Source organism: Panicum hallii, chromosome 3 (genome assembly GCF_002211085.1).
Source record: "Panicum hallii strain FIL2 chromosome 3, PHallii_v3.1, whole genome shotgun sequence".
NCBI lineage: Eukaryota > Viridiplantae > Streptophyta > Magnoliopsida > Poales > Poaceae > Panicum > Panicum hallii.
Window position 1 is genome coordinate 61,859,825 of NC_038044.1, and position 120,984 is coordinate 61,980,808.

Consider the following 120,984-nt stretch of genomic DNA (forward strand, 5'->3'; position numbering starts at 1 on the left):
GCCCATCCAACGGGCGGGGGGTCGGGGGGGTCGAAAAAAATTTCGCAGGGGCCTCTTCGCGAAAGTTACGCGATATCCCGCCGTTCCAACGGGCGGGGTGTCTTTCGAGGGGCCTCCCGCCCATTGGGAGGGCGGGAGGTTTCCCCGAGGGGCATCCCGCCCCCCAACGGGCGGGAGGTTCCCCCGAGGGGCATCCCGCCCTTCCAACGGGCGGGATGTCACCCCCCACTATTTAAGCCCCCCACCCACCCCTAATTCTCATAATATTCATCAAAAATCAATAAAAAAGAAAAGGAGGAGAGGAAGAGAGGAGATGAGAGGAAGCGGCAAAGCCCTATCCACACGTCACTTTGGAGGTATTATAATCGTATAATTATTAATTATTTTTACGAATATTTGTTAGGGTAGGTATACGTAGAATAGTTTTTAGTATTTTCAATAGCTTTAAGAAATATTTGTTAGGGTAGTTCTATTTTAAATAGTTTTGAGTATTTTTAATAGTTTTTAGATATATTTCTTAGGGTAGTTATATTTTGAATAGTTTTTATAATTGCAATAGTTTTCAGATATATTTCTTAGGGTAGTTATATTTCGAATAGGTTTCAGTATTTTTAATAGCTTTTAGAAATATTTGTTAGGGTAGTTCTATTATAAATAGATTTTAGTATTTTCAATTGTTTTTAGATATATTTCTTAGGGTAGTTATATTTTGAATAGTTTTTATAATTTTAATAGTTTTTAGATATATTTCTTAGGGTAGTAATATTTTCAATAGTTCTCAGTATTTTTAATAGCTTTTAGAAATATTTATTAGTAGTATTTTCAATAGTTTTTAGATATATTTATTAGGGTAGTTATATTTTAAATAGTATTTATAATTTCAATAGTTTTCAAATATATTTTTAGGGTAGTTATATTTTGAATAGTTTTTAGTATTTTTAATAGCTTTTAGAAATATTTGTTAGGTTAGTTATGTTATAAATAGTTTTTAGTATTTTTAATTATTTGTAGGAATATGTCTTACGGTACTTATATTTTTCATGCAGATATGGCGCAGACACCGGAGCTCCTTGACGCGCACATCGACGAACGGCACAGGTCGTACCTGGCAGCGGTGGAGGGGCAAGAGCTTCACGAGTTGCGCCCTCGTGTAGCAAAGGAGTTGTTGTACCTGGACGACCGCTAGCTTGACACGTGATACTTTATATTTTTTTACGAAACTAATGTATAGCTTGTACGATAATTGTAACCACAATGCAAAATATACAGGTTACGTGAGGCTGGTTTGCTACCACTCGCACGTATGCTTCAGGCCGGCGACGCCCAAGACGGTGGCGCCAAGAAGCGGATGCAGCTGGACCGCTCTCTACTTGCAGCGTTGGCGGACAGGTGGCGTCCGGAGACGCACACGTTCCACTTGCCGTGCGGGGAGATGGCCCCCATGTTGTAGGACTTATCGTACCTGCTCGGGCTTCCCATTGCAGGGTGAAGCTGTTGGCCTGGGTAATACAATTTAGGGTACGTCCAATTATTTTTTTAATTAATTTAATTGAATCATATGTGACTACCTCTAAGTTTTGAACAAATATATTTCAGGCTCAGGATCTGCACCCTCTGGCTGGGCAGTACGAGGTGTCGCGATACCTGGAGGCATATCTGTTGTGGTTGTTCGGCTGGACTCTTTTCTGCAACTCTACTGGCAATTATGTGGACAAGATGCTCATGCAATACGCGCGCGCGATTGCGGATGCGGAGCCGGGCTAGGTACCTGGGTGGAGCTGGGAATCGGCAGTGCTTACTGCCACGTGTCGAGTCCTTTGCCAGGCCTGTTTGAAGACGGAGAGGACCGCCGTCATCACAGGCTGCCCACTTCTGCTGCAGCTATGGTCGTACGAGCGATTCGCCATAGCACGTCCCCTAATCAGCGAGGAGCCTTATCCGCCCGAGATGTATGGGATGTGAGACGAGGATAGCCCCACGATGGATTCGCTTTGGACCGATCCACGGGTAAGTTCTTTTAAGCTCTTTAATTTACTGTTGTACGTTTCTGTATATGAGGAGTACCGATGCAGTTTTATAATTTTACAGATGAGCTGGGCACATCGGCAGGTCCGAAAAGCATACCCTCAGTTCGTGTCCGAATTTGATCGGATGCGGCCACAGGATGTCATCTAGACACCGTACACCGTTGCGGCTATCCACACACGTGCGCCGCACGGGTTGTCTTCCCTCTGCACGCGTGACGAGGAGTACTGGCTGACAAATGCGAACCTAGTGTTCGATATTCTCGTCAAGCCGTACTGCGTCGAGCGTGTGATGAGGCAGTTCGGACGACGACAGCACTTTCCTCTCCTACCTCGAGCGTTCCAGGCCGTGCCGCAACGTACACGAGTAAGTTTGTGATAACTCATTTTGTATTAATTATATATTCGTTATCATAAAGCAATATTATCTTTCAAATGCTTGCAACAGATATTTGCGCAGGGGATATCATGCCAACGAGGTCAACTGGGTCATCAAGATGCAGGAGTACGTAGAAGGGTGGCTTGACGCACGTGACGATGTGTGGGACGAGGGGCAGCCACACACGGAGGCGTCATACGCCGCATACCTCCGCTGGTACCTCCTTCGCACGCGTCCGTACGTCACTCTTTCACGTATTGATGACGCGGAGCATCAGCACCAGCCGACCATCTCGGACACGTATCCCTCGTACCGTGATCAGGAGCAGCGTGGCGCGGTACGTCTTTTGCAACTTGAATTATTAATTTTTTTATAAAAGATCGATAACAATATTACTCTGCATCCCATTACGTATGCAGATTGATCTAATCAACTACGTGAAGGTCGAAGCTACATCTCAGATCACGTTGCTTGAACGTGAAGTACGTGTACCGGAGGCACAGTACAAGGACAGCTTGCGTAAGATTCAAGACAACTTGACGCGAGCGTTACATGCACTGACGTGTCGCGGCAGAGACGACGTGGGGGCCTCCAGTTCATCTCATGCGTCCGCCCACGTGTACACATCTGGCCCGTCGACCTCTGCAGCACCGCACGCAGCGTCCAGCGGTACTGCCGCTAGTTCAAGCTGTAAGTCCTTTATAATTGTCATTTCGATCACCTTTGATTTACAGGAGTAATTTCGTTTCTTTTTATTGTCATGCACTCGACGGTAATGGGGCCTCCTCTTGCAAGAATGGAGCCTCAGACGTTTGGCGCCTATGCTCCAGGAACGTCTCTCTCGTCAGGTTCGATGCCAGCTGCACCAGCTGCACCGTACTCTCAGGGTTATGCTTAGCATGCATGGTCGACGGGAGCTCCTGCATACGGTGGTCCATTCAGTGTGCCGGACTGGGACGACTGGGAGGGCGGCTCCACCACTTGGTCGGAGCTGGTGGGCGGCGGCGCTGAGCCTGACATCATTGGTCCATCCCAGACGTACGACGCTCCAGGTGCACAGTCCCAGGATGACCCGTTCACGCCTGCACCTCCTCCGCCTTGTCCTCACCGTGCTCCAGATGCATTTACGTACTCGGATGACCACGTACGCCGACGGGCTAGGACTAGGGGGGAGGACCAAGAGAGCGCGAGGTCCGGGACATGCGGGGTAGATACTCCTGATTCGGTGGATTTTTTATATTTAAACTGTTATTGTATGATACTATTTTGTTTTTAATTGGTTGATCTATCGTACTATCGTAATATTTGGATTCTACGTTGCAAAATGTTATCGTTTAACCATCTTGATACGAGTTTTAGATAAAGCAATCTTCTTCGTAAAATTGAATTAAAATTTTATATGTATACAAAAGAGCATGGCGAATCAATATTGTATTTGAAAATAGTCCGAATTTCAAATAGATTGTAAATCATAAATTCCAACAAAAAATAAAAAAAAGTAGTCAACATCCCGCCCACTGGCCGGCGGGATGCTTCCCGCCCTCTGACCGGGCGGGATCCCTGCCTCAGGAACCTCTTTGCGAATAAGAAACTTTCTTATTCGCGAAGGGGCCCTCGGGAGGGGCCTGCAAAAAAAATTTCGAACATACGCCTCCCGCCCGATCAACGGGCGGGAGGCGCCCATTTTTCAAATTATTCCCAGCTGACACCCTTTTTTCAAATTTTAATTTTTTTAAACCTTTTTTAAAAAACACTCTATGTTGCATTCTTCTCTTCCGCCATCGGAATCTACCACCCATGGTTTCTAAACGAGCTGATCTACCTGGCATGAACAACCATATCCTTCAACTTGACTTGACGGGCGCGCACATAACCCCTCTTAATTTCCGGCCGGCATGCGCCGCCGCCGGCACCCGAGGTGACCAGCCGGCCGGCCGCGTGCATGCGCGGCGGCTGGCCTGGTCGGAGATAGAGAAGGCGACACCGTACGTACGTTGTGCTAGCTCTGTAGCTAATAAACTGGCCGTTCTAGCTTCCTCCCATCCTCTCTCTGGCGGTCGTTACTCGTTAGTGTGGCATCGCAGCAGATCAGATACGACGTTGGGTTGCGACGTCCCACATCCCTGACACACGGCCGACGATCCATGCTGCGATCACGTGCGCGCACGCGCGGGGGCGTGCCCGCACGCACGCGCGAGGAGGACGACACGCGTGCGCTCATAGCCGGCACGTGTGCCGCGGCGAGCTCAACAAGCTGGCAGCCACCAAGTGGCCGGCCACGGCCGGCGGCGGCGGATGGCGGCGGTGAAGGATCAGGCTGTACTTGCACCGCATAGATGTGGGGATGGAATATATATACATACATATATAACCTCATATATGTAGCACTAGAGTACTATCTATGGATTCCTGCAGAGGGGGCTAGCTAGAGAAAGATCTAGCTAGTAGTTAAGGGACGATGCAGCGAGATCGTATGCGTTGGGGTCTAGCTCGTACGCAGCTTGCTTCAAGGTATCAAGTGTGGATTCTTTTGGTACTGAGTTATTTCGTTCTATCAACAAGCTAAGTTACCTCAAAATCAGTACTCCTGAGGGCTGAGCCTAAAGATCTCATAGCCCGGCCACCTGTTCTTGAGTTTGTTTACTTATTATCAGATCCGAATTGAAAATAATTATCCACAAAAAAAACTATATAGAGTATATATTGTTTAACTGTGCTATTGCGATTTTGTTGAACTGGGAGAAATATATAATTATTTCTATCAACAAGTTACATCTTTATCATTACTAAGGCCAAAGATCTCAGACTAAGTGCGTGCGCACTGCCTATATGCGAGCATTTTTTACTTACTGTATATATGATATTAATTAAAATTCTCCCCCAAATAATCTAGAACTAGAATATGATGGAACAATTTTTTTTGGTTTCCATACTTATTATGAGATCTTGATTAAAATCTGAAACATAGGCATGGTATGTAACGGTAGAATCAAGTTCTTTTATCCTCACAAAAAAAAGTTCTTTCAAAAAATTATTTGTTGAAAGTGCTTTATTTTCATCTGAATTGACATGGGAAGTTGTTTAATTATTATGCGCATTTCATTACCGTGTCATTACCGAACGCTCCACTGTATTTGTCAACGATCAAGATTTGCCACACGCTGTCCATAATCCCATCAGGTTTTCCTTTGAAACCTTTACCTTTCATTAGCAATGTCGGTAAAAATATATTAAAGATGATCTTAAATAACAAAATATACATTATAAAACTACTTTTTGATTAGCAGGGCCTGGGGGCACAGACGGCAGGGTGGGAGCTGGTTTGGGCGGCCGTCTGGGGGAGCAGCAGGTGCGGGCGTGCGCCGTGCGGGAGCGCGTTGGGGCGCTAGAGGCTGATGAGTGAGGAAGTGAGGGGATTTAGTTTAGGGTTTCGCTCGGTTGACGTGAGTTGAGCCTATTGGACTATAAATTTGAGGTTCTAAACGCTGTAACGTGGATGAGAAATCTATTGTATGTGTAGCTCGTTAGGCTCGTAAGAGCTGACTCGAACTCGCTTGTTATACTAACGAGTATAAAGTTCTGCTCAGCCTGTTAGGAATTTTGTTAGGAGTTGGACCGAACCGAGCCGAGCCGAGCCGGCTGCGAGTTGAACGAGCTAACGAGGTATGAGTAATTTTTCCTGCCCTAGAGATATAATATAGTGTGCACTTGTGAGTTTCTATAGATGATAGTGCGTACATACGTGTATCTGATTTTGTAAAAAAATATTATGGACGGACCTGTGTTTGCATATGGTATTATGTGTTCTTTCTCGTCGTTGCTCCCGTGCTGCATGCGTCACTGCATCGCTATCAGTTGTCGTTGAACCATGATGTGAATGAACGATCGATGCATGTGTCGTCCTTCTCTATGCATGCATTGGCATTGCATGTGTGTACGTCACCCAACACGTACACTGGATATATACACAGTTATATTTATGTAAATCATTATACATATACAATTATATTTATACATACACACACTAGTACACGTAGCACCATCACCAGCCCAACAGGCTCCTTCAGCCCCTGGGGAAGCTAAGGTTCCGTCTCTTTTGGCTCATGCATGCATGAATAATACGTACGTGAAGCTAGATAAGCTCCATCCGGACATCGGGACATACAGTTGCATGGCGTGCAAAATTAATCTTGCCTACAAGATGCGTTGCATGCATGTTCGAGCAGGTTGCAACGGCGCTGCCGATAGATTGCTTCTGGATGTGGAACTCGCGCTGATTCAGTGCTGAGAGAGAGGAGCGATGTGTATCGAGCGGGAATTTGGTGCCAGGGGGGAGATCAAGCACTTCATTTTGGTGATTTGGGAGTAGAACGACAAAACATGCGGTGAAGGGAAAGGCTTTTAGCATCTCCAACAGATTACTCATCCCTCTTTCCAATATCAAAAAATTAATATCTTAGTGATTGAGGTGCTTCAACGTATTACCAATCCAATCCCTATTACCTAAAAGTTTTTGGTAATCTCTCTCATCTAAATGAAGGGGATTCATCCCTCTACTCTGTCCTTGGTGATTGGATTTTGGTAATCTATTGCAGCAAATATTACTAAAAATATAAAAGTAGTTACTGGTAATAGAGAGAGTGTGGTTTGGATATAAAATATGAGTAATCTGTTAGAAATGCTCTTATATCCATGGAATGGGTTACCCATTCTAACTTCTTTCTTGAGGGGTACTGCTTAGTTATGAACTCTTAACATAGCTATATTTTAGAACAGAGAAGTATATTATATAAAAACTAAAAAATAATTTGATGTTATAGAGGTTTATGCTTTTCTCCATAAAGTTTGTCAAAATTGATGAAATTTGATTTAGAGTAAAGTTAAAACAGGAGCGGAGGAAGTAGCTTCCGGAGACAAGCCGATGGAGATAAAAAGGGTAAGAATGACAACCGAACGAGTCATTCTCGACCAATGCCGTGCAGCTCCCCTGCCGGAGCATCGATCTCCATGGAACAGCCCCGGCGGCGCCGGTGGTGCCTCCGCGCGCGGGAACATGGATTCCGGTCTGGGCCGCCGACTCCCCGTAGACCACGGACCCGCCGATCTCGCGTTCGGACAAGGCGACAAGCTCGATCGGTCGTCATCAAGGAGGTCTGAAAGCCAGATCACGTGACCTAACTCGTCGCCTTCTACCTTGGTGTCTGCATCGTACGTAGACTATTCAACGGCGGCGGCGGTACAAAGCCGTGTTTTGCCTCTCTCCCCCAACCGTCGTCCTGCCGCCGCCTCCCCGGCCACTATATATAGAAAGAGGTACGCAGTTGTACGACCTCGTCCGAACAAGAACACTCTCACTTGCTAGTAAGGAGTTTTTTTTTTTTTGCAAGGACTAATAAGGAGTACGGAGTCTGTATATTGAGGGAGATGAACTGCCCCGGCCATGCTGCAGTTCCATGGTGGCGCTACCCCGACGACGCTGGTGAGGCCGCCGCCGCCGCCGCCGCTGCCGGCGGCGGCGACACCAGCGTGGACATGATCACGGACTACTCCACGTACGTCGTCAGCCCGTGATTGATCTTCTTCGTCACTCATGTAGATGCACCATATATATGCATGCATACAGTCACGTGCATCTAGCAAGACCATCGGTGTTGCGTCGTCTACGTGAGTGCATGTATTTCCAGGCACGTACGGCATGATATATATAGCAAAATTGACGCCTTGCATCAACCATCGGTGCTATGTTTTTCACTCTGACTCGATCGCGTACTACCTTTCCTGTACAGGGATGATCTCTTCGAGCTGGTGTGCGAACAAGGAGGAGGAGGAGGAGCCGGCGGCGCACCGGGGTTGAGGACGATGCGGCCGGCCGCCGAATCCTACCACTGGTCGTCGCCACCGCCGCCCGAGGTGCGGTTCGAACCGCCGTCGGAGGGCCAGATGGCGGCGTGGCTGTGCACGATCGTCAGGGGCGAGGAGCTCGCCGTCAACGACTGCGGTGGCCGGGACGATGTGCCGGCGGCGAAGGGATCGAGCGATAATGCGTCGACGACGACGGAATCCAAAGGAAAGCTTCCAGCGGTGACGGAAGGGATGCAGGTACGTGTGCCTGTGCATCTATACATAGGGATACAAACTAAATCAACAAAAGACAGCACTTCGAAAATTCAAATTTTGAATCGTTCCTTCCAATATTCTCTATATTCTCCATCGTTAGTTCTTGAACAACCCATTATTTATACATGTAAAATAGCACTTTTAATCTTGTTATAAAATATGGAACGATAAACAAGCTAAGTGTGGACACCATATATAGAGGTCAGGCTCTCGGAAATTGTATCTATATGCAGGCCGGCCGGGCCGGCAAACAATTGCGTTGATATTTTCTGGTACCTCACTCGATCTGTTCGCCGGCCACTAGAACTGTCCTCTAACCATTGCATTGTCTAATCACTATAGTCCATACCATTAGCTAGATTCAGGGTCTAGAGTGTTTGGAGGACCATTCGTTCAGACTGAGGGTGTGTTCGTTTGCTGGGGCCTAAAGTTTAGAGGGGTCGCATCAAAGAGAATCTTGTCATTTAGAAGTATTAAATAAAGTCTAATTACAAAACTAATTGCAGAACCCCAGGGCTAATTCACGAGACGAATCTAATGAGGTATATTAGTCCATGATTAGCGGATGATTACTGTAACATCATTGTGGCAAATTATGGATTAATTAGACTCATTAAATTTGTCTCGCGAATTAGCACCCATCTGTGCAAAAAGTTTTGTAATTAGACTTTATTTAATACTTCTAAATGATAAGATTCTCTTTGATGTGATGGGTCTAAAATTTAGAGGGTAAGAAATGAACACACCCTCAGACGACAAATATCTCGACGTGACCACGCTAGGAATAGGGACAATACATCATATCCCATGCATGAGCACAGATACATATCTATACATGCATGTATGTTCATATAGGAGAGTTCAGGCCTGGCCATGTAGTCTGATCACCCGGGCCGACCGCCCCGGGCCGAATCCCGGCCCCGGGGGGGTGTGTACAAACCAAGCCAGGTGCTACAACATGACTTTAGACTTTAGGTAACTGTTAAAAATATTATATCAGCACTGTTAAAAATAATCTCGAGACAGTGTTATCATTAACAGTGTTGATAAAATATTTTAGTTTCTAGGTGTTGATGGTGGCGTCTCTAGAAACTTAGGGACGGAGTTGAGCGAATAATTTGCAACTTGAATTGATCGAGTTCTTATTACCTATTTGTTTTTTTCCCTGGCCTCGGATATATAGGAGATGAGAAAGCCGTCATCAGCAGGAGGATCTTCAAGGAGGTCTCACCATGCAGAAGCACACAACCTGACAGAGAAGGTATGTCGGCACGTGCAACCTTGTCTTTCTTACATGATTAAGATTAAGAGTAAAATGTATCGCCGGTCCTCAAACTTGGCTCGGAGTGTCATCCTGGTCCCTAATTTTTAAAATACACATTCAGATCCTCATTAAACTTATTAATTGTATCACGTGAGGTCCAAATCACAGTTGTTTAAGCTAAATCAAAAGTTATATAATTTGTTCAAATAAAAAATTATATACGCACAAAAATAACTCATACCAATTTACTTGTACAAATATATTGAAATACAAAAGGTCTATATAGAAAAATTGTAAAACAAGAAACTTATATGATCAAATTTGTAAAAGATAGAAAATAAAAGGATAAATTTTGAGGAAATTTTGGCAAAGAAAATATTCGGCATTGAATTTTTTTTGAAAGTACAAGAGTTGAGCAGAAAATTTTATTAGAAAATTTCAAGGATAAAATTTGAACCCACATGTAAGCTCCATATAAGTTGAACATTTTTATTTTATAACTTAAAACTAATAATTTGGATACGATTAGCAAGTATGAGGATCTAAATATGCATTTTGAAAGTTTGGGGACTAAAATGACACCTCAAGCCAAGTTCGAGAACCAGCGGTGCATTTTACTCCATAATTAATAAGGCTCTTAGTTACAGTGTTAGTCGTCTCACATTGTATTAATAGTTGCAGTATGAAAGTCATAATCCGCTTGCAGAGACGAAGGCACAAGATAAACGAGCGGCTCAGGACCCTGCAGCAGCTCGTCCCAGGATGCGACAACAAGGTGAGCGTGAGATCACTGCGTGCAGCAAATAGCTCCAATTTTTATATGCCCACCACTAGTTCTTCAGGAGAGATCATCAAAACTGAGTTTGCAACAGATATGATGCCCATCTGAATAAATTTACTGAACTCAAGAATTTGTCCCCTCGTGGCGATGCATATCTCATCGTTCGACCTGTTCCGATTTATATATATATATATAATCTATTCTACACGCGCGTGTAGCTACTCCTATATGTGTATCTTATGATGTAGATCATATCTAACCTAACGAAAGGTATATAAAAGGTGTATGTGATCATACTAGACCATATGTGATGATATATATTTTAAGTATGTGACATGAAGTATATGGACATACTCATTTTTATATACTAGTACTAATATATAATCATGATATATTTAAAAAAATTAGGGATGTTTTTAAAAAATTTTGTATATTAGAATTAGTATATTAACATACTCAAAGCGTAAATGAGTACGTGGACATATGCATGGTGATATACTGATAGTGAGAGTAGCTACTGGTGAGTGTAGATAAAACTTATACTATATATATATATATAACAGTTTCATACATAATCTGCCTGGCTATGCATGCGTGATTGCTGTGTTCAGTGTAGTCGTCTTCTGAGTTCTGATGACATGGATTGTCGGGTTTTTTCTGTCTGTGAACATTTTCAGTCCAACCAGGCCTCGACGCTGGACCACACCATCCAGTACATGAAATCGCTGCAGCAACATGTCCAGGCGATGTCCATCGGCCCTGCCCGTCCAGCGGCGGCAGCGACGGTTCCTGTCCTGCCATCGCAGTACGCGGCTCCGGGGGCGCCGCCGGTCGCCGTGCCGATGATGCCAGCAGCTTCTGTGGTCCTCGCCCCCGCTCCGACGACGATGGTTCCTTTCGGGGCCATGCTTCAGATGCCCCACCACTACCCTGCGGCCGTGCCGGTGATGATGCCTGGATCTGCATCCGCGGTGCCCCTGTACCCGGCGGCGGCTCCTCCGAGGGCCGCGGCGATTGCGCCGGGAGGTGCCGGGGGGTCGTCTGCCAGCCCTCGACATGGCTCAGGCAGCAGAAAGGGGAAGGGCGGGAGGAGCCAGCGCCAGAAACACTGAACTTGAGTTGAGCCAACCAAGAGCCTTGGTGTTCTTCATCGCCGTTCACATTGTTAACAACAAGAACTCTCGGTCGCAGCTGCATGCAAATTGTTCCTTGTGTTTGCTAGATGAAGCGGTTAGTAATGCTCTCAGCAGGAGGTTTAATAATGAGGTGTTGTATTGGTTAATTTATTTGCTACTTAGCAAATGTTCAGGTCGATCTATATTTAATTACTAATCGGATTGTTCAGTTCAAAGCTATGGTAAAGTAAAAGATATATTGGACTTATCCTTCTTATGGATCCATTCTATTAGCATGCTTAGCTAGACAGGAGTAGCACGTAGTATGTTGACAGAGAGACTCAGACTCTTGTCATCACATCATATGTAGCACCGCATGGGCATGTATATATTCTCTTGTAAGGTACTCCTAGATGAGTACTCCCATACTCCCCTGTTGGATTGTCTCATCTTATCACAAATTCACAGTAACTCCTACAATTACTTGAGTTTTGGGGTATAAGAAATTAAACTCAGCTTCAATTCGACCAGAAATCTCTATCACCCAATGCAAATTCCTACCTCGATGACCATCAAGAGAATCATGGATCTTGTGGTTTGCTTTTCAGATAATTATTTTCATATTTTAAAACATTAATTTTTAAGGATTGGATTATTTAATCTAATCAGGTTGTTACTAATTTTAATTTGGATGTATTCCATTCTGTCTTTGAACAACCTTTTGCTACGGTGTTCTGCAATATACAAGCTTTGCTAGCATGCATAACACCCTGTGTGCAATTAACAAGAAAAAGCTTCCCAATTAGCTTACGAAAACTATCAAATTAATTGGTAAAAAATCTGTCAACCGGTGAACATACAACAAATTGATTTATTAGAAGAAATAACCAAGCTACTTCTCAAAATCTAGCTAGGGTTCGATACATATACTCCCTCCATCCTATAATATAAGCTATTCTAGTAATTTTAAGACAGAATAAAAGAGAACAAAAGATATATGTACCTTTCGAGATTTCTTCGTTTACAAGCTATAATTAAAGTTGTTTCTAAAATTAAATAGGGAAGGGAAGAATAGAAAATTTAAGTATGTAGCTAAGAGTTAAGAAAAATTAAATAATAGACGAAAGTTCTAAAATATATAAATTTTGAACCCTTCGTACGAAGGGAGCAGGCAGTAAACTCTGGTGGCTCCATCCAACAGAGGCACAGCGCCAGTCCCAAGGTTCATAAGCTCCGGGGGTGGGGAACTCGGCAAGTGGAAACTGTACAGGAATTGAAGAAGCAGCCGGAAAGGAAAAGTAGACAGGCATGGCCGCCATGCATGGTCAGCATTTTTTTATAGATCAGAGCTGAGTCGATCAGCAGAGCTTATGAACGCACGTGGTGCAACATGCACGTCGTATGTGGCAAAGCCCCCCTCCACGTGTGCAAGCATGCGGCACCGGTGGATAGCCCGAGGCGACCCCGATCGACCGGCGAGCAGTGAGGACTTGGTGCCCGGCCGGCGGCGGCCGGCGCCACCTTCCCACCGGCCACCACGCTTGCGAATAGGAGAGTAGGAGAGAGAGGATCAAAATTGGTCTGAGATGTTAAACTTTCTTAAGATTCTTAAGCTTATATAATTTGTTCAAATATAAAATTATATAAAAAAACTATACACGTAAAAAATCACAATTAATTTACTTATATAAATAACCGAGCACAATTAGATTAAAACAAAACTAATCCTCTTGGACAACATAACAATCTAAAACCTGAGCATGCATATACGCTTACGAGATGAGATTACCAACATATATATCGCATACGAAATACATACACGTGTTGCGAACTAAGCATAGCTCATCAACCGCTAAAGTTCCTTGTTGTGTCCGTGCAATACATGTATTTAATCTTCGGGAAAAAAAATACAGTTATGCTGTATATGCATGTTTGGAGAGGGCATGACACCATGCATGTATCCGCAAAAAAAAAAATAGACACCATGCATGGACTTACCTTCTTCAGTTCAGATTCGTTCCAAGCTGCTTCAGTACGTTCGCACCACCGCCGGCGAATCCCCAGTCGACTTCAGTTCGTTTTATTTTACAGGGAATACATATATGTTAGCTAAACTTCTTGATTGCATAGGAAGACTGTAACTTTCCCTTCCTGCTCTTCAGCATGCGAGAACTATGGCTTAAGAGCAAGTACAATACAAGTTTGTGTAAGTAGACTGTAAGAATAGCCACATTAATTTTGTGTTGAGTTGAAGGGGAGACAGGATATTCCCTTCACTATTCTCTCTTGATGTATCGATTTTATCTTAACATAATGATTAAGAAAGATCCGACTTATCATCAAATCAATCACGTCATCATATACTCCCCGTTAGTGGAAACAATTTTCTATGAGAACTCTCCTGCATCGATGTCATCACATGTATGCATCAGCATTTTCTAAAGGAGTTACTGTGCACGAGAACTGAAACGACTGTCCGCGTCAAACTCGAGACAGCATCTCAAATAGAACTATCAAAAAAAGAGAAAAAAATTATTTTAGAAATAGATCAAAAGAGAGTGTAGAGCGTAACACGGAAGCGCATATTATTAGTCAGTTGTGGCATGGGCTCCTTAAGTCTATGCGTGTTACAACGTCTTCAACAGTAAAGTTAGCTAGCTTAGATGGGGTTGTCATCTATATCTCTCCAAAGATAGCATAATGAGTGATCCTATAGGACCAATTACTATTTCAAATCTTGCAATTGCTTTTCTAATATTATTCTAGTTAATCATGACTTCTTGTCGGAAAAGTTGATCCACACATTCATGAACCCAACCATTTCAGCACGTCACTCTGTTTTTTTTTTCTGAGCTAGCAAACACGAACACTGCAAAATCGTTGTCTACCTCAATCCCGTTTGGATCCACCTAGCTCGCTAATTGTTAGTTACCAAAGGATACCAACGGTGGTAGCTAATATATCAGTTAACAGTTAGCCGGGCACCAGCTAACCTTATCCCTTTAGCTGGCCCAACCCAGCTGATATCAGCTAATGGATGGCAAAATGACTAATCCGCCCCTATGGCCTTATCCTTTTCATGTTTGGCTGGACTGCTGGAGCTATATAATGCTAAGGGCATTTTTGATATTTAACAACTCCGACTACATTTCGGACAATCTATTAGCTGCTAGATTCAAACACCTTCTACCTAGATAGCTAATTTTAGCTATAGCTATTAGCCAGCTAACTATTATTAGCGGCTAGGATCCAGACTCCACCTAAAAAAAACATATGATTTTCTCCTTTTTTTTTCATTTATTCTCTTTGCCACGTACGACAAAGTGCTAATGTTAGCACAGTTGGAGACGTCCTATGCAGAATATCATGCTACCGTCTAGAAGGATGCATGTATAATAATACATCTGTAATTATTTATGTATCGTTATATGTAAATGGGTTGTGCTTATAGAGCACTATTACGTGACTATAACATTTTAGTATATATAATTCAAGAGTCTATGGTAAAAATCGATTTGAATGCAAGCGCATAATTACATTAAATGATTGAGTTACTGTATTAGTCTAGTTGTCACGGATCAAGTTTGATCTCTGAATATAAGATATCATATATAATTTTGAGCATAAAACAACAAATATTCTTCTCATATCAAACGGTAGTATATATACATTGTCCTTGGGGATGCAAGTTTTGTAATAAGGTTAGTAGCTAACTAACTCACTACTACCAACTAGTGTCACCACTTGCATGCATCATCCTTATTGTGTTGTGCAAGGTTTGGTGGAATCTATTTAAATTTTGAATATGGGTATTTTTTCTGTTCAATTTTTTTGCCTTACAAAATCAGGGTGTGAAGCCATTTTTGTTTCTTGGCATAAGGCAGAATTGCAAATTTTGGAGATTCCACTTCTCAGTTTAAAGGTCGATTTTGGCATTGCTAAAGACCACACATAGTTCAAGGCTCATTTTGTTGTTCCAAAATGTGGTCATAATTTAGGGGAAAACAACCATAGTTGTTACACAATGTAGTTCATGGTTTGAGTGCATTTAATTGTAAAGTTTCAACTGGTAGCATTTGGTCAAGTTTATCCATGCTATACCTCATGGTTTGGGGTCATTTTATTTTCCTAAAATAATGTCGTAGTTTAGGGCCGAGGCGAAACACTCCCATATGAAACGTACATGCCTCGTGTTCCGTTGTAATTTGTTTGTAAATTTAATTTACCCTGTTTGTTTAAATGCTAAATTTTGGTTTGTAATGTGTCACGGTCTGATGTCAAGCAATATTATTCATCCGCCAACGTGAATTCAAATAGTAGGGAAAAACAAGCAACATTGTTCTGAACCAAACATTACACCTCTTTGGCTATAGTGGGTTGCCGGTAATCCCCAAGCTAGACCCCCAACCCCCTGTTTATAGTCGAACTTGCAATTACAGAGGACCTGAAGCAAACACTTAAGAAATGACATGTTGTTCACTGTGATCGATCGTCCAGGCCAAGCAGATTCATCCACAGCTGCCTCTTGTCCGGTCGGCAGGCTCTTGCCAGTAAGTCTTTCAGCCTCCCAATGGAAACGGAATGCAGCCTCTCTTCCAGCTTTCCCTTTCAGAGCCCGGACTTGCTGCATCCAACAAAACACGCAACAATTTCCCTGTTAAACCTAGACCCTTCAGCACATATGAATCTATTGTAGCAAATACACGGTTATTATAGAAGCAAGCTGCGTAAAAGCGGTGTTGTTGCCTTTGTATCCACAGAATGTAGACTACTTGTAGAGTGCTGAAGAAAGCTCCGCTTGGACGTGTGAGCTCCTCAAACTCATCTGCAGGATCATTCAGGCACTCTGACAGCAGGCCTATCTCCTAGATGTTGGACAGATCCACCTGGGATGTGGATGAGGGGCAGGTTTCTTTGACAGCAAGCAGGCTGTATCCACTGTTGCGAAAGTAGCCGACTGTGGTTCCACAACGACTGCAGCAATACAGCACACCAACAAGCACAGGCAAACGTACACTAGACCGACCGTAATCACCAACTGAAAGAACAGCAGCAGGCGAATTTATGACTTCCAAACCTCTCTCCGGGTCTGATCAGCATCGCATACCACATTACCACCTCAGCTCCTCCTGTAAGATCATATACAACTAACTTTGCACCGGGATGGTTGGTATCAACTAGCCATGGCCTAAAGAAAAACCAATGTTGTAAAATACAATGATATGCACATGCATCTTTTGTTTCTGCTCTGTTCACATTCATAATGGAAACAGAGGATACGATGGCTAGACCGCTAAAGTGCACACAAAGAACTGTAGCAAAAATGTAATTAGCTTTGATGGAGCTCATCATACCTTCCATAACAGGCAAATTTCTGATTCACAACTGAAGGAATCCTCTCCGTTCCCCAGGCGACTGTCCAGTGGTGCAAGCAGCAGGTACTGCATGCATGGATGCAACAAAAAGGCATGTTCGTAAATATATATGCTATTATTAATCAGACTGGTTAGCAAACAGGAAAGGGGTGTGTCAACAAATCGAAGTTCAAAATAACACTAAGTCTAAAGCATGGTGTGCATTCAAAAGCTCTGGAAATTCATTTGCAAACATACTGTGCAGGCTGTCTAACAATGCCAATGCTACAGGCCCTTATAAAAATCATCAAGTAATAAAAAAATTGCTTTGAAGTATTGTGTAGTACTAACAACACACATAAGGAAGCTACTAACCCGGCGGTAGTGAAAGCAATAATTATCAGCAACATGTTGCTCACTCCATCTTGTTGATTTCTGTTCATCCAGCACCTTCAGAAACAGAAATTAAATGCTCCTCATGGTAACTGACGAGGAGACATTATGTATGTTTCAACAAAATCGTAACAGTGATGGCCAAGATTAAAGCTTTGCTCTTCATGGTAGTGCTAGGAAGTCCAGTTACAAGATTAAGAATGATAGGTAAGGAATTTTTTTATCAGTCTGAATCATTTATCCGGACCTATTTTCTTGTCATGTAAGGAACAAGCCGTCATCGATGTCTCCATGCAGGGTAGTTACTAGTTAATCTTTAACCTCTGCAAAAGGTGTAAAATTAATCTTTCTGCATACTGTCTGCAGCTACTTGTGTAGACGAAGCTTTGTACCAGTTACATAAGAAACAACGTGGAATATTACAATATGGCGAGCATGAGCTCAGACAAGTTGACACCGTTGGCAGTTTGAATAAGCAAGTATTCATAAGTTATAACCTCTGTTATCTCTTTCACAAGTACAGATTCCTTCTCTACAAGCTCTGCCATATCTTGATGTTGCTCCGCAACTTGTTTTAACACCCATCTCCTGCGGCAGACATTAACTTTTAAACGCAACATTCTTTCATTGTTATCCAAATCAGCATAATAATTTGGTGCCCAAGGAAATCCAGCTCCAAATAGATAGAGGTAGGTGAACTTTATCAAGCAGACAGGCACGCTGGTTTAGTTCTTTTACAAGCACAAGAGCTGTACCTATGGCTCCATGTGCTCTCGTTCTTCGGTGAGTAGGAAAGGATCAGCGCGCACAATTGCAGCTCATCATTCTTCTTGGCTTATTGCAGTCAGTTCAGCAAAACATTTAAGACGCAAACCTGCTCGAAGTGGTGGAGGAGATCTTCGGCAAGCTGCTCCTCTGCTCCTCCCGCCTGCTGCTCCGCTGCAGCTGCTGCTGATTCGTCTTCTTGTTCCATTGGGTCTCGGTTGCTTTGCAAATGCGGTCGCAGCTCCCTCCCTCCCTCCCTCCCTCCAACACGGAATCAAATCAGAAGTCGAAGGGTGAGACTCCGAATCGGGGCGGGAAACGCCCGCTCGGAGTCGGAGGACTTGAGGAAGCGGTAGCAGGCATGGAGCACAGGAGGAGGTGCTTTGCGGCGGCGGGGGCGGCGGCGGCGGCGGCGACGAATGCGTGCTGCTCCGTCGATCCAGCTCTGTTGGGCTGAACTGGGCCGCAGGCAAACGCGCCTAAAAAAAGCTCTTTGCTGGGCCTCGGACCTAGACGGACCAATATCTGTTGGGCTGCTAGTTTGTACAAAGAATATAAACCCAGTCCGGCCCTCACTCAGGTCTCTTTGCCACAAGACCTGTTGTATTCTTCAATTCCGCCATCGGAATCTACCAGTACCGCTACGGATGCCACGATGTAAATTATATTTATTTTAAATTATTAGATCAATCAAAAAATTAATAAAATAAATTATAATAGTAATATATATAAATAATTTAGAAGAAAAAATAAACTATAATAGCATATTATTATAATTATTTAGTTTACCAATAAAATATCATTGTGCACCCACACCCACCTGCATCCCCTAAATACCCTCCATGGTTTCTAACCAATCCAGCTAGCTCATCTACCTGGGATGAACAGCCATAACCTCTTCCGGCTCGTCCGGCGCGGCCGAGATGCGCCGCCGTCGTCACCCCCCGTGACCGGCCGCGCGCGGTGCTGCGGCGGCTGGCCTGGTCGCCGGTCGGAGATAGAGAAGACGGCACCGTACGTACGTTGTGCTAGCTCCTCACGGGCCGGGTCTAGCTAGCTAAACCGTACCGGCCGTTCTAGCATCCTCTCATCATCCTCTCTCAGCTGGTGGTCGTTAGTGTGGCCGCAGGCAGCAGAGATATACACACGGCCGGCGATCGATGCACACGCGGTGGCATGCCCGCACGCGCACACGAGGCGGATGACACGCGTGCACCACTACCGGATTTACCTTCTTTGCCGAGTGCCTGCAAAAGTTATTTCGCACTTGGTAAAAGTTTTGCCAAGTGTTGCACTCGCCAAAGAACGCTCAGCGAAAAATCTGTCGGCAAAGAGGAGCATTTGGCAAAATGTAAATCGAAAAAAATCCAAAAAAGAAATAAGAAAATAAATTTATTGGGGGAGGCATGCACAGCCAGCTACTGACAGTTGAGCAATTTTCCATAAGTTGTCAATGATAGGTTTCGAACACACAACCTCCTACACACAAACAACTTCTCAAGATCGACAAAGTTTATTTTAGTTATTTTATCATTTCTTCATCTGACATGATAATTCTAATATTATTCACAAATCTTATATATCTCTCTTATAGTTTCATAAACTATGAGAGAGATATATATGTTTTGTGAATAAATTTATATTTATTTTGTCAAATGAAGAAATGACCAAAACAAAAATTGTGCATCTTGATGAGTTATACAACTTTGCAGTTGAAAATATTTTTATTTGAATTAATTTACTACTTCAAAATATAATTTAAAAATTATTTTTACCTAGTTTTCTAAAAAAGACACTTGGCAAAGAGCCTGTAAAGATTTTTTTTCCAGTAGTAACGGACATGGCCGCCACGTGTGCCGCGGGAGCTGAACAAGCTGGCAGCCACCAAAATGGCCGCGGCTGGCCGCCCGCCGGCGGCGGCGACGACGGTGGATCAGGCTGTACTACTTGCGCCGGATAGAGATGCGGGGGATGCATGGAATATATATATATATATAGTTGATATCTATCCATCTCTCTTAACGCACTAACAGCTAGCCTAACATATATATATATATATATATATATATATATATATATATATATATATATAAAACCACGTACGCATATAGATGCCTGTGTGTCCACGAGACACACGCACTAGCTAATAACAGTACTAGATTCCTCGATCTGATCGCACACTGCGGTAGCTTAACATTTATGCCTAGAGATCGACGAGCGCAGCGCCCAGCTGCATGCGACGTCGTCCGCGATCGAGGCCGGCCGGCAGAGAGATGGAGCCAGCTAGAGAAAGATCCGGTTACTAGTTAAGGGACGGATCGATGCAGCGAGCGAGATCGCATGCGTAGCGGTCTAGCCTGTACGCATCTTAGGTGCTCTTTGGATCCACCCCCAAATGGCAAAAGAGTAAATGGTAAAAATTTTGCTCCTGTCACATCAGATGTTTGGACGCTAATTAGAAGTATTAAATATAGTTTAATTAAAAAACTAATTACATAGATGAGGACTAAATGACGAGACGAATCTATTAAGCCTAATTAATCCATAATTAGCAAAATTACGGTAGCATTTGCCCTTTTGCACTTTGGGGTGTTTGGATCCAAAAGTGCAAAAAAAGTGTAAAAGAGCAAAAATTTTGCACTTTCTCTTTCTCTTTCCCATTCATCCGAACAGGCCCTTAATTACTTGAAGGTACGCGTACACCTCGTCTTCGCCAAAGATCCCGCTCATAGCCCGGCCACCTGTTCTTGTTCTTGAGTTTGCTTGTTTACTTAATATTATCAGATCCTAATTGGAAAAAAAAAATTGTCCACAAAAAATCTAGATATAGAGTATATTATTTAACTGTACTATTGCGATTTTTCTGAACTGGGAGACATATATAGAGAATAATTGTTTCTGTGAACAAGTTACATCTTTAACATTACTGAGGCCAAAGATCTCAGCCTAAGTGTGTGCATACCTATTTTTGAGTCTTTTTTTCTTACTGTATGATCTTAATTAAAATATCTCCCCCAAATAATCTAGCTAGAAGTAGAATATATATGATGGAACAATATTGCATGTAAAAAAAAATAGGGGAAAACGTAACAATATTTTCACTGAATTTTGAACCCTTAACGTGGTAGCTATGTATATGCTTATCGAGATCGACTAGAACACTGCTATAAATGTACTGTTCCTCTCAGGACGAAACGCGAGCTAGCGTACAAGCCTAGAGACGGACGCAGCTGCTACTGCGACGACGTCTGCGAGGCCAGCTGCTATATATCTCGTCTTTATTTGCCTCTCTTCATGCTCCTGTTTAATCAAGTGACGTTATTTATCTCTCTCCTGAGGTCAAAGATCTCGATCATCAGCCACTGGATCGATTACATTCTTTTTTTTAATGCAGAATAATTTGTTATTTCTATCAACAAGCCACATCTGTATCTACCATTCCTAAGGTCAAAGTTCTCAGCGTAAGAGCGCCCGAGTTTTCTAGTTTGTATACTTATTGTGAGATCTTAATTAGAATCTGAAACGTAGGCATGCATGGTATGTAACGGTAGAATCAAGTTCTTTTATTAAAAAATGTTTGTTGAAACTGCTTTATTTTCATCTGAATTGACATGGAAAGTTGTTTAATTATTGTGCGCGTGTCATTAACGAATGCTCCATTATGTTTGTCAACGATTAAGATTTGCCACGCGCTGTCTATAATCCGATCAGGTTTTCCTTAAATGAAACCTTTACCTTCGATTAGCAATGTCGATCAAAATATGTGGCCGTGCGTGCTGCATGCGTGCCTGCATGGCTGCATCGCTATCCATGAGTTGTCGTAGAACCATGATGTGAATGAACGATCGAAATGTCGTCCTCATCTAGGCATGCATTGGCATTGCATGTGTACGTCACCCAGCTACACGTACACTGGATTCGTCCGTTGCATGCGCATCCAGTCATGCATCCACACTAGGCATCCATTGTACGTGTACGTCTGCCACGACACGTACGCCGACCTCGTGATTGTACGTACGCATACACTGACTGGTATGTATGTACAGGCTCCTTCAGACCTCGGTGAAGGTTCCATCTCTTTTGGCTCATGCATGCATGAATACGTTGCATGTTCGAGCGAGTTGCAACTGCGCTGCTGATTGCTTCGTGAGCGAGCTATACGAAGAGGTCACCCCTTCACTCGTGTGTGGACCAGAAAATATAGGTTATTTTAGTTTTATCCTAAGTCGAATATATTTTAACTTTGATCGGTTGGAATTAAAATAAATTAACATCTACATAATACTCAATACATGCACTGATAAGACACATATCCCCTCCGTCTTGAAAAATAGTTAGGAACAGATTAAAGAGGGGGTTGAAAAGATACGTTTGCCCTTAATTAGTTAATCACGTCTCGCTAAAGGCGTCGCTGCGGTGGAGGAGGACACATGCTGCACTCGGCTATTGCCGTAGAAACCCAAGGGAAATAGCTGCCACCATTGTCTAGGGCTCGAGATGCGCACCGAAGGGGCCGGGGGACGGGGTACAGCCGACAAAGAGGATGTTGCATTGGCACTCCCGCCCATCTCCTAATCTTGAGCAAAACCAACCACGGCTCCAAACCTCACCCAAAAATCACACTTCCCAAATAATGTCCCACGTCTGCGCGTGCCCTCCATTGCAGCTTTTGCAAGGGATTGCTTCATGGCTGCAGTTTATATGGTGACTCACTGGGTGGGGCTGCTTCTGGAAGTGGATCTCGCGCTGATTCGGAGCTGATCAGGGCCTGAGTGCCCCCGAGTGAACTAGGTTTTATGGGTCTTTTAGGCTAAATAATTCTTTTAACATGGTAAAGGAGATAATAATACTAATGGCATATATATAATTCTTGAAGAACAATGTCTATAATACAAACTAAGGAGTGGAAAATAATACGAGTATGATTACCTCAAATAGCCATTCTCAACGCTGCACATAGCCAAGCCATTCAATTTTTCTTGTAACTTAGTTGTCCTCAAACAATTTCTTAGTAGTTTCAATTTTGAGAAATTTCTTTCAGCTGAGGCTACAGTTAAGAGGATCCGACAGAGACATTCTCTTTTTCCTTTTCTGAGAACCTGACAATTATTTCTTGGGCAACATCTAAGATCTAATCAGAAAAGCAAGTAATGATCATTGCCTCACTGGAATTGGAAATTTAGAACTAAGTATCTAAGACACTAGATGAATATTAAATAAGAATTACCAATCAGCTGATCAGGCAGCAGCACCAGCGTCCAGGGGCAATCCACGACCGATGGGCAGCAGCACCAGGGTCCAGGGGCAATCCACGGCCCGACGGCCGATGGGCAGCAGCCAGCAGCAGCACTCATGGCCGATAGGCAGACCGGTAGAGTCGCAGTCTTGCCTCTCGCCGTCTCGCGGAGACCAGGGCAGGCGGGGGTGCAGGGCGCGCGTGCCGGCGTGGGGGTCTGGGCGGAAACTCGGTAGGCCGGCTGCGGTTCACGCGAACAGGGACGGCGACTCGTCTTCTCCTGACTGCTGTCATGCGATTAGATTAGCAGGCCTGTAGTTTAGATTAAATGTTAGGCCCCTCCTCCATGGCCCCCCGGCAGTCGCCTCCGCCGCATGGACCTAGAGCCGGTCCTGCCGCTGATTCGGTGCTGAAAGAGAAGCGCTGCGTATCGAGCCGCTGACTCTATTCTCCGCGCGAGTGAGGGGAAATCGTAACGTCGCAGAGGAGTCGCTAGGCTCGCTGCACGTGGGCCCGCGCCGTCATTGTTCATCTTCCTCGTGGAGACGAGCGCCGCCGGAGTTAGGGCGTCAATCACGATCACCGGACTTCGAAAAGGGGTTTCGGGTGGCAGGGAGGACAGGCGGTGGCGGTGAGTTGCGGGACGGCACGATGAGGCGGCATGGACGCCGCCGGCTGGAAGCGGCAGTGAGATATCCGGTGGGCCAGGGTCCAGGACGGTGGCACGGCAGCTGGAGGAGGCGGTGGCCGGTGGAGGCGGACCGACGGAGTCTACACCGCCGGAACGGAGGCCGGAGGGCGGGGCGGGGGAGTCGCTCGCTAGTCTTTCTGCAACGGGATGAATCCCACTCGCGCGCGCTATACATAGACGCCCCCTATCAAGCGGGGATTTGGTGCGCGGGGAGGAGATGGAGCACTTGGTTTTGATGATATGGGAGTAGAACGACAATACATGCGGTGGGGGGCAAGGCGGATGTTCTGCGCATGGGATGGGGTACCGATTATGGCTTCTTTCTCGAGTTGTACTAATTAGTTTTGAGCAGAATGGGTAAATTAGCTAGGGTGGGTAAGGAACTCGAGATGTAATAAATATTCTGGATAAATTTGGAACCCTTAACGTAGCTTTATTTTAGAGCAGAGAGTAAGTATATCATGATGGAATTAAAAAAATAATTTGATTGTGTAGATGTTTGTGAGTTTGTAAAAATTAATGAAATTTGATTTAGAGTAAAGCTAAAATAGGAGCGGAGGAAGTAGCTTCGGGAGACAAGCTGGTGGAGATAAAAAGTGAAAAGATACTCGCGAAATATCATGTGGAAGGAGGGACCGAAATCCGACGAGGATGACGATCATGGCTCATGGCCGGGCGGGTAAATGACTGGCGAACGAGTCGCCGTACCACCAACTACTATATCCGTAGCTCAGGTTGACCAACGCCGCGCAGCTCTGCCGCCGGAGTATCGATCTCCATGGAACAGCCCCGCCGGCGCCGGTAGTGTCTCTGCCGCGGGAACATGGATTCCGGTCTGGGCCACCGCCGACTCCCCCTAGACCACGGAGCCGCCTCTCTCGTGTTCGGACAAGGCGACAAGCTTGGTCGGTCAAGGAGGTCTGAAAGCTAGCTAGTACACGTGACCTAGCTCGTCGTCTTCTACCTTGGTGCCCCCCTGCTCTCCCCCCGCCCCCAGCCGCACCCCCCCCCCCCCCGGGACCAATACTACTGCTGCCTCGGTGTCCACATCGTAGACTATATGCAACGGCGGCGACGGAACAAATTAAAGCCGTGCTTTGCCTCTCTCTCCCAACCGTCGTCCGCAAGCTGCACAGTGCACACACAACCAACAAGTGCTCTCACTTGCTAGTATTGAGAAACATGAACTGCCCCGGCCATGCTGCAGGTCCACGGTGGTGCTACCCCGACGACTCCGGCGAGGCCGCCGGCGGCGACGCCGTCGACATGATCGCGGATTACTACTCCACGTACGTCCTCAGGCCGTGATTGATCTTCTTCATCACTCATGTAGATGCACCATGCATGCATATATATAGTAGTCACGTGTGTCGCAGAGAGATCGATGCCCCATTGATTTGTCTAGCTATCTGCTTTATTTTGGCAAAGTGAAAAAAAAAGGAAAAGAAGAAGACTATGCATGCATCTAGCTGAGATCGACGGCATGCATGTTTCAAGTTCTGGAAAAGATGCATGGCACAAGATACAGGGTTCCATGCATGAACGGCATGATATAAACCACGCCTTTCCTGTACAGGGCGGATGATCTCTTCGAGCTGGTGTCGAAACGAGGAGGGGGAGGAGCCGGCGGCGCACCGGGGTTGAGGACGATGCAGCCAGCCGCCGAATCCTGCCACTGGTCGCCGCCGCCCGAGGTGCGGTTCGAGCCGCCGTCGGAGGGCCAGATGGCGGCGTGGCTTGGCACGATCGTCAGGGGCGAGGAGCTCGCCGTCGACGACGGCGGTGGCCGGGATGTGCCGGCGGCGAAGAAGAGGTCGAGCGATAATGCGTCGACGACGACGGACTCGAAAGAAAAGCTAATTCCGGTGACGGAAGGGATCGGCACCATGCAGGTACATATATACGTGCGTGCATCTGGTATATGGATACAGACTACTACGTGCATGCATATGTGCGCATATGCATGCTGTTCTTGCAGATTCGAGTTGTGTGGTCGATTATATTGACACACTAATGGCTTTCAAGAAACTTTTTTGCATTGTTTGCTGCTGGTTTTCAAACCTTGTCCTTATTATTATCCTGACCGAAGCTTCAGACTAAAATTTTGAATCATTCCTTCCAATGTTTTCTACCGTTAGTGCCACACTCGCATGCACTTCCATTAGCTCATCATCGCTCCCTAGCTCGAGTAGATCAGCGCGTCGCACGTGTGGTGAGTAGTGACAAACGTAACCGATCGATCGAGGCTTGAAAAAAGACAACCGTCATGTAAAACAGCATTTTTTTATTCCTGGTATAAAATATGTAATGATAATGGTGAAGGTGAAGAGTTATGCACAAGTGAGGACAACGTATCTAGAGGGAGCTAGGTCAGGCTCTCGAAAATTGCATCTACACGCAGGCCATGCAGGCGGCGCCGCCGTCAAACTGGGTTGATATTTTCTTGCAGCTCGCTCGATCTCTTCGCCTCTAGAACTTTCCTCTAATCATTTCACTGCATGTTTTAATCACTATAGCCCATACCTATGTATAGCTAGGTTCAGGGTCCCGAGAGTTGGGGGACACTCATCCAGACTGAGGGGACAAATATCTCCACGTCGGAAATGTGGACAATACACATCCCATGCATGAGGACAGATCACTGTGCATGCATGTTCATATAATCATATGGGAGATCTATCATCAAAACGTATTATATGCTCAACATGTAGATTTATCTGTTTGCATAAATATCTACTGAAAAGACGAAGAGTTAAACAAAGGAGAAAAATCAATGGTGTCGTATGTCTGAGAACAAATCGCGGCAGTAGATGCTAAGGTCTAACCATGCAGGTACTACAAACCAAGCCCAAGTTATCAAAATGGCTTCAAGAAATTGTTTAGAATAATCTCTACATCTCTAGGAATGCTGTGTTATTGTTAATATTTTGTATGCTACAATTCTTTTTTATCGGTATATATACCACTTCTTTCGCTGACGATGAACATCATCTTTGGATCTATGCAAGCATTTAGCGGTAACATCTTTCCGTAGTACACTAAAATTACCTTTGCATTTGACATACCGATTAATAGCATAATAATGTTTGTGTTCTACAGAATATTTCGCTTTTAGTTTTCGCCCCAGGCCCGCAGAACTCATGGCCGGCGCTAGGAGAGTTAAAGAGAAAGAGAAAATAATTTGCAACTTCAACTGAGTTCATACCTATTTGTTTTGCCTCGGCTTCGGATATAGGAGATGAGAAAGGCGCCAGCATCAGGAGGATCTTCAAGGAGGTCACATAACCTGACCGAGAAGGTAAGCACGCACGCGCAAGCAATACCTCATCTTTCTTACATTTTTAATATATAAAGGCTCCTATTACAGTGTTAAATTAGTCGTCTTTAATTATGTTAACTAGTTGCAGCCATAAAGTCATAATCCGCTTGCAGAGACGAAGGAATAAGATAAACGAGAGGTTCAAGACTCTGCAGCAACTCGTCCCAGGATGCGACAAGGTGAGTGAGATCACTTGTTCTTCAGGAGAGATCATCAAAGCTGAGTTTGCAACTGACACGGTGCCCATCGATCTGGATAAATTTACGGAACTCAAGAATCTGTCCCCTCGTGGTCGTGGCGTCATGTGCAGACAAACATTGTGCAGGAGATGCTATCTGATCGTTCTGTCTGAATTTTTGTATGCTTCTCATGATAAAGAGATCGATTAGGAGTATATGCATCCATATATAAAGCATTTTAACTCAGTATTTATTAGGAGGGTCATGAACTTTGCAATTTTCAGTCCAACCAGGCCTCGACGCTGGACCAGACCATCCAGTACATGAAGTCACTGCAGCAGCATGTCCAGGCAATGTCCGTCGGACCTGCACGTCCGGCGGCGGCGGCGGCAGTCCCTGTCGTGCAACCGCGGTACGCGCCTCCAGAGGCGCCGCCGGTCGCCGTGCAGATGATGCCAGCGGCTCCGGTGATCCTCGCCCCCGCTCCGACGACGATGGTTCCCTTCGGGGCCATGCTTCATCAGATGCCCCACTACCCTGCTGCCGTGCCGGTGATGATGCCTGCATCCGCATCCGCGGCGCTCCTGTCGTACCCGGCGGCGCCTCCTCCGAGGGCTGCGGCGGTAGAGCCGGGAGGTGCCGGGTCGTCTGCCAGCCGTCGACATGGCTCAAGCAGCAGGAAGGGAAAGGGCGGTAGGAGACTGCGCCAGAAACACTGAACTTGCTGACGATCGTTTGATTTTGGACACAGGGATTTTCACAGAATTTAGAGGTGTCTTGTCTGCATGAAATGAATAAAAATCCAAAAAACTTCAAGTTTTGAGGATTGAATTAAATTGAATCGTGCCTTTACTGATTTTGAATGTGTTTCCATGCACGCTGTCCTTGAAAACTTTAATTTTGGTCCGGTGTTCTGCATATACAAGCTTTGCATATATGTATAACAGCATAACACCCTATGTGCACTATATGGAAGACAAAAACAAGACGAAGGGCGCCTAGCTGCTAGATGGAGGAGAATCATTCTACTCCAGTATAAGAACAATTTCAATGGCATACACATAGCGGCTGTTCTTGGCAATATTCCACCTTGAACTTGGAACCACAAAAATATCTCGGCACCGGCCTTGGCTATCTTGTATATAACTGGGAGGTTTCTAGCTACCAGTAAAAACATCTCGACAACGATCCAGGATAGATCAAATAATTGGTGGAATTTTCTTCCGAAGAAGTAGATAGTAATAGATCATTTTGCCGTCCACTTTAACATGGAACGCTTAGAGGTGTTTGGATTTTAAGAACTAAAATTTAGCTCTATCACATCTTACGTTCGATGCTAACTAGTAGCACTAAACATGATCTAATTATAAAACTAATTGCAGAAATCTAGGGCTAATTCACGAGATGAATTATTAAGCTTAATTAATCTATGATTAATACATATTTACTGTAGCATCACATGGACTAATCATAGATTAATTAGACTTAATAGATTCATCTCACGAATTAGCTGAAGGATTATGCAATTAATTTTATTATTAATCTATATTTAATACTTTTAATTAGTAACTAAATCCAAACAGGCCGCCTCACTACTAGCATGGTAGATTTGCTGACAGCATGCGTGCAGATTTCTTCAGTATGTGTTATGTAATAATATATACCCGACGTCTCTGCAGTTTCATTTATTTGGACGACTAGAGCTTACACCAACCTGAAGCGCTGCTACTAGAGTCACAGAACTTGGGCCTTCTACGTTGGACCTATCGTGCCCGATGAACCACTTGCTCGTGATTCGTGAAAGCAAATAAAATGGCCCCAACACCAGACCTCAAAAGATCATCTTCTCCCTGTTCTCCAATCAACAAACAACCGTACAAATTTGCTGTTCATAGATCACCGTAGCATGAGTGCTGTTGCCTATAGATCTCGTCCATCCACCCGCGAATGAACGCCCGGAAGTCACCGCTACAGTGATCCACGGACTTGCCTTCGGCAAGTCGGTGAATCCACAGCGCCAGGTTAGCAACTCTGATGCCGCGCAAGGCACGAACGACAGGACGAACTCGATCTGAAGCTTGTCGTCAAATGCAACATAATGACGGGTTCGTGCATGGAGTTGCGGTTACAGTCACAGCGTCTTGATTATTACAGCGAGATTATACGGACAGATGGTCAGTGGCTCTTGGACAAGGAGGCGAGCACGGCGTGCGCCACGGTGGCCATCGCGTCGAAGCCGCCGTTCTCCGCGGGCACCGCCGCCCCGGCGGCCACGCCGTCGCACCCGGCGGGCACGTACTGCGCCGCCTGCATCACCTCCCGGGCGCCCGGGTACAGCCCCGCGGCCACGGACCCCGCCGCCCACTCCAGCGCCGCCGCGGCGCCGTCGTACAGCCGCAGGCACGCCCGCAGGCCCGCCGGCTCCGCGGCCGCCGCCGCGGCAGCCGCGACGCTGTCCCTGGCCGCGGTGGCGTTCGCCGCCGCGAGCCGGGCCGCGAGCGCCGCCACCGCGCCCGCGTCGCGCGCGGCGCGGCACGGCGGCGGCGAGGGGTCGCGGCAGAGCGCCGACGCGCAGGCCGCCGGCGTCACGTAGTACCCGCCCAGGACCCCGCACACCTCGTCCAGCGCCGTGCTCGCCCCGGCGGCGCCGCAGGCGGCGGCGGCCGCCGCGAATAGTAGGGAGACCATCAGGCCTGAGGCAGCCATGGTCGTGCGGTGGTCTCTGCTCTGCTCACCAGCCCCGAGCTCTCTCTACTACTAGCCTCTTCTCTGCGTGACGGATCATGGATTGTATATTTGTATCTATATATATCGGCGAAGAGGATTTTATATACTTATTAATGCTTGCTTTGATTCTGGTTTTGGTATGCAATCACAAGGTCGCAATGCGTTTGGGGGTGAAATAAATGATTTGGATGTGCATGCATGCGTAATGCATTGTTGATTCCGGTGGATTGGTTCTGCTCCGTTCAATCGGTTGCCTTCTTGCTATCAGTTTTTCTTGGCCAGGCGTGGTATAGGATCCATCTTTCTTCCTCTCCATATATAACAGGGGATATCAGAATCAGAACAATTGAAGTTCAGAGATTTCTTCCTCCTAAGGTTCAGTTTCCAAGTCTGTTCAACTATATCCATAGACCATGTGGCCTGAAGATTTTTTTCTTTCAGAAGTTGCCTGAAGAATTTGCTGACCAACCTGAACAAGTAGTTGGGTTAGGATTTGGGAAAACCTGGAGCGTGTTCAACCAAATCTACGTACGGAGCAATGACAACATCACAATTCCTTGCGGTTGAGTAACTGAAGAGGCCTCAATCTGCAGAGCGACCGAAGAGTTGATGAGTCCAGGGAGTGTTGTTCGCATCTTTTTTGTAACAGCCTGGAAAGGAAATATCATCTCTCTTTCCCGTGCTCTCTAGCATAAAAACTTTAGTTTTGGGGTTGCGCAACGAAATGGCGATCGAGAAGATTTTGAAGAAGGAGCAACTCAAGTTTGAGGAATGGATCTGGACGGGGGCGATGAAGATCGCGGGATAAACCGGATGGCTGTAACAGCAAAGAGTTCACAGTTCAGCATAACAAAATCTGACACTGCAGACTGCACAAACAATGCCATGCCATGGATGATCGACGAACGACGGCAGGTCCAATCATGATCGACATGTACGAAGCAACAAGAACACAGTGAATTAGAGGTTGATTACATTGATCCGTTCCTCCAGATGCAGCCAGCCATGTCACACGAGTACACGACACACCGGAAGATCCAGCCGCCGCATCACCGCAGCGCGCATGCCATGCCAGTTGCCACGGCACAACACCCACGGCTTTAGCTGGCCTTGTTGAGCAGCGCGGTGGCCATTGTGGAGAGCTGGTCGAACTCGCGGTTGGCTCCGGCCATCCCGGCCGCGGCCGCCGCGGATCCCGCGCCCGCGAGCGCGGCGTCGCACCCGATCCCGGCCTGCCCGGTCAGCGGCAGCAGCGCGCGCGCGGCGCCCCAGCTCCGCGCCGCCGCGTACCCGCGCATGAGCCGCAGCGCGGGCACCGACGCCGCCCCGTACAGGATCCCGCACGCCTCCAGCGCGTCCCGCGCCGCAGGGCCGCCGCCGCCGGTCCCCTCGGCGTCGCGTGCCAACGCCGCCGCGGCGTCCCGCGCCGAGGCCCCGCTCGCGGCCGCCAGGTCTGCGGCCATGAGCAGGTGGCCGTGCCGGTCCGCGGCGGCCGCGCCCGGCACGGACCGCAGCCGCGACGCGCAGAAGGAGACGTCCACGAAGTCGCGGATCGCGTCGCACGACTCGGCCACCGCGTCCGCCGCCGCGCCGCCGTAGCAGCAGCAGCAGAGGAGCGCGGCGGCGGCGAGGAGCGGGCGGACCCAGCCCATGGTGGCTTGCTGCTTCTTTCGCGCTCGCCGCGGTGGGTGTCCTTTTGTTGGTGGCGGATGGTTTACTTCGCGGGGCCTGGCCTGGCTGTGTCTGCGCCGCCGCTGGATCGGAGCGCTCACCACTTGTTGCTTGCTCCTTTGGTGGTGGCCTTGTGGGTAGGTGAGCTAATCAATGGAGGCACGCGACGCCTGTGTGCGTCATCGGATTTGTGCTCTCGTCTGTCTCAACGGTCACCGCTTGGAGGTTGAAGCAGGAATCAATGCGTCGTCGTCTTCCTCGTTTGATCAATCCACGGGCAGATCTTAGCCGTCTATTCTGAATTAGGCACTGCAATTAAATCATGATTACAGGAAATGGAAAGCTCTAGACACAATCATGATTACAGATTTCAATCTCAATGGATTCCTTGTTCTGGTTTATAATTTCCACCCATTGCCATATGCATTTCAAATGATGAAATTTGAGGTCGAGGAAATCTCAGTACGTGCAGCAGTAGATCAAGCGTGCGAATCGAATTTGCACGGGATGAAGAAACACCACAGCCCACAGATTCTAGTCTGTTCATGGATCGACATGGCAGGACACGATACAAGCTGTTGCTGCAACAGCACATTGATTATTACAGCGAGCTTCTGTGCTTGTACGGGCAGGACCGCAGGAGCTTAGCCAAGAAGGCGAGTCGAGGAGTCGTCAGTCGAAGGATCGATGCGTATCAGTCGGTGGCCATGGAGGCGACGACGGCGTGCGCGACGAAGGCCATGTCGCCGAACCCGCCGTTCTCGCGCGGCAGCGCGGCGGCGTCCCCGGCCATGCCCTCGCACCCGGCGGCCACGTACTGCGCCGCCTGCAGCACCTCCCGCGCGCCGCGGTACCGGCCCGCGGCCACGGCCCGCGCCGCCCACCGCAGCGCCGGGACCGCGCCCGCGTACAGCTGCAGGCACGACCGCGCGGCGGCGGAGGCAGGGCCCGCGGAGGGCGGCGACGGGGAGGAGGAGAGAACGGCCTCGATGCTGTCCCTGGCCGCCGTGGCGTTGTCGGCCGCGAGCCGGGCGGCCAGCGCCGCCACCGCGGGCGCGTCGCGTGCGGCGCGGCAGGGCGCGGAGGGGTCGGCGCAGAGCGCGGACGCGCAGAGGGCCGGGGTCACGTAGTAGCCACCCAGCCTCCCGCACACCTCGTCCAGCGCCGGCGCAGCAGCAGCCTCGACTGCGCCGGCAGAGGAGAGGAGGAGGAGCACGAGGACGGCGGCGGCGAGCATGGGAGAGGAGGACACCGACGCCATGGCGCTGGCCTGTGCCGTTGCCTCCCAATCCGTTTCTTGGTTCGGTTTGGGTCACGGACGCAGGGACGGGATGTTCTGGAGAGCGATGGGGGACGGAGGTGTTCCCGTGCCGCCGCGCATTTAGTGTGCAAGCATGGGTTGCGGCGCCGGTTCCCTTGCCCGGCGATCTTGATGAGCCTGCCGCCGCAGCCGCACTCCCGTCGTTCTCCGTCTGTCCCGTCTCGTTGCGGTTTTTTCTTTCCCTCAACGGCTGATGATGACTGTGGCTGCCAACTCCCATCAGAAATGTGCTCCGCGTACTGTAGTAGATAATGCTCCATCGTTTTCTCAACGCCTAGGTTACCATGATAGATGCGGTGATGCTCCCAGGCAATCCTGTCAAGTGTTCATCGTGTTCGAGTTGCAAAGATCTGCCAGGCTCAGTGTGTGTACATGTGTGTGTGTGTGTACACTGATACTGATACAGGAGCAATGAGGTGCCGGAATTAATCGTGCGAGGACGCGGCAGTGAGGCGCTACGTACCGGGCGCCGGCCGGCCGTCGTGCAGAGCAGCTGTACAACAATATCGCCGGCCGCGTCTGCCGCTGCGGCAGCCGGACCGACCGATCCATGGAGGCATCGACGACCAGCGGGTCAAGCCGTCAAGGTCACCGACCAACTACCCCGCAGCCTCAGCGGTGGCAACAGTCACTGCGCTCATGAATGGCTCGAGCGCTAGACTGGATTCAATGCAGTTTGTGGAGCCGTGGTCTATCTCCACCACATGGGCGACTGGGCGAGTTCTCTCGCTCGCCACGGAAGCCTCGCTCGCAGGCCGACAAGGGTTCGTGCTTGCCGCTTGCCGGCTCCGTCCATCTATGCTCGCAGCCCAACTTGCCGCCGCCTCATCCTCGCAAGTCGCAACCGGTTTTCCTTCATTCCTTGGTGGCGGCAACGTGATCCAATCCAAGCGTAGCTGGTTGGATGCGCCTCTGCATCAACGTCTCGTCTCGATCGCTCCAGCAGTCAGAAGTCTGCGCCTGCCGGATGCCATTCACGAGCACGCACGCCGAAGCAACGAAAACGACAGCGCCTGCCGGATCCGTGAGCATCACTTCCCTATCTGGTTGGTTAGCAGTTTGGCAGCAGGTCACCTAACCTCAACGGCGGGAGAGCCGGCGGCGCGCCGTCCGTATGCATGCGCCTGTGCGGGTCACCAATATGGAATCATGGAGAGCCTTTTTCGCCTTCCGATCCTTCTGCATGTGCTCATTTTCTCAAGTGAATAATGGCCATGACAGCAACGCATTGAGTTCTTTCTTTGCGTGCATTTGCTGAATCCTTGTACTTGGAAACCTTCTAGTCGACAGAAATAGATCGATAGCATTGATTAGTTGGCATACAAATAAAACGATCTTGATGCGTTCTTTATTTGTACGCTTAGCGTAAAAATCGACCAACTATTCGAGGCTGTGGGGGTATGATCTTCATCCACTGCCTAAAACAGAGATATCCCAGCCTAATCCAGCTGCCTGTATGTAACGCGAAGGCGAAGACGACGAGCTATCGATTCATTTAGGTCAACCACCCACACCATATTCCAAGGCCCCAGCCAGCAGCTAGCACTCCGCCAGAATGAGGACCTCACTTCTCGCCGCCGCTCTCGCCGCCGCCGTCGCGCTCGGCTGCTGCGGCGTCGCGGCCGCCGACGCCGTCACCGACTCGTGCAACGCGATCCGCGACTTCGTCGACGTGTCCTTCTGCGCGGCGCGGCTGGGGTCCGTCCCGGGGGCCGCCGTCGCGGACCGGCACGGCCACCTCCTCATGGCCGCTGACCTGGCCGCGGCGAGCGGCGCCTCGGCCGGGGACGCCGCCGCCGCCGCGGCGGAGGCGCGCGGCGATCGCGACCCGGCCGCGCGGGACGCGCTGCGGGCGTGCGTGTTCCTGTACGGCGCGGCGTCGGTGCCGGCGCTGCGGCTCATGCGCGGGTACGCGGCGGCGCGGGCCTGGGGCGCCGCGCGCGCGCTGCTGCTGCTCACGGGGAAGGCCGGGATCGGGTGCGACGCCGCGCTCGCGGGCTCCGCCGCGGGCGGGATGGCGGCGGCCAACCGCGAGTTCGACCAGCTCTCCGCCATGGCCACCGCGCTGCTCAACGTCGTCGACTAGGTCGCCGGCCGGCCGGCGGGGCCGGGCGCCCTACCGTTACGTGCACGTGCCGTGGCGAACAAGTGGCATTACTTGTTCCTTGTTGCATGGCCACATGTGTCGGATTTTTTCAGTAATGGATCGATAGTGCGACCGATTGTTATTCCTTGGCTTTACTGTTCACTGTGTTCTTGATGCACCGTGCAGTAGATTGTGTGCACGACATGAACGATAAAATTGAAACGATGGCGGCGGCCTGTGCTGTGCTGGTCAGTAGAGCTTGGACACGTAGGCGAGGACAGCGTGCGCGACGAAGGCCGCCTCAAAGAAGCCGTCGTTCTCCCTGGGGATCGCCGCCCCGGCCAAGCCCTCGCACCCCGCGGCCATGTGGTGCGCCGCCTCCAGCAGCTCCCGGGCGCCGGGGAACCGCCCCGCGGCCACGGACCCCGCCGCCCACTCCAGCGCCGGCACGAAGCCAGTGTACAGCTGCAGGCACGACTGCAGGCCCGCCTTCGCCGCCGGCTCCGCGGATCCGGACGCCGCGGCCCGGGCGCTGTCCCTGGCCGCGAGCCCCGCCACCGCGCGCGCCGCGGCACGGCGACGACGGGTCGTGGCAGAGCGCGGACTTGCAGAGCTCCGGCGTGATGTAGTACGCGCCCAGCGATCTGCACACGTCGTCCAGCGCCCTGTCCGCCCCGGCGGCGCCGGAGCCGACGCAGAGGACGGCCGCGAAGAGGAGGGAGAGCGTCAGAGCTGAGGCAGCCATGGTGTGGCCTCTCTACTAGTCTTTGTCTGAGGGATGCTATCTATATCTATATTAATACTTCGCTTGATTTTGGTTTTGGTCTAAGATCACAAGGTCACAATGTGTTTGGAGTGAAATAAATGATTTTGGTGTGAAGCCATTAATTTTTCTTGGACAAGTGTGGTTTCCTCTCCATACATAACGTGGGATATCAGAAGTTCAGAACAATTAAAGTTCAGATATTTGATGAAAAGATGTATGGTTGGGGGAGATTCCTCCGCCAATGATTCGGTTTCCAAGTCTGTTTAAGATTTGTTGTGATCTTATAAATAATTTTGGTGGAACATGGGATGTAATATTCAGTAGAACCATTGATATCAGAACAGTTGTCTCAGCTCAAGATTTGTTCACAAGAATCTTTTTCGCCTTTCTTCACTTGCATGTATTTGCTGAATTGATGAAGCATTGCAATTGGACCTTTTTTAGATACTATATATAATATTTTTTTATTGATTGTTTGATACCAAAAAGGATCTTGATGCACAAAAAATAATTGAACAAATATTTGAGGCCGTGACAACGATTTTCTTCCCCTGCCTAAAAAGGAGACCAGGTGAAGAAAGGCTAGCACACAAGCTAGCATAGCAACCAGCAACCAAAATGAGGACCTCCCTTCTCGGCGCGTCTCCCATCCTCGCCCTCGCCGGCGCGGGCGCCGACTCGTGCAACGCGATCCGCGACTTCGCGGACGTAGCCTTCTGCGTGTCCCGGCTGCGGTCCGTCCCGGGGACCTCCTCATGGCCGCGGCCGGGGCCGCCGCGGCGAGGCTGGCGCGCGGCGAGCGCGACCCCGCCGCGCGGGGCGCGCTGCGGGCGTGCGCGCTCCTGTACGGCGCGGGGTCGGTGCCGGCGCTGCAGATCATGCGCGGGTACGCGGCGGCGTGGGGCTGGGACGCCGCGCACGCGATGTTCATGCTCGCGCGGCAGGCCGGGGGCGGCTGCGACGCCGCGCTCGGGGGCGGCGCCGCGGGCAGGACGATGGCCGCGGCGAACCGCGAGTTCGACCAGCTCGCCTCCGTGACCACCGCGCTGCTCAACACCGTCAGCTTAAGCTGGGCATGCTTGCGCGTGGCACCTGGTTCTTCTTGGTGCCTCATGTGGCGTGGCTGGAGATTCTGTAATAGATCAATAAGAAATGTAATCATCTACTGATTCACTCTTTTTTGTTATTGCATCACACACATGCATGCACCAGTCTGTTCATGTTTTCATCATGATTCATGGACATTACATGTCGTTTTTTGGGCTTGCCGTTCAGTCCTGCGATGCTTTACTTCTTAGAAAGAGGAGAAGGGGAAAAAAAAAAGCTTCAGCCAAGGACCAAACGACGACGACGGTAAATCATGCGACCAATCATAGATTTCTTATCGCGTTTGGGAAACGTTTGGAGCGAACCGAGAGGAGCGGATGACCGTAGCAGGAGCAGCAGGTCCCTCTGGAAAATGGCGAGAACGAAGAGAAGTTTGATAGCAATCAGACAGCCAAGATAATCTTTGTACTGTGTTTGACAAGTTTCTGACCTACCTTATTCGGTTATTCCTCTGCTTGCAAGGCTTGCATGTGTTCTACATTGTGCAAGTCTGTGGAATCATCTTGATTAACGTGTATAACAGAGTTTTAACTTGAGACCAACCAACGAACAAAGTCAGGGATTGTCCCTGCGTCCTAAGAAATAGTATTTCCTATTTCTGAAAAAGGAATTCAATTCCTTTGCTCAATCTCTTGCTGGTTGAGCATGCATGACAGCATGGGTGAAGCTGAAGGAGGAATTTGTTTCTTTTCTTTAACCGGACGCGCGTCCTCCCTTCAGACGATTACGTGGCATGATACCATCCATATATTATTATAAAGCATTATCCATCTTATTTGACTGGCTAACTCCTTCTCAGCGCATCTTATTTTCTCTCCGCGAGATGCCAGCTCGTTTTATGCATCGGCGTAGGATATCCGGCCTCCAATACCACCCCCTCCCTCCCGAAGCCACAGCACGCAGGTCTCATCCTGTGGTTTCAGGTGCGGCTCCATCGACTTAAGGTTGGAGGTGCTGTCTCCTCCATGAATACGCTGGTACCGACTAGTTTTGAGTCAAGCTGCTGCTGTCGTCAATTCGGCACTTACGAGATCTCATACGTCACTCTCGGCAAGCAGAACCACCACCATGCGACCATGAAGCCTAACTGCCCGCCCGCCATCCAAGGGAGGTACAGGACCATCCATACCTCTATTCTCAACAGGAAAGACAGGTTCCTTCCCGCGCTTCCCGTGCTTGTATTTCAAAAGGTAAATCATATTGTTGCGGTAGGGATTATTAGACGTTACAGATGTTGTACAATTACTAAAAATTTGGACTCTTGCAATGCTGAGTAACTGTAGCAATAAGGGCCAAATCGTGGTAATATATATCAATTGCCACGATGGTCGTTGCCTCGTTGGTAGCCGTGGCAATGAAGCATTGTATTAGATAGTAGTTGTAATGACCGATATCATGGCAATAATATATTAATATTGCAACAACAGTAACAATTACAACAAATATGGTCGTGGCAAGAAAACCACCATATTTTTTAAATGATGGCAATAAAGTATTCTTTTAATGATATATTTTTGTGGCAAAAAATAATTGAAAGGTAAAAAATTATAAAAATTGCTGCTAATTGGCTTTGAATCTTAGATCTAAAGGATTACAAACCTTACCACTACACTAGAGCAACTTTTGTTGTATATTTTGCTAATAGTCTACTCTTATCCTCTCTATTCACCATGAGAATGAATAAAAAATTTGCAATAGTTAGAAAATATGGCAATAATATTCATATATTGCAACACTACTTCACTCATGGCAATAATAATTTTTTTGTTGCAACCATTTTTTGAAATATTCATGGCAAAATAATGACCTTAATGCAACAACATAAGCTAACGTTACAATAGATGTTAACCTATTGCAATGAAAATTGAACATATGGCAATGCAATAAAATTCGTGGCAATACAACATATATATTGCCACCAAATTTCAAGTTGTGGCAATATTATCTACTTATTGCAATAATTTATATGTTGCCGTAATTTTTGTGTGGCAAAAGTCTATTTTTCTAGTAGTGTGCAGTGCCTTTTTGATTTGGATGTTGTGGTACCTTTTTATTTGGATGTTGCAGTGACTTGACTTGGATGTTATAAACATTTATTCGATTTGTTGCAATTATGTATAATTGTACAGATTTGAGGATATATCAATTGAATATACGATTTTGGTGTTGTTGCGATAGTTTATACTGAATGTTGCAAAGTGTAGTTCTCGGATGTTGCATGAGGTGATTAAAAATGTATCGGTTGGTTATTATTGATGTCTCATAGATTTATTTCAAGTAGCATCTTGAGGCATAAAATGATGTTGCGGTTGGATTGTTTTGTCTCGAATCAGCTGCACCTGATGATTTAATTTTGGTTCAAATATTTAGTGTTGCAAAGGTTGATATCCAATATTGCATACACTATTTTTCTATGCTAAAAATGTTGCATATAACAATTATCATTTTATCCACTTTCTTCCCCCCTCTCTGTCATATGCGGGTGGCGTGATGCATTGGGGCAGATGCCACGTGTGGTGCCACCACAGCAAGAATGGCAGTGCTGTTGAGTGTTGTTATCAAGGTGGCTCACGCCATATGTTGCAACGGGAGGGAGAAAGAAGCACTGATCTAATTAAACGGTATTATGGAAGCGTCTGATGAATTAACGATGTCCGGACGCTAGCAAGCTCGTTCTTAAAATCTTTTTAAGGACAAAAAGGAATTCGGCTAGCACTGCCTTTTTGCCTGGGCGTGTAATCTGTCACTAATTACTATTCAACTTCTGAAAAATTTGTCAATAAAAAAATGCAAACAAATTTCATGATGGGCCTCTGAATTCTGGAAACAACCAAGCCCCAACTAACTTGGTTTGCCTTGGCCCGTAAGTTTCATCGGCTCGGCCCACCTGGCTCTTGCACTGGCGGTGGAGAGGATCCAGCCTGGCATTAGTACCCCACCACCCTTCCCGCTCGTTTCCATTCTTCCCCCGCTCCTCCTCCGACCCTCCCCTCTCCGCCTCGCCCCGAACCAAACCGCCCCTCCCAATTCTAGCCTCTCGAACCTTCCAGAGCCCGCGTGCTCGACCTCGCCCGCCATGGCCTCCTCCTCCTCCTCCTCCTCCTCCTCCTCCTCCTCCGGCCAGGGGCCCTCCACTTCGGGTGACCGGCGTGCCATGCGGCCGCAGTACTGGGACTTCGTGCACACGATCGTGGTCTACGCGAACGAGAACGACCTAGTGCTCCAGAAGCTCCTCACCGCGGTGATGGAACTCGACATCGTCAACGCGAGGAGTAAGTCCCTCTCGACTCCGTGCCGTAGCTTCTCGATCGCTTTGGGGTTCCGCGGGTTCGTTGCTTGCGATCGATCGATATCACTGGCTCCTTGCTTGGTGTTGCTGGTTCATGTGCAGAGTCCGCGGAGAAGCTGAAGGCGATGGGGACGGGCCTGGACGCGGCGGTGTCGGCCGTCGCCGAGCCCAAGAACAAGCGCCACGGGCCGCTCCACGTCGCCGCGGGGACCAGATACCTGGAGATGTGCAAGATGCTGGTCAGGAAGTACAAGTGCAACACAAACGCGGCCGGTGCTGATGGTATGCTTCGCTTCGTTTCTTCTCCGATTTCTGCCTGATCGAGTTTGCTTTCTTCTGGGTTGGACTTGGATCTCGGTTGCGTTCCGTTGTTTGATCGCGCATTTCTGCGAGGTTTTGGGCACGGGGGCATGAAGATTGATTGATATGATGGTGGGTTCCTTTGTCCTTCAATCTGCGCTGGTTGCTTGAGACGTGGGGTGTGCGTGAGTCTTGTTTTGTTCGATTGGGCGGCGTGAACCCCGATCGATCGCCGGAGTTATGATCCGGGCGGCGGCAACGTAGGCGTTGCGGATGCAGCATCTGTGAGGAGGAAGAAACTGTAGCTAGCCAGGAGGAGAGAGGTTCGTGGATCGTGGTGAAGTGAGTGGGTGGAATTAGCAATTGGGGCCCCAAACCAGAGCCCATTTGTTTCACAGTTGGGCTTAGAAGTTGGCCCGGCTTGGATCTGGGCTTAGGCTAAGCCATGAAGGCATGGATAGCAGAGCTGCTGCTCGTCGCGCAGAAGCATAGCGGCGGCGCGCGGCGCGTGGGTGGGCGGCGGCCAACGTGATGCGCGGCGAGGGCAAGGGCGCCGCCGCGCCGGGTGGGGTGCGTGGCGAGCACCTGACCAGGCGGGGCCGCAAGGGGGGAAGCGTGATGCGCGGCGAGGGAATAGATTTGACTTTCAGGTCGGCTAGAGAGTAGTGCGGGCACGGCGTCAGGTGAGATCTCGGGTCTATGCACCGCCAGTAACAATAGCTTGTCCGATCGTGGGAGACATGAATGCTATCCAACCCTGGCAGTTTCTTACTTTTAAGGGAGGATTTTACATGTTTCTTCTGTGTTAGGTGTGATGTCTGGTTAGTTAATCTAGTTGCATGTGGAGTTGGACTGCTTGGCTCTGTTTTTTATCCCGTTGAAATCAAAATGTAGGTGGAAGAAGCAGTTTAGAGAATGTTCCGTAGTTCTATCATGATCAGCCTTGAGAAGAATTGCCCCTTTCAGGGATGACTGTTTCCCTGTTTAATGTGACCCCGAGTCCCCGGCAGCTTTAACTTGCCTTTTATGATTATAATTGTGCTGAACCTATCCCAATTTTGTCACGCGCCGAAACAAAATGTGTATGAGAGCAGAGGAAATGCAGTAATCATATGACTGATGCTCCTGTCGATAGTCCATTGTTTCTGGAGTGAAACTGATAGTTATATTTTTGTTCAGTAGTGTAGGTCTGCAAATGTGTCATGCTGTCGGGGACAACTGCACATATCCATTGAAGATAGATATAGGTGAGGCTCTAGGACAGCTTATGTCGGCTATGGTATGCCTCCATGCCAACCAGTATCATACTTTGTTTTAGTACTCTGCAATGCTTTGTGTTTTTATTCACCGGTATTTTAAAAAAGTTAAGTAACTGGTGTCTGAATATGCAGTCATGGATCTGCTAAGTAAAATTTTTTTAGTTAGTGCCGAGACATAGGTGGAAACTTGGGTAAAAGTTCCTCTCTTAATTTTTGATCTTATGGTGCACTTACCATGTGATAGCATCTTGGGCGTTGTTTTGATATGCTTTAACCACGTGCTAAGGCTTTTAAATATTTATCAATTTCATTGGTCTGAGTGAGAAACATTGGCCATCCTTAATTAATGTTTACTTATGCTCGTGTCAGGTGAAACACCTCTGTTTTTTGCAATACTAGGTCAGGGATCTCGGGCTATTGTACAGTATCTTATCAACAGTGGTGCCGATCCAAATAAAGCAAACAATCGTGGGATTACTCCACTCCACCTTGCAGCAGGACAAGGTTTTTTCTGCCCATGTTATGTGTGTTTTGGAGTTTTAGCTGTTTCATTGAGCTTTTTTTTTAGGTTTATCCTGGCAAATCTGTATTGCTTTGACACAGTGGGTTGCTTCATATATCTTTTCAGATAGTATTACAAATGTCTATTCCATGTGCTTGAACTTAACATATCTCCTCTCAAACAAGACACATAAGTAAAGTTAAGCAATATTCACCTTGAGCCGTGACTAAAAGAAAAGGGCATAATCCCATTTCTGTTGCTTCAACCTGGAATTACATGAGTCTAGACACTAGGGTGTAGGTAGAGAAATAGCAAATGAAGTCTGGACCATCCACTGAAGACCAATGTTTGGTAGGTTTCTTGGAATATTTTTTGAAAGCTATCGTTTGTTGGAATTACCCCAGCTAAATGAGCTGTGCTTGTTGCTTAGGCCTAAACATTGCTTGTTAGCCACATTTTGTTGTTCAGTCACCTACATGCATTTTTGGTGGCGTAATGTTGCAAAAGGGAGCTTGTACAGAAGGTCAAGAACTGCAGTGTAGCAACCAACACGTGGCTTATACTGAAATGCAAAACCACCTTTATGTTCCATATTTGTTAATTTAGCTTTAGCTTGTACTCCCTCCGTCCCATGAAGAGTGCAATTCTGCGTTTGAAAAAAAAATCTCATAAAGAGTGCAATCCTAGGAATTGGATCTCAACTGCATGTGGTCAGATTTGATTAGCATGCCAAAGCTAACTGCATGTGGTCAACAAATGAGGGCATGAGAGTCTTTTCACGCCACCGCTAATCTGTCTGAAAAAGACTAGAATTGCATTCTTCATGGGATGGAAGGAGTAGGTCTATAAAAATGCTAAAATGACCAATTCTTAAAATATTGAGCTCTTCGTGATGATTGACTTTTGTTATTGATATATCCTAAAATTTATTTTTTTGATTATTCATGTATTCCATCCAGGTCACTGTGAAATAGCAGAGTATTTGTTGTCCAAAGGAGCTAATGTTGATCCCATATGTCAAGATGGTGAAGCACCACTGCATATTGCTGCTCGCCGTGGAATGTTAAGAATGGTGAAATTATTGTTGAGCCATCGTGCAGATGTAATAACTTCTTTCTTTCCTGCTCTACTTTCCTCATTTGCATCTATATTATATGTGTTGGAGTTTAGTACCATATCCATGATAACTGAGCAACAAATTGTTGGCTGAGTGAATTCATACTTGCCACCTTGTTTTAATTTTCTTGAGGCTATTTCCGTCCCACCCCTGGAAGCCCACTATACCAGGTCCAGCCTGGGTGGCTTGATTACTATTTTTATTTTCTTGACCGGGCTGAGCTGGAACTTCTGTTTTATTAACCAGCTCAATCATATGCCCTTTTATTTTTATTTTGTTCTATCATGTAACATCTTTTCTCTGGTTAGGCTCTTCCCTTGCCTACAATTGATGGCTTGGTGCCAGGTTGTTACGTAGTAAAGTAAAACCTTAATTCCTCCCATAACCATCCAAAGTAAGCCATGCTCACACCAAGAGAATTTACATGTTTGATGAAAGTTGCATATCCTCCCTGCTTCTTTCTACCTTGTCCCCACAAGTGCTTACATGTTGGCATCCCAATGGGCAGATTGTGTATTGTCTTAATCTTACGTTTCTTGCATGGAGTCAGAATGGGTAAAAAATCCTATATAACTTTAAATTATCTATGTTTTGCTGCTACATTGTTGGAGTGCTCATTTCATGTTGGTGGAGGGAACGGTTACGTAGGGAACCTTGTTGATGAAAGCTGGAATTTTCATATGGATAGTGTTTGGACATATTTTTTGTTCAGTGGTACATTAGGAGACGACATGATGTTGTGGTATCCTATGTTTATGCTATCCATTTGCATATTTAATTTAATTTTGTAGGTTGAATTGCATATTTAATTTAATTCTGTAGGTTGAATGAAGTGATAAGGTGCTCCCATCTGTAACCTTTTATCAACTTATAATAGCTTGCACACTGCCTGCTTGATCATTTCTTTCTGCTTGAGTGCCATAATGTGTTTTTTTTCCCTTTTCCCCAGTGTAACAGACTTTCGGATAAACTCCACACACCACTGGTGGCGTCCCTATTTGGTTCTTCATTGGAATGCTTGGAGGCATTTATTAAGGTGCAGTAACTTGTCCCTTTGGAGCTACTGCTCACCCCAAATAATTTCGTGCCAATCAGGCAGAACAAATTTGATTATGTCATCCCTAAGATGAGCATGAGTTGCATCATGTTTTTGAAAAACTTTCTTGAACACCCTGTAACATGTATTCTAAATTGCAGGCTGGTGCTAATATCAATACTGGTAGTCGTGTAACTCCATTATCAGTAGCTGCTCGTAAAGGCTTAGCTGACTGCATCAATTGTTTGTTGAGTAAGGGCGCTAATCCTAATGAGCCTGATGAAGTGAGTCTTACCATATTCACTTGTTAGTTGCCACTTTTGTCCTGCTTCTGGGCTTTATATCTATTATACTTACCAAGTAATGTTCCTGAAATATTATAATGAATGCTTTGTAGCGCGCTAAGACTTTAGATTTTTAGGATATTTTGTTCCATGATCTGCTTGGTACTCCAGAAAATTTAGGGTAGTTAGCCATGGTTCTTACATGTGGCAAAATTATGCTCTTCGAGGATTGCAGTCATGGTTTCCAAATATTGATTTTTGGAGGTGTTGTGAGATAAGGCTCGAGAATGTATTCTTTGAAAGAACTCCATTAATGAATTTGTGAATGTTGCATATCTTTCTAATACTGAAGTTGAGATGATGGCTTCATGCAACAACAAAGAAAAAATTGCAAAGGAATTGAAAGTGGTTGATCTAAATGTTCATGCACCTGTTCATCCTTCTGTTAAAAAAAGACATTCATTATTTTCACATCCCAGGAACAATAGGAGTTTGAGTACATATGCACAGTTTAGACTGCCACTGTACTATACAGTGTACACAAGTACCATAATGCACGCCCTGCACCTGTAGTTCCTTATGTTCATTTGTGATCTTTGTGATAGGTTTGGACTTCGGAGTATAATGCCTGTATCATGTCCTCATTGTGCAACAGAAGGCCTCTAATTTTGTTATGCTTCCAGCTCTCCATTGTTTATTTCTAATTTTCTTGTGTGGTTTGTTAACAGGATGGTAAATTGCCAATAGAAATTGCTGCATCCAGAGGATGGCGGGAATGCGTTGATATTCTTTTGCCTGTAACAAACCCTTTGGAGAAATATGCAAACCTGAGCATTGCTCAAATGCTTCAACAAGAAGCAGCTGTGAGTTCAGAGACACAATTTGGAAATATTTCCCATTTTTCTACTGAATATGATGGCTGAATTGATGTTGGTGACTGTTATGAAGACTGCAATATATATTTTTATAGATACTGATTTTGTGATATGATTTTAATTTGAATTTTGGCTGTATATGAGCTGTAGGCACGGCAACACGAAGCACTTACGGCTGTTGTAGATGGAGATGTTGCATATTGGGAGAAGAAATATGCTCATGCATTGGGATGCTACACTAAAGTAATTTTTTGCATATCTCGTAATTATATTTAACTTGTATTTGTAGTTGCCAATATGTCTCTTCAGCCTATGTCTATTGTCAAGCAGCTGCATTTCAAAGAACCCTGATGAATCCAATAACTAGTGCTGGTTTGCCTTACATATTATGATTTTTCCTTCTCTTTAACAATGTGCACTCACACATTAGAGTTAACAAGGAAGCACATAAAAGTTTGAGTTTCCTCCAGGCATGCTATGGAACTGGGTGTCTTATTGTTAAAGCCTTACCTCCTTTCCAATGCCAACTTTCTGTAGAAGAATCAATATGTTTGCCTGTATTTGTGCAGAATGAGATATCTAACCTTGTGTCAGTTTATGCTTATAAGGCAGAAAGTTGTCGATCTAAGGAAATGCCATTTCCGAATTAAATTAAAGTTTGGTTTGGTATCATTGGATGACTTCAGGCATTTAGGCTTGGCCATGGTGATCCAGCCTTGTATGCAAAGAGGGGCCTTTGCCATCTGATGATTCATGATCATCATAGATTTTTGGATGACGCGTATTCCTACATGGATGCCATGACACCAGATTTATCAGTACCTTGCTCTGAGGAAGCTGCTAAGAAATTGGTGCTGGTGAGTTATGCTAGCAAGTAGCAACGGCACAACGTGTCATATTCACTGTTCATGTGTTGACGGTGTCTTCTTTAGGAGTACGGTATGAATTGGAAAGAACTGAGGCCTGGTTCTGGAAGCAACCTGACTGACGAAACTGACCAAGCATCCAGGTTTGTAGCCTGCTCTAGTTGTTTTCAATCTTTGATCTAGTGATCTTTGCACCAACAAAAGAATATTTGCACCAACAAATTGACTGTTTATTTGATTGCCATTTCATATCCTGATTACCATGTCTGCTTTGTGATGCTAATGGTGCTGATGTAACCTTTCAACGTACTTTATGTCCAGGGAGGAGCATCCGTGAAGCAAGGTGGTGGTCAGTTGCTACTGCACAGACGAGAAGATGGTGGTGACATTTGCCGGGCGTCCATGGAACCTGCAGGGCTGTTGTTTTTGTCGGATCCTGCATTTTTTTTTTCTCTCTCCCTGGAACCTGTCCACGTTCCGTAGATGGTAATCCGATGGTAATCCAAAGCGGCTGGAGATTTAGTACCTATTATACCTAGTTAATAGCATAGAAGATACGCATGTTTCTCATGGTACGCTGAACCGCCAAAATGGTCCGAAGTTGGGCCCTCTGCCTTGGGTTGCAAGACCAAGCATAAACAGTGATGGAAACCTGGATGCTGTAACGCTTTTGAGTTGTAACTGAGCTGAGATGATGGAGTTTAATTCGTTGGCGTGAATGTTCTGGGAGTTGATCGCTGCTCTCCCTAGATTACAGGGTCCGACTTGTCATTATCGTCTGGTTTTGTTTTGCGCGACAGGTTGTCTCGCCTTGTCTTATCCCTATTCTTTCTTCAGGTGAAAACTTCTCCTTCCCAGTTTTTACTTGTTTCTTTCGCGTGACCAAGGTGCGCATCAGTGACCTGAATGGCCCATCACCGCACGCTCTCCTCCAGGGGCCGCGAGCCCACGATACGGCCAATGGCGGCCCAAGCCCGTGCCGTCATCTACTCATCTCCCCTCCCTCCCGCACACCCCACCCCCACTTCCACTTGCCTTTCCCGCCACAAATTGATTTCCTTCCGGCTTCCGCAGTACGATTTCATTCCATTTCGTTCCCCTCCATCCGCTTCAGAACCCAGGCGCCTAGACACTTCTCGATCCTTCCGGAAAGTCTAGGATCCCGGAGACTGGACGCCCGCGTGCCCCCCGGCCCCTCCGACGCCGCCATCCAGACTGCCCGTGATGGCAACCTCCGCCGCCGCCGCCGCCGCCGTGAAGCGCGACGTTTCGCTTGGATCCCCTCCCCTCCGCTGGTTCCACTCGCACCCCCGCACCTGCGCGTAATTTGATTCCCGCGATCTCTCTTGGCTGACTAGAAACAGCGAGCGGCTTGGACTTGCGGGGAGTGAGGGGCTCCTAGGGGCGGACCTTGCTCCACTTCGCGAGCGGCTGAGGGGCGCCTCAAGGTCTGCAAGTTCCTGGTGGAGGGATCGGGGCTCCACGTCGACTCCACCTCCGCGGAAGGTGAATTGCGCCGCCGCCGCCGCCGCTATCAGATTGTTCACTGTTCTTCTGAAAAGAAACATCATCTCTGTTACAGGCGAGACGCCGATTCTCCTCGCCGCCGGAGCTGAGGGGCGCGACATCCTCCCCGCTTTGAGGTACCTTCTGGATCGCGGCGGCGACCCGGCCATGCCCGACGCCAGGGGATCCACGCCGCTGCACAACGCGGCGGAGTATGGTGTGCTCCTTGCCCTTCGGTCATCGATTCACCCTCTGTGACTCTGTCAGCAGGAATCTCATGGAAGTCGTGCTTACTTAGGGTGCGTTTGGTTGGGGAGCCAACTTGAATGGAATGGTTCCATTCCAATTTTTGAGAATGGAGCCGCTCCGTTCTACGTTTGGTAAGAAGAACGGAGCCGCTCCATTTTTTATTTGGTTGGAGAGTGTGCTAGAGTAGAACCGTTCCATTCTGTATTTGGTTGGAGAGCCAGATGAGTGTGGTTACCTCCTCATTTGTTGGGGTGAGCTTACCACTTTGTTGGGGAGCCGTGCGGCGGCGGGCGGGGGGCTCCAGGCCGCCGCCGGCGGGGGTGGGGGGGGGGGGGGCGCGGGCGCCGCCGGCACTGGGGGGGGGGGGTGCTCCAGGCCACCGGGAGGGGGGGGGGCCTGGCGGGAGCCGTGCGGCGGCGGGCGGGGTGGCTCTAGGCCGCGGGGGGTGGCGGCAGGCGGCCGCCGGCGGGGGTGGGGGGGGGGGGGCAGGCGGGAGCCGTGCGGCGGCGGGCGAGGTGGCTCCAGGCCGCCGGGGGGGGGGGGGGTGGCGGGCCGTGCGGCGGCGGCGGGCGGGCGGGCTCCAGGCGGCCGTCGGCGGGGGGTGTGGCGGGCCATGGCGGCGGGCGGCGGGCGGGGGGCTCCAGGTGGCCTCCGACGGGGGTGGGGGGGCGGGTGCCGCGCGGGGGGAACAGAGGGAGCGGTGCCCCTATCTCACGCGCGCGGGAGAGGAAAAACGAGCGCTCGCGTCTGGTCAGATTTGGGGAGCGGGATGGTTCCGCATATCAACGGAATATTCGGAGCTTTCCGCTCCCGGAGCCATTCTGTTCTTTCTGGATTGCAACCAAACACCCAGAAAAAAGGAGCGGAGCGGTTACATTCCAATTCGCTCTCCAACCAAACACATCCTTAGAAGGCCTTATACTTGTACACAACTGTTTACATACGTTCTCTGGAGGAGCCTGATTGTGTTTGATTCCATTTTGTGCCTACAGGGAACTGCAAGGCCGTAAGACTGCTGCTGTCCAAGGGTGTTCCCGTCGATCCTCTCGGTCATCGCGGGACGCCGCTGCACTTGGCTGCAGGGTACGGCCACGACCAGGCTATGAAGATCCTGCTGGAGCATGGAGCCGATGTAAGTTCCAGCATCGCTGCTGCCTTGATTTGGTTATGAAACTATTCGTTGTAGGAGTGTTTCTGCAGCACATGATGGCTGCATTCTCTGAACCATTTTTCGATTATCAAAACTGTTTTCTCCCTTTGCAGCCCAATAGAGTTGTCAATCATGTTCATTCACCGCTCATGGCGGCATGTTACGCGCATTCCTTGGAATGTATGAAGCTTCTTGTTGAGGTCCTGTTACTTCTTGCTCCCTTGAAGTATTCTGAATTCTACTATGTTTTTTCTGCTTGAACGTATCAACAAACTAGTTTGTACTAGAATAAATAATCTTGGGTAACTGACCAGCTTTGTTACTTTGATTGAACCTGTCATCGGCATTACATGTGAAAGTCCTTCCTAAAGTTACCTTGATTTATATTTCTTATTCTACAGGCTGGTGCTGATGTGAACTTTAGAAGTCCGTCTGCCCCACCTGTTTTGATGTTGGCAGTTAATGATGGCTTAACTGACATTGTCAACTTCTTGCTGGAGGTCGGAGCTGACCCTAACATTCATGTTTGGGTAATCATGTCTTGTCTCGTCTCTGATTTCAGATCTTCAAATACCGTGGCCCTTTGCATATCCGATGGCTGGGTGAACAATACAGTTGTAACAAAGTCTTTGAGAGTTTGGGCTATTTCAGCCCTCTTCCAGGACCTTTTGTGTTGTTCATCGGTATTTCGAGCAATTAGTCACAAGTTTTTGACTTGTGATGTTCCCTGGCCACTAATTGCCTAAATTTCAGTCTCAAACTTGCCCAAAGGTATTCTTTATTTCCTTCTGTCAATGAACGGTAGCGCTTTGGGCCAGATGTCGAAAACAGAACAAGTCTATTGGGAGCGTAAATGTGTATATAGAATACAGTCTTCTCTATAGGATAAATTTCAAGCACATTTTGCATGGTATATCTGTTTTCATATGCAATTTTATGGGTTTTCTACAGAGTACAGACTGCAGTGGTCTGGTCTGATATTGCATAGTTTGCAACTCTAGTGATAAATTGCCTGTGTCTGAATTTTTATAATTCATACAGATCAAATTTGCATCTCAAAATAGTGGTTTCACAAGGCCAGTAGGCACAAAGCACAAGATTGAAATTCCACTGTTCCAAAGTTAGTCTAGGTACACCTACGATCTCCATTTTTTCAGCACTTGATCACTAACTGGAATTTAAGAGGGAGTAATTTTGCTTGCTCTCATCAAATTCTGCTATACTCGTTGATAACATGTATAAGACCATTAGTGTCATTTATATGTTATTATCCTAAAATTCTTTTTTGTTAAGAGAGAATTAGTACTGTTCATCTCCTTTTCACCTATGTTGTTGGATCATGATATCTCTTCCATTTTTGTCTTTACAATGCAGGATGGGAAGTTCCCAATCATGTTAGCAGCAGCTCATGAACATCATGAGCTTGTTGAAATTCTATTTCCTCGTACAAAACCAATTCCATCTTTGATCGACTGGAGTGTTGATGGGATTATTAGATACATCAAATATCCGCACTTGGAGCCTCGGGTATGTTAGTGGCCTTATGGGCACACTTTTCTCAGCCGAGCTTGCAGAAATGCTCTTACATTTATCTAACTGCTGGAACCTTTTGAACGTGCTACCGTGTCTAGGAGGTGGTGGAAGAAAAGATAGCTGATGCGAAGTCACAAGGAAAAGAAGCCTTTGCAAAAGGGGACTACCTTGCTGCAATCTACTTCTATGACCTGGTAAATGCTTGAACCAAAATTCAGGATATACTTATTGAAAGCTTGGGAAAACACAAAATGTTGCAGTACAGGTAATTAGTTGGCAGTTATGAAACATCAACTTTCATGACATTGCTGAAAAAAAAGAGAAAAATCTGAGATACTGAGATCTCGCTGATTGTTATTTTAGGCAATGGGAAAAGATCCACTCGATGCCACCTTATTCGCCAACTGGAGCCTATGCTGGTTGCGGCTGAGAGAAGGGGAGAGGGCTCTGTCAGATGCTCGGGATTGCAGAGCGCTGAACCCACGTTGGGCAACGGCATGGTACCGTGAGGGCGCGGCTCTCAGCTTGCTGAAGGTATTGCTTACACCATCAGTTTGTAGCCTCACAACCTCATGTAATCTGTCCACATGTATCCTCACTCTCTTGGTGTTTCTCTATGCACAGAACTACAAAGCAGCAGCCGATGCGTTTGTGGAAGCGCTGAAGCTTGACCCTGCAAACAACGAGACCAAGAAAGCGTTGAGGCATTGCTCTTGTCCCCTTCTACTTTCAGCTATTGCCCGGACCAAGTCTGTCGTGGTTGGGATGAGAGCATGAACATCCAAACCCTAGCTTCTTATGTACAGCTTTGATTAAGATCTGCGAGTGATAATTCTCTTCTTCTGATTTCTGGAACTTGCAGGGAGGCCACGGAGTCTATGAACTATGAAGAGCGCTGATCTCTCTGGACAACAGAACCACCAAGCTGCTGCATCCGTTCGATCTGATAATCCTCTATAACATATATGGGGATTGTAACTAACGTAGCAAACAAAGTAGAACGTAGTGCTGCTAAGTCTAGTTTCATGCCGTTCTTCACTCTTCAATCTTTTGCAAAACATTTTGTTGCTGCCTGGATTGAACAATGTGTTCTGTTCGGTTGTTCCATTCATTCCTTGTCGTTTGATCGTTTCAGAATCTCCCATCGGAAAAGCTGTAGGGTCTAGCGTAGCAGTGGCTACTGAGGTATGAGCATCACCTCGTCTGATGACCCTGGCTAGGAGGGATCACTGGATGAATTTTCTTTTTTTCTTTTCGAAACACAGGATGAATTTTCTTGGCAAAGCCTCTGACTGATCGAGATTGTCAGAATTTTGCCCCCGATCCAAATCGTCGCGTACGGGTTCGTCTTCCTCCGCTGCGGAGACCGCGGAGCTACTCATCGTCGTCGCGTATCCGGCCGCGCCTCCGCCGCTGCCGGGAACGCCTTCTCTCCGAGTGCCCCTGACGCTCGATCGCCGGGGCTGCGGCCTGGAGCGTGCGCCGCTCCCAGCCACCGCGTCGAGTTCTTCGCTTCGGCCGCCGTTACCGCCGCTGCAGTTCGTCTCCGCGCTACGGAGACCTCACCTCCGGGTTCGCCGTTACAGGTTCGGCGCGTCCTCGTCGCCGGTCCTCCGCCGCCGTCGTTCGTCGGCCGCAGGTGCAGACAGGCGTTTATTTGTAAAACAACAGGGGAGGGTATTTGCATATCTTCGGATCGCGATTAGTAATCGGGATCCGATTTAGGGGGGTATTTGCATATAGTGAGGGGTAAACTGCAAAAGTCCCGTCCGCCTCCGCCGCCGCCCCTGTTTCCGGCCTCGACGTCGCCGTGGCGCCCCCATCGTCTCGCCTCTCCTGATGCTCACGCCGCCGCCGACCTCCGTCGACCAGATGGCTCGCCACGCTCACGCCGCCGCCTCTAATAGACCGCCCCTGCCCCTCCCCCCTCACTGTTCTCTACAGCCGGCGGCCGCTGCACCGCTCGCGCCGCCGCGACCGCTCGAGCCTGCTCCACTTCGCGGCGGCCGGTGCGACCTATTCTCCTCGCCGCCGGAGCTGAGGGGCGCAACATCCCTCCCCGTTCTGAGGTACCTTCTGGGTCGCGGCAGCGGCGACCCGGCCATGCTCGACGCCAGGGGATTCACGCCGCTGCACAACGCGGCAGAGTATGGTGGGCTCCTTGCTCTTTCGATTCTCCCTCGGCCTTACGAATTCTATGGTATTATTGAGCACCTAGCCTACAGATTGTTTATGAATGCTGACATGCTGTGGAGGAGGTCTTGCTGTGTTTCATTTGGAAATTTTGCCATCTTCTTGTGCCTCCAGGGCACGACGAGGCTGTAAGATTGCTGCTTGCCAATGGTGTTCCTGTGGATCCTCTGAATTATCGTGGGACGCCGCCGCACATGGCTGCAGCAATGGACCAAGACCAGGCTCTGAAGATCCGCTCGATCATGGTGCTGATGTAAGTTTTAGTATTGTTACTCTCCTTTTTTTTTCTTCTGCTGAATATAATGATGCATAGCTCTCCTTCGTGTACAGAAAAAAAAAGATTCAGTTTCGTTGTTACCCTGTTGTTTTGCCACTTCAGACACTAGAGAAAGGCACCAGCAAAAATTTTGTTTGACTTCACTTGATGTAGCTGTTCTCTGTAGGAGTTTTAGCAGAAGATAATAATGATGGGTACATCTTCTGAGTCGTTTTATTAATAACCTCAAAGGTTAATCAGAACTCTGATATTTCCCTTTGCAGCCCAACCGAGTCCTCCATCATGTCCTTTCACCATTCATGTTGGCATACTGTGCACGCTCCTTGAAATGTAGGAAGCTGCTGGTTGAGGTCCTGTTACTTATTAACTTTCTTGAAGTATTCTATTATGTTACCTTTTTCTACCTGAATCTACCAAGAAGGTTGTTTATAGTACAATCTAGGCTAACTAAACAACATTGTTACTTCCATTGATCATGTTTTTGTCATTACATGTGGAATTCTCTCTAATGCTGCCTGATTTGTATTTGCCACTCTATAGGCTGGTGCTGATGTGAACTTTAACAATCCGCGTGGGAAACCTGTTTTAATGATGACAGTTGATAATGGTATGACTGGCATTGTCAAGTACTTGCTAGAGGTTGGAGCTGACCCTAACATTCATGACAGGGTAATCACATTCATGACTGTCCTTGTCTCTGCTTTAGTTATTTTGATGTTTTGTCGTTTACAATGTTATGGTCCTATGTGTATCCTATGGCAGGGTAGCATAATAATGAAACCATAGCTTTTTGTCTCGTGCTCCATTGCCACTAGTTTCCTAGGCTGGGATCAAGTTTGCACCATTTAGTAAACTTTTTTTAATTCTACTATCAATGGTAGAGATCATTCTCGATTTTTTTTCAAACCTCAAGGAGCATAAATTCATCGATTATTCATATGTCCAGCAAGTTTTGTACAGTAGGTCTGTATTCAAGTGCAATTTTGTCGGTTTGCTTCAGTTTGCAGTGATCTGGTCATATGCTCTGTGGTTTGCTGCTCTAGCGTCTGAAATTGTGACTATTTTTCTAATTTGTATAGATCAAAATTGCATCTTAGAATCATGTGTCCACAGGTCCAAATCACAACATTGAAATTTCAATGTTCAAAATGTTAGGCCAGGTACACCTACTATGGTTGCCAGCACTGGATCACTAACTGGATTTAAGAGTAATTTCGCTCTCTTTCCCAAAACATCTGCTCAATGTATTTAACAGTATATGCGATTTTCTTAGGAATTTTTTGTTGATCTCCTTCTCCTTTCAAGCGGGAGTCTTCCATTTTTGTCTCAATATCTGAAGTATGGGAAATTCCCAATCATGTTAGCAGCAGCACGTGAACATCATGAGCTTGTCGAAATTCAATTTCCTTGGACAAAACCAATTCCTTCTGTGCCAGATTGGAGTGTTGATGGAATTATTGGCACTATGAAATACTTACATTTCGAACCTCAGGTATGTAATAAGTGGTTTCTTATGGGGGCACTTTCCCAGCCAATCTTGCAAAGTTAATAGAGGGATAAAATGATTACCGTTGCAGTAAAATCAGGAGCACTAATTTGCTAACTGCTACATCTATGTTAGAACTTCTTGAACGCCATGTCCTTATGTACCTGAACATTCTACTGCATAAAGGAGTCGGTGGAAAAACAGAAAGCTGATGCGAAGTCACGGGGAAAGGAAGCGTTTGCGAAGGGGGCTGCCTTGATGCAACCTACTACTATGTGCTGGTACATGCTTGGATCAAAATTCAGGGTACACTTGTTGGGATCTAATACAAAATGTTGCAAGATAGGTGACTAGCTAGTTCTGAAATATTACACTCAGGGAGCAAGAGGTCTTCAACCTTTAGTTTCCATTGTAGCTGCTGCTCAAACAAAATTCTGAGGTGCCAAGTTATCTCTCCGAATGTTGCTGCAGGCAGTGGAGAAAGACCCGCTTGAAGCCACCTTATTCTCCAACCGAAGCCTATGCTGGCTGCGTCTGAGAGAAGGGGAGAGGGCTCTGTCAGATGCCAGGCGTTGCAAAAGCAAAACGCTGCGCCCAGCCGCCCACATTGGGCGAAGGCATGGTACCGTAAGGCACAGCTCTTACTCTCTTAGCTTGCTGAAGGTATTAGCATACATTGGATTTAGCCTTGGATCTAGTTTTTGCTCCTATATGTGCTCACTCTCGTGGTATTTCTCTACAACCAGGGCTAAAAAGGAGCAGTCGATGCATTCTTGGAAGCTTCCAAGCTTGACCCTGCCAGTGACGAAATCCAGAACGCGTTGAGGCACTGCTCTTGTTTCCTTCCATCCACTGCCATTTCAGCTACTGTCATAACTCCACATCCTAGCTCTTCCCCATACAGCCTGAATATGTGAATGGTATTCTTAGGCCTTTGGTTCCTGAACCCTGCAGGGAGGCCGTGGAGTCTACGAGCAACGCTGGTCACTCGGGAGAACAGAACTGGTCGCTACAGGTAGCCACAACCGCAGCATGCTGGTGCAAAGACTAGTTTCAGTCTATGCTTGACATACTGAACTTTGTTTCTTTTGTGAAATGCTCTGTGGCTGCCTGTTTAGGCTGGATGCGAGCTTTCACTGGATTGATCGAACTAGGAGCCCTGTTAGGAAACTGGAGTTACTATTCCTTGCAAAGTGTTTGCGGTACGTTGTTAATCCGCGTTCTGTCGAACTTAACTGGTTACCAGATTCTGCAGGATAGCAGTGACCACAATCTTGTGGTGTGTGGATGATCTAAGGATTTGTACCTGTGTGTGGCAAGAGCTGTTTTGACTCCTTATCCTTCCTTGGTCCTGGTCCTGGACCTGGTGTTCCACATCGTTGTAGTGTAGGGGGTCATTCTGCCGTGTATATGCTCTGGCATGAGTTACCAGAAGCGTCTCAGCAATGATCACTGATGAACTGGTTCAGTGTCCTCAGTTTTCTCTCCCAAGATGGCACTGAAAAACTCGTGCCTCCATCGTTGCGAGTTGTGATCTGACAAAAGTTTTCCACCCAGGTACTGACATTGTGACTCTGTAGCAGTCTAGCAGATGCTCTGCTCTGAACAAGCTTAATTCTTCCTATGAATCACTGCCGGTGTTGGTGAAGATGAGATGCACTGGTCCTTCATCTCCTTTCTGCGGCCATGCTCACTGCCGGTGCTGCCGTGACCGAGAACCTTCCGTCTCGCTGGTGTCACTGCAGAGCGCTGACGACCGAGCACAGCGCGCCGCCCGGATCGACCGGCGGCATGAGCCTCGACTGCGGCCAGGGCCAGTTAGTTATCCCTGCCAGCCCCGGCGACATCTGCTCGCCCGTCCGGCGCCGAAGCTGACGCCGCACCGCTACGGAGACAGGGTTATCGCCCGAGGCTGTGGCGCCAATCCGGGGGTGCGCGCGCCGCGTCTGGAATCGCGTGCACGGCGCCACGCCGCTTCGGTCTCCTCGCCCCTGCCGCGGCGGCGATGGGGAAGGAGCGGCCTTCCCGGCTGGGAAACGCTCGCTGGCGTATGCCGGGCTCACTTACACGCCGTGTGGTCGCCGGGATGCGGCGGCCGCGGCGGCGAACTGGGTGGCCGCGCGGGCGCGCCTGGCACGGGGTGGACGGTGTTTCGTTTACCGTCCGGTTTACCGTCCGGGTCGAGGTGAGCGGAGCCGTTAGATCTAAGCTGTGCGGCCAAGATTCGACGAGATGGCTTGCTTCCAGCCGGGGCGCGTCATGGGCCAACCGGAGGCCAGACTTTTTTCTGGAGGCGAGTCGTGTTTGATCGCTGAGCATGAAATGCGAGCGTATGGAGGCCCATGCTACTCCCGGGCCCATCAAGCCGGAGGGCCCGGCGTCCCATGCATACTCCCGTCGGCCGCGGCTGCCCGCCTCCGCCCCCTCGCGTTTCCCGCCATTAAACGCCGCCTCCGACTTCCCTCTTCTTAAGCTCCGAAAGCCCAGAACCCTAACCCGCGCACGCGCTCTGCAACAACTGCCGTCCGCCGCCGTCGCCGCCCTCGCAATGGCCCCGCCCCCCAAGAACTCGGACTCCGCCGCCGCGCTCCAGGCCGCCATCGATGGCAACCTCAGCCTTCTTAAGGGTAACCGCCCCCCATCTCTCTCTCTCTCTCTCTCTCTCTGTCTCTCTCTCTCTCTCTCACGAACCGCTGCGTCTCCCGGGCGTTTGGTTTCGACAGCGGCGCCAAGCTTCGGTGCGGCGTTAGTTTCCTTCGATTTGTCCACTAGTTTAGGCAGAGATGCCCGCTTCGAGACTAATCGGCCCGCTAGGGTTTGTCCTGCATTTAACCGCACCGATTATCAATCGTGTTTTTCGATTGTCACTGTTGTTTTCCGGTTAAAAATGATCTTGATTGTTGCTATCTCAATTTCTCTTGTTAGAGCTGGCGGGCAAGGTGAACCTGCGGGATGCCGAGGACGCCAAGGGGCGGAACGCGCTCCACTTCGCCGCGGTGAAGGGACACCTGGAGGTCTGCAGGTTCCTAGTGGAGGAATCGGGGCTGGATGTCAACTCCGTCTCTGGGGAAGGTACGTCCGACTAGCTGGGAATGGGATTCTCCCCTTGTAGGAAGTGCCAGAGTGCTATCAGTGAGGTTCTTCCCTTGTAGGCCGGTTGCCGGTCCACTGCGCTGCTGCCGGGGGGAGCGACAGCGTCCTGAGGTACCTTCTCGACCACGGCGGTGACCCAGCGGTGCCGGACCACAGGCGCTCCATGCCGCTCCATGACGCGGCCGAGCTAGGTGTGTTCCTCAACTTTAGGGAGGCGTTAGAAAACATCACCTGTACGTCCTGACTCCTGAGGTACCTTGTTGTGTTTCATTGTGCCTCCAGGGCATTTCGAGGCTGTAAGGCTGCTGCTATCCAAGGGTGTTGATGTGGACCCAATCAATTATATTGGGACACCGCTGCACTTGGCCGCCTCCAAGGACCAGGATCAGGCTGTGAAGATCCTGCTGGAGCATGGTGCTGATGTAAGTTGTTAGTTTCATCAGTTCCATGTTAGGCAGGTGCTTATGAATTGGAATTGCACCTGTGGCAAAAAAAAAATGTTTCACTTGATTGTGAAATTGTTTTGAGTTTAGGAGGTGCAGCAGAATTCTTGGTGGTCTCATTTTTCTAGATTAATTTCTATGATCTGACTAGCTATCGAAACTGTGATTCATTTCCTTTGCAGCCCAAAAGAGTTGTCAATCATGTATTTACACCACTCTTCATGGCGGCATGCTGTGGGCATTCCTTAAAATGCACAAAGCTACTGGTTGAGGTCAGGTTATTTCTTAACTTAACTAGATTCGTCCTTATTGTTCAAAGGAATTTGTTTAGAGTAGAATCCAGGCTAACTAACTAGCCTTGCTATTTCCATTGCATTTGTCATCATGATTCCTCTTGGCTGTTCTCTCTAGAGCTACCTAAACCTTTGTATTGCAAATTTTACAGGCTGGTGCTGATGTGAACTTTACATGCCCCTGGGGACCAATCATTTTAATGGAGGCAGTTGATGATGGTTTAACTGACATTGTCAAGTTCTTATTAGAGGCTGGAGCTGACCCTAACATTGCTAACGAGGTAATTATTTCTCTCCCTTTGCCTCTGCTGTTTATTTAGTTCATACTTTGAAAGTTAGAATCTCATGGCCTCTTGCATTTCAGACGAGGTTTTAATATAAAATTAGGGTTTCTTGAGCGCATGTTATGGAATCTAGATCGTTCGCATGTCAAACAAGTTTGGTACTGTAGGTCCATATTCATATTTATTGTTTTGAATTTACTTCAGACTTGCAGTGAGTTGGTCAAATATCCAGTGATTCAGATCTTGTGATAAGTTTTCTTTGTCTGCAATTATGATTATTTTAATAATTCATTTAGATCAGGTTCTGCATCTCAGAATCAATTCTACTGCTGATGTATTAGTCTAGACACACCTAGGATTTCTAACAATTGATCACTAACTAGATGCAATTTTTCTAGATTTCCTTCAGATTATCCTTTTTTAGTTAACAATATTTAGAACTATTACTGCCATTGGGATGGATTAAGGGGGGAAATTGTATTGTTGATCTCTTTTTCATGTTTCATGCCGGCAGTGATTGAGAGCTACTTGGGTGGACTGGCAGGGGCTATGTACCTCCTCATTTTCCAATTTTCTCTATTAGAGCTCTTGAGATTGAGAGAGATTTTAGTGCATGTTCTAGTATTTGATCCCAATTATCATGGACAAATACATGAATTAACTTTGCTGCCCCTCCTCTATTCTTTTAATTCTAGCTCCATCCCTGCATGGCGGATTGTATTACTGCTGTGTTTTTCTTTACAATGCAGGATGGTAGATTCCCAATCATGTGGGCAGCAGGTCATGGGCATCGTGAGCTTGTTGAAATTCTATTTCCTCATACAAAACCAATTCCATCTATACCAGACTGGAGTGTTGATGGGATACTTAGAGCAATGAAATATTTACATTTGGAGGTTCAGGTATGTAAGTGGTTCCTTATGGGCAGTGTGCACTCAGAAAAGACTGCAGTAGTTCAATTTTGTTAACCTTTAACATTTATGATTTATCATGTTCGTGAACCCCTTGAATGCCATGTTCTTTTATGTAACTGCACATGCTATTGTGTTTAGGATGCAGCTCTGGTGGCAGAGCGGCTTGCTGATGCCAAGTCACAAGGAAAGAAAGCTTTTGCAAACGGGGAGTACTTTGCGTCAATTCACTACTATGGTCTGGTAAATGCTCGAAATTATACTTGTTTGGGGATAATATAATAATGTAGAATGAACAAACTTGAAGTTGTTTTCTTAATGATGGAGGCCAGCAGACTATATTGACATATCTATAGTCCTTTACATCAGATGGTGGAGCAATTACACTGCATTCTTATATTTGATGAATAGGTTATCCTGTCTGTGTGCATAAATCAGATGCTAGCTATTTGTTGTTTGCTCACACCAGTATTAAACTAAGGGAACAGTTCACTTTTGGTACCACTTTTGATTTGGTATGGATTTACTTCCTGTACTGTAAATGCAGTTATTTCGATCCTCATACTTCAACACCGGTTCAAAAAACTAAAGGTCCAGGGGCATTTTTGGCTGATGTGCATGGATTTACTCCAGCTTAATAAGTTTGGAAAAATACTGAATTGATTTTTATTAATATAATAAAAATAGCAAACAGCATTTTAAAAGTATGAAAAATGCTTCTGAATTTTTGAAATATTAAGCTGCAATAACTCCAAACCAACATCATGACGGTTTTGTACCAGATTTGAACTGTTATTGAAATAAATGATTTTAAGGTACGGATAAACTGGACTAACTTGATAGTATATGTAAGACTAGCCATGTGCCCTTGTGTTGCAATGAACCTCCAATAAAGAAAACCGAGCATCAAGTTGAATCAAGAGCCACTGCTCACAAATTTACAATTAGTGAGGCATGTAGAAACTAAATGCGTACTACTGTCCATAGAGGATATATTGCATACATATTCATGCATACACAATTCAGTTCAGAGAAAATCCCCCTGTGGAGAACCAACAAGCCACCATACTTCCTCTTTCAAAGAAGCAAAAAAGTGTTTTTTCACTTACACTAATGCAACGGGCCAGTGTTATGCTCCACACCAGTTATATCAAACCTAGAAAATCCAAAGAAACTGAGTTGTCGCTAATTGTTAATGCAGGCAGTGGACAAAGACCCGCTTGATGCTACCTTGTTTGCCAACATGAGCCTATGCTGGTTGCGGATGAGAGAAGGGGAGCGAGCTCTGGAAGATGCTCGAAAATGCAAGATGATGCGTCCTGGTTGGTCGAAAGCATGGTACCGTGAGGGCGCGGCTCTCAGTTTTCTGAAGGTACATGCATCAAATCCAGTCTTGCGACTTGATCTCATACCCCTGTATCTCACTCCCGTGGTGTTTCTTTATGCACACAGAAGTACAACGAAGCAATCCCTGCGTTCATGCAAGCACAGAAACTTGACCCTACGAGCGATGAAATCGAGAAAGCGTTAATGTAAATGCTCTTGTGCCCTAATATTTGCTGCATACAGTTATTGACATAATTATGTCCATTGCCCATGGGAACATGGACATCTATACCTCACTGATCCCATACATCTTTATGATCCATTGGTGGTACCCTTATGCCTTTTGGTTCCTGAAACTTGCAGGGAGGCCATTGAGGTTGTGAGGAGCGCTTCTTGATCATCAGAACACTGGAACTTGCTGGAATATTGCCCCTTTCGTGATAAACTGTTAAGATGTTTTGTGGCCGGTAAGCTTAGGCAGCAGGAACCGTGCAATTGCACTGGATTGAGCTAGCATTGTACATAATCTAGATGCCTCCCAAGGAAAAATGGCAACCTGCAGGATCCAAGCTCTGATGGTTTCATGGCATCCAATGGCCTCTGCTATGAATTGTTGCTTGTCTCGCAGTTCCATACGCTAGTGGTCTTCAGATGGAAGCAAAGCAAAGCCTCATTTACAACCACAACTCTGCAGGATAGCAATGACCTCGATTTTGTATTCTCAATTAATACCCAAACTAATTCGATTATCCTTAGGCTTTTGATTCTGAGCCTTACAGGGACGCCATTGATGCTATGAAGAGCACTGCTGCTTACGCGGAACAACAGAACGTAGTGATATGTAGCCCTGTACATACATACATACTGCTTGCTCCTTTTCGTCTTCTCTGGAGAACAAACGGAGCACGGGGACTGTCTCCTGGCCTTGGGAATTCAAGTTTGTCTGCTGGGAAGTTTTCCTCGTTGAGTTTAGATGAGTGAAGGTCAAATCGTTTTTCACTGCTATCAGCATGTGCAATCTTCAGAGAACACAACTTAAGTTTTTTTTTTAAAAAAAGGCGCCGTGAATTCAACCTTTGTAGCTGCGGTCCGTGACTGCATCTTGCTGATTCTACGGTATCCAGATGCAGGTGCATCTCGCAATCTCATTCTGACAGCACTTAAGTTGTGTTCTCTGAAGATTGCACATGCTAAAAAAAGTATGCTCATGTCTGTCCGTTTGGGAATGGCATTATTGCTAAAAAAACAACATCGCAGCTCAAGTACTTTTCGTTTCGTGACAGCCGCTATATGGACGGCTCAAATTCATTGGAAGTTGCTTGCAAAATCAAAAGATCCAAAGCACCTCTTATATAGATGTAAAAATCCAAAATGTCTAATTGTAGCATAGACATGCATACAAGTCGGCTGTGCCTAAACTAAGCCAGAGTTCCAAACTTGACATGGATGTTCATAGTTTTGTAAACTTATTTCAGGTGTGGTGGATAATTATCATGTGTAGAAAATAGTTATATTAACGAGATCGAAAGATTTGCATGTTCCATTTTAAAATTGCAAGACGAAGAGACAGTAGTCATTTTCTAATGCTCTTCCGTCCTCAAATATATATAAACCATCCAAGTATTTAAAATCTGTCCTCAAATATAAGACATTCTAGGCATATCAAAACATTTCTCATTTTTCCTTAGATAAGGTTAGTTTGACTGATTGGTGGACTAGTTGAAATTAGGCTCATTATCATCCACAACAACCATTAAAACAACACAACACAAACCCCCGCATCATAATTTAGGGGTACATAAATCTTTTCGTCACTTCCTCTAATCTATCATGAAATCTCATGATGCCTTGTATTTCAGGAGGACGTAGGCAGTATGCTCTTTCCATTCAAACGTGCAAGATGAGGTTAGACAATTAGATTTGGTTTTACTAGGCTTTGACCATTAATTAACAACTTCTTATATGACAATACGGTTAATCCCAATGGAGGATTTCATATTGACGTTTCCAAAATTGCCATATCAATAAGAAAGAAGAAAATGAAATGATGTCCAATACATAGTTTTGTATTGTTGTTTGATAGACTCCACATGGCAATTAATTTCGCGACTCATGAAAAGTTGGTATTTCTGTCAAGCTGGTTTCATCTCCTATTAAATTTTCTACTACATCGTTAAAATAGTTGGGGTTTAACGTGCATGGAACTCCTATAAAATCGTGTAATTCAAAGATGCATCGCATGTATTCAGCATTGTAGAAACTCCGCCTCCTCAAGAGTAATTAAGCGCCGGGTCGCCGTTGCCATTGTTATTCGTCCTCAAGACTGCGGATGATCGATCCCCTTCATTCATGAACGGACCTTTAACTTTGGGTTCTCATGCCGCCTAAATCTCCCCTTTGCTAGAAGTGGCGAGCGAGATGGACCTGCGGGAAGCAAAGGACCCCAACGGGAGCACCGTGCTGTACCTCGCCGCGGCGAAGGGTCACCTGGAGGTCTGCAGGTTCCTGGTGGAGGAATCAGGGCTCGATGTCAACTGCTCCGACGCGGACGGTGAGTACCGGCGGGTTGCTCGCTGAATCTACGGCGTCGATCCGGCTGGCTTTCTGGCGGCGTGCCAACAAGTGCTGTGTGCTACTGCCACTGACGGACATGGTTGCGTTGTAGGCATGACGCCGATCTTCCGCGCCGCCGCCGCGGGAGAGGTGGGCGTCTGAGGTACCTCCTCGACCACGGCGGCGACCCAGCGATGCCCGACGTCATGCGCTTCACGCCGCTGCACATTGCGGCGGAGAACGGTGCGTCCCTCCCTCTTATGGATGGATATGGATCCCTAGCTTGTTTGTGTGTGCTAGTATCTGAATATCTCTGTATTCAGGGCACCACGAGGCTGCAGCACTGCTGCTGTCCAGGGGAGTTGATGCGGATCCCCTCAACAGCCGTCTTGTGACGCCGCTGCATGTGGCTGCAGGGAAGGGCCATGATCAGACTCTGAAACTTCTGCTGGAGCACGGAGCTGATGTAAGTTCGCTGTTATTACGTGTCCTGTGACCTTGTTGCATCGGCAACTCTTACTTTGTACATGTAGGTAATAGGTATCTGGTAAAAATATTTCATCGCACCTAACAACAAACTAGATACTTCGTCTGCATGCTGTATGATGTTCAGCTGATTGCTTTGGCGGCAGTCCCTTTTCGAATCATTTTGCAGTGATCTGGCATTTTGATTACTTAGTACCAAAACTGTGTTCTTGTTTCCACTTTGCAGCCCAACAGGATTTTCCTTAGTGTCATGTCACCGCTCCTGTTGGCATGCAATGCACGCTCCTTCAAATGCATGGAGCTATTGGTTGCGGTACGACAGTTACTATTACTTAACTAAACAGCTTCTCTATATTAGTCTGATTGAACTTGTCATCATGATTACACCTAGAAAACCTCTATAAAGCCACTTAAGCTTTGCTTGTCAATTCTATAGGCTGGTGCCGATGTGAATTTTATGAATCCCTATGGATCAAGCCCTTTAATCGACGCAACCACGAATGGCTTAACCGATGTTCTCAAGCTGTTGCTAGAGGCTGGAGCTTATCCGAACATTTGTGACGATGTAAGTATTTTTCTCTTGTCTCTTCTTTTGTTTTGCCTTCAGGTTCAATTGCCTGGATAAACCTTATGGCTGTGCATTGGTAATTTAAAACGAAGGACTCTAGACGTCGGAAGTGCTTGGTACGGAATATATATAGATTGTTCATATATCAAGCTAGAAGTGTACTGTATGCCTGTCATCAAGTGCGTAATTTTGGGTTTGTTTCAGACTGCAGTGAACCGGTAATAAGATGTCCCAACATTTAGCTTGCAGCTCAATGCAAAATGTTGTGTCTAGAATTTCCAATATTTTTGGTAATTCACTTGGGTAGGTTTTGGATGTCAGAATCATGGTGCCTGTAGCCATTAGGTCTCGTGCATCTTTAGTATTCTATGCCCAATTCATTACAAGGAATATTTGTTATGAAAATGTCAAAAATCATATATTTGACTAACAATTAATCGTTGCAAGTATGTTTGGTGTATAAAAGGTATACACCTAGGTCCATTTTTCAAGAGCTTTTATTACAGCTTTAAACTTTATATCCTGTGAAAATAATGGCCAGAGGTTTAACTGTTGAAATAAAACTTTTATCACGTATATATGTTTTAACAGAGGGAATACTGCTGAAATGTTAGTTTAAATACACTGTACCCAGTATGATTTCCAGCACTCGATCAGTCTTACTAGAATAAGAGTAATTTTTGTTATCTTTCCTCCAAATCCTGATTTTTTTGCTTAACAAAGTTATTACTACCATAAGGATGAATTTTGGGGAGATCTCACTTTCTTGCAATTCTTGTTTGGTAAAAGAAAAAAAAATTGATTAGCTTTTGACTCTATCACGGAGTTTGGGAAAAATCCAATCATGCATGCAGCCTGTGATGAGCGACGTGATCTTGTTGAAATTCTCTTTCGTTCCTCATACAAAACCAATCGCATATGTACCCAGCTGGAGTGTTGACGGCATAATTTCTACTATGAAACATCTGCCTTCCATGGTTAAGGTATATATTTCAGCTGGTCTCTTCTTTCAGCGTATTGCTGTAACTTGTATTTCTGGAGCTTAATGATTGTTCCATGTTTTCAGATTGGATATTTTGTTTATAGGGTGCAGGTTATGGAGCTGATGCGAAGATCCGAGGAAATGAAGCGTTTGCGAAGGGAGATTGTTAGATAACTAGGCAATTTTCGGTATATTTTAATTCTAAATATTACTAGCAATTTCATGATATAAATGAGTGATAATGTGTGAAATAGATATGTGCATGTGTTCATGTTATTCTTACTAATAAGCATGAACAAAGAGTTAAACCAGAATAGGTTTAGTAACTACCCCAAGGCGGGACCAGTGCCGGGGGCACCGGTTGCGCCGTTACCAGCTGGAATAGATATGCTATTCGACTGGCCTTGCTCGAAGTAGCCGAACTATGTCGATGCAGGAAGAAGTTCGCAGTGGAGTCCCACGAACGGTCACGCCGGGAAGTAGACGAAATAGTCGTTCCCACGAACGGTCACGCCGGGAAGTAGACGAAGTAGTTGTTCCCACGAACGGTCACGCCGGGAGGTAGACGAAGTAGTCGTTCAGGGAGCGAGCAGTCGCGTCAAGCCGCTCCCCAAAAACCTGATTGCCCACGTCCCGTGCAGGACCTTTAGCGAGCAGAGGTTCCGGAGGCCTGCTCTCGCTAGAGCTGTGCGCGCAGTACTAGCGATGGGAATGGCAGAAAGCAGCTGAGGGAGAAGGGAGAAGGGAGAGGTCTCCTAAGTAGGAGTACCTGGATCAAGTGCTGAGGTGAGTGAGGATGGGAGGAGGGGGTGGTGGTTTATATAGGTCCTTCTCATCTCAGCACGTCGCACCTGCACGTCACGTCACGTCCGGCCTCGGCCCGGCTCGGCGAGGCGAGCGAGCGTGCGCGCGCGTGTGGTTCACCGTCCTCCTCTTACCGGCTTCACAAGTGGTGTACACGAGGTCCACCCTTTAAGTCGGTTGAGATCCTCCTCAATTCCCGATACGGAATTAAGCTATTGATTCCCTAGCATTTAATAGTGGGCTTTAAATTCTTTTAATGCATTGATTAGAATGAATGGGCCAAGCCCATAACTCCAACAATCCCCACCAAGAAATTCAAGCCACACTAGAAATACCCTCATTCCCTTATTGATATACCAGTATTCGACAGAGACTGTTAAGTTGAACTTCCATCTAGGACAAAAGCTACACTTATTCACAACTGTGCAATGGACTATGCCTTGAATTATCAGTTTTGTGCAAACAAGTTTGACCAGAGCCCCACACTGGTACTAGGCTGCAAAAGCATCCCCGCGGTTTGGAGCTTATAAGTCATACTCCAGGCCCTTCATGAGTTTCTAGAGAATACCCAGTTCTCATAGACCATGACCAGTAGTCAGACTCATATAGGTGTGTTCCTTTTAGATGTTCTGTAGGACAACATCTTTGTTTCAAGAAAATAACTCATTTGTTTTAAAGAAACCACCTGAAACGCATTAAGGTATAGACCAACCTGCCATACAGATTAGAAGAGAAATGCACCTTATACACGGAATGAGCCCTTTTCACAAAGGTTCTCTTCTTACAGTCAGACTTTAGTTTGTTTCACCATCCTAATTCACGGGATCTCTGATCACATAGGACAGGTTTCCACTATAGAATGACTCACGTGGGTCTCAGGCCCAATTCCATAGATGCATTGTCTATCACATTTCGTGAAAGACCCTTTGTAAACTGATCTGCCAGATTTTTAGCCGTCTGAACATAGTCCAGGGCTATAACTCCGGAGTTTCTCAATTTTCTGACAGATTTCAATCGCCTTTTCACATGTCTAGATGACTTCATGTTATCCTTTGAACTATTCACCTTGACAATTACCGTTTGATTGTCACAGTTCATTAGAATTGCCGATAACAGTTTTTCAACTATCGGCAAGTCCATAAGGAGCTCACGAAGCCACTCAGCCTCAACAATGGCGGTATCTAATGCTGTGAGTTCTGCTTCCATTGTTGACCTTGTTAAGATGGTCTGCTTGCAAGACTTCCAGAAAACAGCTCCACCACCAAGTGTAAACATATATCCACTTATGGCCTTTATCTCATCAGCATCAGAAATCCAATTTGAATCACTATACCCTTCTAGTACCCTTGGATACCCGGTGTAGTGAATTCCATAGTTCATTGTCCCCTTCAGATAGCGCATTACTCTTTCAAGAGCCTTCCGATGATCATCTTCCGGGTTTGAAACAAACCGGCTCAGTTTACTTACAGCAAACGAGATGTCATGTCTTGTAGCACTCGCTAAATACATCAATGAACCAATGATCTGAGAATATCTCAGCTGATCTCGCATTATCCTTTTGTTCTTTCTAAGAATTAAACTGGCATCATATGGTGTTGAGACAGGTTTATAGTCGCTATAACCAAAGCGACTTAACACCTTCTCCACATAGTGAGACTGTGTAAGAATCACCCCACCATTGTGAAAGGCCCTTGTTTGGTTTTGGTAATTGAGTGACAACTTAGGTGGACTAATAAGTGTTTATGTTGAGATACACAGGAGATTAGTCCACATAAAGATACTAGTATGAGCAACATGTGCCATGGAGGAGAAATGGCTAAGGGTTGATGCTATGCTCATATAGTGTGATCGAGGAGGTCATTGCATATGAGACATAACATGGAGTTATGTGACCAAAATGGAGAAGATCAAGACAAGGCTTGGCTTGATGGACCGGTTGCAATGGAGAAGGGCAAGTCAAGGCTTTGAAGCGAGGGACCGCGAGGCGGTGAAGCTTGGGCAAGATTTGGCGCCGATGGACCGAGGCAACGGTGAAGAGCGAGCAAGGTCAAGATCGATGGACCAAAGAGGTCATGTGATGATATGGAGTGGATCATATCATTCAAGGAAGATCAAGCCAAGTGTTGACTTATGAAGATGATCAAAAGGCTTGATGGAATTTGGTGCTTGTGTGGCATCAACATTTGGGAAAATGAAATGAAATGCGCAAGGCAAAGATATGACTTGTAGGGCATTTCATTTCACCGGTCAAAGATTGTGTAGAGAAGTGCATGACCGGATTTAGGATAGATGGCCGTACTATCAAGAGGGGCAAACTTGTTTGCATATCGGTCATCTAGTGCCACTTGAGCGATCTAACATTGCGATGTTGCTAGGATCGAGTGGCGTGGTGAGATCAAGTGAAAATTCTTTGAAAATGATTGTGAAATGCAAACACACATGCACATGGTGTTGTTCACGTGGTGGTGTTGGCACATTTGCAAAGGAGAAAGAGTTGGAGTTGATGTTGATCAACTTTGGGAAGCAAGAAAGGTTTTTCGGTTTTCTCCGGAAATTAGGTTGTCTCTTGGAGTGGAATACTGCTTTGATCCATTATGTTTTGGACCAAGTATTCAGTTGGGTTGTGTAGCCCTCTGAATTAGCTTTCCATAGAGTCCAAGATCACCTAATTTGGACATCGGAGCTAAGAGTTATGGCCGTTTTACCGGGGTACATTTCTGCTGGAAATAGACCTGCGGACGGTCCGCCCATGGGGGGAGGACGGTCCGCCGTTATCCCGGATGAGCTCCAACAGAGCCGTTTTTGGCTCTGTTGGTGGTCCAAAATGAACTGCGGACCGTCCGGTCCATGGGGGCGGACGGTCCGCCCTTAAAAGCTGAAACGGGCGCAGAATCTTGGTAGTTCTATCTTAGGTGTCCAAAATGAACTGCGGACCGTCCAGTCCTTGGGGGCGGACGGTCCGCCTCCTACTGAAAATTCTGGGACAGAAACACTACGGTTTCTCTGTGTGCTCACTTTTTGATCTGCGGACAGTCCGCCGGTCACTTCCAGATTTAGTCAGAGACGTTTGCAAATCGGTTGGTTCGAAGTTTTGAACCGCGGACAGTCCGCCTCAGGGGCGCGGACAGTCCGCTCGGGGCTCTAACGGTCGACTCTGACACATAATAATTGCAGTTCTAGCCGTTGGTTTTGAATGGCAGACGGTCCGGTTTCTGTGAGGCGGACAGTCCGCGAAATCTCTATTTTCACGGGATTTGAGTGTAACGGCTAGTTTGGGGCCTCCCTCTATAAATAGAGGGTGTGGCCGGCCATTTGAGGTGGCTGAGCACCTTGGGGACTTGGTGTCCATGTGTGAGAGTGCTTGAGAGCCCTCTACTCACTCTAACTTGATAGTGATCATCCGATTGAGTGAGAGAGCGATTTTAGTGCGATTGCTTTGAGAGATTGCATCGAGTGGCACTAGGTGATCGTGTTGCAAGCCGGTGTGCTTGTTACTCTTGGAGGTTGCCACCTCCTAGACGGCTTGGTGGGAAGAGGCTCCGTTGAAGCATGCAAGAAGATTGTGTGGTGCTCCGGAGAAGAGATTGTGAGGGGTATTGTGCTCACCCCGTGGGAGCCGCGAAGAGCAACTCTAGTTGAGTGAGACGTGAAGAGCAACAAGTGGTTCGTCCGGATCATGTGGTAGAGCTCGGTGTGAGCACTCCACGTGGGAGAGTGTGACTTGAGAGTCACCACTAGTAAGAGGATCGGCGGCAACCTTGGAGCTTGTCTCAACGGGGATTAGCTTGGTGGTAACCAAGTGAACCTCGGGATAAAAATCACCGTGTCAATCTTGTCTACTCTTCTCGGTGGTTTGTATTCTCCAAATCACAAGCCTTGTATTTATATTCATATATATCTTGTGCTTGTGTAGTTGCTCTCTAGTGTTTAGTTAGTTTGTGTAGCTTGCTAATCATCTTCTTGCTTGTGTAGCTAGAAGTAGAGATCATAGTGTAACTAGTTAGCTTGTGTAGTTTAATTAGTTGCTCTTGCTTAGATTGTGTAGCTAAGCAAGTTGAGCTCTTGAGTTTGTATTGTGTATCCTTGTCCTTGAGCATCTAGTGAGCTTAGGTTTGGCTTTGTGCTATTGCCCATTAGAATTGTGCAGGAGCTCCCCTTATTTGTGAAGTACTAGTGCTTAGACTTGTGTGGCTTGGCATTAGAATTGTTAAGAGAGCTCTTACTAGCTTGGCACTCCATTTGCTTTGTGTAGGACCTTTTTGGAAGTGCCTTAGAGTCATAGTTAGAGGGGTGAAGTCTTGGCTAAGCGAATAGTTTCAATTCCGCATAAGTTTCGGTTAGCCGGCGCAATTAGTTTTAGAAAGGACTATTCACCCCCCTCTAGTCCGGCATCTCGATCCTACACATTGCTCTCTTTTACCAGGATTAAGGATAATATCAGCTTCTCTCAGATCCTTCATCTTAAAATTTTGAGATAAAAACTCTTTGACTTCCACATACAAGCACAGAATCACTCCTTCAGCCCCACCATAGCGATAGTACACACATTTGTCAGCTTCATTCATAACAAAGCCAGCAGAGGTCAAAGTTCTATCAAACTTTTCATGCCACTGCTTAGGCGCTTGCTTGATACCATATAAAGATTTTAACAACTTACAAACCATTCCTTCTTGACCCTTTGATACAAACCTATCCGGCTGATCCATATAGATCTCCTCTTCTAACTCTCCATTGAGAAAAGCCATCTTAACGTCCATCTGATGAACGAGAAGACCATTAGAGGCTGCTAGGAAAAGTAACACTCAAATTGTGGTCAATCGGGCAACCGGTGAATAAGTGTCAAAGAAATCTTCTCCTTCTTTTTGGGTATAACCCTTGGCCACAAGGCTAGCCTTATACTTTTCAATAGTACCATCTGGCCTAGGCTTTTTCTTGAACACCCACTTGCATCCAACCGGTTTACATCCATAAGGACGTTCAACGACCTCCCAGGTTCCATTGGACATAATAGAATCCATCTCACTCCTCACTGCTTCCTTCCAATAGTCAGCATCAGGAGATGAATATGCCTCTTCAATGGTTCTGGGTGTATCATCTATGAGGTATACCATGAAATCATCACCAAAAGACTTTACAGTTCTTTGTCTCTTGCTCTTTCTCCGAGCATCATTGTTATCCTCCTCAGGATTTTCCACAAGTGCATGTTCATTGTGTTCTATCGGCTCAGCAGAGCCATTATCCTTGATGAACTCTTGCCTAGATGAACTTATTTCATCTCTCATGGGAAAAATGTTTTCAAAAAATGTAGCATCTCTGGACTCCATTATAGTACCAACATGCATGTCAGATACTCCAGATTTCACTATTAAAAATCTATACCCAACGCTGTGAATAGCATAACCTAGAAAGATACAATCCATAGTTTTAGGTCTAAGCTTACGTTTCTTGGTTATTGGCACACTCATTTTTGCCAAACGACCCCATGTACGTAAGTATGATAGTGTTGGTCTTTTCTTCTCCCATTCCTCGAATGTAGAAAGATACAATCCATAGTTTTAGGTCTAAGCTTACGTTTCTTGGTTATTGGCACACTCATTTTTGCCAAACGACCCCATGTACGTAAGTATGATAGTGTTGGTCTTTTCTTCTCCCATTCCTCGAATGGAGTTATCTCTTTGGAAAGTCAATATAGCCTCACCCCACCATTCCTTGGAAAGTCCCGCTGTATCTAACATGGCGTTAACCAAATCCGTTAGAGTGCGGTTCTTTCTTTCGGCAACCCCATTTGACTGAGGTGAATAGGGAGGCATCCTCTCATGAATAATACCATATTCCTCGCAGAATAAAGTAAACAAATTTGAGAAATACTCGTCACCACGATCTGACCTAACTCTTTTGATCTTTCTCTCAAGTTGGTTTTCTACTTCAGCTTTATAGATTTTAAAGTAGTGTAAAGCTTCATCTTTTGACTTCAACAAATAGATGTAACAAAATCTAGTACCATCATCAATCAAAGTCATGAAATATTTTTTACCACCTTTTGTCAACACTCCATTCATTTCGCACAAATCGGAATGAATTAATTCTAAGGGTGCCAAGCTCCTTGCCTCCGCGGTCTTATGAGGCTTACGAGTTTGTTTTGATTCAACACATACATGACACTTAGAATTTTTGATAAAAGTAAACTTTGGAATTAAGCTCAAATTAGCTAAGCGCATCATACAACCAAAAATAACGTGACAAAGCCTCGAATGCCAAATATTTGTTTCATCAACGTTAATAACATTGTATGCAACTTTATTACAAACATCTGACAAATTAAAGAAAGACGGCACAAGCCTCCGCTTTCATAACCCTTTCCAACAAAAGTACCAAACTTAGACAAGATACATTAATTAGACTCAAAGACTAATTTAAAACCATCTCTACACAGTAGAGAGCCGCTGACTAGATTCTTCTTGATGGTGGGGACATGTTGCACGTTCTTCAGCTGCACGGTCTTCCCCGAAGTAAACTTCAGATTTACCGTACCAACACCAAGAACGCGCGCATGCGATCCGTTCCCCATCAGCAAGGAGGAAGTCCCGCCGGTCTGGTAAGAAGAGAACAAAGAAGCAGCAGCACAAATATGAATATTAGCACTAGTGTCAACCCACCATTCGGGTGAACCAAAGACTGAAAGAACAGTAGGTAATAAATTACCGTACCCCGATGTTCCTCCAGGCTCGCTAATGACCATGTTGGCGGAGTCGTTGCCTTTGCGGTTCAGACACTTTGCAGCAAAGTGTTTCGTACTAGCGCACACATAGCAAGCTCTCTTCTTCTTCTTCTTCTTCTTAAAAGTGGTTGTCTGCTTAGTCTTTGGTTGGTTCTGCGGTGGCTTTTTCTTGTTCTTGTGGGAGTTGTTCTTCTGAACAAGATTGACGCTAGAAGCACCAACAACTCTTTTCCCACGTATGTCTTTTGCTCTCGCCTTCTCCTCAACATCAAGAGTCCCTATGAGTCCATCTATGGTGAACTCCTGTCTCTTGTGTTTTAGAGAAGTAGCAAAGTGCCTCCAAGAAGGTAGCAGCTTAGAGATTATACCTCCGGCCACAAACTTATTGGGTAACACACATGGGGACTCTTTGCTGCAATTTTTGAGATCTTTTGCCAGAGTATGTATTTCATGAGCCTGTTCCACCACAGAACGGTCTTCGACCATCCTATATTCAAGGAACTGCTCCATGATATACAACTCACTGCTGGCGTCAGATACTCCATATTGAGCCTCAAGAGCATCCCACAACGCTTTGCCAGTTGGCAGCCGGATATAAGAATCTACCAGGTTTTCACCGAGAACACTAATGATCAAGCCTCGAAAGAGAATATCAGCCTCATCGAACGCACTCTCTTCCTCTGGAGTGAACTGTTCAGGCTTACCCTCTTTTACATGGATCACTCTCGATAGTGTTAACCATAGTATAAGCCGCTCTTGCCAACGTTTGTAATTTGAACCATCAAAAGGTAGTGGTTTGATTGATGCAGCAAAGCTAGATACCGAAAGCCTATTAACAAGATTAGGTTTTTGGATTGTTAGATAACTAGGCAATTTTCGGTATATTTTAATTCCAAATATTACTAGCAATTTCATGATATAAATGAGTGATAATGTGTGAAACAGATATGTGCATGTGTTCATGTTATTCTTACTAATAAGTATGAACAAAGAGTTAAACCAGAATAGGTTTAGTAAGTACGCCAAGGTGGGACCAGTGCCGGGGGCACCGGTCGCGCCGTTACCAGCTGGAATAGACATGCTATTCGATTGGGCTTGCTCGAAGTAGCCGAACTATGTCGATGCAGGAAGAAGTTCGCAGTGCAGTCCCACGAACGGTCACGCAGGGAAGTAGACGAAATAGTCGTTCCCACGAACGGTCACGCCGGGAGGTAGACGAAGTAGTCGTTCAGGGAGCGAGCAGTCGCGTCAAGATGCTCCCCAAAAACCTGATTGCCCGCGTCCCGTGCAGGACCTTTAGCGAGCAGAGGTTCCGGAGGCCTGCTCTCGCTAGAGCTGTGCGCGCAGTACTAGCGATGGGAATGGCAGAAAGCAGCTGAGCAAAAGGGAGAGGTCTCCTAACCGGCCGCGCACACGCACCGCCCGTCCCTCGCCTCGCCTCGGCCTCGCTCGGGAAGGCGAGCAAGCGCGCGCGCGTGTGGTTCACCGTCCTCCTCTTATCGGCTTCACAAGTGGTGTACACGAGGTCCACCCTTTAAGTCGGTTGAGATCCTCCTCGATTCCCGGTACGGAATTAAGCTATTGATTCCCTAGCATTTAATAGTGGGCTTTAAATTCTTTTAATACATTGATTAGAATGAATGGGCCAAGCCCATAACTCCAATAGAGATTACGCTGGAGCAATCTACTTATATGGCATAGTAAACGCTTAAATCAATCTGAAGAACTTACTTGTTAGAAACAATGAAGTGTTGCAAAATAGATGTGTTTTTTCTGAAACATCATGCTTTTTTTGGAAAGCTAGTTGCTTTCAGTTTGCCGATGTCCCTTTCATAAGTTGTCGAGCACTGATATTCTGCACTCGTAGATTTTTCTCGAAGTGATCTCTATTTTCATAAAGGAATATTGTAGGCTTATATGCAGTTTTCTCACACCAGATGTTAAGTTAAAGCAAAAAAGGTCATGTCATATATACCATTTTACCATGGTACCACATGTCCAGAGAAATCTGAGTCCTGCTGATTGTTCATGCAGGCGATGTTCATCCGTCCCCGCGATGCTACCTTGTTTGCGAACAGGAGCCTATGTTTGTTGCGGTTGGGAGATGGAGAGAATGCTCTATCAGATGCTCCCCAATGCAGAACAATCCGTCCCCATTGGTCGAAGGCATGGTACCGTGAGGGCGCAGCTTTCAGGCTGCTAAAGGTACACTAGGCAGTTTAGCACCTGCATCAAATTTAGCCTCGCAATCTAATCCAATCTCCAATTGTATCGCACCATTGTTGTATCTTTATATTCCCAGAACTACAAAGGAGCAACTGATGCATTCGCGGAAGCACTGAAGCTTGACCCTGCAACTAATGAGATCAAGGCAGCGTTAAGGCAATGCACTTGTTTTGATTGTTTCCATCTCATATTTCAGTTATGTCTTTATTATTTATTTGCGTTATTCTTAGGCCTTGCAGGGAGGCCACTGAAGCTATGAGGTGCGCTGCTTGCTCTGAAGAACAGAACCCTTAAGTACTTAAGCTAGCCTTCCCATATCTCGGATTAAAGAGTTAGTACTAATGAACATTAAAATGCTGTCACATACTCGCATCCTGTAAGCTTAGACAGGAGGCATATCAGTTATTTGGATTGAGTTAGTACTATTTATATTGAAATGGTCTTATTATTGTTCCTAGTAAAGTTGCGGTGGTATTTCCCTCAAAAAAAAAGTTGCGGTGGTAGTAAACTAAATCTCGCTTTGACAAAGTGCAGTGCTAATGAACTAAAGGCTTGCCGGTTCATCTAAGCTTTAATGTGGTTTTCATCTTCTTTTTTGACGTTGCTCTGTTTCGTCTCATTCTTTGTATTTCAAAAATCGCCACCCTGCCCAAGCCACTTTTCTGATGAACTGGCCAAGTGATTCGTCAGTGAATGGATATTCGTGTGGATAATAACCATCTACTTGAATTGAACAAGTTTTTGCACACTTTGTATGTCGATCATTCTGTTACGGATTTGTTTTGTTTTTCATTGATGAGAACAGAATCCGGAGGTTGTTCCTGTGGGCCTTCAAAATTCAATTCCTTTGTTTTTTAGTTGTTAACGTGTGGGATAATTTGTATGTTCATTTTTCGCAAACATGGGATCGTTCCGTTGTGTGATATATGCGTTCGTTTTGATTTCCTTGCTTGAGAATTACTGTGGTCTGTGGATGTTTCTATGCCTTATAAATTCACTTCAATTTCTGAAAGTTTTGCTCGTTTATGTTGATCGAGTACCCACGAGTGAAGGACAAGCAATCGTGTTTTGCTCTTGGGTTAGGGTTGGCAACATATGCATCGGTGCAGGGATTTAGGCTCATGTCATGTGTTTAGAGAAGTATTACAATTTTGAGCTGGGAAACTGCATGTTTTTTTTTAAAGCGTGTGCTCTCTGCGGTGGTAAAAAGGTTGGGAAAACACAACTTTACTACGATTAGTATCTTTTGTTAAAAAAAATTATAAAATATCGAGAAATTACATTTATAAAACACTCACGACTCTGTCCAAAAATAAATCAATCTATGGTCGAAAATTTTATTCCAAATTAAATCAACTACTATATGTACACCCATCTTTTGCTCCTCGCATTCACGCGTGCCAGTTAATATGCATCATTAAGATGCAACAGCATTTAATTTGCCCTTCATTCGACCTATGGTCACTATAGTAGTTAGTATTAGATAGGCTAATTAAAGATAGTTGTTTATTGGAGGGATACCTGGTCTTTTTTCCTTCTCACTAAAGTATCTGGTGCAAATTCATTTAATTAGGAAAGGTGGAAGTAATATTTTAAGGTAAGACTACTCGTATTATCAACACATCATAAAGTAATTGCAATCGAAATCCAAAAATGATTTACTTACGTTAACCATAAAATATCACATGCTTATGGTTGGAGGGAGTACGTCTCTTGTTAAACAATGATCTCATAGGGCATTTTGAACTGCGCCTACCACCAATACAAGAATCATTTGTTGATTTAGAAAGGAGCTGTCTAGGAAAATCCGGTGTTTCAACTAATCCTGTTTTGGGCATCATATGGTTACTCTTGTCAGTCCTTACCGTTAACGTCATGGTCATGGGCAAAATGGTAATCTCACCAGCCAGTAGCTGCCGGAAGCTACCCAACTTCAGCTTCTGGAATTTTCAGAATCCAAAAATCTTGATTGTGAAATCTACACTGAATATGCTAGATTCAGCTCTTTTGGAAGCTGTCAAGATTATAGCTTGTAAATTCTAAAAACCTCGCATCACTCAAACAGATCCTTAAAGGTCGACTTTGCTCATGACACTTAAGAAATCGACTGTCACTAGGTGCACACGTGGTTCCATTTTTCCTTAGACATGGTTCAATTTTTGCAAAGGACCTATTTGTTATGCTCTTACCACAAGTGTGATATATCTTTTCACGCTAAACACTGTCAGAGAGACCAGCTTTGCCGAGTGTCAAAAGGTTTGCCGAGTGCTATATGTCGGGCACTCGGCAAACCCCTTCTTTGCCGAGTGTCACACTCGGCAAAGAAAAACACACGGTAAACTGTCCTTTTGCCGAGCGCCCAACACTCGGCATAAAAAAACACTCGGCAAAATATATTTTGCCGAGTGCCTGACACTCGGCAAACAGATACACTCGGCAAATGACCCGTCAGCAGCGAACGGGAACTAACGGGAACTAACGCCGTTAGCTTTGCCGAGTGTTGGATGTCCGACACTCGGCAAAGGGTGTATTTGCCGAGTGTCTGCTGACCGACACTCGGCAAAGGTAATATTTGCCGAGTGCCAAGCTTGGACACACGGCAAATCAAACATATTTTTTTCTTTATTGTGTCCAAATTTTTTTCCTATTGTGATCCTACATTCTCCTCAACTTAATTTTGGTTCATTACTTGAAATGTTACTATATTTCGGCAATTTATTTCATTTATTGAAGTTCTTGAATAATATAAATTTGAACCGCGTGGTCATTCGAGTAGTGGAAAAAATGAATGAAAAATTATTATTTACGTTATTGAGCATGCGTTGAGGCCTTATCAAAGAAAAGACTAGAAACATGGCGACGAAATTGTGTTCCAGTTGTTTTAAAATTGTATAAAAAGCAAATTTGGTCAGAAAATTATGAAACTTGTCGAGATGTCATATTATCATATTAAGACACTGTGATAAAATTTTAATTAACTTTCGTGAAAATTTGACATCTACGAGGCTTAACAGCTAATTGCCCTTTACATGAAATCATACACCTCTTTGCATAACCTTCGGTTTCTAAGCATCGTATGTTGTAACTTTCACGAAACCTCGTCAAATTTTTATCACAGCTTCCCCATATGATATCATTACATCTCAACAAATTTCATGATTTTCTAAAGAAATTTGCTTTTTATAAAATTTTAAAACAACTAGAAGTGATTGGTCATTTCCAGTAAAATCATTTAAACGATTGTGATCGGTTTGGCTGATCAGCAAATGAGGAGTCAAAATTTTTTAGCCGCAGTAGCCGTTGAGGCCCAGGCACCCCGCGCACGCGTGCAGCAGGAACTGCCGCAGCGACCAAGATGCTCATGTTTTTCCATCGACGTAGATGCTCATGTTTTTTCATCGACGTCGCGTTAGCTAGATGCTTCCTGTGCGTGGGAGCTTTTGGGTAAAGGGCCGCTCCCTTTATGGCTTTATTATCATAATATTTCCTGAATAACAACGCATCCTCTTGCATCGCTCCTAGTAACAGAACCATGTGAAATTCACCAGTGACAGGGACAAACTTTATTCATTGCCTGGATAGAGAGTGCATGTTGTGTTGTGCAACTTGCTTGCCAATTAGATGCTCACGTGACAAAGTTATAACTATTTTTTTTCTCGTATATGGTCCAAAAAAAAATATATATATCACAACGGACATCACATGCAGTTTATATATATATATATGACAATACACATTACAGATATTTCATATATGACAATATTCATACAAGTCCATACAAATTCATACAAAGTTCATACAAGTTCAAATGTCCTAAGCCAACATAAATAAACATATAGAGTCCATACAAGTTCGGAAATGTTCATACAACTCACTGGGTCGGCGGCGGAGGTAGTGGCGGCGGGACAAACCCGTAAATAGCTTCTAAGGCATAGTCCTTTGCTTCAGAATCTTCAAGTTTCATGAATATCTGACGCTGCTCCCAATTTAACCTGCATAAATTTATAACACAACGAAGTTCTTTGCCTTTGAAACCACACCTTATAGCTTTGTCACAACAATTTTTCATACTCAGTCGACCCTTGAAGAGTTCTACGGCAATTTCTTTATTTTCCATCAGGTTTGAAAAACGTTCACCAATGCTTGAATCTGACTTGCCACTGTTGGTGGACTCTGCGATGCAAGTCATCTTCATCTTCTTTCCGGGATTAGACTCATTGGCTACATTATCAGTGTCTACAAGTTGAGTCAGCGGGGTGTCTTGGATATAGTCATGCGTAACATAGTCAAACACTGCAATATATGTGTGCCAATCCTCTAAAATATAGTGATCACGTGCCTGCATAAACCAAAAAAAACTTGTGGATTGGAAGGGTATTAAGATTAAGCTAAGTTTCGGATTATAATATGGATTGCAATGCTTACCAAATGGAGTTTGACATCATTTTCCAATGCTGTAACATGTTCTTTTATATCATCAATAGTCAAGTTGCAATGCACAGTATGTAGAGTTCCTTGTACTCTTTCCAGTACATAAGGATCAGTAGCTCTCCACTGATCATTACGGTTTGCAAACTTTATGTTATGCAAAGCAAGAAGAATTCTTCTTCGCGTGTCCATCGGATCAGTTGGAAACCTACAATTTATAATCCAGCTTACTTTTAACTTTCCTGTTAAAAAGAAATTTGCACGATGCAGAGAAACTTACATTTCATATTCCAGCTCCATCGATCCACTAAATAATATGAAAAAAACTTACGTCAGAACTTTTTGGAAATGTGCAAATAATTTCGTATAGAAATTATAAGGAGAACTAAACCTTGCAGGTGAGCTTCCACATGATTCCGACTGGGTGTAAACCTTAACCCTTGCAGGTGAGCTTCTTTCCGACTGGGTGTTCAACTGAAAGAATAAGTCAATAAGTCATTGGGGAATTTGTATGCAATCAACTTGTTGGGTTGTATGAGACATGTTGGGTTGTATGAGACATCGGGTAGATACCTGAGCCCCAAAATGCAGATATTTCATAGTTTTAATTATCCCATCAACGCTCCAGTCTGGCACATACGGAATTGGTCTTGTCTTAGGAAGCAGTATTTCGACAAGCTCACGATGCCCATCAACTGCTGCACACATGATTGGGAGTTTCCCATCCTGCATTGTAAAGAGAAACCAAACACATTAATACAATTTGGCATGAAACACGAAAAAGATATCAACAATACAAGTTTTTTGCCAATGAAAGGAAAGAGAAAAACTGAGACATTCCTTAATTTATCACAATGCAAGTAGTAGTTCTAGATAATGCTAAATAAGTAGAGCAGAATTTGAGTGAAAGCTAGCCAAATTAATTTCTGTAAAATTCTAAATTTCTAATTGGTGATCAAGTGCTGGAAACAATATTAGGTGTGCCTAGACTAATACTCAACAGTGGCAGGTCTGTTCTAGACAATCTGGTACCATGATTCTCAGGTGCAGAACTGGGTCAAAATTGATGACAAAAATATTCATAGATGTATGCACAGGTAACTATCACTAGAGCAAAAAATCACAGTATAACCAGATCACTGTAGTCCAAAGCTTAAAAACTGGACTAGAATAGACACCAAGTGCAATGCAAATGCAATACAATGCACCCCTGCTCTCAAGAAACCTTGATTTTAAAGTACCACCAGGCCAGATTTTAGCCCCCTAAGTATCAAACTAGATACAAAAAGCAAAAAAAAAGGAGTCATAATTACCTCATCGGCAATGTTAGGATCAGCTCCAGCCTCTAGCAAGAACTTGACAATGTCAGTTAAGTGATCATCAACTGCCTCCATTAAAATGGATGGTCCAGAGGGACTTATAAAGTTCACATCAGCACCAGCCTATATAATTGACAACACAAAGTTTAGGCAGCAATAGAGAGAACTGAAACGCGCAGTCATGACAACAAATTCTATAGAAATAGAAAGGCTATTGAGTTAGAACACATTAAGGATAGTCAAGAAATAACTGGACTTGAACCAGTAGCTTCATGCATTTCAAGGAATGCCCACAGCATGCCATCATGAGCGGTGAGAAGACGTGATTGACAACTTTGTTAGGCTGCAGAATAAAACAAATCACAGTTTCCATAACAAGCCAAGATCATGTAAAATGCTTGCCGATCCATAATCAGCAGAGTAATGAGGAAACAGCAAAACTAACATCTTACATCAGCTCCATGTTCCAGCAGGATCTTGACAACCTGATCCCTGTCCTTAGCGGCAGCCAGGTGCAGCGGCGTCCCGCGGTAATTGACCGGATCCACATCAACACCCTTGGACAGCAGCAGCCTTACAGCCTCGCAGTGCCCTGGAAGCGCGAAGAGGTATTGCTGCAAGCTCCAATTCAAGCACAACATGGAGAGCAAAGACGATTCGGGCCCAACTCAGAGCGCACCTTGCTCTGCCGCGTCGTGCAGCGGCGTGGAGCCCTTGGCGTCAGGCACCCTGGGTCGCCGCCACGGCCGAGCAGGTACCCCAGGACTCTCTCGTCTCCTCTGACCGCGGCGGAGTGAACCCGCGTTCCACCTGCAAGGGAGCAATGTCAGTGACACTGGCACTTCTCCGAGAGCGCAGGACTCGCACGCACTCCCTGCGGCGGAGTTGACATCGAGCCCCAATTCCTCCACCAGGAACCTGCAGACGTCGAGGTGGCCCTTCCCCGCGGCGAAGTGGAGCGCGTTCCGGCCGATGCGGTCCTTGGCTTCCCGCAGGATCGCGTTCCTCGCCATCTCTGACCATAGAAATTGCAGAAACAAAAATCAAATATCATTTTTAACCGAAAAACAACAATCGAATTTCGAGACGAGAGCGAGGGAGATGGGGGCGGTTACTCTCCAGGAGGCGAAGGTCGCCATCGATGGCGGCCTGGAGCGCGACTTCGGAGTCCGAGAGCTTGGAGACAGGAGCCATCGCGGGGGGCTCGGGGAATCCTGGAAGGTTCCAGGGCGCGTGCGTGGGCTGGGGTTCTGGTTCTAGGGGCTCGGAGACTGGAGAGGAGAGGGGGGGAGTCTTCGCGTGGAAGGAAGGAAGAGGCATGGGAGGCGGCGTCAATGGCGCGAAACCCGAGGAGCCGACGCGACGGGACGTCGGCGGCCACGTGGCCCTGTGAGGAGCGTCCGGTGATGGGACGGGACGCGTGACGTTTTGTTTGACAGCCACTGTTAATTATGTCAAGATTAGTCACCAATAAAAATTATGCCCGCGAGCCCTTCTTTTTTTTCGTTGCAACAGCCCAAGTGTGATACGACAAAGACGAACTGGTGTGCACCACGTCACGCGTCCCGTCCCATCACCGGACGCTCCTCACAGGGCCACGTGGCCGCCGACGTCCCGTCGCGTCGGCTCCTCGGGTTTCGCGCCATTGACGCCGCCTCCCATGCCTCTTCCTTCCTTCCACGCGAAGACTCCCCCCCTCTCCTCTCCAGTCTCCGAGCCCCTAGAACCAGAACCCCAGCCCACGCACGCGCCCTGGAACCTTCCAGGATTCCCCGAGCCCCCCGCGATGGCTCCTGTCTCCAAGCTCTCGGACTCCGAAGTCGCGCTCCAGGCCGCCATCGATGGCGACCTTCGCCTCCTGGAGAGTAACCGCCCCCATCTCCCTCGCTCTCGTCTCGAAATTCGATTGTTGTTTTTCGGTTAAAAATGATATTTGATTTTTGTTTCTGCAATTTCTATGGTCAGAGATGGCGAGGAACGCGATCCTGCGGGAAGCCAAGGACCGCATCGGCCGGAACGCGCTCCACTTCGCCGCGGGGAAGGGCCACCTCGACGTCTGCAGGTTCCTGGTGGAGGAATTGGGGCTCGATGTCAACTCCGCCGCAGGGAGTGCGTGCGAGTCCTGCGCTCTCGGAGAAGTGCCAGTGTCACTGACATTGCTCCCTTGCAGGTGGAACGCGGGTTCACTCCGCCGCGGTCAGAGGAGACGAGAGAGTCCTGGGGTACCTGCTCGGCCGTGGCGGCGACCCAGGGTGCCTGACGCCAAGGGCTCCACGCCGCTGCACGACGCGGCAGAGTAAGGTGCGCTCTGAGTTGGGCCCGAATCGTCTTTGCTCTCCATGTTGTGCTTGAATTGGAGCTTGCAGCAATACCTCTTCGCGCTTCCAGGGCACTGCGAGGCTGTAAGGCTGCTGCTGTCCAAGGGTGTTGATGTGGATCCGGTCAATTACCGCGGGACGCCGCTGCACCTGGCTGCCGCTAAGGACAGGGATCAGGTTGTCAAGATCCTGCTGGAACATGGAGCTGATGTAAGATGTTAGTTTTGCTGTTTCCTCATTACTCTGCTGATTATGGATCGGCAAGCATTTTACATGATCTTGGCTTGTTATGGAAACTGTGATTTGTTTTATTCTGCAGCCTAACAAAGTTGTCAATCACGTCTTCTCACCGCTCATGATGGCATGCTGTGGGCATTCCTTGAAATGCATGAAGCTACTGGTTCAGGTCCAGTTATTTCTTGACTATCCTTAATGTGTTCTAACTCAATAGCCTTTCTATTTCTATAGAATTTGTTGTCATGACTGCGCGTTTCAGTTCTCTCTATTGCTGCCTAAACTTTGTGTTGTCAATTATATAGGCTGGTGCTGATGTGAACTTTATAAGTCCCTCTGGACCATCCATTTTAATGGAGGCAGTTGATGATCACTTAACTGACATTGTCAAGTTCTTGCTAGAGGCTGGAGCTGATCCTAACATTGCCGATGAGGTAATTATGACTCCTTTTTTTTTTGCTTTTTGTATCTAGTTTGATACTTAGGGGGCTAAAATCTGGCCTGGTGGTACTTTAAAATCAAGGTTTCTTGAGAGCAGGGGTGCATTGTATTGCATTTGCATTGCACTTGGTGTCTATTCTAGTCCAGTTTTTAAGCTTTGGACTACAGTGATCTGGTTATACTGTGATTTTTTGCTCTAGTGATAGTTACCTGTGCATACATCTATGAATATTTTTGTCATCAATTTTGACCCAGTTCTGCACCTGAGAATCATGGTACCAGATTGTCTAGAACAGACCTGCCACTGTTGAGTATTAGTCTAGGCACACCTAATATTGTTTCCAGCACTTGATCACCAATTAGAAATTTAGAATTTTACAGAAATTAATTTGGCTAGCTTTCACTCAAATTCTGCTCTACTTATTTAGCATTATCTAGAACTACTACTTGCATTGTGATAAATTAAGGAATGTCTCAGTTTTTCTCTTTCCTTTCATTGGCAAAAAACTTGTATTGTTGATATCTTTTTCGTGTTTCATGCCAAATTGTATTAATGTGTTTGGTTTCTCTTTACAATGCAGGATGGGAAACTCCCAATCATGTGTGCAGCAGTTGATGGGCATCGTGAGCTTGTCGAAATACTGCTTCCTAAGACAAGACCAATTCCGTATGTGCCAGACTGGAGCGTTGATGGGATAATTAGAACTATGAAATATCTGCGTTTTGGGGCTCAGGTATCTACCCGATGTCTCATACAATCATACAACCCAACAAGTTGATTGCATACAAATTCCCCAATGACTTATTGACTTATTCTTTCAGTTGAACACCCAGTCGGAAAGATGCTCACCTGCAAGGTTTAAGGTTTACCTCCAGTCGGAATCATGTGGAAGCTCACCTGCAAGGTTTAGTTCTCCTTATAATTTGTATAAGAAATTATATGCACATTTTCAAAAAGTTCTCACGCAAGTTTTTTTTTCATATTATTTAGTGGATCGATGGAGCTGGAATATGAAATGTAAGTTTCTCTCCATCATGCAAATTTCTTTTCATATTTGTGGATCAACAAGAAAGTAAAATGTAAGCTTCTTGCTTTCTATAATGCTATATGCACATTTTCAAAAAGTTCAGGATAATATAAGTTTCTTTTCACATTTATAGTTTTTCAAGTGTTTCGATGGACCTGAGAAAAAGACTCCTTCTTTCTTTGTATATTACAAAGTTTTCAATGAATGGAGATGATCAGTGGAGAGCTACTGATCCTTCTGTACTGACAAAAGTACAGAGATTTTTTAAATGTGTGAATGTCGACTTGAGTATCGATGAAATAAAAGAACATGTTATTGCAATGGAAGATGATGTCAAACTCGATATGGTAAGCAGTGCAATCCATATCATAATCCGAAACTTATTTTCATCTTAAGACCTTTCCCAATTGACATGTTTTTTTTTTGGTTTATGGAGGCACAAGTTAAAAAAATTTCGGAGGATCGGGATTCGTATTTTCTAGTGTTCAACTATGTTACGCCTGAGTTTGTCCAAAACTCCCCTACTGAACCTTCAATCAATGGGGCCCCTCCTAATGATATTGTAGCCACTGATATTGCAGCCAGTGAGCCTCATTCTCGAGAGGTTTTTACATCCAACAGAAAGAAGATGAAGATGACTTGCAACCCTGACTACTCAACCAACAGTTGCCAGTCAGATTCAAGCATTGGTGAAGATTTTTCTAAGCTGATGGAAGACAAAGAAATTGCCATAGAACTTTTCAAGGGTCCATTGAGTATGGAAAATTGTACTGACAAAGTTAAGAGGTGTGGTTTCAAAGGCAATGAACTTCGTTGTGTTCTCAAATTATTGAGGTTAAATTGGGAGCATCGTCAGATATTCATGAAGCTAGAAGATTCTGAAGCAAAAGACTATGCCTTAGATGCTATTTACGGGTTTGTCCCGCCTTCCGCATAAGCTGACAAAGTTACGTGTCACTACCCCTACCCTTCCTAATGGACCATCATATAGGGCAACATATTACCTGGTTAGAGTGTTATTTAGTTCTGTTAATTCTGTAAGTTACATGAACTTGTTATAATCTTATTTACAACACTCCATCTTATGATTTGTTCATAGCAACTGTACTACTGCAATTATATTAGTTTACGGATTTCTTAGTAAACAACCATGTTTTTTGTGCTGCAGCTTTTTATGGCTTTTTATCCCTTATCTAAACATGCCGCAAAAGGAAAGGGAAAGAAGAGAAAGACTGGTGCCGCATGAGGGTGATGCTAAGCAGATGACTTAACTAGCCTTGAACTAGCTGAAAACTTCCGATTCTTTCTCCCTTCTGCTTCAAAATTCTCTTTTCTATACATTCTTGGTTGTTGGAGTAGATGTTGCCCTATAGGATGGCTTGAGCCTCCACCTGAACTGGAGTTGACGCTTATTTGCTTGAGCTTGCATTTTAATCCTGAAATCAGCACCCTGTAATCGAGACCTGTTGTGCCTGCTCCTGTTGTGGAATAAATGAAGCAATCCAAACAGTGAATTACTCGTCAGCTGCAATTGCAGAGAACCTAAATACTAGGAACCACCTGTCTGTGGATCAGCAGGGAAAAAAATGCTAACAATGTGTTCCATGGCCGTTAATGAAAAAAATGGAGCACTTTTGGCTGGCCTATTAGATTTCAAGGCCTGACTAGACTAGCAAATAAACAATCGTCCAATTAGTATGTGAAACTCTTAGTCTGTCTCCAACGGTGCCCTTTAAACCGTTCTCTACCTTATATATAGAGAAGATTTCGTTCTCTATTGCTCCAGCAGCGTTCTCTAAATGGTTCTCTAAAATAGAGAACGCTACAGGTTTCCTCTATATATAGAGATTCTCTCTCCTCTTCTCTATTTTTTCTTTACGTTTTAAACACTGAATTAAATAAAATAAATTATGTCCATAGCATTTGAGGTATGATAAATACGTACCTACAAAAATTTGGAACAAAATACGTTTCTAATATAGGGTTTAATGTATAGAGAACGAGATTTAGAGAACCTTGTTGGAGAGAAATGAGATATAGAGGAGAGAATCTTGTAGGGAATTCTGTAAATGAAGGATATAGAGAATGACGGTTGGAGATAGCCTTACCGTGCATATGGCGCGGCGCTACAGTTGCCGCTGCTAGACTTGGTCTAAGTGTACGTTACCTCTACTGGGCAATGTTACCTCTATTTGGTAAGGACATGGAGTGTGAAGAGATAGCTAGGTTACTGCAACAAGAAGAAGAATGGAAAATGATGAAGAACCAGAGGGACACCCATCCCAGAAAAATGTCTACATCAAAATTAGTGAAGCTGAGATTGCCAATGACTATCCTCTTCCTGCATATTAATTAGTGAAGCTGAGATTGCTATTTCATAAACCCGGACGTGCTACTGTATACTTTAGTGTTAAGAATTTTTTAATTATAATTTCTTTGTGCGTTAATTCATGAAGCAATTTGTAGATGAGTTCAGAAAGTTGATCACACGTGCAAAAAAATGCTAAGCAGAATCGTGCCCTCACCGCGTGCTATTTCAAGATACAGAATGTGCTATACCAAGATATAGGATGTGCTACACCAAGACATAGGATGTGCTATTCCAAGATACAGGATGTGCTGGTACAGCATGTACCGGCACGTACCGGTGATTACCTCTTGTACACGTTTGTACCATCCAGTAGCATACCGTATCGGCATGTACCGGTCCATACTTAGCACCACTAGGGTATACGTGCATTACCTCGTATCAGGGTTGTAAAAAACCCTCTTTAAAAAAGTAATCGGGCTTACACCGCTTCCGCGTAGCTAGATGCACGATGTGCTATTTCGTAAACCTGGGCGTGCTAGCTGTGCAAATCAGATGGTAGGGAAATCATGCCCCCACCGCGTGCTATTCCAAGACACTGGATGTGCTATTTCAAGACACTGGATGTGCTATTTCAAAATACAGGATGTGCTATTCCACACGTTTGTACCATCCAGTAGCGTACCGTATCGGCATGTACCGGTCTATACTTGGCACCACTAGGTTATACGTGCATTACCTCGTATCAGGATCGTAAAAAACCCTCTTTAAAAATATAATCGGGCTTACACCGCTTCCGCGTAGCTTAGATGCATGATGTGCTATTTCGTAAACCTAGGCGTGCTAACTGTACAAATCAGATGGTAGGGAAGTCGTGCCCCCACCGCGTGCTATTCCTAGATTCTTAGGAATAGCAAATGGGCCGTCGGTCGTGGGCTGCCACGACATATAACTAGCACATCCAGGAATAGCACGCGGTGGCTCCTAGAACCGTCGGCGCGGGAGCGAGATCGTCGCGTCGGCGCGGAAGCGAGTCCTATGTAGCAGCAGCAGCGGCGCGTCGGCGCCATCCACGCAGGTATGTACCCTAATTTCTCCCTGTTAGGTTTTGTAGATTTGCACTCGCGTGATTCGTCCTTCACGGGAATAACCCGTCAACAGTCGAGAGGGTGCTCATCGGCTATGCTCCTATTCTTAGGGTGACTCCCCGTAGGAGCAAAAGGAGGGCAAGCGTTGTTCAAATTTCAAATTGAGAAGCCCTTGGTGTTTTTTAATTGAGGTTTCGCTTGCTCCTATTCTTAGGATGACTCCCCGTAGGAGCAACAGGAGGTCAAGCGGCTTTCAAATTTCAAATTCTGCTTCAGAGAAGCATGCGAAGGCCACACCCAAAAAGAAAAATTCCCAGAAGGTATTTTTTTCTGAATGTGGTTTATGCGAAGAACATAAGCTCACCAAATTGTGCTTCTTATCATAGCCTATTTTCTTCTTGATTATTGTCTCCTGGAGCTGATTCACAGCATTTTTTACCCAAACCAGAGATGCAATGCACAAACCAAATCTTCACCCAGTAAATATGTACAAGTATTAGGTATCCTCACAAAGGACTAGAGGGAGATCATCAAGGACTTAGGATTCGGGGAGCTTCTGAAGTTCAAGCTAACATATCAATCTATATACATTATAGAATTCCTCTTGAACAGAACGGATCCCAAAAATTTTGTGACTTGCGTGGGCGGTAAAGATAGGTCTCTTCCCATAGATCAAAATGCAGTACATTGTGTGCTTGGGGTGCCGACTGGAAGGGGAGATGACTTACCGCATTATGAGGATGAGAACTTGGAGCTTAATAAACTGAAGTCAGAGCTAGGTCTCACTGAGGATTCAAGGATCACATACGACATGCTCCTCAAGAAGATCGAGAAAGGCGGCACGGATTACCTAACCATCCGCTGTTTTTTCCTTGTATTGTTCAGCACCCTTCTTTTTCCTAGTACACAGTTATTCATTACTGGGCGCCAAGCTGCCATGACCTGCTCGACCGACGAGCTGAAGACTATTAACTGGGCGAAGGTTGTTGTTGATGGCATCCGTGCTACTGTCAACAAGTGGCACACGCGGGGTAGCACAGAAAAAAGGAGCAGCATATGTTGTTGCGCAACATTTATGATGGTATGTGACCATTGCTACATATTTATTTTTCTGTACCGCAGTTGTATTTGTGTGTTTTATGCACACAGTTATATTATCTCGTACGACAGTTGTATTTATTTGTTTTATTGCGCGCAGTTGTATTATCTGGACCATTTGAACTATGTGAATGCTTTACCCTTGGATAAAGCCCCAAGAGCAGCTTTTTATGATACTAACTTGGTAAAAGAAATCATAAAGTCTGATGAGGGGCCTAATCATGCCTTTGGCAAACTGAATGTGAGCCTTTCTTTCCATCTCCAATTTTATTTACTTCATTTTCATTTTGGATCCTACCAAATCTCATCATTTTCAGTTCAGGAGCGTGAACAATTCATGCTACTCAATTGCTACTGGCGACGATGTGCAATCTATGTCGCAGTTGGAAGGGATAGCTACTGGCGATGATGTGCATTTTATGTTGCGGTTGGAAGGGATAGTGGAAGGTTTGGATGAAAACATTTGGAATAACGAGGCAGTAAAAGAACTTGTCGCAGAAGCGCGACGTGCACACAGTAAAGTTGTGGAAGCTTACTTGGAGCACAAAAAGAGTATTGATGCGAATTTCTTAAGTTCTCTGAATAATCTGGTGAAGGAGTTCAAGGCTGTTGCTGACAACTTGGTGGAGAAGCATACCGCTGCTGTTGATGCCCCTCCTGCTAAAGCAGCTGACAGCTCGGTGGAGAAGCCTACTGCTGATGCCATGTTCACGGTTAATACTAACGCTGATGCTCAAGCCTCTCCTGCTCATGCCTCTCCTGCTGATGCTAAACAGAAACAGGAAAAAGAATTGAGTCTTTATGATTTAGTGATGAATACATCTTCCAAAGATGAGATGAAGTATGCTCTACCATTTTCTTAATTTGCTATTAGCCTCCCAACATTTGGCTACATATTTTCATATTTTTCCATCACTGCTACATTTCTTTTCAGGACTGTCTTAGTTAAATTGAAGCATGGTAACAAAAACAGTATTATCACCTGGGAACAAATGAAGGATTGGTTGGGACCACAGAAGATGGTCTCCAACTCTGTAGTTGATGCAATAGGCAGAACCATAGCGGAAGAATCGAAAGAACATGAGGTGAAGAAGATCATTGTCGACAGTTGTATTGAAGTATGTAAAAATATCCTCCAATCTTCATTCGTTTTACCAATTTTATGTTCTGACTCTGATGTGATTTTGTGGGGTGATTTGTCAAAGTTGAAATCTGAAGGTTTTACCAATTTTATGTTAGTTCTGACTGTGATGTGACTTTACAGGGTGATTTGTTCAAGTTGGAATGTGAAGATAGAAAGTTTATCAACGAAGCTATCAAAAGCAAGTGCCTGGTAATGTTATGTCCTTTTTATTGTCAAAGATTTACTAATCATCTTTTTACCAACAAAGATTTACTAACTATTTTTTATTAGATATTTTTCCCTGTTCAAGTTAATATTGAGTCTGGACGAAGACATTGGTTTCTATTGGTTGCAAATGCCAGACAAGAAGTGTTTCAGGTCTTCAATTTAGGTACAAGAGAGAAAAAACAAAACTGAGAAGTCAATAGAACAAAGCTGCAAAAATACTAAGAAATGATAAAATGGTGCAAAATTTTCTGGATTGCAACCAGTTTATTCAAGAAAACAGATACTTTCGTGTCAACACAGCAGTATAGGTAAGATCAATTTTTCTTTCGTATTTTACCCTTTCATTTGTGTTTATTAGGAGTAACATATGAACAGTACAACCTCAAGTTAGGAATTGCACAAGTTTAGAAAAATATAAGTTTCCCCAGTTATAACTATATTTATGTTCCTATCTTTTTGTTACTTTTGAGCTTCGACAGTGAGATATTTATAATCAATGTTATGGAAAATTGGAATGGAGTTCAAATGGAAAGAGATGACAAGGTAAATAAAGTACATGATGAAAGAATTTAAAAACCTATTTTGTTTCATTGTTTGCATGTGTTGACAGGTGTCCTTTCTTTATTTTGCATACTCAGGCTAACCCAAATAGTAGGAAAATATACATGCACAGGTTGATCACGCATGAACAGAATGATGCTTTTCTACCAGATTTATTCCAGAAGGTGGTGAAAAACAAAACAGGCACCCTAAGGCTGAAGAAGGAAGATACTACCACATTACAAGAGATCTATGCTTCTCTCACGCCGGAGGAAGAAGAAGAAGTAGATGAATTTTTAAATGGTCAAAGGTATCAAGTTCAAATGGTCAAAGCTAAGTGCTATTTTTTTTCTTTAACTTATTATCACAATTAAGCACCAAAATCCCCTTCCCTTTTGTAGTAAAAAGCTTCCAATATTTCATACTCCATCAGGCACAATCATTACAAAAGAGACTGCAGCGTTATTGAATGATGAAAAGTGGTTAAATAGCAAAATAATCAATTTGTACCTTAGCTGGTTTGAGGAGAGGCAAACAAGACATCCGGATAAGTTTTTAAAATGCCTCTTTGCTAATACATTTTCTTCCCAAGGTTAGTTGATTTGGATGACTGCGCTTGTAGTTATATGAGTCTTTATTAATGACCTTGCTAGTTTTCTCTCCTGTGCAGCTTACGAGAGATGAAAACATTAAAAGATGTCCGTTCTATACAGTTTTAGTAAAAGAACTTGCCAATTTTGATAAAGTAAGGTCCTTTTTTTATTGTCATCTCACTTATGTTCTTGTCGTATGACTTCAGTTCCTACAAGTAAAATTTTCATCTCACTTATGTTCTTGTCGTATGACTTCTGTTCCTACAAGTAAAATTTTCACATTCAATTTATGTTACAGGTATTCATTCCAGTGAATCAAAACAATACACATTGGACCCTAATAGTGATAGACGTTAAGGATAAAGTTATTCAAGGATATGATTCCCTGGGTCGTGAGTACAGTCATGCATTGAAATTGATGGTAGGCCTGGTAAATAACTGAGATTTCTGGTAGGCCTGGTAAATAACTGAGATTTCTAAAACTAGTACTGTTCTTGATTAGATTATTTTCTTTTTCTTTAAGCAGTACAATATTCTCGAACCTACAATGGAGGATGCCAGCACCTGGAATATTGAAATAAAAAGAGCTTCATTGCAGCAAAACCATAGTGACTGTGGTGTGTATATGCTAATGTACATTGATTTCCTCAGCAGAGGCGTCAAACCAACTTTTTGCCACGTGAGTGCTTGATTCCATATTGATTTTTCACATGACTCTATTTGCACATTCTAAATTTGACAAAGGCAGATTCAATTTACAGGATACACATCTTTATAGGAGGCGAATAGCAAAGGCAATACTGGATGATGTACATGATCCTGTGGATGATGACCTCAGAGTGGACGATGAACAAGTCACCTCACCTGAGTTTGAACAATTTGTGCCAAACACTGACTTCCGAGTGGATGATGAACATGATCCTGAAGGTGATCCTAAAGGTCTGAGGGAGGAGTTTGAAGCTATTGTTTTTGTCAATTCTGATTGCTTCTACTTTCACTTTGCTATCTGAAATGATTTTCTATTAATTGCTTATTTTAGGTGGACCTCGCCGGAGTTTGCGTGTTACAAAACAAGTAAAGAGGCACTCACCATCCCTTATCAAAAAGAGGATGAAGCGTAAAGAATTTTTAAATTATAATTTCTTTGTGCGTTAATTCATGAAGCAATTTGTAGATGAGTTCAGAAAGTTGATCACATGTGCAAAAAAATGATTGCTGTACAAATCACATGGTAGGGAAATCGTGCCCCCACCGCATGCTATTCCTAGATACAGATTTTCAGTCACTCAAAATATGACCATGCAACTAATGTCATATTACCACATTTTCAGTTCAAAGCTTAATCAACCAATGCCTTATAAGAGGAGCCAAGAAAATCACATCAAGGACTTGGGAAACAGCAGCGCACGGCAGAGCATATATTTTTGCAGCAGATAACAAAACTTTGCACGGCAGAGCATATATTTTTGCAGCAGATAACAAAACTGTCAACACAGACCTCTTCATCCTTCCCTGCTCTCGACACCCTCCTGATATCAACAAACAAATCAAATTGCCTAACAAGGAATATCATCAATGATCAACAAGCATACGACAATTTTGCAAACAATTGTTGCGTCATCATCATTTTAAGATCCAATTGTGCCGACTAACAATGTTACCATCATCCTAAATCAATGAACAATGAGCTTGAAAAATTCGACAGTTCAATAACCTTGGCAACTTGACCATAGGCCGTGGCCTCGGCGGCATTTGCCTGCCCGAGCGTGCCCCGCGGATCGATCAGTCTAGATACAACGGCAGCGAGCGCGTGGTGCGCCCGGAGCCTAGCGTACCGCGTGGCGGAGCGCGCGTGCTGCACGAGTGCGACGCAGCCCCGGAACCGCCGCCCCGCCTTCCTCGTCCCCCCGGCGCACGCTATGCAAGCGAACTCCCGGCTGCACTTGTAGTGGCTCCACAGCGTGGCGTTCTTCTCGAAGAGAGATGTGATGAACCCTGCCGACTCGGACCCGTCAACGTCATCCTCATCATCGGAGGGGGAGGAGCCGCGGTTGGAGAAGACATTGGCTGCGGCTTGGAGGGCCTCCCGCTGCGCTAGCGCGCCGGGGGAAGCTGGCGGCGGTAGTGGGGCGGTGGCGGCGGCGCTGTGCCGCTTGCGTTTGCGGCTGGCGGAGCGGGACTGGATTGGGGTGGGGGCGGTAGGGCTGTGGCGGAAGAGGGAGTGGAGGCGGAGGACCTCCTTAGGGCCAGTTTGGCAGAGCTCTCAGAGCTGATTCTCTGCTAAATCCAGCAAGAGCTCTGCCAAACAGTTTTTCAGAGAGAAGTGATTCTCTGCTGATTCTGTGGAGTGATTCTCTGAAATGAACTAAGAGGCTGGGAGCTGAAAAAAATAGCTTCTCCTGATTCTGTGAAGTGATTCTCCATGCTGATTTTAAGAGTTTATGCTAGAGAATCAAATAGAATCACCTTCAGCCACAGAATCACTTCTCTTAGAGAATCAGCTCCCACAGAGAATCGGGATCAGTTGGAGCTCTACCAAACTGGCCCTTAGTAAGGAAAACCTCGCGGTCGCCCGGACGGAGACGGGGCGGCGACATTGCCGGACGGAAAAGGGAGTGGAGGCGTTTACTGGAGAACGGTTCGTATGGGATCAAAAGTCTGTTGTCGATACGGAATGCTACGTGAGTGGAGCCTGAACGGTTTGTATGGGAGTGGAGAACGGTTCGTATGCGAGTTTTTTCTATCTCCTGAACGCTACTCTGTACAAGCCGATACCAAATGCTAAGTGAGGAGCCTGAACAGTACTACAGAATGGTACATGCCGATACGGAATGCTACGTGAGGAGCTCATCGCGTGAATATACTACCAGACAACCCTGATATGAATATGCTACAACCTTAGTATCAGGGAATGCACGTATACTCTATCAGTGCTGCACGTATACCCTAACAGTGCCAAGTATGGACCGGTACATGCCTATAGCACATCACATATTTTTAGTTTTACAAAGGTTTCGAATTTGAACTTGTCATAATAACAAAAGTTGTTCATTATGCATCATTCTATCCACGTAAAAAAGTTTCATAAGTTTTCGAGCAAAGAAACTATTTATATCGGACTAAGAAAAACTGTTAAATGATAAATATGTGCTAATAAAAATTACACTCGGTAGTGCTAGAGAAAACTCTGGGTAAGGCAGGCCTGGCCAGCTTGATGGGCCTTGGCTAGGCCGCGCTGGGCCAAGCCTGCTTCATCCGATCTGTCAAGCCCGCTTCTTCCGATCTGCCGCTGTCGCAAGCCTGCTTCATCCGATCTGTTGGCCGCGCTGGGCCGTCGCCGTCGCCGTCGAGACCAGCGACCAGCACCACTGTCGTGTGCGCCTCCCAGGCATCTCTTCTCTGGCGAGTTCAAGCTCCACCGCACCCTAGCCGCCGTCGCTGCCGTCTTCTCTGGCCCTGGCGTCTCCACTCCGGTGGGTTCAAGCTCCACCGCGCCGTAGGTGCCGTCGCCTCGGTCAATTTCTAACATGTTTTGATTTATTAATCACAGAGAATCTAATTGATTTTGTGAACAGCTTAATCATTGAAATGCTAACTGCACAAGCTTTGTTCGAAGAGGTGCTATCATGGTCAGTTGACGATATTTTGAAGCGGAAACATGACCCTTTCAAGGTATGAGCCTCTCCCAGCAGGCAACATTCCTTATTTTGCACTTGAAACACCTCCATTTCAAGGTTTCCATGCTGTTACAGGTTGAGACCATTCCCAATGAATTTGACAACCGTCGGGTCTATACAGAGGCATTTCGCAATCCAACGTTAGAAAAGATATGACATCAAATTGACTCTAGCATGGATACCATTTCCAGAGGCCTAGATGTTGATTGCTATCAAATTAACTCTAGCATGGATACCATATCCAGAGGCCTAGATGTTGATTGATATGAGCGGTCCAAGAACAGAAGGTTAAATCAGTGCAACATCAAGCTCAATTTAGAAAATGGAAAGAATATGCCAAGCAAAGCAGACCTCATGTTATTTTCAGAAAGGGGATTGGAATCAAGAGACCAAATTATCAAGGCTGGCTCCTTTTGTACAATCCTAGTGGTTATGTAGGTCAACATTGAAACAGATAATCCAACTTCAATGGCTGTCCAGCTGTCACAGTCACCATATGGGGGCAGTTTAAATGACCAAAGTTCTTACCAAGTTATGCACCCTGTGCAATCTGACAACTTTTGCATGAAGTTGGGCAGTCATGAAGGGACGTTGCCAAGACAATCCAGAAATAATCAATCTCATGTCGACTAAAAATAAGGAGAATGTGGATAATATGCTGCAGGCTGATGGAGAATATGGACAGTTCACAGGTAAGGATTTTGGATTGAACAAATCACAGAAAGATGCAGTGGCAGGTTGCATTTCAGCCTCTAAACGTCCAAAGAAATTATCAATACGTCTAATTTGGGGCCCACCAGGCACAGGTAAAACTAAAACACAGCTTCAGTGGTTCTGCTTATGCTTCTAAAGCTTCTAAGGACACATAGAACTCTTGTATGTGCTCCAACCAACACAGCTCTGATGCAATTGGCTTCTCGTCTTGTTTCTCTACTTGAAGAGTCCACCGAAACCAGTCATTTACTTAACGACGTCATTATATTTGGGAGTGGGAAGCTTACGAACAATGCAAACGACCTGTCAAAAATTTCATTGGATTGTCGAATAAGAAAGCAATATTCCAAATATACTGGGAAGAATTTGCCCCAACATCTTCTGAACAAGTTTTTGCACAATGCAAAACTTGTATTTTGCACTCCTTGTAGTTCATTTCGGTTTGTAAGAAATCAGCAATTTGACAACTTGGTTATTGATGAGGCAGCAAACCTAAAAGAATGTGAATCACTGATCCCTCTTGCTATTGGTGGGATAAAACATGTTGTGCTTATGGGGGATGGCAAGCAGCTACAATCAATGGTAATGAGCCCAGTATGTCCTCGTTATAAAACCATTTGAATATTTCCTTATGTAGCCGGTGATTATTTCTCCTTTCTGTTAATTTCCTTAGTTTGCATGGCAAAATGTTGTGTCCTGTGTTGATTACTATGCTGTGTCCTGTGTCAATTACTGTGATATATCCTTGAGGGTCGATTATATAGTGCAGGGAACATACCGACCCACTTACATAAATGTATTATGATTATTTTGCAAACATGTGGAAGTTGTTTTTGCATCTACTAATTTCCTAATTTGTAGATTGCTAAAGACGCTAAGTATGGATGAAACCTGTTTGAAAGGTTGAGTGAAATTGGTCACCACATGTCAGACCCGGGGCCACCGGGCTGGGCACGTTATATAGTCTAAGAGATTAAGCCCGTTTTATCTCTTATTTATTTTGCTTATCTCTTGTTTATCCCGCTTAAATAGAAGATAGAGCTAACCAACACGGAGAGGATCTACTCAAGATATGTTCTGGTGTGATCCCTCGATGGGAGTTGGTTAGCATCTTTGTAACTCTGACCTCTCGGATATATAAGGGAGGTCAGGGACCCCCCTCAAAACAGAAGATCATTAGGTCATTCTACACCAAAAGGAATACAAACCACCACACAGGACGTAGGGTGTTACGCTCCGTGCGGCCCGAACCTGTCTAAAGACTTGTGTTCCTTGCACCTTCGGGTTCCTGATCTCGGCGTCCCCTCACCCAAAACTCACCACCTTGGGTATACCCCTCGGTGGGCAGCCGGTTAAACACCGACAACTGGCGCGCCAGGTAGGGGAGCGCGTCGAAAATCCACCGGCGAGCTCGATGGCATCTTTCAACTTCATCAAGTCAGTTCCCTCTCAGGGCACGACATTTGTTTTTGGCTCGTGGGTTTGCATCGCAGATGGTGCGGGCAACTTTCGGCGGTTCCTCGTCGACATGACGCCAAAAACCTTCGCTGCGGATCCCCGCAGCGGCCTCGACAAGTTCGTCGATGAACTCGACAACTTGCCGCTCCATACTTCTGCAGCACAGATCAAGGAGAAATCTGCTCTAAGCTCGACTTCTTCTGGTGCTGCGATAACTTCCCCTGGTTTGGACTTGTTCCAATCTAGGGATCTGCATGGTCGGCCTCAACTTGATCCATGCAAATTGGCCACTGATCTTCAGGAGGCCGGCGAATCTGGATCCCTCTCCATGTTGGAAAAGGATCTGGACTTGCTACTCCAGGATGGAAATCCTGAAGCCACCGCGTGTCGGGGGGCTTCGGGTTGTTCTGGTCCCGGTGATTTGGTGATCACCTCCTTGCCGAAGGGGCACATTGTGCATTGGAGGGGCATGATGCTCTCCAATCTACTCGAGGCAGAGAGCCGGCTTGTGGCTCACCTTGAGCCATTGCCCTTCCAAGAGGGCAGGCCATTGGTCACCACGGCGGAGGGGTTGACTGAGCTAGTCGATGAAAGTTCTCATGAGCTTTCCTCCCGCCAGGTGCTAATGGCGGAAGAAGGCGATGACGGTGGGGACTTTCCCATCGACAACTTTGAAGCGATCTCTGAAGATGAGATCACGGCCAACGCCGGTAATGAGAACGACGTTGATCGTGAGGCGCGGAGGGCTAGGAACAGGGCCCGTACAATCCGGCGGAGGAGAGCTAACGAGCGAAGGCGATCTATGCATCGCGAGCTCGACCCTGAGTTCGCTGCCGCCAGCGAGCGGGGTTTCAGGACTCCGGTGGCCAACATCGCCAGGGTCACGGCCATCCTCGAGCGCAGCCATGATCCGGAGGTACGTCAAGCACTCCTCTACGCGCAGAGGGCTTGGATCCAGCTGGATCAACATAATCCGGCGTCCATCATCCGGGAAGAGCGCGTGGACGAGAGTCGAAGCCAGGCTCGCAGTCGAACGGCTGGTGGTCGTCCTCAACACCAGATTAGCAACGACAACTCACGTGGGAGCCAGGCCCCTGGCGGGAGGCAACAGCCACCGCAAGGGGGTCATCTGCGACAGGCCAGTCGACGACCTCCTCCGGAGGATCTGCGCCAGCACATCAATGAAGGCCGCGACGCGCGCACCGTGATCTCCTCCAGGCGCAAGACCCGCGAAGAGGTTGAAGCTGAAGGTACTGACTGTAGCGATCGATTTCCTGATTTCTCTGCTCGTTTCAGCAGCTACAAGTACCCAGAGGGCTTCAAGCCGATCGGTATCACCAAGTACGACGGCAAGCAGGCTCCCCAGCAGTGGCTCCGTTGCTACTCCACGGCCATTGAGGTTGCAGGGGGCTCGAATATCACCAAAGTCGTCTACTTCCCGATGGCTTTGGATCCTGCACCGCTCACTTGGCTGGAGACCCTCGGCAGCAACTCCATCGACTCCTGGGAACGACTTAAGAAAGTCTTCATCGACAATTTCCAGGGAGCAATTACCCGCGCAGGTACCCGACACGATCTTGCCCAGTGCAAGCAAGAACGCAACGAGCTCCTGCGGTCCTACACGCGCCGCTTCTTCGATGTTCATGCCACCATCGCGAACATCTCGGAGGAGGATATCATCGACTGTTTCTACAACGGCATCACCGACCCGGGCATATACAGGGACTTCGGGCGGAACAGGCCGAAAACTGTTGCGGGCCTTCATGATATGATGCACGATTGGTCCGAGCAGGAGGAGAAGATGCGGGAGCGGTTCCCGCAGCGTCAAGACAGCAATCTGCGGCGCCCAAATGACAACCGCAGTGATAAGAGCCAGCGGAACTTTTTGGGGCCACCTCGGAAACGAAAGCCAGATGAGGTCATTGCGGCTATCGATCGTCCTTCGCGGGGCAAGAAATCGACGACGCAGGAGGAGTTCGAGAAGCTCCTGCAGAAGAAGTGCTCGTGGCACCCAGGCGCCAACCACGCCGCCATCGACTGCTACCACCTTCGGAGGACGTTCAGCAACTCCGGTGGCGGAAAGAACAAGAAGCTTGCTGACAAAGAACCCGAGGATGATGATCAGGAGGATCACGGGCGCAACCCGAAGTTTCAGGACGCGTCAAAGGTGGTCAACGTCATCTTTGGGGGAGACGAGGATTTCTATTCCAGGCGGGATCAGAAGCTGCTCCTCCGGGAGATTTTGTCCATCGAGCCGGCGGTATCATGACCACTCCGTTGGTCGGAGGTCCCCATCTCGTTCTCCCGTGATGACCAGTGGATGAGCTTTTCCGAGCCCGGCAAGTTCCCCTTGGTCCTGGATCCTGTGGTGGCGGAGGTCAAGCTTACCAAGGTCCTCATTGATGGCAGGAGCGGACTCAATCTCATCTTCGTCAGCACTTTGAAGAAGATGGGCCTGGATTTCAAGGATATGCTGGTTCCCAACAATCCCCCTTTTACGGCATCGTTCCAGATGCCAGGACTCGGTGGAGTGCTCACTCTCCACGGCGACTTGAAGAAGTCGTACGACTGCAATCAGGAGGCGATCCAATACGCTTCGACTACTCGCGTGCCAGATGCTTCGGGAGAAGTACTCGCGGCCGCGCAGCAGCTCTCCCAGACCGGGCTGGAGATTCCTTCCAAGAAGGCCAACAAGTCGAGCATCCAGTCGACTGATGATGTGGCCCTCAAGACGATCCAGCTCCAGGAGGGAGATTCATCCAAGACCGCCATCATCGGTGCGGGCTTGGATGACAAATAGGAACTCATGCTCATCAGCTTTCTTCGGGCTAACCGAGACATATTCGCATGGAAACCTGCGGATATGCCAGGGGTGCCCAGAGAGTTGATTGAGCATGCTTTGAATGTAAACCCGAAGGCTACGCCTAAGAAGCAACGCCTGCGGAGGTTTGCCCACGACAAGCGTGAGGCCATTAAACGGGAGATCGCTAAACTTCTCGCGGTTGGATTTATTAAAGAAGTAATCCATCCAGAGTGGGTAGCGAATCCCGTTCTTGTAAAGAAAAAGAATAATGAATGGAGAATGTGTGTCGACTACATTGATCTCAACAAGCATTGCCCAAAAGATCATTTTGGGCTGCCGCGCATTGACCAAGTTGTCGATTCAACAGCCGGTTGTGTACTTCTTTGTTTTCTTGATTGTTACTCAGGATATCATCAGATCACGCTCAAGGAGGAGGATCAAATCAAGACTGCATTCATCACCCCGTACGGGACTTACGCCTACAAAACAATGTCCTTCGGGCTGAAGAACGCCGGAGCAACATACCAGCGTGCGATTCAGATGTGTTTCACGGATCAGCTGCACCGGAATGTTGAGGCCTATGTAGATGACATGGTCATCAAGACCAGGGATTCCAAAAACTTGATCGCAGATTTGGAGGAAACATTCAGCAGTCTGCGCAGATTTTGTTGGAAACTCAATCCCACCACGTGCGTCTTTGGAGTACCTTCAGGGAAATTGCTCGGGTTCATCGTCAGCAATAGGGGCATTGAAGCCAACCCTGTAAAGATCACGGCCATCACTGATATGGAGGCTCCGGCCATAATCAAGGATGTGCAAAAGTTAACAGGTTGTATGGCGGCTCTGAACAGGTTCATCTCCCGGCTCGGGGAGAGAGGACTACCTTTCTTCAAGCTCCTGAAATGCCAGGATAAGTTCCAATGGACGGTGGAGGCTGAGCGGGCCTTGCAGGATCTGAAACATCATCTGCAGTCACCTCCAATCCTCACAGCACCGTTGCCAGGGGAGGATCTACTACTTTACATCGCGACAACAACTCATGTTGTCAGCAGTGCTATTGTAGTCGAGCGAGGCAAAGAAGGCCATGCGTTTGGAGTGCAGAGGCCTGTCTACTTCGTCAGCGAGGTCCTCTCCGAATCCAAGGTACGGTATCCTGCTGTTCAAAAGCTTTTGTATGCAATATTAATCACATCAAGAAAGCTACGCCATTACTTCGACGAGTACAAGATCACTGTGATCACGGACTTCCCGCTGGCGGATATTCTTCATAATCAAGATGCCACGGGGCGCATATCCAAGTGGGCAGTGGAACTGGGGGCTTTGTCAATAGACTTCAAGCCATGCACTGCAATCAAGTCACAGGCTCTAGTTGACTTCATGGCTGAATGGAGGGAGAATCAAGTCCAACTCCAGTGGACAAGCCAGAGCACTGGACCATGTATTTTGATGGGTCCCTCAAGCTCAACGGCGGCGGTGCTGGGGTTCTGCTTATTTCTCCACGAGGTGAGCAGTTGAAATATGTCCTTCAGATCCTGTGGGCGGTATCCAACAATGAAGCCGAGTATGAAGCTTTGCTTCATGGGCTTCGTTTGGCGATATCACTAGGGATCAAGCGACTACTTGTATATGGCGACTCTCTTCTTGTCGTTCAGCAGGTCAACAAGGAATGGGACTGCAACAAGGAGACGATGGATGCTTATGTGCATGTAGTGCGCAAGTTGGAAAGCAAATTCTCCAGCCTGGAGGTTCATCATGTGTTGCGGGAGCACAACGTTGGCGCGGACACCCTGTCCAAACTGGGGTCCACGCGTGCCCAGGTCCCACCGGGAGTCTTCGTCCAGGAGCTCAAACAGCCATCCATCAAGTCTTCTCCACAGGTAGCCATCGACGCAGGTCCCCAACAACCCGATCGAGAGGTTATGGTGCTGGAGGAGGACTGGCGAGGGGCTTTTATCGACTTCATTCGAGATCAACGATTACCAGCAGGAATCGACGCCAGGAGCGTCGAAGCAACTCGCATCTTACGAAGAAGCAAGGGTTTCGTCCTAGTCGACGGCAAGCTCTATCGGCGAGGCGCTCAGTCAGGGGTCCTCATGAAGTGCGTCACGAAGGAAGATGGCTACAACATACTGCGGGAGATCCACGATGGCGTCTGCGGCAACCATGCGGCTTCAAGAATGCTGGTGGGCAAAGCGTACAGGGCCGGTTTCTGGTGGCCCACCGCAGTGACTGACGCGGAGGATCTCGTGCGCAGGTGCCAAAATTGTCAATTCTTCGGCAAACAGACGCATGTTCCAGCTCACAGCCTCATCACCATACCGCCATCCTGGCCTTTTGCCTGTTGGAGTCTTGACATGATCGGGCCCTTCACGATGGCGCCAGGCGGTTTTACCCATGTTCTGGTGGCTATCGACAAGTTCACTAAATGGATCGAGTACAAGCCGATAGCCAAGCTCACGCCAGATTGGGTCGTCGACTTCATCTCCGATATACTGCATCGTTTCGGCTTCCCTAACTCCATCATCACAGACCTGGGGTCCAACTTCACGGCGAACCAGTTCTGGAAGTTCTGCGAGAATGCCTGCATCGAAGTTAAATATGTCTCGGTTGCACACCCAAGGGCCAACGGACAAGTCGAAAGGGCGAACGGCCTGATCATCGACGGCCTCAAGAAGAGACTTTATGACGAAAACAGCAAGAGGGGAGGCAAATAGGTACATGAGCTGCCATATGTCGTCTGGGGGCTTCGGACTCAGTCGTCCAAAGCCACAGGGCAAACACCTTTCTTCCTCGTATACGGATCTGAAGCTATTCTACCAGCCGATATCATGTGGAAGTCTCCAAGGGTCGAAATGTACAATGAAGACGAGGCGGACGAGGCGCGGCAGTTAGAGCTTGATTCTGTGGAAGAAGCTCGCTGCACCGCCCTTGTTCAGTCAACTCGATACCTGCAGGGGATCCGGCGATACCATGACCGCAACGTCAGGGAGCGGTCATTCAGTATTGGTGATTTGGTCTTGCGTCGTATTCAAGACGAATCTGGCCTACACAAGCTCAATTCAAGGTGGGAGGGCCCGTTTGTCGTCAAGCAGGTCACAAGGCCAGGGTCTTATCGACTACAATCCCCTAAGGGTCGCGAGGTTCCCAATTCCTGGAACGTTCAGAACCTGCGCAAGTTCTACCCTTAAGTCGGGGCCCGGTGATCGCTAAATCCCCGGGGGCTCAGAAGATCTCCTTTCCCCGAATCAGTTTGGAGGCCATGAGCCACATGACTTGGGTTGTACATGCCTTCTTACTTACACGATGGCCAGTGTCACGTGCAAACACATATAAATCGACTTCTTGTCGTGAATGACGCGGGGGCTACGGCCACGATCATCTCCTTTCGACTCCCGTTCCTGACGGAGCCCTCGGCTCCGGCAAACTCCTCGGCATGTCGAGTTCCGCCGCGACCTTCGATGGTCGCACGCGACAGCAGTCGCATTTTTTCCAACACCGTCGATCTATTCGACTGGCTTACACCTAGTACATTGGAAAGGCTCGCATAAAGAGCTACCTCGACTACATCCTGAGTGGCTGCACTCAGAACAGTCTTGTTTTTGCCAAAAAGAATGGCAAGCTCGCGGCGCTGCCTGCACCTGCTCCTTGCAAGCTTGATCCGTCTGTCCGAGTCTTACCTAGCTTACGGAGCACGCTCACAGTAGGAGCGACCTTCGACTACACTTCGAGTTGCCGCACTCGGGGTAGTCCCCTTTTTTTTGCCCTATGCGCGGCAACCCTGCGACGATGCTCGCGTTCTTTCCTAACGAGTTTAGACCCGCTCGATCGAGTTGTGGCTAATCTGTTAGACGATTATTAGCTACCCTTCGGGTCGTTGCACCCAGGGAAGCGTCTACTACTCGAGCCTTGTAAGCCAGGATCCCAATTCCGCTAAGGCACGCAAACAAGCAGAGACATCGAGTGAAGTATTTACATAAGAAAATAATTAGTTGTTTCTAATCCTGTAGTACACTATGTACAATTTGCTCTGCTACAGGTTGGGCCTCTTGCAAGTACTCTTCAAACCGCTCATCCGTGCAGTCCGCCGCCATCCCTTGTGCAAAAATGCCCAGCTGCGCGTTTGGCACGAAGGACTTTACATATGCAAGGGCATTACTCACGCACGCGACTGGAGCTTCAGATAGGAACTTGAGCATTTTCTTCGGGGCTTCGCGGAGTCACTCCAGCAGGGGCCGCGGGCCTGTTTTGCCTTCTTCTGGCGGATCCACCATGTCCACCAGCTCCTGGGCGGCCCCCCGGAGGTCCTCCAGCTCCTTGCGCAGCTGCTCATCCTTCTCGCCCAGCGTTTTGACTTGCTGAAGGCAGTCGATGAACTGACGTTCAGTGTCGCCGATCACCTTCTGCAGCCTTTCGACATCATTTGTACGACGATACAGCATATTCTTCACGTCAGTAAGCAGCTCCTCTTTGTGTTTCGTTATTTTCCTAAGCTCTGTGGTAAGGGCACTTCAGCATCTAAGGGGAGTTACTGAGGAAAAGTACTCGAGGGAAGCACGGGCCTACCTTGGTGCGCCTTCTTCTCTGCCTTGAGCTGCTCCTGATACTCTGCTTGTTGCTCCTTGAGCCGTTGTTGGAGCTCGGAGTTGGCCTCTTTAAGGTTCTTCAGGTCATTCTTGAGCAACCAGGTCTCTCGAGTCCTTTCTTGCTTCAGTATATCCAGCTCTCGCTGCAGATAGCAGTTCTTTGTGATTTCCTCGGAGACGCGCTTGTCCAGGGCAGCTAACTCTCGCGCGTCACTCACGACCGCGCGGAGTTTCTCCGACTTCTTCTGAGATTTGGTGATTACATGCTGCGCAAAAGGCGGAGACTGAGTCACAAACAACTCACCAATGTGCACATCTGGAACATTACCCGAGCACTACCATGGAGAAATCGTATAACTCCTTGAAGGTGCTCTTGAAGGTCTTCAGATTTTCGGCCGACAGCAGGAGGTCATCCACCAGGTCGGTGGTGATGACGTTCTGGTGCCCCGGCCCGGCCCTCAGCACTTCACGAGGATTCCCCGAGGACCCGGCGGCATCCCCGGACGGCGGCGTCTGAACACCTGCAAGCATACAACATGGTCAACACATTATGCCCAGACCTCGGCAGCCAGTCGCGGGCGGCTAAGCGCGTACCTGTGCCATCGGTATGAGCGGCATCAGGGACCACGACTTGTTCTCCGCCACCGGGTCCGGCTCCCTCTTGTCGGGGCTCGGGGGGCGGCAAGTCGGGGAGCGCCGCATCTGCCTCAGGGGCCACCTCCGTGGGTACTGGCCCCCCAGGCGCCGAGGGCTCGAAGGCTGCAGTAGTCGAGGCAGGCTCCGCATCGGAGGGATCAGCGCGGGTTGATGGCTCTGGGGCCGCTGCAGCCGTGCCTGGCTCCACCTGCAGTTGTACGGCGCTCGCCGCCCTGATGACATCAAAGACATTGTTATCCAAGTGGGCGAGAGCAGGATCTTCAAGCGACAGGGGGAAAACTCACAGTGTCGACTTCTTCTTGGCGGCCTTCTTCACCCGCCAGGCCCGTCAAGGAATGCCCGTTGCTGACGGCGAGGCCTGGTTGGCCGATGGCGGGGTCCCCGCCACGGCAATTGTCACCGCAGCAGCGGCGGAGGGGCCTGTTTCCACCCCTTCGGGTTCAGTCCCGGGTGGCAGAGCAGGGAGACTACAAGAGGATACTGTTAGTATGCAGCATCATTACCTGGCCAAAAAAGCAATTCAGTACCTGGAGGACTCGACTTCTTGCGCCTTGCGTTTGCGCACTTGTCGTTGGCCCTTCGGCACCGGCGGTAGAGCGCCGGCCAAGTCCACGCTCTGGTCGGAGGAGTTGTCCCGGTGGGGTCCCCCTTCGGTTCCTTCGCTCACCTGCGAGCTCACGCAGTCGGTGGACTCGCTGCTGCCTTGAGCCGCAGCAAGGCGAGCCTTTTCGGTTGCAATGGCAGCAGATGGGCCTGGTCCTCTTTCGACTCCTTCTTCCGCCTGCGAGTTCACGCAGTCGGCGGACTCGTTGCGGCTTTGAGTCGCAGCAAGGCGAGCCTTCTTAGCTGCAGTGGCGGCAGAAGGGAGGAGATGATACGCTCGGGGGAGGTCAGGTTGCGGCGGGTAGCTGCAGTACAGCTCCGTGTGCCCCTGTAGCAAGTTCTTCAGTTAAGTACCGGTGCAGTAGCAGATTTCCTCAGCGAAAGAAGTCGAATACTTACCGGCTTGGACGGATTTCGCGCGGAGAACAAGGTGGGCACGTACGGCACGGCGTCCACGTCCAGCAGCACCCACTGAACTCGCTGGAGCGCGACTTCGTCTGGCACCTCCTCTGTGCACATGCGAGAAGGGTCAGCGGGGCCGGTGTACTCGAAGCCCAGGCAACAGCGTTGTTGGATCGGTTGGATGCAGCGCTTGTAAAATGAAAACATGACGGAGGCGCCGGTCACTCCTTTTTTCTTCTGTGCCTCAATGGCCTCCAGCAGCTCTCTGACTTGAATCATTTCCATGCCGGAGGGTTCAAGGTTCCATTCCCCCCTCACCACGGGCGGTCTGCTCGACTTCGTCGGAAGTTGGGGAGCATGGTTTTCGATGTAAAACCACTGGTTTTTCCACCCAGGAAGGTTTGAGGGGAATTTGTATGAAAGGTATTTTTCGCCGGCCTGCTGACGCAGTTGGATGCCGGCGCCCCCCACTACAGCAAGTTTTTTCATGGTTGGCTGGGGTTTGACGCGGAAGAGGAAACGGAACAGATCCCAGTGGGGCTCGATTCCGAGAAATGCTTCGCAGAAGTGGATGAAGATGGAAATGTGGCAAATGAAATTAGGGTTAAGGTGATGGAGCTCAATCCCGTAATAATAAAGAAGGCCACGAAAGAAGGAACAAGTGGGGAGGGCCAATCCCCGTTCGGCAAAATGGAAGAATGTGACGATTTCGTCGACATTCTCCATGGGGAAAGGTTCACGGAAAGAGGAGCGCCAGTTGCTAAGGTTCTTCTCTTGCAGCAACCCCTCGGAAACAAGTTTGTTCAGATTGTTGAGGGAGCACTTACTGTGTGTCCACTCCGCGGTCGATGGCTCCGCATCTTTCTTCATTCCCTTGTTCTCTGACTTCTTGGATGCCATCTCCGATGCGCTGGCCACGAGATGCTCGGGAGCTGCGGGGAGAGGGGCGTGGAGGTCAGAGCGGAAGTGTCTCCTTGGGGGGAAGGCGGCGGCGCTTGGCTCGGATTGGGGATTTTGGTGGCTTTTGACGGAATGCAGATTGAAAGCGTGGTTTTTTCCTACCGTTATCGCGGGGTTAAATAACCAGTGGGGTGGGAAAAAGTCATTATTTTGAAGTTTAGGAGTCACTTCCGAGAATATTCCGAAGCTGAGGGGTCGTTTGATGGACTATTTGGATTGGATGTTTGACTAATCATTTTTTCAGGGTTTGTTCGCCTGAAAAAAGTGTTTTTTTCGAATTCATAATCTAATACCCATCATCTGTACCATCGTTTTGGTAATTTTGCCAGTTATCATTTTTTCGCCTGCATGCCACGGTCGTTGGATCCTTATCTCCAAATTTTGTGGGATTTAGATTCAAGGCTCGGGGGCTGCGGGGTACGTGGCATCGACTACTTATTTTTTCAAATCTTTTGAAGGATAAGTAGGATCACAGACAAATGGGACCCTCAGCTTGATTCTTCGATTCAACCTAAGGCTCAGGGGCTACTCCATATGGAGTGCGATTTTTAAATCGCACGCCATAACAGAAATTCGGGGCATGAGCACCTCATAGCTTCGATGCAGCTAAACAAGTACTCGAAGAAGGACTTCAAGACGAAACTTCAGAAGAAGTCGAAGACTGCTTCAAAAGTACTCGATAATCCTGCAGAACTCAGCTACGAAGAGCTAGGGGGCTTGTCAGACCCGGGGCCACCGGGCTGGGCACGTTATATAGTCTAAGAGATTAAGCCCATTTTATCTCTTATTCATTTTGCTTATCTCTTGTTTATCCCGCTTAAATAGGAGATAGAGCTAACCAACACGGAGAGGATCTACTCGAGATATGTTCTGGTGTGATCCCTCGACGGGAGTTGGTTAGCATCTTTGTAACTCTGACCTCTCGGATATATAAGGGAGGTCAGGGACCCCCCTCAAAACAGAAGATCATTAGGTCATTCTACACCAAAAGGAATACAAACCACCACACAGGACGTAGGGTGTTACGCTCCATGCGGCCCGAACCTGTCTAAAGACTTGTGTTCCTTGCACCTTCGGGTTCCTGATCTCGGCGTCCCCTCACCCAAAACTCACCACCTTAGGTATACCCCTCGGTGAGCAGCCGGTTAAACACTGACACCACAAGCAGTTGCTTGATGAGCAATATAGAATGCACCCCAATGCTACGAGAGTAGGGGGAGACGGAGAATGGGGAAACGGAGAGGCGTCTGGAAACGGAGAGGCGGAGACGGAGACGTAGAGGCAGAGACGGATGGGTCATGCTGAGCCATTGTTATGGTAGCATTTAAGTACCAACGACATTCATCTGTTGGTGGAGGTTTAGTATCATAGTGTGATTGTCTAAATTAGCCTTTACATGCATATGGATTTGTTGAGCTGTCCAGGTCTTGTTATTAAATTTTTTATCATTCCTAGCTTTCCATATATACCATAGGGTGGAGATGGTTTGGATAGCACGTCCGGCGTCTTCATGTAGCACATCCTTTCTGTATGAATAGCACATGGCGTCTAGGATCTATAGACTGTTCCCACAGACCAACACTAGTCTTTTCTGCGCACTTTGTCCTCACTGAGCTCTAAACCCGCATACGGCTGAGGTTAGCGGGATAGCACGTCCGGCTTCTTCACGTAGCACATCCTTTCCGTATGAATAGCACATGGGGGAGCCACGACTTTAGAGCCATCTGAGTTAGGAGGATAGCACGTACGGCCTCTTAGATTAGCACATTGTATGAATAGCACATGGTGCCACGACTTTGGAGCCATCTGTTAAGAGGATAGCACGCCCTGTGCTATTCGTATTGAAAGAATGTGCTACATGAAGACGCTGGACGTGCACTCAGGTGGCGAGCTCCTCACGTAGCATACAATATCGGCACATACCATTCTGTAGTAGCCATTGCAGTGCTAAGCCAAGAAATGGCTACTACAGAATGGTGCATGCCGATACGGTATGCTACGTGAGGAGCTCGTCGCATGAGTATGCTACCAGACAACCCTAATATGAGGGAATGCACGTATACCCTAGCAGTGCACTGCTAGGGTATACGTGCATTCCCTCATATTACAGGTACATGCCGATATTATACGTGCCAAGTATGGACTGGTACATGCCGATACGGTACACTAATGGATGGTACAAACATGTACAAGAGATGCTCGCCAGTACATGCTGATACAGGAGACAAGAGGCGTTGCACACTACTTGGTGCCAGGGTATGCACATAAAGCAGAGCAATGGCTACTATGGAATGATACATGCTAATACAGTATGCTATGTGAGGAGCTCATCTCGTGAGTATGCTACCAGACAATCCTGATACAAGGGAACGCACGTATACCCTAGCAGTGGCAAGTACGGACTGGTACATGCCGATACGATACGGTACTGGACGGTACATGCGTGTACAGGAGGTGCTCGGCTGTACATGCTGATAGTGGCGTTGCACGCTGCGTGTACGGGAGGATAGCACGTACGGCCTCTTAGATTAGCACATCAGGATTGTATGAATAGCACATGGTGCCACGACTTTGGAGCCATCAGTTAGGAGGATAGCACGCCCTATGCTATTCGTACTGGAAGAATGTGCTACATGAAGACGCCGGACGTGCAATCCCGCTAACCTCAGCCGGATATGCTACTTGGAGATGACTGGGAAGATCTACCATGCACTATTCGTACCTTCTAAACCTCGGAGGTTGGTGGTTGAGTTTAACGGGTGGTAGCTGCACATTGTTAGTGATCTTGGAGTTCCTTCTCTTGGGAACCATTGAATCTCGTGTGCGCTGCAAAACTAGGGATTTCTTGCGCATGACTGGCGGCTGCTCAAACCCTAAATGGACGATGACAAGAAGGATTACAGCCACACAGATCCGTCGGATGTGACATGGACAGCATCCTCACATCAGCTCCATCCAGACGACGAGTCCATCAGGGAACACATCGAGACCCTTTGGGGCGTCGATGAGTGAAAACAACTCGGATTACTGCCATATAGATTGCTACATCAATTTCAACTTCAAAATCACCAATGGTGTCAAGAAATTTACGGATAACATGATATCACGGGTTCATGTTGCATCAAACTTGGGGGCTCTGCCAATATTCAAAATCAAAACAAGTCGGAGACAGTCAAAGGCATCAGGGAACACATCGAGACCCTCTGGGGCGTCGATGAGTGAAAACAACTCGGATTACTGCAATACAGATTGCTACATCAATTTCAAGTTTAAAATCACCGATGGTGTCAAGAAATTTACGGATAACAAGATATCACGGGTTCATATTGCATTACATCAAACGTTGGGGGCTCTGCCAATATTCAAAATCAAAACAAGTCGGAGACACAGTCAAAGGCAATGGTGTCGATGAGTGAAAACAACTTGGATTACTGCCATACAGATTGCTACATCAATTTCAAGTTTAAAATCACCAATTGTGTCAAGAAACTTACTGCATCTGATTGTCATTTTCACAGTCTGGTGACCTTGAATTGTCAGAGGACTTGCTTGTCTATTTCATCGAGCAGGTTTGCTTTAAACCCCTTCTATTGACTGATGATATGGGGCCTAGTTATAAGCCAATTCAGCATACAACAAAATGGCTAGTATTGTCTACTTGGCATTGCATTCTGATTTGTAAACATATCAAACTATGTAATGCAGGGGAAGAAAGAATGCTTTGCTTCTTGCCTCTTCATTTGCTATGACTTGATAAGGCCGGATGTTGCTCTTGAGCTTGCATGGATGAACAACATGATGGACCTAACCACTTTTGGTGTTTGTACCCTTTTCTCCACGTATGTACCATCATGTACCGGCGATGGTGTACCGGCATGTACCCTTTTCTCCACTTATAGAGGTGCTCCACTCTATAAGTCAAGCACCACGTCGTCTGGTGTCTGGACCCTTTTCTGCAACCTCGACCCCGAGTTGGCCTCTTTGAGAATGGTCAGTTTTTATCTGTTTTTTGACGCATGTAGGAGCACGAGGTTGATGAACATAGTCGCCGCGTTTCAAGGACCATCTGATTAGGTGCTTGACTTATGGAGTTCAAACACGAATCGAAAATGTTTTTGACTCCTAGGGTCCAAAACCCTACGCGCCCCGCCTCCTCCACGAGCAGTTGTCTGTGCCTAAGATCACCAACGGCACCTTTAAAGGAACAGTCGTCCACTCGAGGATCCACTTCATGCTTTCATCCTACGCTCCAGAGGAACAGTCAACAAAACTTGCAGGGGATAGTGCCAAGGGCTCTCAGAGGACGTGAAAGAGATCTACTTGCGGTTGTACATCTCCGTCTCCGCCTCTCCGTTTCCCCATTCTCCTTGCCACAGCTTTCCCATCCCCCTGCTCTCGTAGCATACCGTAGCATACTGTATCTCCGCGCCGCGCGAGAGAGAGGTGACTCGCCGTCGCAGCGCCGTCGCCTCGCCGTCGCCGCGCCGCTCCCCCAGGTGATGACGTCCTTTCTCCATTCTCCCTGCTGCAGTGCTTTCCCCATTCTCCCGCTCTCGTAGCATACTGTATCAGTGTCTTGCCATTTCCCGACATGTCCAAAATAAGGGTGTCAACTATTGTTTTATCTACCAAGTCCAAACACGGTGCCTTAGCATCTATGATTGTCCTTGAGACGTACAATGGATATCGCATTCCTGTACTCAAGAACCCGGTTAGTGTTATCTTATCATTAATAACATATGCCAAAGTTTTCTGAATGTACATGGTGCAAAAAATATTGTACATAACCTGCATTTGTCTCCTTTTTATTTCAATTTGCAGCATAAGTTGCGTGCATACAAGGCCAAAAATCTGGTGCGCCTTCTTATCCACGAGAAAAATACAGCGCAGCTGCCTTCAGAGATTAATAAGTTACTGCAAGAGGGGCTGGCCAAGTGTCTGGGTACTGAGATCAAGAGGTGGTCAGATGGAAAGGTAGGAGATTTGGGAGCCTTGCTGTCCACATTGCACTATGTAAGTCATCAAAATTCATGTGTTTTTGAAAACCCTTTATGTCAAACATGTATTATGCGGAATAGTAAGATAATCATTTTTGCTTCTTATCATTTGGTAGATTCTTGGTGCGGAGAGTACTTGGCAACCAGTTACAGATCTCACTACAGCTGATGCTGTGAGGAAGGCCTTCAATACTGCGACCTTTCTGTCCATCCAGATAAATTACAACAAAGGGGTGCTACAATCCGACATAAATTCATCTGTGAGAAGGTTTTTGTTCTTCTTAAGATACGTGATTGTTCCTTCATCTGTGAGAAGGTTTCTGTTTCTGATTGCATTTTTGGAAACCCTTTTTCTGCATGGAACACGTTGTTTGTAGAACATTGATTATTTGTTGCCCATGGGCGTTGAATTGAGCAACATCCACACAGACTTGGGATAACTAGGCGTATGGAGTGTGATGCTACACCTTCTGTTTTGTTGATAACTTAATGCTTGGAAACGAGGGGAGAAAAAAAACAATAACTTTGCTCATCTGCTGCGCGTGTAATTTGCAGATGCTTGGGAGAACTTCATAAAGGAGTGATAGGATGGACGCGAAGCAGTTAATTCATTGCCATATTGCCAGTTAGGGTGTTGATTCAATATTGATGTAAATATGCAGCTGACTTTCCTTGTAGGCATACCGTGAGTATGCTACCAGACAACTCTCGCGTGGCTGACTTTCCTTGACTAAAAATCAGTTTAGTGACAAAGCTAATTGCTCGTTAATATTATGGGAAACCATTATCTAGCTCTTGCTTGGCTTTACGTGCATACCTTGGCATCAAGTAGCTATGTACTTTACGGTATGTACCGTATCGGCTTTACAATTTGCTAACTCAAGGCTAAACGCAATCAGCTGTATCTTGGAATAGCACATCCAGTGTCTTGGAATAGCACATCCAGTGTCTTGGAACAGCACGCGGTGGGGGCACGATTTCCCTACCATCAGATTGTACAGCTAGCACGCCCAGGTTTACGAAATAGCACATCGTGCATCTAGCTACGCGGAAGCGGTGTAAGCCTGATTATTTTTTTAAAGAGGGTTTTTTACAACCCTGATACGAGGTAATGCACATATACCCTAGTGGTGCCAAGTATGGACCGGTACATGCCGATACGGTACGCTACTGGATGGTACAAACGTGTACAAGAGGTAATCACCGGTACGTGCTGGTAGATGCTGTACCTTGGAATAGCACATCCAGTATCTTGGAACGGCACATCTTGTATCTTGGTATTGCACATCCTGTATCTTGGAATAGCACGCGGTGAGGGCACGATTCCGCTTAGCATTTTTTTGCACATGTGATCAACTTTCTGAACTCATCTACAAATTGCTTCATGAATTAACGCACAAAGAAATTATAATTAAAAAATTCTTAACACTAAAGTATACAGTAGCACATCCGGGTTTACGACATAGCAATCTCAGCTTCACTAATTAATATGCAGGAAGAGGATAGTCATTGGCAATCTCAGCTTCACTAATTTTGATGTAGACATTTTTCTGGGATGGGCGTATGAACCGGTACATGCCGATACGGTACGGTACAGGACGGTACGTGCATGTATAGGAGCTGCTCGGCTGTACATGCTGATAGTGGCGTTGAACACTACTTGTTGCTAGGGTATGCACGCAAAGCCAAGCAATGGTTGCTACAGGGCGGTACATATGGAGATCCCAGAACCTGATAGAACCCTAAACATATAGGGCTTTCAAAAACCGATAGTACCCAAAACTATATCGTCTACCCAGAATCCAACCGTTCTATACTAGCCACCGCCTGTCCTTAGGTGCCTACATTTGCATCAACGTTATCTTGAAGTGTGCAACACCAGTTCAATGCTGTATCGGCGCGTACCGTCTAGTTGACTATGACTCCATGCCGGCTTTGGAACCAAAGTGATATCATCACTTGCTGGACTACTTGGATTCTCACACTCAGGTGGCGAGCTCCTAACATAGCATATGGTATCGGCACATACCATTCTGTAGTAGCCATTGCAGTGCTAAACCAGGCAATGGATACTACATAACGGTACATGCCGATACAGTACGGTACTGGACTGTACATGCATGTACAGGAGGTGCTCAGCTAGGAACGCACATATGCCCTAGCAGTGGCAAGTATGAACCGGTACATGCCGATACGGTACGGTACAGGACGGTACGTGCATGTATAGGAGCTGCTCGGCTGTACATGCTGATAGTGGCGTTGAACACTACTTGGTGCTAGGGTATGCATGCAAAGCCAAGCAATGGCTGCTACAGAGCGGTACATATGGAGATCTGAGAACCTGATAGAACCCTAAACATATAGGGCTTTCAGAAACCGATAGTACCCAAAACTATATCGTCTACCCAGAATCCAATATACTCCCAACATTACGCACCCAGAATCCAACCGTTCTATACTAGCCACTGCCTGTCCTTTGGTGCATACATTTGCATCAACATTGTCTTGAAGTGTGCAACACCAGTTCAATCTTGTATCGGCACGTACCGTCTAGTTGACTACGACTCCATGCCGGCTTTGGAACCAAAGTGATATCATCACTTGCTGGACTACTTGGATTCTCACACTCAGGTGGCGAGCTCCTAACGTAGCATACGGTATCGGCACATACCATTCTGTAGTAGCCATTGCAGTGCTAAGCCAAGCAATGGATACTACATAACGGTACATGCCGATACGGTATGCTACGTTAGGAGCTCATCGCGTGAGTATGCTACCAGACAACCCTAATATGAGAGAATGCAGGTATGCCCTAGCAGTGGAAAGTATGGACCGGTACATGCCGATATGATACAGTACTGGATGGTACATGCATGTATAAGTATGAACCAGTACATGCAGATACGGTACGGTACAGGATGGTACGTGCATGTATAGGAACTGCTCGGCTGTACATGCTGATAGTGGCGTTGAACACTCTTGGTGCTAGGGTATGCACGCAAAGCCAAGTAATGGCTGCTATAGAGCGGTACATATGGAGATCCCAGAACCTGATAGAATCCTAAACATATAGGGCTTTCAGAAACCAATAGTACCCAAAACTATATCATCTACCCAGAATCCAACCGTTCTATACTAGCCACCGCCTGTCCTTAGGTGCGTACATTTGCATCAACGTTGTCTTGAAGTGTGCAACACCAGTTCAATCTTGTATCGGCACGTTCTGTCTAGTTGACTATGACTCCATGCCGGCTTTGGAACCAAAGTGATATCATCACTTGCTGGACTACTTGGATTCTCACACTCAGGTGGCGAGCTCCTAACGTAGCATATGGTATCGGCACATACCATTCTGTAGTAGCCATTGCAGTGCTAAGCCAGGCAATGGATGCTACATAACGGTACATGCCGATACGGTACGGTACTGGACGGTACATGCATGTACAGGAGGTGCTCGGCTGGGAACGCACTTATGCCCTAGCAGTGGCAAGTATGAACCGGTACATGCACATACGGTACGGTACAGGACGGTACGTGCATGTATAGGAACTGCTCGGCTGTACATGCTGATAGTGGCATTGAACACTACTTGGTGCTAGGGTATGCACGCACAGCCAAGCAATGGCTGCTACAGAGCAGTACATATGGAGATCCCAGAACCTGATAGAACCCTAAACATATAGGGCTTTCAGAAACCGATAGTACCCAAAACTATATCGTCTACCCAGAATCCAATATACTCCCAACATTGCGCACCCAGAATCCAACCGTTCTATACTAGCCACTGCCTATCCTATCCTTAGGTGCATACATTCTGTAGTATATCATAGATGTGTTCCAGGAAAATGGGCTTGAGCTGTAACATTCGCTAATTGCTGGTAATTCGCCCAAGTTAGTTGGGTATCACACTTGCAGGATTGTTGATCTATCATCCAAGCACCAAGCTTTAATGTGTGATCCTTTTTGCCTTCAGCAAATTCTGAAAGATGCACTCTGCAGGGAGACTCCTTTTTTCACCCCGTGAGAACGAACTTGGATTTCTAAAGGCCCACGGCGTGTTAGGCTTGGCTTGGGCTGTATTCGAGTCGTTTGATGACTGGGCTGGGCTCCTCCGCCGCATTTGCGTCCCGTCCTCCTCTTCCCCTGTACGCCAACCCCCTCGCACATTCCCGCCAACCGCCCCTCTCCGAAACTGCCGCACCTTCTCGAACCTGCCGCCGCCGCGGGGCCGCGGCCATGGCCCCCGCCCCCTCCGACTTCAAGGTCACCCTCCAGGCCACGCCCGACGGCAACCTCCGCCGCATCAAGAGTAAGCGCGGCCCTCTCCTCCCCTGGCGCGCGCGCGTTTCGCCCGTTGATCTGAACGCTCGTGTAGTTGCGTGTACCTAGTGCATCACGGATTTGGGGCCGGGTGGTTGGAATCCGATGGCGTCCGTGGTCGATTTCCGGCCGGGGAAACTGTTCCTACTAGGCAATTAGATGCTTCTAGGATTGATTTGCTCGCGCCCAAAACAGATTTGGGCTCTCATTTCTGCAATTGCCCTGCCAAAATTTCCCTTCAGCTTGTGCGATCCACCACATGATTGTGCAATTTGATTATACAGAATTCTTGCTTGTGCGATTTGATCCTATTCAGAGATATTAGTTTACTCCGATTTCCTCACCAGCCAATATGGAGATGCTGGTTCAGGACGAACTGGATCGACAGGATTGATTTGTTCGCTCCCTGAACTGATTCGGGCTCTCATTCCAGCAAATTTCTTAGCTATGTTTCCCCTCTTTAGTTTGTGTTGGTGTGTGTATATGTAATATAGTTATATATGGAGGGTTAAAATGTAAAAAAGCAAAGGGATAAGAAAAGACAACGGGAGTGAAAAAATCTCCTGAGTTGATTTCCCAAAGATCTTCTACATGGTATCAGGGCTGGCGATGTTGGTGGCGGGCTCGACGGCGTGACGTCGGCCGGCGAGCAGGAGTGGCCCGACGCGCGTCTTGTGGTGGCGGAGGTCCGCAGCGGAGAGCAGAGCCGGCGCGCAGCAGGCGGAGCTAGCGGCGCGGGCTAGGAGCAGGCAGCTCGGAGCGGATCCGGGCGGAGAGCAGAGCGCGGTCGAGCCAGAGGCGGCGCCGTGTGAATCTTGAGGAAGGGAGCGGCGATTTGGTGCAGAGGAGGCGGCACAGATCCGGCGACGCCTGCGTAGAAGTTGAACGGGCCGCGGGGGTGTGCGCGACGCTCCAGAGTCTCGAAGCAGCAGCAGCAGCACATCTCAGCAGATCAGGTGCGAAAGTCAGGCGGGTGTGTGTGGCCAAGGGCTGGAGCCAGGCTGAGCTCTGTGAGGGAAGAAGAGGTAGCGACCTGGTGTCTTCCCAGGAGGCTGAGCTCTGTGAGGGAAGAAGAGGCAGCGACCTGGTGGGGTAACAGGCTAAGCAAGCTAAATTGGTCACTACAGGAGGCGATTTGGAGTCTAAAGCCACTAAATTATGGCAGAGAATCAAGGAATTGAACAGGTTCTTGGGAAATTGGTGGAATTACTTACTGCAAAGAAGGATGATGTCTCGTCCTCAAGTAAAGAGATTGACATGGTACAGAAATTGGAGTTGATGCCTATTGATATTAAGCTGGAAGGCATGAAGAATTATTTGGCTTGGTCCAGGAGAGCATTATTACAGCTGCAATCAAAGAAGCTTGAGGGCTTCATCAATGGGGATATAACTGAACCCAAAGACAAGTTGAGCAGTGAGTGGAAGAATTGGAATGCCACTAATGCGTTAGTGGTTACTTGGTTATTCAATTCTATGACTCCAACAATTGCAGGTTCTGTTGACACTATTACTTCTGCCTCGGAGATATGGAAGGCTCTTGCAAGCATGTATTCAGGTGTTGGGAATGTGATGCTTTTGGCAGATACAGATGATAAGATATATTATCTGAAACAGGGGGAGCGGACTTTGATGGATTATTGCGTAGAATTGAAGCGACTGTGGGCTGATTTAGATCATTATGATCCTATTGAGTTACCTCACCCTGAATGTGTGGCTTGGGTGAAAAAGTGGGTAGAGAAAAAAAGGGTCCTTCAGTTTTTGAGGGGTCTAAATCTAGATTTGAAGGAAGACGTGCTGCATTATTTCATCAAGCTAATCTCCCTAGTCTTGAAGAAGCTATTGCTGCTATGGCACAGGAAGAGACAAGGCTGAAGATGATAAAGGATAACTCCTTAAATTCACCAAGTCCAGCTTATGTGGTAGCGGGGTCCCAAGAGGCCAGAATCTGTTATAATTATGGTGAAAAAGGGCATTTGATTCGTGATTGCTGTCAGCCACTCAAACCAAATCGTGGTAGGGGTCGAGGCAGAGGTATGCTGAGAGGTGGTACTAGCCGAGGTGGTGCTAGTCGTGGTGGAAGAGTAAGCTTTAGAGCTAATCATGCAGTGTTAGATGGGTGTGCTACAGAATCAGTTACAGTTTCGCCAAATGAGCTAGATGAGTTCAGAAGGTGGAAGGAAATTGCAATGGTTTCTCAATTGAACAATCAAGAAACAACATCCTCGAGTAATACTGTTGCTGATGCGGTTCACACAGACTCAGGTATATTCAACAAAAATCATATATCTAATTGGATATTAGACTCAGGTGCATCAAGGCACGTCACGGGTAAACTAAATGAATTTACATCATATACGCCATACTCACATTCTTATAAGGGGACAATTAAAACTGCGGATGGAACCCCTCGTTCTATTAGAGGCATTGGGACAGTTCAATGCACACCAAATATTACCTTATCATCAGTATTACATGTTCCATCCTTCCCTGTGAATCTTATTTCAATAAGCTCGTTAATTGATCAAATGGATTGCCGGGTGCTTCTTGATCGTGAAAATTGTTTAATTCAGGAAAGGAGGACGGGAAGAAATCTTGGAGTTGGAACTTGGCATGATGGGCTCTGGTATCTTGATAAAAGCAAGACAAGAGAAGAAGTCTATTTTGCTCTATCAGCTAGTGAAGATGAAGCTAAGGTGATGTCGTTGCATTGTCGTCTGGGACATATATCTTTTGATATCATGAGCAAAATGTTTCCTCATGAAATGTCTAAGGTGAATAAGAGTAATTTAATATGTGATGCATGTGAGTACGGGAAGCACACTAGAAGCTCATATGTGAGTAGGGGTTTAAGGAGTTTATCACCTTTTATATTAATCCATTCAGATGTGTGGACTTCCCCAGTCACTGCTATAAGTGGGGCAAAATATTTTGTTACCTTCATTGATTGTTATTCTCGTATGACATGGGTATATTTAATGAAGCATAAAAGTGAGGTACTTGAATGTTTTAAGGCTTTCTATGCTTATGTGAAAAATCAATTTGGCACCTCTATTCAAATTATCCGGAGTGATAATGGAACTGAATATGTGAATAAGGAATTTCAGTGTTTTCTTTTAAGAGAAGGAATTTTACACTAGACTTCATGCCCCGATACCCCACC

At 46.6% G+C, this 120,984-nt stretch overlaps 10 protein-coding genes and 4 pseudogenes across 15 annotated transcripts; 8 read left to right on the forward strand and 6 right to left on the reverse strand.

The window, feature by feature from the left end:
* Positions 1 to 7,827: 7,827 nt before the first annotated feature.
* Positions 7,828 to 11,677, forward strand: LOC112885610 (putative transcription factor bHLH056). Its single transcript, XM_025951193.1, has 5 exons — positions 7,828 to 7,970; positions 8,190 to 8,502; positions 9,704 to 9,781; positions 10,491 to 10,559; positions 11,243 to 11,677. Exons 1-5 carry the CDS (start codon positions 7,828 to 7,830, stop codon positions 11,675 to 11,677), a joined length of 1,038 nt encoding a protein of 345 aa, XP_025806978.1.
* A 4,275-nt stretch (positions 11,678 to 15,952) lies between these two features.
* Positions 15,953 to 18,632, reverse strand: LOC112888072 (protein prenyltransferase alpha subunit repeat-containing protein 1-A-like). Of its 6 annotated transcripts, XR_003227710.1 has the most exons (7): positions 18,302 to 18,632; positions 18,183 to 18,205; positions 17,925 to 18,015; positions 17,410 to 17,484; positions 17,035 to 17,121; positions 16,427 to 16,809; positions 16,135 to 16,304 (listed from the first exon to the last, which is right to left on the reverse strand). XR_003227710.1 is itself a non-coding variant. In XM_025954417.1 (6 exons), the coding sequence occupies exons 1-6, from the start codon at positions 18,398 to 18,400 to the stop codon at positions 15,990 to 15,992; spliced, it is 690 nt and encodes a 229-aa protein (XP_025810202.1). In that variant the 5' UTR covers positions 18,401 to 18,632; the 3' UTR covers positions 15,953 to 15,989. The 6 variants fall into 6 exon arrangements, 4 of the variants coding, with proteins under 4 accessions (XP_025810202.1, XP_025810204.1, XP_025810203.1 ...); XM_025954417.1 differs by lacking the exon at positions 16,427 to 16,809 and having other exon boundaries at positions 15,953 to 16,304; XM_025954420.1 differs by lacking the exon at positions 16,135 to 16,304 and having other exon boundaries at positions 16,427 to 16,868.
* Positions 18,633 to 25,301: 6,669 nt separating this feature from the next.
* LOC112885611 (putative transcription factor bHLH056) lies at positions 25,302 to 28,336 on the forward strand. The gene is made up of 5 exons (XM_025951194.1): positions 25,302 to 25,408; positions 25,696 to 26,011; positions 27,355 to 27,417; positions 27,552 to 27,617; positions 27,902 to 28,336. Exons 1-5 carry the CDS (start codon positions 25,302 to 25,304, stop codon positions 28,334 to 28,336), a joined length of 987 nt encoding a protein of 328 aa, XP_025806979.1.
* A 1,456-nt stretch (positions 28,337 to 29,792) lies between these two features.
* Positions 29,793 to 30,323, reverse strand: LOC112885612 (antifreeze protein Maxi-like). The gene has a single exon (XM_025951195.1). It carries the CDS (start codon positions 30,321 to 30,323, stop codon positions 29,793 to 29,795), a length of 531 nt encoding a protein of 176 aa, XP_025806980.1.
* Positions 30,324 to 31,300: 977 nt separating this feature from the next.
* LOC112887982 lies at positions 31,301 to 32,031 on the reverse strand. The gene has a single exon (XM_025954289.1). It carries the CDS (start codon positions 31,994 to 31,996, stop codon positions 31,445 to 31,447), a length of 552 nt encoding a protein of 183 aa, XP_025810074.1. The 5' UTR covers positions 31,997 to 32,031; the 3' UTR covers positions 31,301 to 31,444.
* Positions 32,032 to 32,424: 393 nt separating this feature from the next.
* On the reverse strand, positions 32,425 to 33,535 carry LOC112888069. Its single transcript, XM_025954413.1, has one exon. The coding sequence runs from the start codon at positions 33,274 to 33,276 to the stop codon at positions 32,710 to 32,712; it is 567 nt and encodes a 188-aa protein (XP_025810198.1). The 5' UTR covers positions 33,277 to 33,535; the 3' UTR covers positions 32,425 to 32,709.
* Positions 33,536 to 34,891: 1,356 nt separating this feature from the next.
* Positions 34,892 to 35,571, forward strand: LOC112885613. Its single transcript, XM_025951196.1, has one exon. It carries the CDS (start codon positions 34,892 to 34,894, stop codon positions 35,420 to 35,422), a length of 531 nt encoding a protein of 176 aa, XP_025806981.1. The 3' UTR covers positions 35,423 to 35,571.
* A 100-nt stretch (positions 35,572 to 35,671) lies between these two features.
* On the reverse strand, positions 35,672 to 36,167 carry LOC112885614 (annotated as a pseudogene).
* Positions 36,168 to 36,806: 639 nt separating this feature from the next.
* Positions 36,807 to 37,357, forward strand: LOC112885615 (annotated as a pseudogene).
* Positions 37,358 to 41,346: 3,989 nt separating this feature from the next.
* Positions 41,347 to 52,368, forward strand: LOC112885617 (ankyrin-3-like). The gene is given in 22 exon segments (XM_025951198.1): positions 41,347 to 41,567; positions 42,064 to 42,131; positions 42,513 to 42,647; positions 43,605 to 43,747; positions 44,712 to 44,798; positions 44,960 to 45,082; positions 45,811 to 45,945; positions 46,108 to 46,200; positions 46,644 to 46,814; positions 46,890 to 46,966; positions 47,938 to 48,077; positions 48,182 to 48,249; positions 48,251 to 48,329; positions 48,406 to 48,546; positions 49,571 to 49,710; positions 49,842 to 49,973; positions 50,130 to 50,258; positions 51,103 to 51,255; positions 51,360 to 51,455; positions 51,625 to 51,795; positions 51,886 to 51,965; positions 52,124 to 52,368. Coding segments are annotated over 21 exon segments (2,382 nt in total). The 5' UTR covers positions 41,347 to 41,567; positions 42,064 to 42,079; the 3' UTR covers positions 52,161 to 52,368.
* A 102-nt stretch (positions 52,369 to 52,470) lies between these two features.
* Positions 52,471 to 57,000, forward strand: LOC112886814 (annotated as a pseudogene).
* Positions 57,001 to 57,765: 765 nt separating this feature from the next.
* LOC112885618 (serine/threonine-protein phosphatase 6 regulatory ankyrin repeat subunit B-like) lies at positions 57,766 to 61,964 on the forward strand. The gene is made up of 11 exons (XM_025951199.1): positions 57,766 to 57,844; positions 58,143 to 58,289; positions 58,370 to 58,501; positions 58,593 to 58,732; positions 58,936 to 59,025; positions 59,199 to 59,327; positions 60,080 to 60,232; positions 60,383 to 60,484; positions 61,443 to 61,613; positions 61,694 to 61,773; positions 61,931 to 61,964. Exons 1-11 carry the CDS (start codon positions 57,766 to 57,768, stop codon positions 61,962 to 61,964), a joined length of 1,257 nt encoding a protein of 418 aa, XP_025806984.1.
* A 1,693-nt stretch (positions 61,965 to 63,657) lies between these two features.
* Positions 63,658 to 76,198, forward strand: LOC112885619 (ankyrin repeat, PH and SEC7 domain containing protein secG-like). Its single transcript, XM_025951200.1, is given in 10 exon segments — positions 63,658 to 63,690; positions 63,825 to 63,843; positions 63,972 to 64,118; positions 64,233 to 64,277; positions 64,280 to 64,363; positions 64,444 to 64,586; positions 64,833 to 64,919; positions 66,241 to 66,321; positions 75,981 to 76,060; positions 76,144 to 76,198. Coding segments are annotated over 10 exon segments (774 nt in total).
* Positions 76,199 to 79,775: 3,577 nt separating this feature from the next.
* Positions 79,776 to 82,845, reverse strand: LOC112885620 (annotated as a pseudogene).
* Between the last annotated feature and the right edge of the window lie 38,139 nt (positions 82,846 to 120,984).

What these genes read in the sequence shown, in the direction of transcription:
- LOC112885610 (XM_025951193.1), top strand. Translation starts at nt 7,828, where the DNA reads ATGAACTGCCCCGGCCATGCTGCAGTTCCATGGTGGCGCTACCCCGAC. An exon ending in TCCACGTACGTCGTCAGCCC is followed by an intron (nt 7,971 to 8,189) that starts GTGATTGATCTT and finishes TTTCCTGTACAG; the next exon opens with GGATGATCTCTTCGAGCTGG. An exon ending in CACACAACCTGACAGAGAAG is followed by an intron (nt 9,782 to 10,490) that starts GTATGTCGGCAC and finishes ATCCGCTTGCAG; the next exon opens with AGACGAAGGCACAAGATAAA.
- LOC112888072 (XM_025954417.1), bottom strand. Translation starts at nt 18,400, where the DNA reads ATGGAACAAGAAGACGAATCAGCAGCAGCTGCAGCGGAGCAGCAGGCG. An exon ending in GAGAGCACATGGAGCCATAG is followed by an intron (nt 18,016 to 18,182) that starts GTACAGCTCTTG and finishes TGTCTGCCGCAG; the next exon opens with GAGATGGGTGTTAAAACAAG. An exon ending in AAATTTGCCTGTTATGGAAG is followed by an intron (nt 16,305 to 17,034) that starts GTATGATGAGCT and finishes TGTTGGATGCAG; the next exon opens with CAAGTCCGGGCTCTGAAAGG.
- LOC112885611 (XM_025951194.1), top strand. Translation starts at nt 25,302, where the DNA reads ATGAACTGCCCCGGCCATGCTGCAGGTCCACGGTGGTGCTACCCCGAC. An exon ending in CACATAACCTGACCGAGAAG is followed by an intron (nt 27,418 to 27,551) that starts GTAAGCACGCAC and finishes ATCCGCTTGCAG; the next exon opens with AGACGAAGGAATAAGATAAA. An exon ending in TCGTCCCAGGATGCGACAAG is followed by an intron (nt 27,618 to 27,901) that starts GTGAGTGAGATC and finishes TGCAATTTTCAG; the next exon opens with TCCAACCAGGCCTCGACGCT.
- LOC112885612 (XM_025951195.1), bottom strand. Translation starts at nt 30,323, where the DNA reads ATGGCTGCCTCAGGCCTGATGGTCTCCCTACTATTCGCGGCGGCCGCC.
- LOC112887982 (XM_025954289.1), bottom strand. Translation starts at nt 31,996, where the DNA reads ATGGGCTGGGTCCGCCCGCTCCTCGCCGCCGCCGCGCTCCTCTGCTGC.
- LOC112888069 (XM_025954413.1), bottom strand. Translation starts at nt 33,276, where the DNA reads ATGGCGTCGGTGTCCTCCTCTCCCATGCTCGCCGCCGCCGTCCTCGTG.
- LOC112885613 (XM_025951196.1), top strand. Translation starts at nt 34,892, where the DNA reads ATGAGGACCTCACTTCTCGCCGCCGCTCTCGCCGCCGCCGTCGCGCTC.
- LOC112885618 (XM_025951199.1), top strand. Translation starts at nt 57,766, where the DNA reads ATGGCCCCGCCCCCCAAGAACTCGGACTCCGCCGCCGCGCTCCAGGCC. An exon ending in GCACAAAGCTACTGGTTGAG is followed by an intron (nt 59,026 to 59,198) that starts GTCAGGTTATTT and finishes CAAATTTTACAG; the next exon opens with GCTGGTGCTGATGTGAACTT. An exon ending in ACCCTAACATTGCTAACGAG is followed by an intron (nt 59,328 to 60,079) that starts GTAATTATTTCT and finishes TTTACAATGCAG; the next exon opens with GATGGTAGATTCCCAATCAT.